General features: G+C 30.6%; 3 protein-coding genes and 7 non-coding genes across 15 annotated transcripts; all 10 read right to left on the bottom strand.

Annotated features, from left to right (window-relative positions):
* Positions 1-7,463: 7,463 nt before the first annotated feature.
* Positions 7,464-74,437, bottom strand: LOC145326086 (uncharacterized). 5 transcript variants are annotated; one of them, XR_013881737.1, is made up of 52 exons: positions 32,660-32,685; positions 32,443-32,491; positions 32,231-32,266; positions 32,008-32,058; positions 31,801-31,836; positions 31,582-31,616; positions 31,357-31,397; positions 31,150-31,193; positions 30,940-30,981; positions 30,549-30,588; positions 29,788-29,827; positions 29,546-29,617; positions 28,862-28,912; positions 28,621-28,672; positions 28,370-28,407; positions 28,152-28,196; positions 27,824-27,868; positions 27,600-27,641; positions 26,990-27,041; positions 26,671-26,761; positions 26,017-26,073; positions 25,809-25,850; positions 21,663-21,703; positions 21,370-21,453; positions 21,142-21,177; positions 20,864-20,915; positions 20,580-20,626; positions 19,024-20,345; positions 18,258-18,317; positions 17,996-18,044; positions 17,713-17,759; positions 17,479-17,522; positions 16,259-16,310; positions 15,849-15,897; positions 15,639-15,674; positions 15,423-15,457; positions 15,197-15,249; positions 14,365-14,407; positions 14,148-14,196; positions 13,939-13,974; positions 13,478-13,512; positions 13,250-13,293; positions 12,557-12,602; positions 12,338-12,380; positions 11,554-11,602; positions 11,172-11,218; positions 10,711-10,761; positions 10,470-10,521; positions 9,207-9,244; positions 8,024-8,068; positions 7,698-7,742; positions 7,464-7,515 (listed from the first exon to the last, which is right to left on the bottom strand). XR_013881737.1 is itself a non-coding variant. In XM_080169189.1 (52 exons), the coding sequence occupies exons 30-43, from the start codon at positions 49,879-49,881 to the stop codon at positions 13,278-13,280; spliced, it is 561 nt and encodes a 186-aa protein (XP_080025315.1). In that variant the 5' UTR covers positions 49,882-49,898; positions 59,835-59,869; positions 60,054-60,089; positions 60,263-60,311; positions 60,476-60,518; positions 61,053-61,104; positions 62,715-62,750; positions 62,919-62,967; positions 63,689-63,730; positions 63,905-63,951; positions 64,188-64,236; positions 64,451-64,510; positions 65,774-66,694; positions 66,929-66,975; positions 67,213-67,264; positions 67,490-67,525; positions 67,718-67,801; positions 68,011-68,051; positions 68,869-68,910; positions 69,078-69,133; positions 70,577-70,666; positions 70,897-70,948; positions 71,514-71,557; positions 71,740-71,784; positions 72,065-72,109; positions 72,279-72,316; positions 72,522-72,572; positions 72,765-72,812; positions 73,526-73,567; positions 74,085-74,437; the 3' UTR covers positions 7,709-7,742; positions 8,024-8,068; positions 9,207-9,244; positions 10,470-10,521; positions 10,711-10,761; positions 11,172-11,218; positions 11,554-11,602; positions 12,338-12,380; positions 12,557-12,602; positions 13,250-13,277. The 5 variants fall into 5 exon arrangements, 1 of the variants encoding a protein (XP_080025315.1); XM_080169189.1 differs by lacking the exons at positions 7,464-7,515; positions 14,148-14,196; positions 14,365-14,407; ... (33 more) ...; positions 32,443-32,491; positions 32,660-32,685 and adding exons at positions 13,697-13,732; positions 35,737-35,777; positions 36,022-36,070; ... (33 more) ...; positions 73,526-73,567; positions 74,085-74,437 and having other exon boundaries at positions 7,709-7,742; XR_013881738.1 differs by lacking the exon at positions 32,231-32,266.
* Positions 8,335-8,410, bottom strand: LOC145327343 (small nucleolar RNA U43). The gene has a single exon (XR_013882169.1). It is a non-coding gene; the product is annotated as a small nucleolar RNA U43 (small nucleolar RNA).
* On the bottom strand, positions 13,355-13,431 carry LOC145327340 (small nucleolar RNA U43). The gene has a single exon (XR_013882166.1). It is a non-coding gene; the product is annotated as a small nucleolar RNA U43 (small nucleolar RNA).
* LOC145327333 (small nucleolar RNA snR61/Z1/Z11) lies at positions 17,590-17,676 on the bottom strand. Its single transcript, XR_013882161.1, has one exon. It is a non-coding gene; the product is annotated as a small nucleolar RNA snR61/Z1/Z11 (small nucleolar RNA).
* Positions 28,471-28,546, bottom strand: LOC145327342 (small nucleolar RNA U43). The gene has a single exon (XR_013882168.1). It is a non-coding gene; the product is annotated as a small nucleolar RNA U43 (small nucleolar RNA).
* On the bottom strand, positions 59,712-59,788 carry LOC145327339 (small nucleolar RNA U43). The gene has a single exon (XR_013882165.1). It is a non-coding gene; the product is annotated as a small nucleolar RNA U43 (small nucleolar RNA).
* On the bottom strand, positions 63,782-63,868 carry LOC145327332 (small nucleolar RNA snR61/Z1/Z11). Its single transcript, XR_013882160.1, has one exon. It is a non-coding gene; the product is annotated as a small nucleolar RNA snR61/Z1/Z11 (small nucleolar RNA).
* Positions 72,375-72,450, bottom strand: LOC145327341 (small nucleolar RNA U43). Its single transcript, XR_013882167.1, has one exon. It is a non-coding gene; the product is annotated as a small nucleolar RNA U43 (small nucleolar RNA).
* An 884-nt stretch (positions 74,438-75,321) lies between the features above and the next one.
* On the bottom strand, positions 75,322-84,328 carry LOC145326072 (neuroglobin-like). The gene is made up of 5 exons (XM_080169168.1): positions 84,246-84,328; positions 83,024-83,125; positions 82,557-82,663; positions 80,471-80,559; positions 75,322-76,317 (listed from the first exon to the last, which is right to left on the bottom strand). The coding sequence occupies exons 1-5, from the start codon at positions 84,317-84,319 to the stop codon at positions 76,240-76,242; spliced, it is 450 nt and encodes a 149-aa protein (XP_080025294.1). The 5' UTR covers positions 84,320-84,328; the 3' UTR covers positions 75,322-76,239.
* A 19,055-nt stretch (positions 84,329-103,383) lies between these two features.
* Positions 103,384-109,441, bottom strand: LOC145326085 (uncharacterized). 2 transcript variants are annotated; one of them, XM_080169188.1, is made up of 9 exons: positions 109,351-109,441; positions 108,385-108,508; positions 107,697-107,788; positions 107,181-107,251; positions 105,721-105,810; positions 105,210-105,294; positions 104,499-104,588; positions 104,163-104,209; positions 103,384-103,512 (listed from the first exon to the last, which is right to left on the bottom strand). In XM_080169188.1, the coding sequence occupies exons 1-9, from the start codon at positions 109,381-109,383 to the stop codon at positions 103,431-103,433; spliced, it is 714 nt and encodes a 237-aa protein (XP_080025314.1). In that variant the 5' UTR covers positions 109,384-109,441; the 3' UTR covers positions 103,384-103,430. The 2 variants fall into 2 exon arrangements, with proteins under 2 accessions (XP_080025314.1, XP_080025313.1); XM_080169187.1 differs by lacking the exon at positions 104,499-104,588 and adding an exon at positions 104,378-104,467.
* Positions 109,442-114,623: the final 5,182 nt, after the last annotated feature.

The raw sequence follows: 114,623 nt of genomic DNA, 5'->3' as shown, positions 1-114,623 counted from the left end.
TAATCTTATACTAAATGGTAATTCTATAATCATGACATGTCTGTACGTCCATTCATTTCAAGTCCATTAAGTTTAGATAATTTTGGGTTAAAATTAATAGTAGTGCAACTATACTCTAAAATTTCACAAAATAATTTACGCAGATTATGCATGTATATTAAGGAACCAATTAAAGATAAATTTATGTAACTTGAACAATATACATCCCCAATTATGATTTATGAAATTGTCTTTTCTATAACTATATTGGTTCAAAAGTACATACACTATTAGTTCGAATCACCCAATCAGGATTCAGTATAAAAAGTACCCAAATACTTTAAGACAAAGAGCACGTACGCGTGATAATAAAACTGTAGGTACCAGTAAAATTTACAGTCTAAAGTTCCCTCCCGGCCCTGGGGCTATGTCAATATATAACTAAGTCTGAAAAAAGCATTAATTTATCTTCCAATAATCCATTTTTACCATACCTATAATATAACTTTTTTAGACAAAAAAAACAAGGATTAATATGTCTTTAATAAGCAAAACTTTTATTAATATATGAATTCTATATTAGATGACAAAAATGAGAAAAGTTCAGAAAGAAGAGGCGAAGAACTAGTACTATTTAGTAGTTTTTGTCTAATAAGATCCCGTAAACGGCTGTACTAAACGTTTTACTATAATTTTATAAGTTTCAAAATGGTGGATGGCTTTATTGGCTGTTTTTTAGGAATCAAACCTTTAAAAATATTGCCCTATTTAAGACCTAAGCTGAGCGTTTAGAATGCAAGATAAAAAGTAAAATTAATGAGTATCTTTGCTATTAATAATGGTCAGATTGCGGGTTAGTAAACCAATAACAGATGAGAAATAACATGCATTACAACCATATTCAATATCTACCATAATACAGGTAAATTAGAATATCCGGCGAGTTAATTTCTGCTAAAACACAACCAGTTCTAAATAATACCAATGTACACGTTTCGTATTCGTAGGTTAAATATATTACACATAGGGTGACTATAATTAATAGAATAACTTTTTGAGTCCTAAATCATGTAATATTACTTATATCCTATTATATAAAGTAGTAAGCGTTTTTTGTCTGTCCCGAAGGATCTCGCTAACCGCTGAACCGATATTGTTCTCCTTTACAGTGAAGCTTCTTATAGATCCTGGGAAGGTTTTAAACTATTTTTGGGGAGGGTGTCTTTACCCCCCCCCCCAAAAAAAAAATATTTTTTCATTCTTTTGAAACTAAAATTTAATATGGAATGAGGTCAACTTTTCCCCCTGCTAACTTAAGTACCCCTAGAGGCTTCTAGGGGCGTAGCCGCTAGTAATATTATAAAGTAATAAGCTTTTTTTTCTCTGTAACGAAGGATCTCACTAACCGCTGAACCGATTTAGTTCCCCTTTTCAAGGAATCTTCAAATATATTCCAGAATGGTTTTAGGATATTTTATTTCCGGATTTATGTCTTGCGGTAATGTTGGACCATTTTCCCCCTATTTCCTAGTTCTTGAAATACAGAGCCCTAGATGCTTGGGGCACAGCCGCAAGTATATATATATAGCGTTACTCTATAACTAATAGCTCCTATATTACAGAATATTATACATAAATAGGTTGAGGGTATATTACTCCATTACCTCCACATACTTACGAAGGAAAAAAAAGAAGACATATGAAACAAGGATGACAACACCCATCAAAGCTTAACGATTACTCTTTTTCTTTTATTATTAGAAGACTTTAAAATTGAAATTTTGAACAAATATCAGATATCAATTTTAAAAAAATCTTTTAGAATTTAAAAATAAACAGCAAAATTAGCATAATGACGTAAATCACTGGTTATAGAACTGCTACAAGATGACAGCATCTATAAAAGTGAAGCTATGAAACGGTAGGACAAATAAAACTCTTGTAGAGTGTAATAACGGAAAAATAATATAACATAAATGCATACGTTTAAACAAAAATGTAGGTAAATTTGTTGGAAAACTACTTATATAACGGATACTGTTTAAAAACATACATTTTAAGGACTTGATAATAAAGATGCTTTGCTTATAACATTGTACCTTGTTGTAATAGGAATCATTATTTCAAAATTCAGATGAATAGGATTACAAATAGTTGTTAAAAAGCAATATGTTTTTAATGGACGTACGCACTTTCTGGTATTATAGAGTTGCAACGCTTCCTATATCGAACCTAATTATTATAAGAATCATTATGCAAAGTTTGGAATTGATATGACAATTCAAAGAACTAAGGGGGGGGGAAGTTCTGACACTTTTGCGTAAACAGTGATTATAGGCTTTGTCTTTGGAGATAATGGATAGGTTATTTGGCAAAAAAGTTTCCTTTTGGGATGTAGTTTTCCTATTTTTAAAAAAAATTTGGATTCGGCCTCCAGGTTCCGGTACTCCAGGCCTCCAGGTGGATTCTGGACAGGTAAAAAAAAAAAAATTCAAGTTAGAACAAAACTTATTTAACAAAAGTTGGTACTTTATGGATGGTATGAACTAATTTGAAGAAATTTTTGAAATCGGGCTCCAGGTTCTGATACTGCAGGCCTCCAGGTGGATCCTGGACAGGTAAAAATTGAAAATTTTTAATTTTAAAGTTAGAACAAAACTTATTTAATAAAAGTGGCTTTTTTATAGATGGTATTAACTATTCTGAATAGAATTTTGAAATCGGGCTCCAGGTTCAGGTGCTGCAGGCCTCCAGGTGGATCCTGGACAGGTAAAAATTGAAAATTTTCACTTTAAAAGTAAGAACAAAACTTATTTAACAAAAGTGGCTTCTTTAAAGATGGTATTATCTAATCTGAAGAAAATTTTGAAATCGGGCTCCAGGTTCAGGTGCTGCAGGCCTCCAGGTGGATCCTGGACAGGTAAAAATTGAAAAATTTTACTTTAAAAGTTAGAACAAAACTTATTTAACAAAAGTGGCTTCTTTATAGATGGTATTAACTAATCTGAAGAAAATTTTGAAATCGGGCTCCAAGTTCAGGTGCTGCAGGCCTCATGGTGGATCCTGGACAGGTAAAAATTGAAAATTTTTACTTTAAAAGTTAGAACAAAACTTATTTAACAAAAGTGGCTTCTTTATAGATGGTATTAACTAATCTGAAGAAAATTTTGAAATCGGGCTCCAAGTTCAGGTGCTGCAGGCCTCCAGGTGGATCCTGGACAGGTAAAAATTGAAAATTTTTACTTTAAAAGTTAGAACAAAACTTATTTAACAAAAGTGGCATCTTTATAGATGGTATTAACTAATCTGAAGAAAATTTTGAAATCGGGCTCCAGGTTCAGGTACTGCAGGCCTCCAGGTGGATCCTGAACAGGTAAAAACTTAAATTTTTTACTTTAAAAGTAAGAACAAAACTTATTTAACAAAAGTGGCTTCTTTATAGATGGTATTAACTAATCTGAAGAAAATTTTGAAATTGGGCTCCAGGTTCAGGTGCTGCAGGCCTCCAGGTGGATCCTGGACAGGTAAAAATTGAAAAATTTTACTGTAAAAGTTAGAACAAAACTTATTTGACAAAAGTGGCTTCTTTAAAGATGGTAGGAAGTAATTTGAAGAAAATTTTGATATCGGGCTCCAGGTTCAGGTACTGCAGGCCTCCAGTTGGATCCTGGACAGGTAAAAACTGAAAAAATTTTCTATTAAAGTTAGAACAAAACTTACCTATTTATCAAAAGTTGATACTTTATGGATGGTATTAACTAATTTAAAGAAAATTTTAAAATCGGGCTCCAGGTTCAGGGACTGCAGGCCTCCAGTAAGATCCTGGACAGGTAAATATTGAAATATTTTACTTTTGTTCAATAAGTTTTGTTCTAACTTTAATAGAAAAAAATTTCAGTTTTTACCTGTCCAGGATCCATCTGGAGGCCTGCAGTACCTGGACCTGGAGCCCGATATCAAAACTTTCTTCAAATTACTTCCTGCCATCCATAAAGAAGCCACTTTTGTTAAATAAGTTTTGTTCTAACTTTTAAAGTAAAGAATTTCAATTTTTACCTGTCCAGGATCTACCTGGAGGCCTGCAGTACCTGAACCTGGAGCCCGATTTCAAAATTTTCTTCAAAATAGTTCATACCATCTATAAAGAAGCCACTTTTGTTAATAAGTTTTGTTCTAACTTTTAAAGTAAAAAATTACTGTTTATCTGTCCAGGATCCACCTGGAGGCCTGCAGTATCTGAACCTGGAGCTCGATTTCAAAATTTTCTTCAGATTAGTTAATACCATCTATAAAGAAGCCACTTTTGTTAAATAAGTTTTGTTTTAACTTTTGAAGTAAAAATTTTTAACTTTTACCTGTCCAGGATCCACCTGGAGGCCTGCAGCACCTGAACCTGGAGCCCGATATCAAAATTTTCTTCAGATTAGTTAATACCATCTATAAAGAAGCCACTTTTGTAAAATAAGTTTTGTTCTAACCTTTAAAGTAAAAATTTTTAACTTTTACCTGTCCAGGATCCACCTGGAGGCCTGCAGCACCTGAACCTGGAGCCCGATTTCAAAATTTTTTTCAAATTAGTTCAAACCATCCATAAAGTACCAACTTTTGTTAAATAAGTTTTGTTCTATCTTGAATTTTTTTTTCTACCTGTCCAGAATCCACCTGGAGGCCTGGAGTACCGGAACCTGGAGGCCGAATCCAAATTTTTTTTAAAAATAGGAAAACTACATCCCAAAAGGAAACTTTTTTAACAAATAACCTATCCATTATCTCCAAAGACAAAGCCTATAATCACTGTTTACGCAAAAGTGTCAGAACTTCCCCCCCCCTTATTCCTGTTGATGAGCCAACCCTAATAATAGAAATGCTACACATCTAAAAAATGTATCAATATTGGGTAAAGAAAGCTACAAGACATAAATATATATTCATAATATTGCAATACATCCATCTTTATATCCCATATATTCTTATTTATTTATAGTATAACCCATATTCAGACATAATAATATCTACATTAAATTAATGATTACTAATATTATTTACTAGGGTTGGGCCGGATATCCGGTGTGGCCGGATATCCGGCCATTTTCAATTTCCGGCCGGATACCGGATATTGAAACTATCCGGCCGGATATCCGGCTCTATAATTTTTGATACTTTACACCAAAAATCTCTGCTTTTTAAAATCTTAAATGGCTATAATTTTCTTATTATTGAAGCTAGAAGAACATTTTTTCTGAATAAGACACTCAAATTTTTAAGACTGAATTATAAAAAGACTTCGCTTTGTACTTTGTTTCCTATGAATCAGTATTCCAAAACCCAAATCAATCAGATATTTATGCAACATAAAAATTTATTTAAAATATTAGAAATCCACATTTTTAAAATAGACATACAAACATTCTGGTAACAAATACATCGTACCTAACTAACGCAGGAATAACCATACTTAGTTTAAAATCGATAAAACAAATAAGATCTCGGGAATGCACAGAAGCTTCACGATCTGAACTAATATTTTTTGGCTAGTTATTACTACACTATTTTCAGACATTAGTTTTAGTTCACAATAGTGATAAAGAAATTTTATGCACTTATAATTTATTAATAAAATCAAATGTAAAATTCTATATCATTAACAATATAAAAGGAAAATTTATATAAATTTCTGCACCAGAAACCTGAAAGAAAACAATATTAATATACAATTATAATAAAAATAAAAAATAAGATTCTATTACATATTGTGTGTCTTTATAGGTTTATTCAGACAATGATTAAAATATAAGTGAAAAGTTTTTTCTTTCTTTCTATTTTAATTAAAACTTTTAAAAATGTGTAGTTTTATAAAGCCAATAATAAAAATAGTTTATGTTAATATCAGGGTTTCGGATCCGCATTGATTCTATGCGGATCCAAATCCTAAAAATTTGGTCAGTGCGGATCCGGATCCTTGACAATAAAAATAAAATCACCAAATTTTTCAAAAAATTTTATTCTTCAATTCGAAGTCAAAAATACTTTTAATTTTCAAGTCTGAACCTAAACCTTAAAGATTGGCTCTCATCAAGAGAATGTCTGAGATTTTATATAAATTTAGGTAGATTTTTCCATTTTTTACGCATTTTTTGAGTCCAAGGATCCGGATCCAGATCTTTAGACAAAAACATGCGGATCCTTGCGGATCCGGATCCGAAACCCTGGTTAATATGTAATATTGGACAATACTCATGACGTTAAGTTTTAAATCTTAAAATGTTTATTTCCTTTCAAGTCGGGAACGGAAAACTGAAAATATTTTAGTTAACATTTGTATAAAAACAAAGGAAACTATCCACGAACAATGGTAAATGATTATAAGCAACTTCCAGCATTGATCCATAATATTTTACAGTGATTATACTAGGTTTATGATTAATTTTTGGTTTAACGACTAAAAAGTTATGCTTCACCATAGTTTTACATGAAAAAACTTTGAAATGTAAAGCATTTTTTTGATGCAATATCATCAAATGCTTTGTTGAGTTCAAAGGACAAAATAATATAAAAGCATCAAATGTTGAAAATTGTAAAAGTACATTAATTAAACTGTTTAAAATATTACAAACTACCACCCATTTTTCTATATATACATTTTTAATCAAAATAATATACTTTGTGTCAAAGCTTATAAACAACAGTTTGAACTAATAAAAACATTTGATAATATTGCACTAAAAGATGCTCAACATTTCAAAGTTTTTTCCATATAATACTATGGTGAAACCTAACTTTTTATTCGATAAGCCAAATATTAAACATAAACCTAGTATATTCACTAAAAAAATGCTATGGATCAATGCTGAATATGCTTAGAATCTCTTGCTCTTGTTCATGTATAGTCCCCTTTAGGAACATATATCTTTGACACAAAGGTTTAGGTAGGTCTAGAAAAAGTGAAGCCTCATGATCAACAATAAATATTTATACAGTTATACAGGATTAAAACAAAAATGTATCCGGCGCTACTTAAAAATCAGAAACTAAGGTTCCAACCCAAACTCTCAGGCCGGGGATTGAACCGGAGCTGTATTGCCTAGCGGACCAGAACGGCCACACAGAGCTAGCTCTAGTGTATCTCAACCAGATTGTCTACCATGGTCGTAACGCGTGGAAAGAATAGTCCTGGCCCGCTGACTGAACCATGGAGTAAACCAAAAGAATTAAACTTTTTAAAAGAACTTCTGAATTTTAACTAATCATTTATTATTTAAATAAAACTTTCTTAAACTTCATGCATCAAAGCATTTAAACATTTGAATCTAATTAAAAATAAATAAAGGTATGAGCGTACTTTGATTTTCTATACCAAAAATTTCTAAAGCCAGGCTATAAAAATAAACAATTCTTTTGAATAATTAAGACTAAAATATCATTAACTTTTTACTAAATAATTAAGACTACCAACATATTACTACACTTTAATAATATAGTTAATGTTTTTCACCTTTTAAACAAGTGTTATTGATATCTAATAAACCATGAAATCTCCTGAAATTTTCACAAATTAGACTAGTTTTATTAAGAATATCAAATATTAAATAAAAAACTGTTCAGTGTGGTGCATGACAAGATCTTAATCATTAACTCAGAAAATAATGGTGTCGTTTCTCATCAGATAAAATTTTTATTATGAATTGGTTCAATATAAATTTAAAAAAAGCAGTTTCTACCTTCACAGAACTTTTTCTTTGTTGAACATCTTTGGGCTTTCATTCCTAAACAAGCAATAATTGTTAGCTTTCTGGAAATTAGGACATAGAGAGAAAAGTTCACTTAAGTTAGTTCAGTGAGGTAAACCATTTGAATATAATCATTAATTTCATTGATTATATTTTTCATCATATAAAAAGTTTAAGAATTATAAAGGGACGAAGACTCAAGGGTGTATATTCTCATGGGATACCCTATTAAGGTGGGCGAAAAAATAAAAAGATGTAGAAGATGGAAAATAAAACTTTATTTTCTTTAGTTTTTATTCCCTGTAAGTAAGTACTACCTTTAGAGACATCCTTTGAATTTTATCCATTGGTGAGGAATAATCCTGCAATTAAACAAAAATTAAATATGTAGTAATTATTAAAGATTGTGCAAAATTAAATAACTTTTTCAGTCCTGTTGAGCTTTATTGTACTTTCCATGATTTATCAAGCAATAGAATTGTTTCATCAATTAAAATTATGGGATATTTACATAAAGGGAAAAATTACCTTATGAAGTGGAGAAATTAAAATGTCCAGTATCTATCCTGAAAAATTACCAATTAAATACCAGCAATGCAAACAATTAAAGAATTGTTAAATATATATATATATCAGTTCGCCCTAGTTCTACAGGCTTCATCGTAACACTCCAGTTCTAACCATAAATATTAGGAAATCATCATATTAGCATACTTAAACATTTTAACAGTTTAAGGTTACTGTAGGGTAAAATTTCTTAAAAATATTTAAACCTTCCTATTCAAAGAAACATCCAAATTTCCTTAACAAACTCATCCTTCAAACGAACCTTGAAGAAAAAATTTTATTAGATTTGAAGAAAAAAATATTCAGCTATTTTATTCAATTTAATCAGACATCTAAGGAAGACTTCAGTGCACAAAAATGTACATCAGTGGAAACTACGAAAGATTAGAAAGTGTTTCATCATATTATATCAGCCATCTATCTATAAATATTAAGGAAAAACAATACCTTAGCAAGCTAAGAAGCAGACCCATTATGTAGATTCGTAGAAAAGGCCTAAAAAAATGAACAGTAAGTTTCTAGCAATGAACTTTAAACTAAATACAAATATTTCAGTCAGATAAACTTGTTCCTATGCTATGGAAGAGGACATACAGGTGTGATATTTCCTCAAACGAGAGCAAGGTTTAATATACCATCATTTGATTAGGTTGAAAAGCCAGGTATAGAGCTTAACACCATGCTATGCTTCCTAATTATCAATTTTATCTTCCATCTTGTGAACAGGTTGAATAGTTAATTATAAAACTGGACACCTTGCTTATAGATGGGCAACATTCAGAATCATATTTCATATTTTGAAGACAAAATAATCCCAAATCCAAATTTATCCTTTATAGTATTTATAGCATATATAGTATGCAGTGGTCTCCCTGAGAATTGTTTCATCAATTAAAATTATGAGATATTTACATAAAAAAAAGGAAAAATTACCTCATTAAGTGGAGAAACCAAAATGTCCAGTATCTATCCTGAAAAATTACCAAATAAATACTAGCAAAGCAAATAATTAAAGAAATGTTAAATATAAATATCAGTTCGCCCTAGATCTTGGACAAAGTAGCTTCGGACAAAGTAGCTTCGGACAAAGTAGCTTCGGACAAAGTAGCTTCAGGACAAAGTAGCTTCCGGACAAAGTAGCTTCCGGACATTTACTTAAGAAAAGTAGCTTCTAATAGTAATAAAGGTTATGGCCGCAGCGCTCGGCCCCCTGGCCTGCCTAGCCGCGGGCGCTCGGCCCCCTTGCCTATAACCTAACCTAACCTAACCTATGTAAGAATGTTTAATGTACATTAACTTCTAATTTTATTGAAAGACAAAACTTTAACAATTTTAACAAAAAGTGGATCGTGGATTTTACTAAAAAGGGTTCGGCGATTTTTTTTATAATTTTTAATTCGTTTTAACATTTTTTTAAATTTTTACAATTTCTGTCCGCCTTTCTGTCTGTCTGTCTGTCATTTTGTCTGTCTATTTGTCTGTCTTTATGTCTGTCTTTATGCCTTTTTCTATGTCTCTCTTTCTGTGTAGACATTTCTTAAGTAAAACGTCCTAAAATTTTTCAAAAGTTATTAAATAAAAAAATCTTCCAAATTTAAGGATAAAATCCACCACTGCTGTTAAAAAGTTGAACAATAAAATCCAATATGGCGATAAAACACACAGGGACGAAATTCAAAACCGAAATTTCTTTCTTGAATAACTTTGTCTACAGGGTGAAATTTAAAAATCCGTCCGACAGTTGTCCCAAAGTCTGTGTTGGCTACCCAACGGCATGGTTTCGAATCCGATACAACCTTGCATTAAAAATATCGACCCTTACCTCACACTTAATAAATGTGATATCACTTGAAAAGTTTTTAGGGGGTTTTACTTAAAAGATGTCGCATTAGGAGGTTTGTCGTTTAGGAGTTTTTTTCTATTTTTCTAAGGAAGCTACTTTTCTTAAGTAAATGTCCTGAAGCTACTTTGTCCGGAAGCTACTTTGTCCTGAAGCTACTTTGTCCGAAGCTACTTTGTCCAAAGCTACTTTGTCCGAAGCTACTTTGTCCAAGATTCGTTCTACAGGCTTCATCGTAACACTCCAGTTCTAACCATAAATATTAGGAAATAATCATATTTACATAATTGCAGCATTTTAAAAGTTAAATGTTGCTGTAGGGTAGGGTAAAAATTCTTAGAAATATTTAAACCTACCTATTCAAAGAAACATCCAAATTTCCATTACAAACTCATTCTTCAAACGAACCTAGAATAATCAATTATATTAGTTTTGAAGAAAAAACGAAAAGATTCAGCTATTTTATTAAATTTAATCAGACATTTAAGGAAGACTTCAGTGCACAAAAATGTACATCAGTGGAAACTACGAAAGATTAGAAAGTGTTTCATCATATTATATCATCCATCCACCTGTATGCATAAGGAAAAACAATACCTTAGCAAGCTAAGAAGCAGACTCATTCAGATGTAGATCCGTAGAAAGGGCCTAAAACAAATGAACAGTATTTTTCTGGCATTAACCTTGAAACTAATAAACATAATACAAATAAACTTGTCCCTATGCTATGGAAGAGGACAAACAGGTATGATATTTCCTCAAAGGAGAGCAAGGTTTAATTTTCCATCATTTGATTAGGTTGAAAAGCCAGGTATAGAGCTTAACACCATGCCCAAATAATGGATAAAAATCAAATTATTTTTATATGTAGAGAGATTTTTCGGCACATAATCTGCAATAAATTATAGCTATGCTTCCTAATTCTCAATTTTATCTTCCATCTTGTGAACAGGTTGAATAGTTAGTTATAAAACTGAACACCTTGCTTATAGATGGGCAATATTCAGAATCATATTTCACATTTTGAAGAATTAAAGAGGAAGTTAAATAAATCCTACCTAACATTTGAATCTGCCACAATTTGGTAATAACGAAACCAGCAAACCTAGAAAAAACAAGTAATGAAAATCTGTAAAGATTAAAATTTATAAAAAAAAAATATATATAAATATCAGGCAAATGCCTCTGATTGTCCTCACTAGGCAGATAACATTGAACAGAACGTTCTCAGTTATCTAACTAGGCAGTTTTTGGTAGATGGGTTTATCATCATGATTCAAGGGTAAAGTTCATATAACACAGCTTAAAAATAAAAACAAATAAAGATAAAATAATAAAATAGCCAAGCAGAAATAGCTAAGCATAATTAGATCTTTTTGTGCAGAATGAACATACTAATGTCTACAACTAGGTTATATGCCGTATTAAACTAATACCTACCTTTTTAAGAGAATGTACATTGAACAAGTTGACTATCTCAACTCATATTCTAAAATAAAAATTAAGATAAATAAAGAATTGAATCATTAGGTGTAGAACTTCAAATGATTAAATAATAATCAGTATTGGGTTGTGTAATCACAAAAGTATCAGAACTTGTTAGAGATTTAATAATCATTCAAAATAAACTTTGCCCAATGATAGAATTAATAACTTAGACCGCTTTAGACTTTCAATAAGAATAATATGAATACCTTAAATAACCTAAATTTATGTATTTTAGACTTTAGAACAGCCTTCATGTAATAAATAAATTCAAGATTTTTTCCTCAATAAATTAGCAATTAAAAGCTTTATTATTTTAACAAAAGAAAAGATTTTATTAATATTGATTTAGTTATCAGAGCACTGTAGAAGGATCTGGTATTTGATTAGTTATTGCATTTCAGTAACAGAACTAGTTAATTTATATATTAATTTGAATTACATATTACTAATTTAAATCAATATTGGTTTTGTTGCCTATATTTTAGCCAACAGAGCACTCAATTTAAAAACAGTAGTTTATCCTAAATAAATTAAGTACATAAGCATATAAAGGTACATACACTACCTTTTTCTAAACCCATGTATGAATATCAGTATCGGATTGTTCAGTAAGCAATCATTGCCATAGCTATTGAGATGTTAAATCATCATAAAAAATAAGTAATTAGAAAATTTGATGGAAAAATTATTCTGTACACAAAGCTGATATAGATCTATAAAAATGAAATTAAACTACCTTAAAAACTTTAAAATCCAAAATGACAGCTGTTTAACATCACCTAAAATTGTGGACAGCATAAATAACAATATTAGTAGATATTATACCCTCATAAATAGAAACAATATTTTCAGATTTATTATGATCACCAAAAGTTATTCTGACGGGAAAAGAAGACTTAAATTTTTAAATTCATCATAATATAAGAAAAAATGAAATTTTATAAAAAAAAATTACCTTCCACAATGCAATCTAAACATTGACTGTGCAGTGTGAAATCTACCTAAATAAAATAAAACATAATAAAAATCCAAAACAATATAAGAATGAAAACAATTTTTTTTTTATAAAATATCAGTTGGTGATGCATAATTTGTTTATCCATTACTATGGTTGAAATGTATCTTTGTGGAAGTATCTACTCCAGTATTCCGTGGACTAGGGTTGCAATACAAACAAATATATTACAGCACAATTATTAATATAATCCAGAATAAAAACAATTAAATTATGTAATATGTCAATAACTGGGCCAAAGTGCATTTTTTAATAATGGAGGGGGGAGGGGTTTTTAAGGCAACCATCTCGTAATCAATGTATAAATGGCACTTAGAATTTGAATTTTGATCTGAAAGTTTGCATGAGTAATCCTTGGTTGGTCTATTTTCCCTAAATCGAACAAAAAGATGGAAACATAGCGGCTAACGGCTTGCGGCTCAGCCGTTTAAGTATTTAAGGGAAATCCATCACGTAGAAATCTAAAAATTTGTTGTTTTGTATCATTTCACATGATTTAAAAAAACGGCTAAACAGCTGAGCCGATAGTGGATACTTATTTAACTTTTTGTTCAATTTAGGGAAAATAGACCTAACAAGGAGTCAAGGAGTACTCATGCAAAATTTCAGACCAAAATATAAACCATATCTTACCTCAATTTACAGAATATTTCATACATCATCAATGATCGATCATCCTAGAATAATTTATGAATTTAGAAAATAACATTATTAAGTATGAATTAATAGGTAAACGTTAAATTCAGTTCGCCCTAGTTCAACAGGCTTCATTGTAACACTCCAGTTCTAACCATAAATATTTAGGAAATCATCATATTAATCTAATTTTTAAAGTATCTTTTATATTATGTTAATTTTTACCTTAGGTCTACTGAATATTCAATCCAAAGCATTATCTAAAGTAAAATAATGATTAGAAGCTAGGATAACATAATAAGTATAGACAACAAATATAAATAATTTCAGTTCTACCATCGAGAATCAACATAATATATTCTGTTGTCCCTATCAAATATCATCATAATTTTTAAACAACACTGGAGACATCTCAGGACAGTTAAATATTTATTAAAAAATTACCTCCATATTAATATTCTTAACATTCTTTGCAACAATCTAAATATTAAGAAATGTCAAACTTTTTTAATTTAAAAATATAATTGATTAATTTCTATGCATTATCAGTTGGTGATGCATGATTTGTGTCATCAAAGTTCAGTTAAAGTGAATAGTTGTCATCATAATACCCCCCCCCCCCCCCCCCGACTTCTTGTACAAACCGGAGACAGCTCAGGACAGTTAAATATTTATTAAAAAATTACCTCCATATTAATATTCTTAACATTCTGTGCTACAATCTAAATATTAAGAAATGTAAAACTTCTTTAATTTAAAAATACATTTGATTAATTTCTATGCATTATCAGTTGGTGATGCATGATTTGTGTCATCAAAGTTCAGTTAAAGTGAATAGTTGTCATCATAATACCCCCCCCCCCCCCTTCTTGTACAAACCTTATTGAAATCCTACCTCAGATTAAAATAGCTCCAATACTAGATCATTTGACATGCAGAATAGCCTAAAAAATAAAATTCATAAGAAATAAATTTAGATTTTTCTACCAAACTTTTTCTTGATTTAGATTCAGGCCTATCGATCCGTAAAGATTTGCCATCAAGGGAATTCTGGACAAGTTTTATCATCATTTCAGGTTAAGTGTAATTTAAATAATTTTCAAAAAGATTACCTTCAATCAGCAACAAGAAAAACATTGGCCATTAATCCATATTCTAAAATAAATCTATTTGAAATATAGCTAAATAATATTTAGTAAAAGAAATATATATTTTTTTTTTCAGATATCGATCCTCGTAGTAAACCATCACAGAAAATATGGACTACAATTATAATCATATTGAATTTTTTAATAAGGGGGGGGGGGGGGGTTTAATGCAACTATCTCATAATCAGTGAGCAAATGGCACTTAGAATTCGAATTTTGAGCTAAAATTTTGCGCGAGTAATCCTTGGTAGGTCTATTTTCCCTAAATCGAACAAAAAGTTGGAAAAGTAACGGCTAACGGCTGGCGGCTCAGCTGTTTTGCCATTTTTGGGCTTTTTTCAGAAGTAAATAGTCACGAAACCTATTTCCGCATAAAACTCTTTGCAACTCCAAAACGTTATCAAACTGTTCTAGCCGGTAGCTGTTGGTACTAGAAATTTTTAAAATAGTTATTGCTATCATTTAACATGAATTAAAACAAAAATATATTTTAAAGAGTTGATTCCTACGTAATTAATGATGAATTTGCCCTGAAAATAGGCAAAAAAAAACGGCTGAGCCGCCAGCCGTTACTTTTCCAACTTTTTGTTTGATTTAGGGAAAGCAGACCTACCAAGGATAACTCATGTAAAATTTTAGATCGAAATTCGAATTCTAAGTGCCATTTGCTCACAGATTACGAGATGGTTGCATTAACCCCCCCCCCCCCTTGCATTATTTCATAAACATTTTGAATAAATGTTAATTGTAAAACCAAATTGCCTCAAGATTATAGATGTATATTGTTAAATTTTACCTGTGTAGATAAAAAAATCCATTCCAATGGTCCTAGACTGGGTTAGTCAACTCCTAATAAAAAAATTAAGGTTAACAACCAAAAAAAAATTTTTTTTATTTAATTAATACCTGGATTTTAAAGAAAAGGGGGGGGGGGGTTTTAATGTAACGATCTCGTAATCATCATATTTAGGAAATCATCATATTCATTTAATTATCTTAGTATTATACATGTTTATTTTTACCTTAGGTCTACTGAATATTCAATCCAAAGCATTATCTAAAATTAAACAATGATTAGAAGCTATGATAACATAATAAGTATAGACAATAAATATAAATAATTTCAGTTCTACCATCAAGAATCAACATAATATTTTCTGTTGTCCCTATCAAATATCATCATAATTTATCAACACTGGAGACAGCTCAGGACAGTTAAATATTTATTAAAAAATTACCTCCATATTAATATTCTTAACATTCTGTGCTACAATCTAAATATTAAGAAATGTCAAACTTCTTTAACTTAAAAATACAATTGATTAATTTCTATGCATTATCAGTTGGTGCTGCATGATTTGTGTCATCAAAGTTCAGTTAAAGTGAATAGTTGTCATCATAATACCCCCCCCCCCCCCCTTCTTGTACAAACCTTATTGAAATCCTACCTCAGATTAAAATAGCTCCAATACTAGATCATTTGACAAGCAGAATAGCCTAAAAAATGGAACTCATAAGAGATAAATTTAGACTTTACTACTAAACTTAATTTTCAATAAGAATACCTTCGATCAACATTCAACAATAATAATATCATTTTAAGACATTGGCCATTAATGCAGATTCTAAAATAAATCAATTTGAAATATAGCTAAATAATATTTAGTAAAAGAAATATGATAAGTTTTTTTCTCCAGATATCGATCCTCGTAGTAAACAAACACAGAAAATATGGACTACAATTATCATCATTTGAAATTCTTTAGTAATCACATAATTTCAGAAACATTGTAAATGAATGTTAATAATATGACCAAATTGCCTCAAGTTTATAGATGTAGATATTGTTAAATTTTACCTGTGTAGATAAAAAATCTATTCCAAAAGTCCTAGGCTGGGTTAGTCAACTCCTAATAAAAAAATTAAGGTTAACAACCAAAAAAAAAATTTTTATTTAAATTAATACCCCTTGGGTTTTTTAATGCAACCATCTCGTAATCAATGTATAAATGGCACTTAATATTCAAATTCTGATCTGAAATTTTGCATGAGTAATCCTTGGTAGGTCTTTTTCCCTAAATCGAACAAAAAGTTGAAAAAGTAACGCCTAACGGCTCAGCCGTTTAGCCGTTTTTTTTTTGGCTATTTTTAGGGCAAATCTGTCATAAATTATGTAGAAATCAACTTCTTGAAACATATTTTTGCTTTAAATCATGTGAAATGATAAAAAAACATTTTAGATTTCTAGTACCAGCAACTACCGGCTAGAACCGTTTGAAAACGTTTTGGAGCAGAAAAGAGCATTATGTGGAGAGAGGTTTCGTGATGGATTTCACTTGAAAATACCCAACAAATGGCTAAACGGCTGAGCCGCCACCCGTTAGTCACTACTTTTCCAACTTTTTGTTCGATTTAGGGAAAATAGACCTACCAAGGATTACTTATGCAAAATTTCAGATAAAAATTCGAATTTTAAGTGCCATTTATATATTGATTACGAGATGGTTGCATTAACCCCCCCCCCCTTAATTGAAATTTACACTATTGTGTAATAACAAATGATGGTATAATAAGAATATATCATTATCAACCTCAGAGTAGTTATATTAATCTATCAAGAACAAAGGAAAACCAAGAAACAGAAATGGTTTCAAGATTTGCTGTTGCTTGAAGTACTGCATAAATAAATGCAAATTTTGTCCCAATGCTTATGAAAGAAGATATTAAAAAATCACATAACTTCAAACGAGAGCAAGGTTTAATAGTCCATCATTTGGTTAGGTTGAAAAGCCAGGACTAAAACTATACACCATGCCCAAATGATGGATAAATATTGAATGTTATTTTTTTTACTATATTTGCTATACTAAAATATCAGACAACTAGGAGTAAGCTTTTAGAAAACTATGCATGAATCAGGTATGAAATAATAATTATAATAATAGAGGCTTAATAATAAATAATATAGGTTAATGTCTTTTAGACTAAAGAAAAACATTCAATGTGTAATAAGAAAGGATAAAAATATTAACTTTTTACAGTCTTTTAAGCTTTGTGAATCAATTTTACAATCATTACCTTTCAAATGCTTTAGATAGAATTCCATACTTCATAGAGGTTTCCTGGAAAATTTAAAACCATAATTTTTTGTTTTAAGAATATTTCAAGATTATATTACAACTGATATTAATATCAGAGCGCTGTAGGATGATTTGGTATTTTTATTCATCATTGCATTTCAGTAGCAGAACTGGTTAATTTTTATCATCATATCAAAATATTCAAATTTTAGATTAATTTAGATTTTATTACCTATATTTTATCTAACAGAGCAACCAATTTGAAAACCGTAGTTCATCCTAAATAATTTAAGTATTTAAAACAAATAAAAATTAATATTAATTCTAATTCTTAAACTCATATTTCAGTATCGGATTGTTCAGTAAGCAATCATTGCCATGGCTATTGATAATTAAGTTATATACTCATCATTATACAAATAAATAAACGAAAAGCTATAAGACTTCCCAATTTTCTTAATTCTAACTTTAAAAGTTTCACCCTGTAGTGATGACTAAGATAGAAAAAGACAAACCTATCAATGTTGAAAAGCCATAGAAATGTATGTAGTAGAGTTTAACAGTCTAAACAAATAGAATACAATAGCAGAAAATATTTATGTTTAAGGAATAAAAAAACATTTAATATCAGTATGGCGTATACTACTTTATTGTCAGTCAACAGTTATAATTCTGAGAGGGCAAGTTAATAATCATGCAAACATTTAGGTATTGCAACAAGCCCCACGGGGTTGGAACCCTTAATTATTTGTAGAGATATTACTTATAATATAATACCTTTGTTCTGAAATTCCAAGTTCGTTCAATTTGAGCGTAAGTTTGTTCTAACTTTCAGACCTTAAATAATCAGTTGTTAGATAAAACTACAAACCTATTTTCGACTACAAAATTTTTATAATTTTCAGTTAAAACGTATATTCATATTTGATCATACTGGGGCGGTACAAATGCCTTTGACTCATCATTCAAATTTAAGGGGGGGGGGGGGGGGGGTTTGATGCAACCATCTCGTAATCAGTGAGCAAATGGCACTTAGAATTCAAATTTTTAATTTTGCATAAGTAATCCTTGGTAGGTCTATTTTCCCTAGATTGAACAAAATGTTAGAAAAGTAACGGCTAACGGCTGAGCAGTTTAGCCAATTTTAAAACTATTTTCAAGGGAAATCATCACGAAACCTATCTCCACATAATACTCTATGATGCTCCAAAACGTTTTCAAACGGTTCTAGCCGCTAGTTGCTGGTACTAGTAATCTAAAAATGTTTTTTTTAGTATCATTTCACATGATTTACAGCATAAATATGTTTCAAAAAGTTGATTCCGACATAATTTATGGCAGATTTGCCCTAAAAAGAGCCATAAAAATGGCTGAGCCGTTACTTTTTCAACTTATTGTTCGATTTAGGGAAAATAGGATTACTCATCCAAAATTTCAGATCTTAATTCGAATTATAAGTGCCATTTGCTCATTGATTACGAGATGGTTGCATTAACCCCCCCCCCCTTAATTCAACGAATTATAAAATGTTCAGCACCATTACCTTTAGAACAAATGTTGGAAAGCAATTTCTTGAATCTTGCATGCAGTGGTAATGGTCAGGAAAGTGTCAATTTTTAGCAATCAATCTATGTTTGCAGCAGAGGAACAGACTGAAGGACAAAGTAATTTATCAGAGCATGCCGTTATGGACTAAGAACGAACAAAAGCACGTTATTTTAAACACCTCCCAGCTATGATAGTAATCGAGGATTATGGTGAAAGGTTTTTAACAGTTATCTATAATACAAAGTAGCTTGATGTCTGTCCGTCTGACCGTCTGTCTGTCCCTTAAGATCTCGGTAACCACTGAACCGATCGGATTCTACTCTTCAGGGTATATACCTATTGGTCCTGTGGTGGTTTTAAGCTATTTTCTTGGGGGGTGGGACACCCCCGACCCCCCCCAAAAACAAAAAAATCTCCCCCCCATTTTTTTTTTTTTTTTTTTTTTTGCAGAAGATTTCCTTGGTCCTTTGTTCAAAAAATATTTTTTATTCCAGCATTTATTTTGAATGAAAGAATAGCAACATTCTCTCACTAAAAACAATAAATATTAATTTTTTACAAATTTCGCCTTAATTTTTTTTATCACCTCTTGGGGCAAAGCCCCTAGAGGCTAGGGGCGAAGCCGCTAGTATCTTTAAATAACATTTGATGAATTTTATAAAAAAAAAAAAACTTATACACCTTTATTGCTGAAAGGTGCTTAACATCACTAGCTTTAAAGCGCTTTCTCGTTTGCCATTGTTCATTAAGTTAATAATATCCTCATAGTTAAAGTGTCAACAGACTAGCAGTTTTAATTGGAAGTAAAATATGCAATTAATTGGACATACTGAAGTGGCAAAACAAGTACTCAGTTGTCAAAAAAAAGGAAGGATAAGAGAAGATAAAAGGTCAATATTACACAAATAAGTGAAAATAAACACAACCAACTTAATGGACAATTAGAAGTCTATTAGAAAGGAAGATACATATGGAATTGGTAACAAGAAAAATCAGAACTATTTTATTAAAGAGCAACTAATTATCAGAGTTGCGAAGTCAAATTATAAGTAGTTTTGCAACATATAAAAATTTCTCATGAACAGTTACTTAATTTATTCCAATATTTGGTTTCTGAGTACAGTGTAAATTACTGTACCAAGTAATCTTTATGATAATCTATCAAGAAGGACGAGATAGCATGCATACAAAGCAAGTATCCATTAAATTCTTGAATTTACATTTTTAATATTTCTGAAATTATCAATAAAACAATTATAATAATAATAATGAAAGCCGATTTAATCTAAGTATTTATTAATTTTCTACAACAGGAACCTGGAATAAAATTTAATTATTAAAGGAGTAAAACATATTAATAAAATAAAATTCTATTTAATTATCAGCGTTGTGTGCAGAAAGTCTTCATAACTTTAATCAGACAAAGATCTTGTATAACATCATTTAATAGTTAATAGACAAAATATTTATTAAATAATCAAATCTAACATACTAAAATATGTTGTAATAAACATAAATACTAGACATATCTAAAAATCCATAAATACTCACCAATTTTATTCTCTCCTATTAAGCAACATTTCATTATTTTCAGGAAACTGAAAAAAATTTCAATTAATGATTGCACTAAAATTGCAACATTGGTAAGACAGAATTAGAAAAATCAGAACGTTGTGTGCATTGTCTTCATTATTAATTCAGACAAAGATTTTAACATCATTTAGTAATTCAACATAAATATTAATATGGAAGGGGTGGGGGAAACACAACATAAAAGCTTTAGATCAAGGTTACAAATTCTAAATTAAATAATGAGCTATATTTTTGTTACTTACCATAAATCCTGAAGGAATATATTACGAGGATAGATTTCATCATCATGAGTCACTAAAAACAAAATTAAATTATTACAAAATATTAATCTAAAAAAATATCTAATTATAAGATTCTTTTTGGGTCAGAAAGGACGTGTGAATTTTGTCTTCAAAATTTTAATCAGACAGTAGTTGAACATAAACATCATTTAATAATTTTCAATTAGTCACTTAAGGTCAAATAAAAACTAATAGTTAGTCTCAAAGATTTAGAACTCTAACCTAATAATTTTTTTTACCTTTTCAAACAGAGCAACCATAGGCAGAAAAAAAGCCTGAAAAAATAAAGAATTCTAGAAATAGCCATTATCTATAAATAATTTTTATAAAATCACATAAGATCAGACATCTAAGGAAGTTAGAACTTCATGTGTATCAGTAGTAAAATTTTTTTAATCATGTTTGATAGCAAAATTAATAGGTTACTACTAACCAGGGATTAAAGGGATAAGACAAAATATATTTACCTGGCATTGTGAACAGTAACCTTCTACAGAACTTCTTAGGGTTTGAATGAACCCAAGGTAAATTATCTACGTTCGTGAATAAATCTAAAAAAAATGACTTTATTAGTCAACTAATATAGGAAAGCAAATATGAGAGAATCTTTTTGTATATCAGAATTAAGATTTAAACATAGAATTGAAAGCCATTATCCGCTGGCAGGCGGGAACTTTCAACTATTCAGTCGCAAATTACCATTACCATCATGTAAATAAAATAATCTTTGCAATTTAGGTTAGGTTTAATAAATTCATACCTTTTCTTTCTCAGTTTCAATTAACAATCTTGACTCAAAATCTAAAATAATATTATTTTTATTTCACACATAAAATGGATACAAAGTCGAAATTTTTAAATTATATTGCAGGTTTCAACTTGCAACGGATGACATTTGTTCAAAGGTCTTAGTATGCCCTTGCTATAGTTAAACAGGGCAAGTGGAACAATAGAAATTTAATTTATGTTCAGATTTGACACGAATATTCAATTAGATGAAAATCCGTAACACTATGAACAATTTTTCACAGCAAACATTTATTAAAAAATATTTAAATCCAATCCTAAACGGTGTATGAATCTGATTGAGACTATGTGATAAATATGTAAATAGATATTAATGTAAACGAATTCAGGAAGGTATATGCTTTAATAGAGAAGAAAAATTTCTCTCCCAGTGCACATTGGGGCAAATCAACCAAAAAGGGGATTTAATTATTTAGTACCCTTAAAATTCATCTCACAAAAATTTCATTTTATACTTTTTTGTAGGTAATTTAACAACAAACAAATTTGCTTTTATGTTTTTTTCTGTCATTTGAACATGGAGATAAAGGTCATTTGTTGAAGGTAGATAGAAAATTACCAGATTAACCCCTCCCGAAAATAGCCCCCCCTTACCCTATCCATCTATCTATCAATCTATCCATCTATCTATCCATATATCTATCCATCTGTCTATCCATCTATCTATCCATCTATCTATCCATCTATCTATCCATCTATCTATCCATCTATCTATCCATCTATCTATCCATCTATCTATCCATCTATCTATCCATCTATCTATCCATCTATCTATCCATCTATCTATACATCTATCTATCCATCTATCTATCCATCTATCTATCCATCTATCTATCCATCTTTCTATCCATCTATCTATCCATCTATCTATCCATTTATCTATCCATCTATCTATCCATATATCTATCCATCTGTCTATCCATCTATCTATCTATCTATCTATCTATCCATCTATCTATCCATCTATCTATCCATCTATCTATCCATCTATCTATCCATCTGTCTATCCATCTATCTATCCATCTATCTATCCATCTATCTATCCATCTCTCTATCCATCTCTCTATCCATCTCTCTATCCATCTCTCTATCCATCTCTCAATCCATCTATATATCGATCCATCTATCTATCCATCAACTATTCATCTCTTTATCAACTATCAATTTATCTATCCATCAATCTATCCCTCTATCTATCCATCCATCTATCCATCTGTCTATCCATTTACTTATCCATCTATCTATCCATATATCTATTCATCTACCTATCCATCTATCTATCCATCTATCTATCCATCAACTATCTTGAATTTCGTGTTTAAAATGTCTAATTAGGGGTTTTGGTTATCAGAGCAATATGAGAATTTTTTAGTAGCGCAGCTACCCTATCACTAGCTTTTTGGGCCCTTTAAAGTGTAAATAGGTTAATTGTAGTCCGATTTTAGTGTTCAAAGTGTCAAATTTGGGGTCATGGAATTCATTTCAGTAGGAGGGGAGGGGATGGTGTAAATGGGGGTGGATGGGGATCCTTATTTTAGCAAGCTACAAGTTTCACTTTATTTTTATGTTTAATAATTCCATTATAAATGTGGGCATGATTAACATAAATTTTTATTAACTAATATCTATATTTATAATGATATTATGATTCTTGTTTACTGTTTATATGTATACTAGCGGCTTCGCCCCTAGCCTCTAGGGGATTTGCCCCAAGAGGTAATTAAACAAGGATGACAACATCCATGAAAGAAGCGAAGCTCTGAAATTGAAGGACAAACGAACATTAACACTTGTGAAGTGTCAGAACTGAATATTAATGCATGTCTATTCAAAATTGTAATTAAAACTGATTAAATACATATTAATGTTTAAGGACATACTGACGTTTTTAGGACTTGATTATAGAGATGCTTCGCTTATAACAATAGACGTTATTGAAATAGGAATCAGTATTAAAAAAATCAGATGAATAGGATATTTTTAACATTCAAAACCATTAGGTATTTGTTGTCAAAAAAGTATAAAATCAGCTTGTTATAAATGGATGTAAGGACTTTCTGGTAAAGATTATAGAGTTGCTGTGCTTTCTAAGTCATACCTAACTGTTGTAGAAATCAGCATGAAACGTTTGAGATCGATAGGACAATTCTAGCCTGTTTAAGTTAAGTAAAAGAGCTAACTGTACCAGACGTACGGACGGACCGACCCTAATTATAGAAATATGAAAAAATTGAGGGGGATTTTTATTTTTGAAAAAGATCTTTAAACAACCACAGGACCAGTAGATATATTCCCTGAAGAGTAGAACTCAATCAGTTTAGTGGTTAGCAAGATCTTAAGGGATGGGCGGACAGACAAACAGACATCAAGCTACTTTGTATTATATATTAACACCTAGGGATCTAAGGAACAAAACAATAACCGATTAATATGTTCATCCCCAATATTGATTCATATTTAATAAATACATATTTAATAAATTATATTACAAAATTATTTGTCTGTAGATGACAATTAGTGGTTGAAAAGTTTTGACACTCATCTTAAAGAACCAACCAATAAAAAATCAATTAAATTTCCTGAAGTTCTTATGCTAACGAATATAAAAACGTTATTATAAAACTTTGAAGTTTGTGGACTAGTGTAATTAACAGTCCCCTCCCTTTCTAAATAAAACTGCTGACTTTAAACATGAATACCCTGTAACTACATAATTTAAAAACAAAGCATTACCAATAGACAGACAGATAGACTACTTGCTAATTCCAATTTAGAATGATTATAAGAACCTCACATTATTTGCATATTAACTTTACCTTTCCGCAGTGAGGTAGGGGACATTGGGCTGTTTATAACACTAGTCCCCAAAGTTTTACAGTTGTGTGTTCAAACTACTAACTTTAATCTACACAAGGGGTAATTTTGTGTATTATCATTGGGGATGTACAACAATTTATTGACCTTTGTCTTATCCCTTTAGATCCCTGATATTTGTAATAATCTTTAGAAACGATTATTTAGTTACATTAAAACATCAAACATAAATCATCATTTAGTACGATAGAACTTGAAAATATTTATTATTAACTTTAATTCTAAGTCAGAATAAATATTTCCCAATATGTCTATGTTTTTGTGTCTTTTATTTATTTGAATTATATCTTAAGTTTTGACTTTAAAAGCGCATTTAAACGCCTTTTCTTACAAGCTTTTCGTGCACCCACGTTCAGAAAACGGGCTAAAAACCCCTACGGGGGCGCGGGGGGGTAAATGAAACCAGTACTGGCGATTAAAATATGTCTTTGGGTAATCAAATATCGTATTTTTAGCCGGTGGCAACCGGTGAAAACATGTTTCCTGATACTGTCTTCTTAAATGTTGATTAAAAAACAAACAAATAAAAACTAAAATCTTGACTTCAACTAGAATTATTAAGGACTAATTTCTTCAATTTGTGTTTTTTTCTTTTATACTGTCAAAATATATGTAATGCATGACTCATCAGAAGTTATTTTGTCTAATTACGTTAATTCTAAGAGATTTTATAATACTTTTAAAATTGTTGGTGAAACACAAAAAGTATGCCTTTTTCTGTAAGAAAATTTTTGCATTTCTTGACTTCCATGCATTAGAATGCTTACTTAAAAAGCGTATTTTTACGATTCCTTTGAAATCTGATGTACATTGGGTATGATAATACTCATAGAATGTTTAAAACTTGATTTGGGGGTGGTGAATTGTTGCCCCTTGTTGCCCCTATGTGCAGTGGGAACCCTTTCCCTTTCTTTATGATGTTCGAAATTGACATATTGCTTAGAAAAGCTACCAGAACACTTTTTGGTATCAATGGTCATTATATCAATGGTATGGAATGGAATAGCGCGCCCATTGAATTTCAAAAAAGTGGTAATTCAGAGTCTGTAATGTACACTTCATGGGTAATTCTAGTACAATATTATTAATACTTGTCCAGAGACCGTTAAGAAGAGAAGTCTATCTTGCCTTTCTTTGACTCTATCATCCATAAAGGGGAGAATCGAGCTTCGAAAAAGGCTTTAATATCAAATTATTATATTGTGCAAGGTTAGAGATTGCTTACCTGTAGGTGTTTTGCTTCAGATTATGTTCCAATTTCAATATTCTAAGAAAAAAATTAATATTAAATTTGCATTTTATAAGAAAAATGTGGAATGAAAATATATTGTATCAGGTTAGGTAAATAAATACAATCATCGAATTTCAGGGAACGGATTAACATACAATCATCATGTAAGATATTTAAGAAAATTAAATTAATAATAAATTACCTTGTTGACCAATGTCCATCGAGTTGGTTAGTGTATTAAAATTATTCCTCGTTTAACCTAAATAATAAAACTATTATTTTCATTTAAATTAGTTCGTCTCCTAGTCCCGAATCAAAATGAAACCAGGATTTTTTTATCTTCCATCAAATATTAGATTGAGAGGCTATGTATTTGTACAGGGGTGTATATTCAGCAAACAAAATTTTTTATTTCCCCCCCCCCCCCCCTAGTTTTTTTCTAACCAAATAGGGGGCGAAAATGGGGGAGGGATAGAAAAAAAGGTTCAGTTAACTTAATTTAAATATTTTTCCCTAAAACCACTTGTTTTTTATTCTCCCCCCCCCCCCCCTCCCTAGGCATGGTCAATTTTGAAAATATACACCCCTAGTTATGTATAAAACAAGCCATAATGGGGTTCAAAATTATTTTTATAAAAATTTTGAATGATATTTTAAGTGTGCATATTCCGAAACAGTTAAACATTACTTTTCCAAAGTTATTTTTTTGAAGAGTTACCTCTTAAATATATTGTTCAATTTTTATACACCCCCCCCCCCCCCACCCCGGTCCGAGCGCTGTAGCTGGTTAGGCAAAAAATTAAAAATTACTAAAACGACAATAACATTATCAGCATGCAAATGTGCGGAAACTCACCTAGAATCCAGAATTCTAAACAGAAAAACACAGGATTTAAATTTCCATCATGTCCAGGTAAATTTCCTCCAAGACACTACATCCATTTGACCTAAATTAGCATTTATAGCTACAACAATGGATAGAAAAAGGTTAAAATAATTTCTATATTGGGTTCAGAACGTGCTACAAGTTTATTATCATAAAATCAAATAATATTGAGTTTCTCATCCTTTAGAAAGTTAATATAACTAATATCGATAAAGCACAAAAAATCTATGATTAATACCTTATTGGTCAGAAATATTAATATGCTCAGTTTTATTATTTTATTAGGTACCTTTAATGAATTGTTCCATTCCAATTTAAAACGTAATGCACAACTATTCATCCTAAAAATACAGAGTCTTTTAAAGTTATTCTTTGCTGTCAAACAAGGTTATACAGGATTAAAATAAAAATGTATCCGGCGCTACTAAAGAATCAGAAACTAAGGTTCCAACCCAAACTCTCAGGCCGGGGATTGAACCGGAGCTGTATTGCCTAGCGGACCAGAACGGCCACACAGAGCTAGCCCTAGTGTATCTCAACCAGATTGTCTACCATGGTTGTAACGCGTGGAAAAAATGGTCCTGGCCCGCTGACTGAACCATGGAGTAAACCAAAAGAATTAGACTTTTTAAAAGAACTTCTGAATTTTAACTAATCATTTATTATTTAAATAAACTTTCTCAAACTTCATGCATCAAAGCATTTAAACATTAGAATTTAATTTAAAATGAATAAAGGCATAAGCGTACTTTAATTTTCTATACCAAAAATTTCTAAAGCCAGGCTATAAAAATAAACATTTCTTTTGAATAATTAAAACTAATATATCATTAACTTTACTAAATAATTAAGACTACCAACATATTACTACACTTTAATAAAATAGTTATGTTTTTCACCTTTTAAACAAGTGTTATTGATATCTAAAACCATGAAATCTCCTGAAATTTTTACACATTAGACTAGTTTTAGTATGAATATCAAATATTAAATAAAAAACTGTTCAGTGTGGTGCATGACAAATTCTTAATCATTAACTCAGAAAATAATGGTGTCGTTTCTCATCAGATAAAATTTTTATTAAGAATTGGTTCAATATAAATTTTAAAAAAGCAGTTTCTACCTTCACAGAACTTTCTCTTTGTTTAACATCTTTGAGCTTTCATTCCTAAACAAGCAATAATTGTTGGCTTTCTGGAAATTAGGACATAGAGAGAAAAGTTTACTTAATTTAGATCAGTGAGGTAAACCATTAAAATATAATCATTAATTTCATAGATTAAATTTTTCATCATATAAAAAGTTTTAGAATTATAAAGGGACGAAGACTCAAGGGTGTATATTCTCATGGGATACCCTATTAAGGTGGGCGAAAATAATAAAAATATGTAGAGGATGGAAAATAAAACTTTATTTTCTTTAGGTTTTTATTCCCTGTAAGTAAGTAATACCTTTAGAGACATCCTTTGAACTTTATCCATTGGTGAGAAATAATCCTGAATTAAAAAAAAAAAATATTTAAATAGGTAGCAAGTATTAAAGATTGTGTAAAATTAAATAACTTTTTCAGTCCTGTTGAGCTTTATTGTACTTTCCATGATTTATCAAGCAATAGAATTGTTTCATCAATTAAAATTATGGGATATTTACATAAAAAAGGAAAACTTACCTAATGAAGTGGAGAAACCAAAATGTCCAGTATCTATCCTGAAAAATTACCAAATAAATACTTAACTAGCAAAGCAAATAATTGAAGAAATGTTAAATGTATATATCAGTTCGCCCTAGTTCTACAGGCTTCATCGTAACACTCCAGTTCTAACCATAAATATTAGGAAATCATCATATTAACATACTTGCAGCATTTTAACAGTTAAATGTTGCTGTAGGGTAAAATTTCTTTAAAATATTTAAACCTACCTATTCAAAGAAACCTCCAAATTTCCATAACAAACGCATCCTTCAAACGAACCTAGAATAATCAATTATATTAGTTTTGAAAAAAAAAGAAAAAAATTCGGCTATTTTATACAATTTAATCAGACATATAAGGAAGACTTCAGTGCACAAAAATGTACATCAGTGGAAACTACGAAAGATTAGAAAGTGTTTCATCATATTAAATCAGCCATCCACCTGTATGCATAAGGAAAAACAATACCTTAGCAAGCAAAGAAGCAGACTCATTCAGATGTAGATCCGTAGAAAGGGCCTAAAACAAATTAACAGTAATTTTCTGGCATTAACCTTGAAACAAATACACAGAATACAGATAGACTTGTCCCTATGCTATGGAAGAAGACATACAGGTATGATATTTCCTCAAACGAGAGCAAGGTTTATCATTCCATCATTTGATTAGGTTGAAAAGCCTGGACTAGAACTTGACACCATGCCCTAATAATGGATAAGCATCAAAATAATAATTTTCATATGTAGAGAGATTTTTCGGCACATAATCTGCAATAAATTATAGCTATGCTTCCTAATTCTCAATTTTATCTTCCATCTTGTGAACAGGTTGATTAGTTAGTTATAAAACTGAACACCTTGCTTATAGATGGGCAATATTCAGAGTTATATTTCACATTTTTAAGACCAACTTATTCCAATGCTTATGAAAGAAGATATTGAGAAATAACATATCTTCAAACAAGAGCAAGGTTTAATATCCCATCATTTGATTTAGATAATAAGCCACGATCTGAACTTAACCCCATCTCTATACTAAGGAATAAGACAATATAAGCAAAGCCTTCAAAGAACATGGTGTATTATCTCTTAGTCATGAATACTAAGATTATTATCTACTAAATAAGATGTATAGAATAAATAATAAACTTACATTGTCCATTTAAATAGGATGTAGGTAGATATTACATATTAGAAGCACTGGTATCAAACATCATAATATTTCCTAAAATAAATCCAACATCAATCAATGAACTTAAAACTGTTGAACAAAATAATTATGGCAAGAAATTATTATTGCTCATTGAAATAGGAATTTTCATGTTTGGATCAATGAAAGTGTCGAATATTTTCTAATCATGGCTAATCTGAAGGAAATAATCTAAATATTAATACCTGTAATTATCAAACTCCATAGAATTTATAGTTTCTACACCTATATAAACAAAATAAAATCACCATAACTTTCCACTTATTGGAATTCTATTAAAATTGGTAATGACTGTCCTAATGTCCTTTGTGGACTAGGGTTGCAATACAAACAAATATATTATAGCACATTTATTAATATAATCCAGAGCTCGATCTTTAAATCGTTTATAGGTGATTTAAACCGGGGCGATTCATTTGGCGCACCATCAAATTATTAATATCAATCTTTAAATCGAATTTGCATGGGCGATTTGAATCGGGCAGTGGCGCGGGCCCGGCGCGGCAATGGCACTCACCGAGTGCCATTGCCGAACCAAATCGGGGTGATTTATTTAATAAATAAATATTTTTTTTTAATTACTTTAATATTTTATTGCAAAACTATCGTGAAAACATTTTTATAGTTATTTTTAAAATAAATTATATATTAATGTTTTATATAAAATACCATACGGACACGGCATTTTTTATAAAATACCTTACTGACACTGCTTAAGTAATAAAGTTGTACTGGCGCGGATCGATATTTTAGTGATATTTTAAAAATCCATGTTTTATAGGCGCGCTGTGGCTTAACACCAACGCACCTATGGTTCACCTCTGAATCGCCCCGGTTTAAATCACCATAAAAACGATTTAAAGATCAAGCTCAGAATAAAAACTATTATGTCAATATCTGGGCCATAGTGCATTTTATAATAATTTAGTCAGAATAAAAGTTGTACCTGTAAACAAGTCTCACGTTCCAAACACTTCATAAAAAACCTGAAATAAATTGAAATTTTTAAAAAATCCTAAATAAACTACATTAATCAATAGAACTTAATTTCAGTGGTAGTGACGATTAACATGTTTTAATATCATGGAAATCAAAGTATTTGTTATACATCATTAAATCAGGGATCTCAAGAATATGGAATCAAAAAATAATAGGATTCATTTACATATTGAATAATAATTTCAAATTACACTTTGTATTAATCAGGAGGTTTAGGAAAAAAATTGAACAAAAGTATGTGCCTACAGATAATTTATCAGTGTAATTTTCAGTTCATTGCAAATCCCGCCACCCCCCCCCGGTTATAAATTAGTAGAAGCAACCTGTTTCGACAATACCTGGATGGGAATGAATACTGCATAATATCAAGAACATTCCACCTGAAACATTATTTGTCAATAATTTTTATAAGTTGGAAATTAAAATTTAGATTTTAATATTTGTCAGTTTAGCGGGTTGTATCCTCAATATTTTTAGGATTATTTTGTGGATTTGGTTGTCATCATAGATAAAGAAACATATAAACTTTCTTAGTATATTTGATTTACCTTTTATAGTTAGACATTGAACATACAATCATACTTGCAATTATCTAGAATAAAGAGTTCATTAGATTCCATTGAATTTTTTTTTATTTTCTTTAAAGTTACTTTTTATCAGACTTAAGAAGTTTCATCTTAATGTTCAGGTATATGCTAACGTTAGTTGTAAATCATCCTTTAGGGAGAATTATGAAAAATATAAACCAATCTTACCTCATTACAGGATATTCATTTATCATCAATGATCAATCAACCTAGAATGATTCATGAATTTAGAAAATAATATCATTAAGTATGAATTAATAGGCGATAGTTAAATTCAGTTCGCCCTAGTTCAACAGGCTTCATTGTATTACTCCAGTCCTAACCATAAATATTTAGGAAATCATCATATTAATTTAATTTTTAAAGAATTTTTTATATTATATTAATTTTTACCTTAGGTCTACTGAATGTTCAATCCAAAGCATTATCTAAAATAAAATAATGATTAGAAGCTATAATAACATAATAAGTAAAGACAACAAATATAAATAATTTCAGTTCTACCATCAAGAATCAACATAATATATTCTGTTGTCCCTATCAAATATCATCATAATTTTTTAACAACACTGGAGACAGCTCAGGACAGTTAAATATTTATTAAAAAATTACCTCCATATTTAAATTCTTAACATTCTGGGCTTCAATCTAAATATTAAGAAATGTCAAACTTCTTTAATTAAAAAATACAATTTATTAATTTCTATGCATTATCAGTTGGTGATACATGATTTGTGTCATCAAAGTTCAGTTAAAATGAATAGTTGTCATCATAACACCCCCCCCCCCCTGTATGTACAAACCATATTGAAATCTTACCTCAGTTCAAAATACCTCCATATTTATATTCTTAACATTCTGGGCTTCAATCTAAATATTAAGAAATGTCAAAACTTCTTTAATTTAAAAATATAATTGATTAATTTATATGCATTATCAGTTGGTGATGCATGATTTGTGTCATCAAAGTTTAGTTAAAGTGAATAGTTCTCATCATAATACCCCCCCCCCCCTCCTTCTACAAACCTTATTGAAATCCTACCTCCATATTAATATTCTTAACATTCTTTGCAACAATCTAAATATTAAGAAATGTCAAACTTCTTTAATTTAAAAATATAATTGATTAATTTCTATGCATTATCAGTTGGTGATGCATGATTTGTGTCATCAAAGTTCAGTTAAAGTGAATAGTTGTCATCATAATAACCCCCCCCCCCCCCCCCACTTGTACAAACCTTATTGAAATCCTACCTCAGATTAAAATAGCTCCAATATTAGATCATTTGACATGCAGAATAGCCTAAAATATGGAATTCATAAGAAATAAATTTAGATTTTTCTACTAAACTTTATCTTGTTTTATAATCAGGCCTATCGATCCGTAAAGATTTGCCATCAAAAGAATTCTGGACAAGTTTTATCATCATTTTAGGTTAAGTGTAATTTAAATAATTTTCAATAAGATTACCTTCGATCAGCAATAACAAAATCTTTATCACATTTAATGTGAGAATGTTGCTATTATCATATTCAAAATAAATGCTGTAATAAGCTTTAAAATATTTAAACACTAGTCTCTCATTGGACACAAAATGACGTCCAATAAGAAAAAGGAACAAAAATATTGGAAAGAAAATTATTTTATTTTAAAATTAATTCTTGGCATTTTGGAATAAAAAATATGGGGGAAAGAAAATTATTTATTTCAAATTTATTTCTGGTCTTGAAATAATATTCATTATTTTATTTTAATTCAAGTGTCAACCAATAAGAAATAGGCATGCTGTTTTAAAAGTTTGGAATAAAAATTATTATGTTTTGTCAATTCCTTTTTTCAGAGTATAAAATGAGAATAAATTTTCCAACATCATTATTGATTTCTAATTTAACATTTCATACAGTGGGTAATATTTATTTCAACATTTTTTGTCATTCAAAATCAAGTGTCACAAAAATAATAATATTTAACATAAAAAAGAAATTTTTAAAATAATTTTGTTTTCTTTATTTGTTGAAGATTTAAGCCCAAGCTTTTTCTGAGGGGGGAGACCCCCCTCAACCCCCCCTCTCCTGAGGGGGGAAACCCCCCTCGACCCCCCTCCTGACGCTCTCTTCTTTAAATCATTATTTCTGTAATTTATTCTAACTATCTTATAAATTTCAAAACATGAGATAAAAAGGAAATAATTTGCTGTACATTATTAAAAAATTTAAAAATTGTAAAAAAAATTCCAACATGATTTTTAATTTTAAATACAAGAATATTTTTTCCTATATGATATGTTAAATTTAAATACAGGAATAATTTTGTACTGTGGAATTGAAGAAATAAATGCTGTACATTAGAGTGGCTTGATTTTCAATGATTTTCTAATTTTAAATGTGCTACATACACTTTCTGTCTGAACATCATATAAGAGACCAAAAAATGAAAAGAAAATATTTTGAATAATGGGGAGGCTCGCTGATGCAAGTAAACTTTTAGAAAGACACTTGTGGGGAGAATCTTTTTTTTTTTTTTGGGGGGGGGGGGGGCAATTATTTTTCTTTCAAAGTATAGCTTTATGCACCTTCCCAATTTTGTCTTGAAGAGTAGAATAAGAATAAAAAATCTGTTTTTAAAACTATTGATCCTAGCAAGAAAAATCCATGAATAAATTTAAAAACCAAGAGATTTTACATTTAATTTAAGATTTTTCATGCTTGGATGAATATTTTTAAAAACCAATTTGATATTCTTATATAAATCAACAAGACAAATTCAAAAAAATGCATAAAGCAATACTTTGAAAGAAAAAAAGTTGCACCTCCAGAATAAACTTCTAAAATTTTTAATGCATGGAAACACCTTCCCCCCATTTCCCCTCAAGGACAAAATCAATTTTTTATATTTAGGTTTCTTATATGACGTTTAAACTGTAGATGTTGATTACAAATTCAATGTCCAAAATTGATCCACTCTACTGTACATTGTTATAATTTAATATTTGATGTGGGTATAAACATTAGACATAGATGGTCAATCTGACCCCATTTTTTTCTTAAAAAGAAACCTTTGTTCACTTTTTGTTGTATATGAAATACAGCCCTATAGGCAGCATTATTTGCAACTAAATTTTGCAATGATATAATTTTTAGAAAGATAACTTTATTATAAGAAATTAAATTATTTATAACTAACTTATTATATGTTGTGTCATACGCTTCACATTATATGATGGAAGAAATATTTTCTTCAAATATTTCACCCAAGGAAAGCTTTAACCTAAGATATTCAACAATTTATAGCTGATACATAATGTAAACAAAATTCCCTTGTGCTGTCTCTAGGTTATCTCTATTGTATAAATGAACGTACAAAAGAGGAGGAGAGAGAGAAGGAAATAGACAGAAAAGTGAGGGAGGGGGGAGGGGGAAGAAATATAGAGAAAAATAGACAGAAATATTTATTGTTCACCCTTAGATGATGTAAATTTTTTGATAGACTTTTTTGAATTTAAGAAAAAGATAGAGAATGAGACAAAACCAAGTATCGTATTTTACTAATATTGCTTATACAAGAAAGGTCATTTAAAATTATTTCACCAATATTAAGGTCAAGTGACAAAAATTTAAATTTCCACCTACTTCGCCCCCAGAGGGGGCAATAGTAGAAGGAAAATTCAAATTTTGATCACATGACCAAAATTGTTGAAATAATTTTAATATTCTTTCTAGCATTCACAATATTACGAAAATATGATAAATAACTATTCCGAACATTTGCCATTAATGCAGATTCTAAAATAAATCAATTAGAAATATAGCTAAATAATATTTAGTAAAAGAAATATGATAGGTTTTTTTTCAGATATTGATCCTCATAGTAAACAATCACAGAAAATATGGACTACAATTATCATTCTCAATTCTTTAGTAATTACATAATTTCAAATACATTTTAAATGAATGTTATTAGTATAACCGAATTGCCTCAAGATTATAGATGTAGATATTATTATATTTTACCTGTGTAGATATAAAATCCATTCCAATGGTCCTAGACTGGGTTAGTCAACTCCTAATAAAAAAATTAAGGTTAACAACCAAAATATAAATTTATTTATTTAAATTAATACCTGGATTTTAAAGAAAATTTAATTGAAATATTTACACTAATGTGTAATAACAAATGATGGTATAATAAGAATATATCATTATCAACCTCAGAGTAGTTATATTAATCTATCAAGACCTAAGGAAAACCAAGAAACAGAAATGATTTCAAGATTTGCTGTTGCTTGAAGCACATACATAAATAATTGTAATAGCAAGGTTTAATATTCCATCATTTGATTAGGTTGAAAAGCCAGGACTACGACTTAACACCATGCTCTAATATTGATGTAAATACAGATAATTAAAAAAATTAGAGAAAAAACATGAAAACTTTCTCCCGTATTTCTGGCATTACAGACAGACGGAAAACTAAAGAACATACTCAATGTACCCTATGGCGTTAAAAACCAGTGAATTGTAGAAAAGACTAAAAAGTGATGAACATACCTTCGCCATTTGTTCAGTCATAAAATTGTAGAGTACCATGCCTGAACCAAAATAAAATAGATTAACGGCAACAAAGTTTTAATATCATTTGAAAACTTTGTTTAATTTTTCAGTATAGCGTATACTTTATTGCCAGTCAACAGTTACAATTCTGAGAGGGCAAGTGAATCATCATGCAAACGTATATGTAGCGCAACAATACCCAAAATATAACTTACTTTTGGATAGATTACAAAAGGGAAAGTAGTACTTAAATATTTCTTACAAATAAAACAATATTCATACCTATGTTAACAGAATCGAAGACAATTTGACAGTAGATTAACAACCCATTCTAAAATAGTAAAACAAGATAAATTACATGTAAATCTGGGTTTAAGACAAAAATATATAAATAGTTAGATTCAGAAATAACAGCCAGTTGTATTTTCACAAGAAATCAAACGGTAATTCCAATTATTCATCATGAATATTAATAACACATTTTTTTCAAATCTTAAGTTGAAGTTTATTTTAACTTACCTTAATCAAAATGAGAAATAAACCCCTTGATTTGGTCCTGAAATATAAAAAACGTATTAGACAATGCATTGTAAGAGACATAATAATAAATCAAAGACAAAATCATAACAGTTAATCTCATCATTATCTAATTATGTCCGCTCGTCGCTGTAAATTTAATCATTTTAATAAGATACTCATTCATGGAAAAGTTTTATTTACTTTATAAATACTAGCTTTTTATTATCATACTGAACTCGAAGTTATAAACACTAAGAAAAGATTTAGGAATTAAAAAGTATTAAAGCTAACAATATATAGAAAATGGTAACTAAAGATCAGTTAATTAAAGAAAACCAATCATTAAATAATTCAGATTGGGGCGGTACATTGGTCATCATTTCAAATTAATAAAATGCAAAATAAAAAAGTAATCATGAAAAGATAAAATTATTTACCTTCAGAAAAATTTTCAGGTCCAATTTCTCCATGCAGCAAAAAATCTATTTATCAAAAGATTTTTATTAGAATTTTCTTACCTAGAGCTTAAAATTTTAAAATCTAAATATGTTCAGAAAGTTAGGTTTAGAATAAAGTTGTCAGCAATTTTGGACTCAGTAGACCGTCGTGATTGTATCATCATTTAGTCTGTTCGAATAATGAAAAAAAACGAAGTAGAGAAATTTGTCATACTCTGTTCCTTTTGATAGGATATTTAAGGTTAAGTAAATGTTAATATATGCACCGCAGGGTTAAGGAATTAGCCATGCAGGGTTAAAGCCCCCAGCATGGAAGCTACTGTGAAAATACGACAAACCTACTACTTCAGTTTTCATTACATGTTCAGTCTGTTTTAGGTATGGAATTATCTTTTAAAACAAATACCTTTAAAGAAATACAAAGATGCTTCAAATCACGAAACCTCAAGAGAATCCTACAAGAATGATTATGTTAAGTTAAAGGGAATAAAAAACATTTTGAATTAAGCATTTTTTAATTTTTCAGACAGCACAAAACGTGCAATTTTATCCTATTCCAGTGGGTTCCGCTTTTTCAAGCGCTGGATCATATTAAGAAATTTCATCATTAACACACAAAATATCCATAAGTAGCGAAGCATAAATTTAAGAGGGACAGAGTTCATGGAGCAGTTGTTCAATAAATCAAAATGCTGAAAAGAAGGTTGATCAAACCCTCAAGTAGGCAATAAATTCACAAAATCCAATTCCAATTCTGATTAGTAGCAGAAAATTTCCAATTTCCCTCATAGTCTCGCAGGGGTGTGTGTTCTGCAAAATTGCCCCTGCTAAGGGAAGGGGGTAGGTAAAAATTAATGAGACAAGAGAAAATGTGAAACAACTAAAATAATGTGTAGGAGGGAGAGATGATATGAATAAGATAAAGAGGTCTGATAATATTTCAGAGTTTTCCCCTTCTTTGCTAACAAAAATTTAAGGATGGGGGGGGGAAGGGGGAGAGAAAAGGTTTGTTTGCAGAATAAAAAAAATAAATCTAGTGCAGAATATACACGCCTGTCAATGCGTTACGGACAGACAAAGTTAATAGATATCTTAAACTCGGTAAAATAATATTTACCTAATTTATCAAAAATCACAATCTTCCCCAATAACAAGAAAACTCCTGAAAATATTTGAATTTAAAATCTCCATGCAGTTTGGAAAAATAATAAAAAGCTGTTTTTATTATCAGGTATAGCCATAATTTCGCACCTATGAATTAAGGAACAGAACGTTTCTTTATCATATCGACCTCGTCAGATAATGCTCATCATTTAAGAATAAAGTTACAATTATTAAGATAAATATTTTACCTAATAGTTCAACTGCAATAGGAAGGCTCTGTAAAAATCACAATCTAAATTAAAAGATAATTATTACAGGATTGATGCATATTTATTTAAAGTCTTAATGTAATTTTATCAGTGCCTATTGGCGCAAAGTCAAATCATCTTTCTTCGTTAGGTGTCCTAAGTTTGACATCATTTATGAGTTATTTATCGCATCGTATATCAGCTAACGCTTAGATATCAAAAACAGATTAAATCTTGATATTATTAATTTTGATATCCGCGGCAAGTTGTTAAAAATAAGATGCTATTAAAATTTATTTAAAATGGCTGAAAACCGGTTCTAACCCAGCGGATATTAATAGGTACCGAAGACATACTGGAAAAAGTTAATTTATATCCAAACTTTAAGTACCTAGCATTGATCTCACAGAAGGACATTTCTCTTTGGTGTTCTATACACACACCTAAAGAAAAATAGTTTTTTTAACTAGAGATTAACAATTATTTAAGTATAAACGAATTTATATTTATCAGAGCCTAATGGCACAAAGTCAAATCATCTTTCTTCGTTAGGTGTCCTAAGTTTAGCATCATTTAACTCAAAGGTTTAACAACTTGAACATTAAATAATTTACCCGGAGAGAAAAAAATATCTACAATTACAAAAGCACAAACTCCTAAAACAAATCATTTAGTCAATACATAAATGACTACAGAAAAACAAAATTTAATTTTTAAAATTTCAGAAAGAATTTGTCCCCATGTTTATGTAAGCCAGGGATAACTAGTTTTTTTCACATCATTTAAGTTTAAAATAAAAGTTCACAGAAAAGCTTTCCAAAGTTTCTAACTTTCTATAGTGCCTAATCCTATAAAAAATGAAATCATACTGGCCTACCATTAATCGATTAAATGTATCGCTATTAATATCGAGCTTCAATTGTAATTGGTATTTTAAGACTTCTTTTATTCAAAGGCACTATAAACGGCTTCTTCAATGAGAAATAAAAAAACCTTACCCAGATTTCCGAAGGTATGGACAATGAAACTGATGAATATTCTCGTAGCTGCCTAAAAAAAATAAGTTTAAAGCTTTGTAGCAAACAAAATAATTTTAACTAGTTTTTAGTAGATCAGTGAATAGAATTATAATCATTTATATCAGGTGAAACACGGATTACATTGTCATTATTTAAATTTTTTGAAACCTATGAATTCTTTTCAGCAAAATCCCTTGTTTTTATTTATACCTGCATCATTTACTGCATATACAGCACATAGTAGAATACATTCTTAAATTGACGATCCCTAAAAAGAAAATACATTAATTAAGAGTTTACATTATCTTAGTTTATGGTCTATAGGTACTTACATGCAAAATATTATTTTTTCCCGGCTGCATAATATTTTAAAAACACCCCTAAATTTTTTTTAGAGTGGAAGGGGTGTGTGTGGGGGGGGGGGGGGTATATTGTAGTTACTCGCTAAAAGACATGACCAGCAATTTTAATTTAGGCGCTACTTAGTTTTAGATGTAAATGAATTAAATCATATTGGTAGTGTGGGATGTGAGACTTATTTCATAGGTACAACTTTTATCCTGACTAAATTATTATAAAATGCACTATGGCCCAGATATTGACATAATTTAATTGTTTTTTTTCTGGATTTTTTAAAAACCTGAAATAAAATTGAAATTATAAAAATCCTTAATAAACTACATTAATCAATAGAACTTAATTTCAGTGGTAGTGACGATGAACATGTTTCAATATCATGGAAATCAAAGTATTTGTTATACATCATTAAATCAGGGATCTCAAGAATATAGCATCAAAAATAATAGGTATAAAAAGCTGTATTAGACATAATACAAATGGCTAAAATAATAATTTTAAAATATTGAATTCTTAAGTTTTATACTCTGTTGCAATCCCATCGTTTTCGTTCAATCAATCAATGTCTAAAAAAATTGTCGAAAAAACGCGGCATTTTTTAAAACCCCATCTCAGTTAATAAAAAGTGGCAGATTCCTTGCGGATTCAGGATTCTAGCAAAATTTTTTTTAAATTTAAATTTTTAAAAATTAAGTGCTACATATGTCCTAAAAATCAATGTTCTTGGTATTCTCTATAATTTACTTCAGAGAATCGAACAAGATTTTAATAATATTGTATATAATGATAAAATCTTTGCTTTCAAAGAGGAGTTAAAAGAAATAACTAGAGACGCTAATTTTAGCCTACCAAATAAGAATCCTGAATCCGCTATTAAAAAACTGATTACGGATCCGGACTCTGATCCGAAATTGACCAGATTCCGGATCCAGGGGTGTATATTCTGCATGGGATCCCCGGCTCAGGGGGGGGGGGGGGAAATAAAAAATAAGTGGTTGGAGGGGAAAAAAATGTAAAAATTAAGAAAACTGAAAACATTTTTTCCATTTCGCCCCCCTCCTTGGTTAAGAAAAACTAAAAAATGTGTGGTAGGAGGGACAAAATAAATAAAATATAGAAATCTTTGAATATTTTTCTATTTCCCCCCCTACTTTTTAAGAAAAATCTAGGGGGGAAAAAAATAAAAAATTTTGTAGCAGGGGAAAAAAATAAATCTTGTGCAGAATATACACCCCTGTCCGGATCCGAATTGCCAACCCTAAAATAAATAAAGTCCATTTTTATCAAAAATTAAACTTTTACCTTCAAAAGTCAAATATAAAATATTTTTTTTATGAAGAAATTTTTTTTAGTTTTTCTTGATTTTAGGTCAGAGCCGGAGCCGCACCAAAAACAAATGGCTCAGCCACGCTGGTTTTAATAATCTATTAGGTACCTTATGTGAATTATTCCATTCCAATTTAAAAAGTAATGCACCACTATTCATCCTAAAAATACAGAGTCTTTTAAAGTTATTCTTAGATGTCAAACAAGGTTATACAGGATTAAAATGAAAATGTATCCGGCACTACTAAAGATTTAGAAACATAAGTTCCAACCCAAACTCTCAGGCCGGGGATTGAACCAGAGCGGTATTGCCTAGCGGACCAGAATGGCCACACAGAGCTAGCCCTAGTGTATCTCAACCAGATTGTCTACCATGGTTGTAACGCGTGGAAAGAATAGTCATGGCCCGCTGACTAAACCATGGAGTAAACCCAAAGAATTTGACTTTTTTAAAGAACTTCTGAATTTTAACTAATCTTTCATTATTTAAATAAAACTTTCTTAACTTCATGCATCAAAGCATTTAAACATTTTAATATAATCAAATATTAATAAAGGCAAGAGCTTACTATACCAAAAATTTTAAAGCCAGGCTATGAAAATAAGCAATTCTTCTGGATAATTAAGACTACTAACATATTACTACACTTTAATAAAATAGTTTATGTTTTTCACCTTTTAACAAGTGTTCTTGATATTTAATAAACCATGATATCTCCTGAAATTTACACAAATTAGACTAGTTTTATTAAGAATTTCAAATATTAAATAAAAAACTGTTCAGTGTGGTGCATGACAAATTCTTAATCATTAACTCAGAAAATAATGGTGTCGTTTCTCATCAGATGAAAATCTTAAAGAATTGGTTCAATATAAATTTTAAAAAAGCAGTTTCTACCTTCACAGAACTTTTTCTTTGTTTAACATCTTTGGGCTTTCATTCCTAAACAAGCAATAATTGTTGGCTTTCTGGAAATTAGGACATAGAGAGAAAAGTTCATTTAAGTTAGTTCAGTGAGGTAAACCATTTAAATATAATCATTAATTTCATAGATTAAATTTTTCATCATATAAAAAGTTTTAGAATTATAAAGGGACGAAGACTGATGGGTGTATATTCTCATGGGATACCCTATTAAGGTGGGCGAAAATAATAAAAATATGTATGGATGGAAAACAAAACTTTATTTTCTTTAGTTTTTATTCCCTGTAAGTAAGTACTACCTTTAGAGACGTCCTTTGAATTTTATCCATTGCATTGGTGAGAATAATCCTGAATTTAAAAAAATGATTAAAATAGGTAGCAAGTATTAAAGATTCTACACAATTAAATAACTTTTTCAGTACTGTTGAGCTTTATTGTACTTTCCATGATTTATCAAGCAATAGAATTGTTTCATCACTTAAAATTCTGGGATATTTACATAAAAAAAGGAAAACTTACCTAATGAAGTGGAGAAACCAAAATGTCCAGTATCTATCCTGAAAAATTAACCAAATAAATACTAGCAAAGCAAACAATTAAAGAAATGTTAAATATATATTAATATCAATTCGCCCTAGTTCTACAGGCTTCATCGTAACACTCCAGTTCTAACCATAAATATTAGGAAATCATCATATTAACATAATTGCTGCATTTTAACAGTTAATATTGCTGTAGGGTAAAATATTTAAACCTACCTATTCAAAGAAACATCCAAATTTTCATAACAAACTCATCCTTCAAATGAACCTAGAATAATCAATTATGTTAGTTTTGAAGAAAAAAAGAAAAAAAAATTTGCTATTTTATACAATTTAATCAGACATCTAAGGAATACTTCAGTGCACAAAAAAGTACATCAGTGGAAACTACGAAAGATTAGAAAGTGTTTCATCATATTATGTCAGCCATCCACCTGTATGCATAAGGAAAAACAATACCTTGGCAAGCTAAGAAGCAGACTAATTCAGATGAATATCCGTAGAAAGGGCCTAAAACAAATGAACAGTATTTTTCTGGCATTAACCTTGAAACTAATACACATAATACAAATAAACTTGTCCCTATGCTATGGAAGAGGACATACAGGTATGATATTTCCTCAAACGAGAGCAAGGATTAATATACCATCATTTGATTAGGTTGAAAAGCCTGGACTAGAACTTGACACCATGCCCAAATAATGGATTATCAAAATAATAATTTTCATATGTAGAGAGATTTTTCGGCACATAATCTGCAATAAATTATAGCTATGCTTCCTAATTCTCAATTTTATCTTCCATCTTGTGAACAGGTTGAATAGTTAAATTATAAAACTGAACACCTTGCTTATAGATGGGCAATATTCAGAATTATATTTCACATTTTTAAGACAAACTTGTCCCAATGCTTATGAAAGCAGATGTTAAGAAATAACAAATCTTTAAATAAGAAAAGGTTTAATATTCCATCATTTGATTTAGATAATAAGCCACGATCTGAACTTATCCCCATGTCCATACAATGGAATAATATTAAAATATTGAAAAGATTTTACTAGAGAAAGATATTAAGAAATAACATATCTTCAAACAAGAGCAAGGTTTAATATGATATCCCATCATTTGATTTAGATAATAACCCCATCTCCATACAAAGGAAAAATATTGAAATTATCAAAGATTTTTACTAGAAAAGTACCTAAGTAAGACAATATAAGCAAAGCCTTCAAAGAACATCGTGTATTGTCTCTTAGTCATGAATACTAAGATTATTATCTACTAAATAAGAAGTATAGAATAAATAATAAACTTACATTGTCCATTTAATTAGGATGTAGGTAGATATTACATATTAGAAGCACTGGTATCAAACATCATAATATTTCCTAAAATAAATCCAACATCATCAATGAACTTAAAACTGTTGAACAAAATAAGCATGGCAGGAAATTATTATTGCTCATTGAAATAGGAATTTTCATGTTTGGATCAATGAAAGTGTCGAATATTTTCTAATCATGGCTAATCTGAAGGAAATAATCTAAATATTAATACCTGTAATTATCAAACTCCATAGATTTTTTAGTTTCTACACCTTTATAAACAAAATAAAATCACCACAACTTTCCACTTATTGGAAATCTATTAAAATTGGTAATGACTGTCCTAATGTCCTTTGATATTATGACCGTGGAAAAATTGTTAATTTAGCTTGCTAATATTAAACTTATTTATTAATCAGTTCATTTAAAAAAAGGGGGGGGGGGATAGGGTAAAGGGGAAAATAGTTAACAACACTGGAGACAGCTCAGGACAATTAAATATTTATTAAAAAATTACCTCCATATTAATATTCTTAACATTCAGGGCTTCAATCTAAATATTAAGAAATGTCAAACTTCTTTAATTTAAAACTACAATAGATTAATTTCTATACATTATCAGTTGGTGATGCATGATTTGTGTCATCAAAGTTCAGTTAAAGTGAATAGTTGTCATCATAATACCCCCCCCCCCCTCTTCTTGTACAAACCATATTGAAATCTTACCTCCATATTAATATTCTTAACATTCTGGGCTTCAATCTAAATATTAAGAAATGTAAAACTTCTTTAATTTAAAACTACAATTGATTAATTTCTATACATTATCAGTTGGTGATGCATGATTTGTGTCATCAAAGTTCAGTTAAAGTGAATAGTTGTCATCATAATACCCCCCCCCCCCCTCTTCTTGTACAAACCATATTGAAATCTTACCTCCATATTAATATTCTTAACATTCTGGGCTTCAATCTAAATATTAAGAAATGTAAAACTTCTTTAATTTAAAACTACAATTGATTAATTTCTATACATTATCAGTTGGTGATGCATGATTTGTGTCATCAAAGTTCAGTTAAAGTGAATAGTTGTCATCATAATACCCCCCCCCCCCTCTTCTTGTACAAACCATATTGAAATCTTACCTCCATATTAATATTCTTAACATTCTGGGCTTCAATCTAAATATTAAGAAATGTCAAACTTCTTTAATTTTAGGGATCCCATGTAGAATATACACCCCTGAAATTTTTTTCGTTCAGCATTCAAATCTCTATACTAAAAATTTGGAACAGATGTGAATTAAGGATCATTTTAACAAAAAAAATCTCTACAAAATGTTACTTTCAAAAATGTTTTTTTAAAAAGAAACGTAAAATAAGAAGCAAGGATGACTACATACAAAAGTAGCAGAGGACAATATTGATGGAAATACAGATAATTAAAAAAAATAAGAGAAAAAACATGAAGACTTTCTCCCGTATTTCTAGCATTACAGACAGACAGAAAACTAAAGAACATACTCAATGTACCCTATGGCGTTAAAAACCAGTGAATTGTAGAAAAGACTAAAAAGTGATGAACATACCTTCGCCATTTGTTCAGTCATAAAATTGTAGAGTACCATGCCTGAACCAAAATAAAATAGATTAATGGCAACAAAGTTTTAATATCATTTGAAAACTTTGTTTAATTTTTCAGTATAGCGTATACTTTATTGCCAGTCAACAGTTACAATTCTGAGAGGGCAAGTGAATCATCATGCAAACGTATATGTAGCGCAACAATACCCAAAATATAACTTACTTTTGGAAAGATTACAAAAGGGAAAGTAGTACTTAAATATTTCTTACAAATAAAACAATATTCATACCTATGTTAACAGAATCGAAGACAATTTGACAGTAGATTAACAACCCATTCTAAAATAGTAAAACAAGATAAATTACATGTAAATCTGTGTTTAAGACAAAAATATATAAATAGTTAGATTAAGAAATAACAGCCAGTTGTATTTTCACAAGAAATCAAACGGTAATTCCAATTATTCATCATGAATATTAATAACACAATTTTTTCAAATCTTAAATTGAAGTTTATTTTAACTTACCTTAATCAAAATGAGAAATACACCCCTTGATTTGGTCCTGAAATATAAAAAAACGTATTAGACAATGCATTGTAAGAAACAGGATAAGGGATGGGGTAAAAAACCAGTTACAATAAATCCTAAAACTCTTGTCAGTGGATCAAATTCAACCATATTTTATTTATTTTATCCCTCCTACCACACATTTTTTAACGTTTTTTCACAAAGGAGGGGGGGAGATGGAAAAAATGTTTTCAGTTTTCTTAATTTTTACATTTTTTTCCCTCCAACCACTTATTTTTTATTTCCCCCCCCCCCTCCCTGAGCAGGGGATCCCATGTAGAATATACACCCCTGAAATTTTTTTCGTTCAGCATTCAAATCTCTATACTAAAAATTTGGAACAGATGTGAATTAAGGATCATTTTAACAAAAAAAATCTCTACAAAATGTTTTTTTAAAAAGAAACTTAAAATAAGAAGCAAGGATGACTACATACAAAAGTAGCAGAGGACAATATTGATGGAAATACAGATAATTAAAAAAAATTAGAGAAAAAACATGAAAACCTTCTCCCGTATTTCTAGCATTACAGACAGACGGAAAACTAAAGAACATACTCAATGTACCCTATGGCGTTAAAAACCAGTTAATTGTAGAAAAGACTAAAAAGTGATGAACATACCTTCGCCATTTGTTCAGTCATAAAATTGTAGAGTACCATGCCTGAACCAAAATAAAATAGATTAACGGCAACAAAGTTTTAATATCATTTGACTTTATTGCCAGTCAACAGTTACAATTCTGAGAGGGCAAGTGAATCATCATGCAAACGTATATGTAGCGCAACAATACCCAAAATATAACTTACTTTTGGATCGACTACAAAAGGGAAAGTAGTACTTAAATATTTCTTACAAATAAAACAATATTCATACCTATGTTAACAGAATCGAAGACAATTTGACAGTAGATTAACAACCCATTCTAAAATAGTAAAAAAAGATAAATTACATGTAAATCTGGGTTTAAGACAAAAATATATAAATAGTTAGATTCAGAAATAACAAGAAATCAAACGGTAATTCCAATTATTCATCATGAATATTAATAACACAATTTTTAAAAAATCTTAAGTTGAAGTTTATTTTAACTTACCTAAATCAAAATGAGAAATAAACCCCTTGATTTGGTCCTGAAATATAAAAAACGTATTAGACAATGCATTGTAAGAGACATAATAATAAATCAAAGACAAAATCATAACAGTTAATCTCATCATAATCTAATTATGTCCGCTCGTCGCTGTAAATTTAATCATTTTAATAAGATACTCATTCATGGAAAAGTTTTATTTACCTTATAAATACTAGCTTTTCATTATCATACTGAACTCGAAGTTATAAACACTAAGAAAAGATTTAGGAATTAAAAAGTATTAAAGCTAACAATATATAGAAAATGGTAACTAAAGATCAGGTAATTAAAGAAAACCAATCATCAAATAATTCAGATTGGGGCGGTACATTGGTCATCATTTCAAATTAATAAAATGCAAAATAAAAAAGTAATCATGAAAAGATAAAATTATTTACCTTCAGAAAAGGTTTCAGGTCCAATTTCTCCATGCAGCAAAAAATCTATTTATCAAAAGATTTTTATTAGATTTTTCTTACCTAGAGCTTAACATTTTAAAATCTAAATATGTTCAGAAAGTTAGGTTTAGAATAAAGTTGTCAGCAATTTTGGACTCAGTAGACCGTCGTGATTGTATCATCATTTAGTCTGTTCGAATAATGAAAAAAAAACGAAGTAGAGAAATTTGTCATACTCTGTTCCTTTTGATGGGATATTTAAGGTTAAGTAAATGTTAATATATGCACCGCAGGGTTAGGGAATTAGCCATGCAGGGTTAGAGCCCCCAGCATGGAAGCTACTGTGAAAATACGACAAACCTACTACTTCAGTTTTCTTTACATGTTCAGTCTGTTTTAGGTATGGAATTATCTTTTAAAACAAATACCTTTAAAGAAATACAAAGATGCTTCAAATCACGAAACCTCAAGAGAATCCTACAAGAATGATTATGTTAAGTTAAAGGGAATAAAAAACATTTTGAATTAAGCATTTTTTAATTTTTCAGACAGCACAAAACGTGCAATTTTATCCTATTCCAGTGGGTTCCGCTTTTTCAAGCGCTGGATCATATTAAGAAATTTCATCATTAACACACAAAATATCCATAAGTAGCGAAGCATAAATTTAAGAGGGACAGAGTTCATGGAGCAGTTCAGAAAATCAAAATGCTGAAAAGAAGGTTGATCAAACCCTCAAGTAGGCAATAAATTCACAAAATCCAATTCCAATTCTGATTAGTAGCAAATAATTTCCAATTTCCCTCATAGTCTCGCAGGGGTGTGTGTTCTGCAAAATTGACCCTGCTAAGGGAAGGGGGAAGGTAAAAATTAATGAGACAAGAGAAAATGTGAAACAACTAAAATAATGTGTAGGAGGGAGAGATAATATGAATAAAATAAAGAGGTCTGATAATATTTCAGAGTTTTCCCCTTCTTTGCTAACAAAAATTTAAGGATGGGGGGGAAGGGGGAGAGAAAAGATTTGTTTGCAGAATAAAAAAAAAAAAATCTAGTGCAGAATATACACGCCTGCCAATGCGTTACAGACAGACAAAGTTAATTGTAGAGCCAGAATAGATAAACTCGGTAAAATAATATTTACCTAATTTATCAAAAATCACAATCTTCCCCAATAACAAGAAAACTCCTGAAAATATTTGAATTTGAAATCTCCATGAAGTTTGGAAAAATACTAAAAAGCTGTTTTTATTATCAGGTATAGCCATAATTTCGCACCTATGAATTAAGGAACAGAACGTTTCTTTATCATATCGACCTCGTCAGATAATGCTCATCATTTAAGAATAAAGTTACAATTATTAAGATAAATATTTTACCTAATAGTTCAACTGCAATAGGAAGGCTCTGTAAAAATCACAATCTAAATTAAAAGATAATTATTACAGGATTGATGCATATTTATTTAGTCTTAATGTTATTTTATCAGTGCCTATTGGCGCAAAGTCAAATCATCTTTCTTCGTTAGGTGTCCTAAGTTTGACATCATTTATGAGTTATTTATCGCATCGTATATCAGCTAACGCTTAGATATCAAAAACAGATTAAATCTTGATATTATTAATTTTGATATCCGCGGCAAGTTGATGCTATTAAAATTTATTTAAAATGGCTGAAAACCGGTTCTAACCCAGCGGATATTAATCGGTATCGAAGCCATACTGGAAAAATTTAATTTATATCCAAACTTTAAGTACCTAGCATTGATCTCACAGAAGGACATTTCTCTTTGGTGTTCAATACACACACCTAAAGAAAAATAGTTTTTTTAACTAGAGATTAACAATTATTTAAGTATAAACGAATTTATATTTATCAGAGCCTAATGGCGCAAAGTCAAATCATCTTTCTTCGTTAGGTGTCCTAAGTTTAGCATCATTTAACTCAAAGGTTTAACAACTTGAACATTAAATAAATTACCTTGAGAGAAAAAAATATCTACAATTACAAAAGCACAAACTCCTAAAACAAATCATTTAGTCAATACATAAATGACTACAGAAAAACAAAATTTAATTTTTAAAATTTCAGAAAGAATTTGTCCCCATGTTTATGTAAGACAGGGATAACTAGTTTTTTTCACATCATTTAAGTTCAAAATAAAAGTCCACAGAAAAGCTTCCAAAGTTTCTAACTTTCTTTAGTGCCTAATCCTATAAAAAATGAAATCATACTGGCCTACCATTAATAGAATAAATGTATCGCTATTAATATCGAGCTTCAATTGTAATTTGTATTTTAAGACTTCTTTTATTCAAAGGCACTATAAACGGCTTCTTCAATGAGAAATAAAAAAACCTTACCCAGATTTCCGAAGGTATGGACAATGAAACTGATAAATATTCTCGTAGCTGCCTAAAAAAAATAAGTTTAAAGCTTTGTAGCAAACAAAATAATTTTAACTAGTTTTTAGTAGATCAGTGAATAGAATTATAATCATTTATATCAGGTGAAACACGGATTACATTGTCATCATTTAAATTTTTTGAAACCTATGAATTCTTTTCAGCAAAATCCCTTGTTTTTATTTATACCTGCATTGTTTACTGCATATACAGCACATAGTAGAATACATTCTTAAATTGACGATCCCTAAGTTTTGTTTTAAGAGTTAACCTCTTAAATATATTGTAAAATTTTTATACACCCCCCCCCCCCATGGAGCCGAGCGCTGTAGCTGGTTAGGCAAAAAATTTAAAAATACTAAAACGACTATATCATTATGTGCATGCAAATGTGGGGAAACTCACCTAGAATCCAGAATTCTAAACAGAAACACAAAAAAGCAGGATTCATATCCAGGTAAATTTCCTCCTTCAAGACATTACATCCATTTGACCTAAATTAGCATTTATAGCTACAATGGATAGAAACCTGTTAAAATAAATTCTATATTCGGTTCAGAACGTGCTACAAGTTTATTATCATTAAATCAAATAATATTGAGTTTCTCATCAGAAAAATCTATGATTAATATCCAAGTGGTCAGAAATATTAATATGCTCAGTTTTATTAAACTATTAGATACCTTTAATGAATTATTCCATTCCAATTTAAAAAGTAATGCACCACTATTCATCCTAAAAGTACACAGTCTTTTAAAGTTATTCTTTGCTGTCAAACAAGGTTATACAGGATTAAAATAAAAATGTATCCGGCGCTACTAAAGAATCAGAAACTAAGGTTCCAACCCAAACTCTCAGGCCGGGGATTGAACCGGAGCTGTATTGCCTAGCGGACCAGAACGGCCACACAGAGCTAGCCCTAGTAAATCTCAACCAGATTGTCTACCATGGTTGTAACGCGTGGAAAGAATGGTCCTGGCCCGCTGACTGAACCATGGAGTAAACCAAAAGAATTAGACTTTTTAAAAGAACTTCTGATCATTTATTATTTAAATATTTATAAATTTAAATATTTAAACTTTCTCAAACTTCATGCATCAAAGCATTTAAACATTAGAATCTAATTAAAAATGAATAAAGGCATGAGCGTACTTTAATTTTCTATACCAAAAATTTCTAAAGCCAGGCTATAAAAATAAACAATTCTTTTAAATAATTAAGACTAAAATATCATTAACTTTTTACTAAATAATTAAGACTACCAACATATTACTACACTTAAATAAAATAGTTAATGTTTTTCACCTTTTAATGTTATTGAGATCTAATAAACCATGAAACCTCCTGAAATTTTTACAAATTAAGACTAGTTTTATTAAGAATATCAAATATTAAATAAAAGACTGTTCAGTGTGGTGCATGACAAAATCTTAATCATAAACTCAGAAAATAATGGTGTCGTTTCTCATCAGATAAATTAGTTTAATATAAATTTTTAAAAAAGCTGTTTCTACCTTCACAGAACTTTTTCTTTGTTCAACATCTTTTATTCCTAAACAAGAAATAATTTTTAGCTTTTTGGAAATTAGGTCATAGAAAATAAAGTTCATTTAAGTTATATCAGTGAGGTAAACCATTAAAATAAAATCATGAATTTCATAGATTAAATTTTTCATCATAAAAAAGTTTTTGAATTATAAAGGGACAAGGACTCAAGGGTGTACAAATTAGGGAAACAACCATTACGAGTACAAAAAAAAATTATATGTCAATATTCTCTATAAAAATATGCATCGAAATGGTTACAGGTGTTTTTTAATATCTCTGAAAATAACGGCGCATTTTAAAGCATAAATATTTCAAAAGATGCTTATGATGCTTTTTTCTGGTAGAATTTTGTGCCATAAGATTGGTTTTCAAAAATTTATTCACTTGAAAACAACATCTTAATACGGCCAATACAATTTTCTACCAATTACACTAAAAATTTCTTTAAAATTCCCTCACTGAAAACAAATTTTCTTTTTTTCTTTTTGTATACTTAAGAAACATGACCTTAAAAATTGCTCATGTTCGTAAATCCCCACCCCTCATTTATTCCTATAATCCTTTAATTTGATTGACAGGTTAAGATATAAACTCATAATTTATCCATAATTTGTAATTAAATGCTGTAATAAAAAAAATTCAAACTTCAATAACTTTTTTGTCTTTAGAGTTTTTTTTATCAAATAAAAAGGAGTTTTCTTTTTACTATTTCCTACGTTATTAAAGAAGATTCTTTTACTGCAAATGCATCACAATCAAGAAATGTGAAAAAATGACAAATTGCAGTTTCTTAAAAATGCTTGTGAGGAGCTAAAAGGATTTCACCTTGTGTCGGTATGTATTTCTTGTATTCCCCGGCAAGTTCGAACCCATTAATCCCTTTTTTTCCTTACACCAGAATTCCCCAGAGAATGAGTGTGTTATGCGGCATTCCTAACTATCTCCGCGCGTGGCTTGTAAACAAACAAAAGAGACGCGCACTTTTCCTTTGATGATTCCCATGTGAGGAGCTACGTGAATGAAAATAATGTATTGCTTGAATATACATGCGCTCTGATACGTGGAAGATCTCAAATAAGCCTTCCTGCTTAGTTTGACATCATATGTGGTAAGAATTTATCTTTTAATTCTTGAAAATAAGCGTAGAATGGTACAATTTTATGAAGAAATTTAAATCATTAATTTTTCAGCAAATAGACCATTTAACTGCTAAGTTTTGATATACGAATATTTACTTTTATATTATTGATTATTTTATTCTAAAATTATCAATTTCTGATGCGATTTAATATGATTCATGCCAATTTTAAGTTTTTTAGAAAATTCATATTTTTTATTAAATTGAAATCACGCAACCTCGATGTTACAAAATAAAAACAATTAATTTTATGTAATTAATTCTTATATTTTTGTTTTAGACTTACTGTTTTCATGGTAATAAATACACATTCGTAAACTTCACTATGTTGGTCATTCGGAGGGCTTCGAGATAAGATTTCGAGAACGGCTAGGCATTGCGTTCCGAAACAATGAAAACAAGACAGAACAGATGCAGCTAAGAAGAATCTGTGAAGTTTTGTGAATGTGTTGGTTGTGATACCTTACCACACATTATTATAGTCATAATCAGTACAGTTAACTTTAGTGACAATCATGGGTCCTAAAAAGAATAAAGGTGAACAATTGGGAAAGCGGCTGCGCCCAGCCGTTGAGGTCCTTTCGCGCACTTAAGCTACCCTGAGTAGGAGTGCGGGTCGTATTAGATCTCTTCATCTCCACCTCAACAGTACTGGTTGGGGGCGGTAGTTAACGGGGCGAGATATCCCCAAGGCTGCCCCCTTAGTCCAGTCTTTAAACTCGGAGTAAGAGTCTATCAGTAGTGTAAGTGATCTTGGTCCTTAACTTGGTTCCTCCTTCCCATACCAGGTTGGATAAAGGGACATCGAACTGGGAACATGGACTCGGTAGAATGCTATTCTTGGGAAAGGTCGCCTACTGGACTGGTGATGCGCCCTCCGTCGACTAGGGTAGCAACCATAAGGGAAGCGGGCGGGCACTTCGGGTGCCCTGGTAAAGAACCAAGATAGAGTGCTCCGACTCCCCTGGATAGGACTTTGCCTGTTTGGTAACCGACATGGTGTGACATCGATTGAAAACTCTTGGCTATACCTCGAGAGGACGCTTAGTGACTACAAGGATCATCTTGGTGAGGAACTAAGATGTTCTAGAGTAGAGTACTACTAAGCTATCCGCGTAGAGTATGCCTCGATGCGAATTCAAGATTCACTCCAGGGTAGGCTTAAGGATTACTACTACTGGATGGGGCCCAATGGGCGCCGCTGGGCGCCCAAAAACTCTGCAGCTACCGGTGAACGGGGGGGGAGACGTTTTCAAAAAAAATTATTAGGCGTTTTATACTATAATAATATAGGGTATTTTTTTTCAAAGGAAGGCACCTTTAGTAAGGGAAGCCTGGTTGAGTGAGAAGGTAGACTAAGATAGAGCGCCCGCTATCTTAAGTCAAGCTGGTGAAGGTGACACCAGTCAAAGGAAGGAGACTGTGGTGAGGTGGACACCACAGTCAAAGGAAGGCACTTTAAGTAAGGGAAGCCTGGTTGAGTGAGAAGGTAGACTAAGATAGAGCGCCCGCTATCTTAAGTCAAGCTGGTGAAGGTGACACCAGTCAAAGGAAGGAGACTGTGGTGAGGTGGACACCACAGTCAAAGGAAGGCACCTTTAGTAAGGGAAGCCTGGTTGAGTGAGAAGGTAAACTAAGATAGAGCGCCCGCTATCTTAAGTCAAGCTGGTGAAGGTGACACCAGTCAAAGGAAGGAGACTGTGGTGAGGTGGACACCACAGTCAAAGGAGGGCACCCTTAGTAAGGGAAGCCTGGTTGAGTGAGAAGGTAGACTAAGATAGAGCGCCCGCTATCTTAAGTCAAGCTGGTGAAGGTGACACCAGTCAAAGGAAGGAGACTGTGGTGAGGTAGACACCAAGTCAAAGGAAGTGTGTTATAGACCTGGGTAGAAGGAAGGGCACCTTCAACCGTGGTGAAGTAGACACCAAGCCTAAGGTTAGAAGGGCGGGAGAACCATAACCAAGGAGACTTTAGACTGTCCCACTCAAGAGGTTCCCGTTTAGAGCTTAAGGGCAGCGCTAGGTTAAGAGCGGGCTGGCTTGCGGGTGAGAGTGGACAGTCAAAGAGTGTCTTAGGAGGGTAACCTTGACTACGTCCAAGGTATCCTTTGAAGGAGGATAGAGAGGTGCCAGCTATTGTTAACCCAAGCTAGGGCACCTCAAAGCAAAGCACTGTGGTAAAGGAAACGAAGGAAAGGAATACTAAGACTTAAGACTGACTTCAAGAGACCCAAGTTTAAGCTAAAGGGCAAGCTAGGTTAAGGGTGTTGCTGGCTTGCTTGTGGGTGAGAGGTTCCAGTCAGAGTCTTAACCAAGGGGTCTATAGGAAGGTAGACACCTAATCTGGTTGATTCTGCCAGTAATATATGCTAACGTCAAAGCCTAAGCCATGCATGTGCCAAAGTGAGAGAGACTACGAAAGGCTCATTAAAACATATCAACTTGATTGAACAGAAGGAGCAGCGGAAGGATAACTTTGGTAATTCTCAAGCTAATACATAAGACAAGGCAATACAACCAGTGAGCTAAGTAGAGTGATGAAGTTGGTCAGTGATACTTCAGAGCTTGATGTTAGACATCTCACTAAGGAGTCAATCCTTGTCCATGACAGGTTCGAGACATTTGACAGCATCATGGTCGGTTTTAGCAAGCTTGGTTTGAGAATCCAAGAGCTTGATGAATTTAGTGACATTTATTCTGATATAGTTACTGTGCAAAAAGACTATAGTGCTTTGAAGGATGCTCTTGATGCTATAGAAGAGCTTAGTGACATTCGAAGTGTTGTTGATTTAATTGGTGATAATTTGCCTAACCATCAGGCTGAACTATATGATCGATGCTTGAAGATTGTGAAAGTTATTAAAGGGTCATACTTTCCCTTGCCCGATCCAATTATACTAGGCAGATAACATTGAACAGAACGTTCCCAGTTAACTAACTAGGCAGTTTTTAGTAGGTGAGTTTATCATCCTGATTCAATGGTAATGTTGATATAAGCACAGCTTAAAAAAAAACAAATCGAGAGATAGAATAATAAAAATAGCCAAGCAGAAATAGCTAAGCATAATTAGATCTTTTTGTGCAGACTGAACATACTAATATCTACAATTAGATTTCGAAGGTGCTTTGACTTAAGTGTCAGAACCTAAATTAAGACATAGTGCATTTCATTACCCTAGGTTAGGTAACTTCATTTCACTTTTCGATAAATTCTAAAATGCAGCGGTTTGAGAAAATTAGAATTGAAAATTTCAAGTTAAATTTTCATCCTCTAGGAATTATCGCCATGACAAGAAAAGCAAAGATTACTTATTTAAAATTTTGAACAACTTTGCTTTTATAAAGTCTTTCATAAAACATCTCTTTATAGGACTTATTTAAGGCTAAATTTCCGTGACCTTAGCAAAGCAACTGATAAAAATGGCCATTAATAACCGCTGCATTTTAGATTTTATTGAAAAGTGAAATGAAGTTACCTAACCTAGGGTAATGAAATGCACTATGTCCCAATTTAGTTTCTGACACAAAAGTCAAAGCACCTTCGAAATCTTTGTGTCTGGCATTGAACTTTTAACTAAATACAAATATTACAGATAAACTTGTCCCTATGCTATGGAAGAAGACATACAGGTATGATATTTCCTCAAAGGAGAGCAAGGTTTAATATACCATCATTTGATTAGGTTGAAAAGCCAGGTATAAAGCTTTACACCATGCCCAAATAATGGATAAACATCAAATTATTGTTGTATGTAGAGAGATTTTTCGGCACATAATCTGCAATAAATTATAGCTATGCTTCCTAATTCTCAATTTTATCTTCCATCTTGTGAACAGGTTGAATAGTTAGTTATAAAACTGAACACCTTGCTTATAGATGGGCAAAATTCAGAGTCATATTTCACATTTTGAAGAATTAAAAAGGAAATTAAATAAATCCTACCTACTTTTGAGTCTGCCACAATTTGGTGATAACAAAACCAGCAAACCTAGAAAAAAACAAGTAACAAAAATCTGTAAAAATTAGAGTTTAATAAAAAAAATATAAATAAATATCAGGCAAATGCCTCGGATTGTCCTCACTAGGCAGATAACATTAAACAGAACGTTCTCAGTTATCTAACTAGGCAGTTTTTGGTAGATGGGTTTATCATCATGATTCAAGGGTAATGTTCATATAAGCACAGCTTAAAGATAAAAAACAAATCAGAGAGATAAATAAAAATAGCCAAGCAGAATTAATGTTTATTGTGCAGACTAAACAGTAAACATATAGCTGATATGGAGTATTTAACTAAAACCTTTTTAAGATAATGCACAAATTGACTATCTCAACTCATATTCTAAAATAAAAATTAAGATAAATATAGAATTGAATAATTAGGTGTAGAACTTCAAATTCTTAAAGAATAATCAGTATTGGGTTGTGCAATCACAAGAGTATCAACTATCAGTACTTGTTAAAGATTTAATCATCATTTAAAATAAACTTTGCCCAATGATAGAATTGATAACTTTGACCACTTTAGACTTTCAATAAGAATAATATGAATACCTTCATACAGAACGGCATGAACCAGACTCTTTTCTACAGATACTGAAACAAATAAAAATTATCATTACAGATAAATAGAGAACAGACACATGGCATTAAATCTAATGGATCAGATCTATCATTTTAAGTAATCACATAGGTGTCATATTCTTACTCTAAAAATTTACATCATTTCAAAATGAAAGATAATAAAATTTAAGTAACATGATATAGAACTAAATATAAGAATAAGCTGCCTATAGAAAGTATGAATTAACAATATTCTTAAATGAATTAACTTAATGTATTTTAGACTTAAGAACAGCGTTTATGTAATATTTAATAATTTAGTTAATTAAGTAATTGAAAGCTTTATTATTTATTAAAAGAAAAGATTTTATTAATACTGATATTGTTATCAGGGCACTGTAGGATGATTTGGTATTTGATTAACTATTGCATTTCAGTAACACAACTGGTTAATTTATATATTAATTTGAATTACATATTACTAAATTAAATCAATATTGGTTTTGTTACCTATATTTTAGCAAACAGAGCACTCAATTTGAAAACAGTAGTTATCCTATATAAATTAAGAACATAAGCATATAAAGGTAGATATTATATATTATCTTTTCTTAAAACCATATTTGTATATCATTATCGGATTGTTCAGTAAGCAATCATTGCCATAGCTTTTGAGATGTTAAATAATCATCATAAGAATAAGAAAAATATCAGATAATGAAGTTATCAACCCTAAAATATTTCAATTTTCAAAAAGAAGTCTTTAATATATACAAAATTTTTGGAATATTAAAATATTAGTTAACTGATAACCAATAATAATTCTGACGGAAGAAGTGGAAATAATGTTTATTTATAATCATTATGAAAAAAGCTAATATAGATATAAAGATGAAATTAAACTACCTTCATAACTTTAGAATCCAGAATGACAGCTGTTTAACATCACCTAAAATTGTGGACAGCATAAATAACAATATTAGTAGATATTATACTCATAAATAGTAACAATATTTTCAGATTTATTATGATCACCAAAAGTTATTCTGACGGGAAAAGAAGACTTAATTTATAAATTCATCATAATATAAGAACAAATGAAATTTTATAAAAAAAAATTACCTCCAAAAATTCAATCTAAACATTGACTGTGCAGTGTGAAATCCACCTAAATAAAATAAAACATAATAAAAATCCAAAACAATATAAGAATGAAAACAAAATTTTTTATTATAAAATATCAGTTGGTGATGCATTATTTGTGTATCCATTACTATGGTTGAAATGTATCTTTGTGGAAGTATCTACTCCAGTATTCCGTGGACTAGGGTTGCAATACAAACAAATATATTATAGCACATTTATTAATAAAATCCAGATTAAACACAATTAAATTATGTCAATAACTGGGCCAAAGTGCATTTTTTGTAATCAATGTATAAATGGCACTTAGAATTCGAATTTTGATCTGAAAATTTGCATGAGTAATCCTTGGTTGGTCTATTTTCCCTAAATCGAATAAGATGGAAAAATAGCGGCTAACAGCTTGCAGCTCAGCAGTTTAGCCATTTTTTGGGCATTTAAGGGAAATCAATCATGAAACCTCTCAATACTATTTCCCACTCTAAAACGTTTTCAAACGGTTCTGGCCGGTAGTTGCTGGTACTAGAAATCTGAAAATGTTGTTTTGTATCATTTCACATGATTTAAAAAAAACTGCTAAAGAGCTGAGCCGTTATTGGATACTTTTTAAACTTTTTGTTTGATTTAGGGAAAACAGACCTAACAAGGAGTCAAGGAGTACTCATGCAAAATTTCAGACCAAAATTCGAATTTTTAGGGCAATTTATACATTGATTGCGAGATGGTTGCATTAAACCACACCCCCCCCCCCCCCTTTAGCCAGGATAAAAGTAACACCTGGAAATAAGTCTCACGTTCTGAACACACTTTTTAAAAAACCTGAAATAAATTGAAATTTAAAAAAAATTCTTAATAAACTAGATTAATAAATAGAACTTAATTTCAGTGGTAGTGACGATTAACATGTTTTAATATCATGGAAATCAAAGTATTTGTTATACATCATTAAATCAGGGATCTCAAGAATATGGCATCAAAAATAATAAAATTTATTTACATTGAATAATGATTTAAAATTACACTCTCTGTATTATTCAACAGGTTTTGAAAAGAAAATTAAACAAGAAAGTGTCTATAGATAATTTATCAGTGTAATTTTCTGTTCATTGACAAATCCTCCCTCCCTGTTTTAAAATAGTAGAAGCAACCTGTTTCAACAATACCTGGATAGGAATGAATACTGCATAATATCAAGAACATTCCACCTGAAACATTATTTGTCAATGATTTTTGTAAATTGGAAATTAAAATTTAGATTTTAATATTTGTCAGCTTAGCGGGTTGTATCCTCAATATTTTTAGGATTATTTTGTGGATTTGTGGACAAAAAAACATTAACTTAGTAGATTTAATTACCTTTTATAGTTAAGACATTGAACATACAATCATACTTGCAATTATCTAGAATAAAGAATTAATAAGAATCCATTAAAATTTTTTTTATATTCTTAAAATTTACTTTTTATCAGACTAAAGAAGTTTCATCTTAATGTTCAGATATATGCTAACGTTAATAGTAAATCATCCTTTAGGGAGAATTATAAATTAATATAAGCCTTAGCTTACCTCAAATTGGATATTTTATTTATTATCAATTATCAATCATCCTAGAATAATTCATGAATTTAGAAAATAATATTATTAAGTAGGAATTAATAGGGTATAGTTAAATTCAGTTCGCCCTAGTTCAACAGGCTTCATTGTAACACTCCAGTTCTAACCATAAATATTTAGGAAATCATCATATTAATCTAATTTTTAAAGTATCTTTTATATTATGTTAGTTTTTACCTTAGGTCTACTGAATAATAAATCCAAAGCATTATCTAAAATAAAATAAGGATTAGAAGCTATGATAACAGAATAAGTATAGACAACAAATATAAATATTTTCAGTTCTACCATTGAGAATCAACATAATATATTCTGTTGTCCCTATCAAATATCATCATAATTTATAAACAACACTGGAGACAGCTCAGGACAGTTAAATATTTATTAAAAAATTACCTCCATATTTATATTCTTAACATTCTTTGCAACAATCTAAATATTAAGAAATGTCAAACTTCTTTAATTTAAAAATATAATTGATTAATTTCTATGCATTATCAGTTGGTGATGCATGATTTGTGTCATCAAAGTTCAGTTAAAGTGAATAGTTGTCATCATAATACCCCCCCCCCCCCCTTCTTGTACAAACCTTATTGAAATCCTACCTCAGATTAAAATAGCTCCAATATTAGATCATTTGACATGCAGAATAGCCTAAAAAATGGAATTCATAAAAAATAAATTTAGAATTTTCTACTAGACTTTTTCTTGTTTTAGATTCAGGCCTATCGATCCGTAAAGATTTGCCATCAAGGGAATTCTGGACAAGTTCTATCATCATTTCAGGTTAAGTGTAATTTAATTTTCATTAAGATTACCTTCGATCAGCAACAAGAAAAACATTGGCCATTAATCCATATTCTAAAATAAATTAATTTGAAATATAGCTAAATAATATTTAGTTAAGGGGTGTATATTCTGCACAAGATTTATTTTTTTTTCCCCTGCTACAAATTTTTTTATTTTTTTTCCCCCCTAGATTTTTCTTAAAAAGTAGGGGGGAAAATAGAAAAATATTTAAAGAACTCTATATTTTATTTATTTTATCCCTCCTACCACACATTTTTTAGTTTTTTTTAACCAAGGAGGGGGGCGAAATGGAAAAAATGTTTTCAGTTTTCTTAATTTTTACATTTTTTTTCCCTCCAACCACTTATTTTTTATTTCCCCCCCCCCCCCTGAGCCGGGGATCCCATGCAGAATATACACCCCTGAGAAATATTTAGTTTTTTTTTCAGATATCGATCCTCGTAGTAAACCATCACAGAAAATATGGACTACAATTATCATCATTATGAATTCTTTAGTAATTACATAATTTCAAATGAATGTTAATTGTACAATCAAATTGCCTCAAGATTATAGATGCATAGATATTGTTAAAATGTAATTTACCTGTGTAGATATAAAATCGATTGCAATGGTCCTAGACTGAGTTAGTCAACTCCTAATAAAAAAATGAAGGTTAACAACCAAAGAAACTACTTTTAATAATAAAATTTATATTTAATTATACAGCAACACATAACAGCATGAAAATTGAGGTTCTCAGATGAGCCTTATAAATCTTAATCGTGTGAAATAATAAATTTTCAATTAAATTAACATAATACCTGGATTTAAAAGATAATTTAATTGAAATTTACACTATTGTGTAATAACAAATGATGGTATAATAAGAATATATCATTATCAACCTCAGAGTAGTTATATTAATCTATCAAGACCTAAGGAAAACTAAGAAACAGAAATGGTTTCAAGATTTGCTGTTGCTTGAAGCACAAACATAAATATAAGCAAGTTTGTCCCAATGCTTATGAAAGAAGATATTGAGAAATCACATATCTTCAAACGAGAGCAAGGTTTAATATTTCATAATTTGTTTAGGTTGAAAACCAGGACTAGGACTTAACACCATGCCCAAATGATGGATAAATATAATTAATGGTAAAGGAATCTTTTTTAAAAGCGAAGCTTTTCTATAATTAGGGTCGGTCCGTCCGTAACGGATAGCTTTTTTTGTTAATTTAGGCATGTTAGAATTGTCCTATCGATTTCAAATTTTGCATGGTGATTCCTTTAATAGTTAGGTACGATTTAGAAAGCGTAGCAACTCTATAATCATCACCAAAATGTCCGTACGTCCATTTTAAACATGTTAATATTTTTTACTTTTATAACAAATTTTTTTTGTGATCTTATCATCCGATTGATCTGATTTTTGGTATATTGATTCCTGGGACAACAAAGTATAATGAAACAAGCGAAGCAACTCTATAATAAAGTCCTAAAATGTAAGTATGTCCATAAACATTATCCTGAATCAAGCTTACTTACAATTTTGCTTTGACTCTTGTACATTTATATGATGATTATTCAGTTCTATACAAGTGTTAATGTCCGTTTGTCCTACCGTTTCAGTGCTTCGCTTTTATGGATGTTGTCAACCTTGTTTTTTACTATATTTGCTAAACTAAAATATCAGACAACTAGGAGTAAAGCTTTTAGAAAACTATGCATGAATCAGGTATGAAATAATAATCATAATAATAGAGGCATAATCATAAATAATCTAGGTTAATGTCTTTTAAACTAAAGAAAAGCACTTAATGTGTATAAGAAGGGAAAAAAATGTTAACCTTTAGAAAACTATGCATGAATCAGGTATGAAATAATAATCATAATAATAGAGGCATAATCATAAATAATCTAGGTTAATGTCTTTTAAACTAAAGAAAAGCACTTAATGTGTATAAGAAGGGAAAAAAATGTTAACCTTTAGAAAACTATGCATGAATCAGGTATGAAATAATAATCATAATAATAGAGGCATAATCATAAATATCTAGGTTAATGTCTTTTAGACTAAAGAAAAGCATTTAATGTGTAATAAGAAGGGATAAAAATAATAACCTTTTTTTACTCTTTTAAGCTTTGTGAATCAATTTTACAATCATTACCTTTCAAATGCTTTAGATAGTTGTCCCTATCAAATATCATCATAATTAATCAACAACACTGGAGACAGCTCAGGACAGTTATTTATTAAAAAATTACCTCCAGATTAATATTCTTAACATTCTGTGCTACAATCTAAAATATTAAGAAATGTCAAACTTTTTTAACTCAAAAATACAATTAATTAATTTCTATGCATTATCAGTTGGTGATGCATGATTTGTGTCATCAAAGTTCAGTTAAAGTGAATAGTTATCATAATACCCCCCCCCCCCTCTTGTACAAACCTTATTGAAATCCTACCTCAGATTAAAATAGCTCCAATATTAGATCATTTGACATGCAGAATAGCCTAAAAAATGGAATTCATAAGAAATAAATTTAGATTTTTCTACTAAACTTTTATAGATAAGAAATCCATTCCAATGGTCCTAGACTAGGTTAGTAAACTCCTAATAAAAAAAATAAGGTTAACAACCAAATAATAAAATTTATTTATTTAAATTAATACCTGGATTTTAAAGAAATTTTAATTAAAATTTACACTATTGTGTAATAACAAATGATGGTATAATAAGAATATATCATTATCAACCTCAGAGTAGTTATATTAATCTATCAAGACCTAAGGAAAACCAAGAAACAGAAATGGTTTCAAGATTTGCTGTTGCTTGAAGCACATACATAAATATATGCAAGTATGTTCCAATGCTTATGAAAGACGATATTAAAAAATCACATAACTTCAAACAAGAGCAAGGTTTAATAGTCCATCATTTGATTAGGTTAAAAAGCCAGGAGTAAAACTTAACACCATAACCAAATGATGGATAAATATTTAATATGTTTTTTTTTACTATAAAATATTAGACAACTAGGAGAAAGGCTTTTAGAAACCTATGCATGTATCAGGTATGAAATAATAATTATAATAATAGAGGCTTAATCATAAATAATCTAGGTTAATGTCTTTTAGACTAAAGAAAAGCATTTAATGTGTAATAAGAAGGGATAAAAATATTACACCTTTTTTTACTCTTTTAAGCTTTGTGAATCAATTTTACAATCATTACCTTTCAAATGCTTTAGATAGAATTCCATACTTCAGAGGTTTCCTGGAAAATTTATAACCATAATATTTCAAGATAATATTACAACTGATATTAATATCAGAGCGCTGTAGGATGATTTGGTATTTTTATTCATCATTGCATTTCAGTAGCAGAACTGGTTAATTTTTATCATCATATCAAAATATTCAAATTTTAGATTAATTTAGATTTTATTACCTATATTTTATCTAACAGAGCAACCAATTTGAAAACCGTAGTTCATCCTAAATAATTTAAGTATTTAAAACAAATAAAAATTAATATTAATTCTAATTCTTAAACTCATATTTCAGTATCGGATTGTTCAGTAAGCAATCATTGCCATGGCTATTGATAATTAAGTTATATACTCATCATTATACAAATAAATAAACGAAAAGCAATAAGACTTCCCAATTTTCTTAATTCTAACTTTAAAAGTTTCACCCTGTAGTGATGACTAAGATAGAAAAAGACAAACCTATCAATGTTGAAAAGCCATAGAAATGTATGTAGTAGAGTTTAACAGTCTAAACAAATAGAATACAATACAATAGCAGAAAATATTTATGTTTAAGGAATAAAAAACATTTAATATCAGTATAGCGTATACTACTTTATTGTCAGTCAACAGTTATAATTCTGAGAGGGCAAGTTAATCATGCAAACATTTAGGTATTGCAACAAGCCCCACGGGGTTGGAACCCTTAATTATTTGTAGAGATATTACTTATAATATAATACCTTTGTTCTGAAATTCCAAGTTCGTTCAATTTGAGCGTAAGTTTGTTCTAACTTTCAGACCTTAAATAATCAGTTGTTAGATAAAACTACAAACCTATTTTCAACTACAAAATTTTTATAATTTTCAGTTAAAACGTATATTCATATTTGATCATACTGGGGCGGTACAAATGCCATTGACTCATCATTCAAATTTAAGGGGGGGGGGGGGTTTGATGCAACCATCTCGTAATCAGTGAGCAAATGGCACTTAGAATTCAAATTTTTAATTTTGCATAAGTAATCCTTGGTAGGTCTATTTTCCCTAGATTGAACAAAATGTTAGAAAAGTAACGGCTAACGGCTGAGCAGTTTAGCCAATTTTAAAACTATTTTCAAGGGAAATCATCACGAAACCTATCTCCACATAATACTCTATGATGCTCCAAAACGTTTTCAAACGGTTCTAGCCGCTAGTTGCTGGTACTAGTAATCTAAAAATGTTTTTTTAGTATCATTTCACATGATTTACAGCATTAATATGTTTCAAAAAGTTGATTCCGACATAAGGGGGGGGGGGGGGTTTAATGCAACCATCTCGTAATCAATGTATAAATGGCACTTAGAACTCGAATTTCGATCTGAAATTTTGCATGAGTAATCCTTGGTAGGTCTATTTTCCCTAAATCGAACAAAAACTTGAAAAAGTAACAGCTAACAGCTCAGCCGTTTAGCCATTCTTTGGCTATTTTTAGGGCAAATCTGTCAAAAATTACGTAGAAATCAACATTTTAAAACATATTTTTGCTTTAAATCATGTGAAATGATGCAAAAAATATTTTTTTAGATTTCTAGTACCAGCAACTACCGGCTAGAATCGTTTAAAAACTTTTTGGATCGAAAAGAGCATTATGTGGAGAGAGGTTTCGTGATTTATTTCCATAAAAAAAAGCCAAAAAATTACTAAGCGGCTGAGCTGCCAGCCGTTAGCCGTTACTTTTCCAACTTTTTGTTTGATTTAGGGAAAATAGACCTACCAAGGATTACTCATGCAAAATTTTATATCGAAATTCGAATTCTAAGTGCCATTTATGCATTGATTACGAGATGGTTGCATTAAAAACCCCCCCTTTATGGCAGCTTTGCCCTAAAAAGAGCCATAAAAATGGCTGAGCCGTTACTTTTTCAACTTATTGTTCGATTTAGGGAAAATAGGATTACTCATCCAAAATTTCAGATCTTAATTCGAATTATAAGTGCCATTTGCTCATTGATTACGAGATGGTTGCATTAACCCCCCCCCCCCCTTAATTCAACGAATTATAAAATGTTCAGCACCATTACCTTTAGAACAAATGTTGGAAAGCAATTTCTTGAATCTTGCATGCAGTGGTAATGGTCAGGAAAGTGTCAATTTTTAGCAATCAATCTATGTTTGCAGCAGAGGAACAGACTGAAGGACAAAGTAATTTAACAGAGCATGCTGTTATGGACTAAGAACGAACAAAAGCACGTTATTTTAAACACCTCCCAGCTATGATAAAAAAAAAAATTATACACCTTTATTGCTGAAAGGTGCTTAACATCACTAGCTTTAAAGCGCTTTCTCGTTTGCCATTGTTCATTAAGTTAATAATATCCTCATAGTTAAAGTGTCAACAGACTAGCAGTTTTAATTGGAAGTAAAATATGCAATTAATTGGACATAATGAAGTGGCAAAACAAGTACTCAGTTGTCATAAAAAAAAAGGAAGGATAAGAGAAGATAAAAGGTCAATATTACACAAATAAGTGAAAATAAGCACAACCAACTTAATGGACAATTAGAAGTCTATTAGAAAGGAAGATACATATGGAATTGGTAACAAGAAAAATCAGAACTATTTTATTAAAGAGCAACTAATTATCAGAGTTGCGAAGTCAAATTATAAGTAGTTTTGCAACATATAAAAATTTCTCATGAACAGTTACTTAATTTATTCCAATATTTGGTTTCTGAGTACAGTGTAAATTACTGTACCAAGTAATCTTTATGATAATCTATCAAGAAGGACGAGATAGCATGCATACAAAGCAAGTATCCATTAAATTCTTGAATTTACATTTTTAATATTTCTGAAATTATCAATAAAACAATTATAATAATAATGAAAGCCGATTTAATCTAAGTATTTATTGGTTAATACATAATTCAGATATTACATTATTTATTCTTAAACTAATAATATGATTTCACCAGTTCTATTAATTTTCTACAACAGGAACCTGGAATAAAATTTAATTATTAAAGGAGTAAAACATATTAATAAAATAAAATTCTATTTAATTATCAGCGTTGTGTGCAGAAAGTCTTCATAAGTTTAATCAGACAAAGATCTTGTAGAACATCATTTAATAGTTAATAGACAAAATATTTATAAAATAATCAAATCTAACATACTAAAATATGTTGTAATAAACATAAATACTAGACATAACTAAAAATCCATAAATACTCACCAATTTTATTCTCTCCTATTAAGCAACATTTCATTATTTTCAGTAAACTGAAAAAAATTTCAATTAATGATTGCACTAAAATTGCAACATTGGTAAGACAGAATTAGAAAAATCAGAACGTTGTGTGCATTGTCTTCATTATTAATTCAGACAAAGATTTTAACATCATTTAGTAATTCAACATAAATATTAATATGGAAGGGGTGGGGGAAACACAACATAAAAGCTTTAGATCAAGGTTACAAATTCTAAATTAAATAATGAGCTATATTTTTGTTACTTACCATAAATCCTGAAGGAATATATTACGAGGATAGATTTCATCATCATGAGTCACTAAAAACAAAATTAAATTATTACAAAATATTAATCTAAAAAATATCTAATTATAAGATTCTTTTTGGGTCAGAAAGGACGTGTGAATTTTGTCTTCAAAATTTTAATCAGACAGTAGTTGAACATTAACATCATTTAATAATTTGCAATTAGTCACTTAAGGTCAAATAAAAACTAATAGTTAGTCTCAAAGATTTAGAACTCTAACCTAATAATTTTTTTTACCTTTTCAAACAGAGCAACCATAGGCAGAAAAAAAGCCTGAAAAAATAAAGAATTCTAGAAATAGCCATTATCTATAAATAATTTTTATAAAATCACATAAGATCAGACATCTAAGGAAGTTAGAACTTCATGTGTATCAGTAGTAAAATTTTTTTAATCATGTTTGATAGCAAAATTAATAGGTTACTACTAACCAGGGATTAAAGGGATAAGACAAAATATATTTACCTGGCATTGTGAACAGTAACCTTCTACAGAACTTCTTAGGGTTTGAATGAACCCAAGGTAAAGTATCTACGTTCGTGAATAAATCTAAAAAAAATGACTTTATTAGTCAACTAATATAGGAAAGCAAATATGAGAGAATCTTTTTGTATATCAGAATTAAGATTTAAACATAGAATTGAAAGCCATTATCCGCTGGCAGGCGGGAACTTTCAACTATTCAGTCGCAAATTACCATTACCATCATGTAAATAAAATAGTCTTTACAATTTAGATTAGGTTTAATAAATTCATACCTTTTCTTTCTCAGTTTCAATTAACAATCTTTACTCAAAATCTAAAATAATATTATTTTTATTTCACAAATAAAAAGGATACATAGTACGCTAAATTATAGATTATATTGCAGGTTTCAACTTGCAACGGAGGACATTTGTTCAAAGGTCTTAGTATGCCCTTGCTATAGTTAAACAGGGCAAGTGGAACAATAGAAATTTAATTTATGTTCAGATTTGACACGAATATTCAATTAGATGAAAATCCGTAACACTATGAACAATTTTTCACAGCAAACATTTATTAAAAAATATTTAAATCCAATCCTAAACTGTGTATGAATCTGATTGAGACTATTTCTTTAGTTAAGAAATTGATCATACTCAGAAACAAGTTTCTCTGCTTCTACTTGAACTCTACATAACACAAAGGTTTAGGTAGGTCTAGTAAAAGAGAAGCTCTGTGATAAATATGTAAATATATCTTAATGTAAACGAATTCAGGAAGGTATATGCTTTAATAGAGAAGAAAAATTTCTCTCCCAGTGGGAACCCTTTCCCTTTCTTTATGATGTTCGAAATTGACATATTGCTTAGAAAAGCTACCAGAACACTTTTTGGTATCAATGGTCATTATATCAATGGTATGGAATGGAATAGCGCGCCCATTGAATTTCAAAAAAGTGGTAATTCTGAGTCTGTAATGTACACTTCATGGGTAATTCTAGTACAATATTATTAATACTTGTCCAGAGACCGTTAAGAAGAGAAGTCTATCTTGCCTTTCTTTGACTCTATCATCCATAAAGGGGAGAATCGAGCTTCGAAAAAGGCTTTAATATCAAATTATTATATTGTGCAAGGTTAGAGATTGCTTACCTGTAGGTGTTTTGCTTCAGATTATGTTCCAATATCAAGACTCTTAAGAAAAAAAGTACTATTAAATTTGCATTATATAAGAAAAATATGGAATGAAAATATACTGTATCAGGTTAGGTAAATAAATACAATCATCGAATTTCAGGGAACGGATTAACATACAATCATCATGTAAGATATTTAGGAAAATTAAATTAATAATAAAATACCTTGTTGACCAATGTTCATAGAGTTGTTTAGTGTATTAAAATTTTTCCTCGTTTAACTTAAATAAAAAACTATTATTTTCATTTATATTAGATTATCTCCTAGTCCCGAATCAAAATGAAAAATCAAACCTTAGATTAAACTAAAATTTTTATCTTCCATCAATTATTAGATAGAGATGTTATGTACAGGGGTGTATATTCTGCACAAGATTGATTTTTTCCCCAGCAACAATTTTTTTAAATCCCCCCCCCCCTAGTTTTTGGAGAGAATGGAAAAATATTTAAAGAACTCTATTTTATTTATTTTACCCCTCCTACCACACATTTCTAGTTTTTTTTTAGCACCAAGGAGGGGGAGGGGGGGGGGGATAGAAAAGAAACTGAAAATATGTTTTAAGTTCTTAAATTTTACATTTTTTCCCATCCTATCACTTTTTTTTACCCCCCCCCCCCCCGAAGGGTCAATTTTAAAAATTTACACCCTTGGTTATGTTAACCTCTTAAATATAGTGTTTTTTCATAGGCAAAAAATTTAAAACTAAAACGACAATATCATTATTTGCATTAGTGATGGGAATCCGGATCCGGAATCCGGAATCCACCCAATTTTCGGCCAATTTTGGAATCCGAATCCGGAATCCGTTTTTTATAGCGGATTCCGGATTCTAAATTGGTAGGCTAAAATTACCGTCTTTTTTCTTACAACTCCCTCTGTTTGAAGGCAAAGATCAAAAAAAAATTTTCTACATAACAAATTTTAATAATTACTAATGTGATGTAAATGCTTTAGTAATGCTGGAAGCAGGGTTTCGGATCCGCATTGATTTTATGCGGATCCGGATCCGGATCCTCAAAATTTGGTCAGTGCGGATCCGGATCCGGATGCGGATCCGGATCCTACTGGATCCGGATCCGGATGCGGATCCGGATCCTACTGGATCCGGATCCGGATCTTTGACAATAAAAATAAAATCACCAAATTTTTCAAAAAAATTTTATTCTTTAATTCGAAGTCAAAAATACTTTTAATTTTCAAGTCTGAACCTAAACCTTAAAGATTGGCTCTCATCAAGAGAATGTCTGAGATTTTATATAAATTTAGGTAGATTTTTCCATTTTTTCCGCATTTTTTGGAGTCTAAGGATCCGGATCCGCATTTTTTTGCGGATCCGGATCCGGATCCTTGGACTCAAAAATATGCGGATCCTTGCGGATCCGGATCCGGATCCAGATCCGGATCCGAAACCCTGGCTGGAAGTCAACACTTTAAACAAATCAAGGCTTTAACCAAGTAACATAGTGATAAATTAACGAAAAAAGCTATCCCTCTGTGACGGACGGCCTTTTAAAATACTGCTAGAATCCGGAATCCGAATCCGGAATCCGCAAGAATCCGTCACTTTTTTCGACAGATTCCTTCAGAATCCGGAATCCGAATCCGGCCCAAAAATTCGACAGATTCCCATCCCTAATTTGCATGCAAATGTGGGGAAACTCACCTTGAATCCAGAATTCTAAACAGAAACACAAAAAAAGCAGGATTCATGTCCAGGTAAATTTCCTCCTTTCAGACATTGCATCCATTTCACCTAAATTAGCATTTATAGCTACTACAATGGATAGAAGACTGTTAAAATAAATTCTACTTTAGGTTCAGAACGTGCTACAAATTTATTATCATTAAATCAAATAATATTGAGTTTCTCATCCTTAAGAAAGTTAATAGAACTAATATCGATAAAGCACAAACAAATCAATGATTCAATACCTTAGTGGTCAGAAATATTAATATGCTCAGTTTTATTATTTTATTAGGTACCTTTAATGAATTGTTCCATTCCAATTCTAAAAGTTATGCACCACTATTCATCCTAAAAATACAGAGTCTTTTAAAGTTATTCTTTGCTGTCAAACAAGGTTATACAGGATTAAAAAAAATATGTATCCGGCGCTACTAAAGAATCAGAAACTAAGGTTCCAACCCAAACTCTCGGGCCGGGGATTGAACCGGAGCTGTATTGCCTAGCGGACCAGAACGGCCACACAGAGCTAGCCCTAGTGTATCTCAACCAGATTGTCTACCATGGTTGTAACGCGTGGAAAGAATGGTCCTGGCCCGCTGACTGAACTATGGAGTAAACCAAAAGAATTAAGACTTTTTAAAGAAATTCTGAATTTTAACTAATATTTATTTAAATAAAACTTTCTTAAAACTTCATGCATCAAAGGCAAAGCATTTAAACATTTGAATCTAATTAAAAATGAATAAGGGCATGAGCGTACTTTGATTTTTTATACAAAAAATTTCTAAAGACAGGCTATAAAAATTAACAATTCTTTTGAATAATTGAGACTAAAATATCATAACTTTTTACTAAATAATTTAAGACTACCAAAATATTACTACACTTTAATAAAATAGTTTATGTTTTTCACCTTTTAAACAAGTGTTATTGATATCTAATAAACCATGAAATCTCCTGAAAATTTTACAAATTAGACTAGTTTTATTAAGAATATCAAATATTAAATAAAAAACTGTTCAGTGTGGTGCATGACAAATTCTTAATCATTAATTCAGAAAATAATGGTGTCGTTTCTCATCAGATAAAATTTTTATTAAGAATTGGTTCAATATAAATTCTAAAAAAGCAGTTTCTACCTTCACAGAACATTTTCTTTGTTTAACATCTTTGGGCTTTCATTCCTAAACAAGAAATAATTGTTGGCTTTCTGGAAATTAGGACATAGAGAGAAAAGTTCACTTAATTTAGTTCAGTGAGGTAAACCATTAATATATAATCATTAATTTCATAGATTAAATTTTTCATCATATAAAAAGTTTTAGAATTATAAAGGGACGAAGACTCAAGGGTGTATTTTCTCATGAGACCCTATTAAGGTAGGCGAAAAAAATAAAAAGATGTAGAAGATAGAAAATAAAACTTTATTTTCTTTAGTTTTTATTCCCTGTAAGTAAGTACTACCTTTAGAGACATACTTTGAATTTTATCCATTGGTGAGGAATAATCCTGCAATTAAACAATAATTAAATATGTAGTAATTATTAAAGATTGTGCAAAATTAAAATAACTTTTCAGTCCTGTTGAGCTTTATTGTACTTTCCATGATTTATCAAGCAATAGAAATGTTTCATCAACTAAAATTCTGGGATATTAAATAAAAAAAAGGAAAAATTACCTTATGAAGTGGAGAAACAATTATGTCCAGTATCTATCCTGAAAAATTACCAAATAAATACTAGCAAAGCAAACAATTAAAGAAGTGTTAGATATATATATCAGTTCGCCCTAGTTCTACAGGCTTCATCGTAACACTCCAGTTCTAACCATAAATATTAGGAAATCATCATATTAACATACTTGCAGCATTTTAACAGTTAATTGTTGCTGTAGGGTAAAATTCTAAAATATTTTAACCTACCTATTCAAAGAAACATAAAATTTCCATAACAAACTCGTCCTTCAAACGAACCTAGAATAATCAATTAAATTAGATGTGGAGAAAAAAAGAAAAAAAATTCAGTTATTTTATTCAATTAAATCAGACATCTAAGGAAGACTTCAGTGCACAAAAATGTACATCAGTGGAAACTACGAAAGATAAGTAACTGTTTCATCATATTATTTCAGCAATCTGTCTATAAATATTAATGAAAAACAATACCTTTGCAAGCTAAGAAGCAGACCCATTATGTAGATTCGTAGAAAAGGCCTAAAAAAATGAACAGTAAGTTTCTAGCATTGAACTTTAAACTAAATACAAATATTTCAGTCAGATAAACTTGTCCCTATGCTATGGAAGAGGACATACAGGTGTGATAATTCCTCAAACGAGAGCATGGTTTAATATACCATCATTTGATTAGGTTGAAAAGCCTGGACTAGAACTTGACACCATGCCCAAATAATGGATAAAAATCAAAATAATAATATTTATATGTAGAGAGATTTTTCGGCACATAAACTGCAATAAATTGTAGCTATGCTTCCTAATTCTCAGTATTATCTTCCATCTTGTGAACAGGTTGAATAGTTAGTTATAAAACTGAACACCTTGCTTATAGATGGGCAACATTCAGAATCATATTTTACATTTTTAAGACAAACTAGTCACAATGCTTATGAAAGGAACAACGTTTCTTCAAACAAGAGCAAGGTTTAATAATTCTTTGGACGGTGAGAGATGTGCCGTATTTAACAAATGCACACATTGACTTTCTTCTCATATTCTTAAATAAAAATTAAGATACATGAAGAATTAAATCATAAGCGTAGAACATCAAAGAATGATATAATCAGTAATGAGTTGTGAAATCACAAGAGTATCAGGAACTAGTTAGAGATTTAGTAATCACTTAAAATGCAAAATGGTAAACATAAACGAAAACTTTAATCTTGAAACTTTCAAGAGATAAATATAAATACCTTCATCAAGGAAGAAATGTACCATACTCCTCTCCACAGATACTAGAACAAATTAAAGTTGTTAATACATGTATTTAGAGACACAGACACATTGTAGTAGATCTGATGGATCAGATCTATCATTTTAAGTAATCACATAGGTGTCATTTTCTTGCTCTAAAGATTTGCATCATTATAACTAGAGAAATCTAGGGGAATTGCCATAGAAAGAGTAGAAGCCAAGCAACATATATCCCCTCCCTCCTATGTCGCATAAAAATCATAAAAATTTTTATAATGAAATATAGATTAACAAAATATATTTGTCTTAAAACCTCGAAACCAAGCTGTAATTATTAGTAGGGGATGTTAAAGGTTATTTAGGGATAAATCTGTATAATTAACTATTGGGGGGATCAACGCATCTTTGCCCTCACTCTTGAACGTCTATGCTTAAAAAATTAGGGCTAAACTGTTTAAGAATATTACGCAACTTATATACACAGAAATTTTTAATATTGGTAAAAACAATCCCATAAACCGTAGTTTAAACATTATACATAAAAATAAACCGAATTACCTTTAGTAGTAATACTAATAGATGCAAAGACTATCTTGATATGATTATTTAATACCATTGTTCTTCCAAAATAAGCTGCAGCTGCATCCATGTGCTTCAGAAACCGACAGAAATTTTACTAAATGTAAGGAATTGTTGTGGCATGTGCACAAGTTAAGCATGTAATTGTGACCATTTTTTTCTGAATTTATTTTCCCTTACATTTTTTGCTTTTTTATGCGTTATTGTCATTTTTGACTATAAAAGATTAAATAACAGAAAATATTCAAAATTATTAAAATAATAATTTATATTAAAAGAAAAAGAAGTTTTATGAATATATTCTGAGAAGCCATATAGTTTTTATTATGAAATGGAAAAACGTTTTAGAAGTTTTTGTCCAAAAATATTTCCTGAATTTAAAAATAGACATATTTTCTTTAGTCTTTTTTTCACATACGTAATTATACTAATTTTAGAGTTTAAATATTATTTTCAACAATCCTAAAGACATTTAGGACAATTTTGATACATTTTCAAATATATTCGTAAAAAAGATTCATTTTATATTATACCAAAGTATTGTATTGTCGAATGACAATAAGGGAAGATTGTTTAAATAGTTTTAGCCCAAATACAATAACTAATGAAAAAATGTACACCGGTTTTTCTCATTACTAAAATATACTTCAAAAAATTTTCAAAAAAATATAAAATTAATTTATTTTACTCATATAAGAAGAAATTTCAACAAGTTTTACTATTTTTAAATAGTGCAAATTATAGAAGGAATATTATCCCTTTGAAATTCTACGAATGTCGTCTTCTATATACAAAAGTTTTGGGATAAGGATTAATGGACTTATATGATATTTGATTATAATACATTTTGTATTATTCATAACAGTGAGATTGTTTGTTTGTCCGTTACGATCTCGCTAACCAAAGTTTACCGATTGAGTTTTCATTCAAGGGAAGGTTTACAAATATATTTAAAGCTATTATACCGACCTTTCTCCAAAATGCTATTACAAAAAAATAGCGTTGCTAGTATGTAAAAAATAAACCTAGCTGCGCGATTGATGGTCTATGACAGAACAGTATTTAATGTTTTCATAGAATGATTTAGAAAATATACTTCTTTTCAATTGAGTACCTTGTATAACATTTTAAAAATGTATAATGTCCTAAACACATTGCATTGTAACAAAATACGGCAAAGATGGTTTTAATCGTGTATAAATATAAAACTTGAAAGTTAATTTGGGTATTTATTAAAAAAGTTTGTTTTACACTATATTTATTTGTACAACTAAAAAATACATAGAGATACAAAATAGAACTTAAATAATACAAATGCAAATAAAATTTCATAATTTTACAAATAATTTGAACATATTTTAACTATAAATTTTGCAGCTGTCTTGTGTAGTCAGTTAATAAGTCTTTGGTTACGTTTTATTCAAGAAACTAAAGAAAAAGGATTACGTTTTATTCAAGAAACTAAAGAAAAAGGATTACAACATCCATAGGAAGCGAAGCACAATAAATCTTGGATAAAAATACGGACTTTTGTAGAGCAGATATTTAGTGGCCATAAACCAAATTAAAATTTACAGAAAAACAATGTTTTATATGTATTAATTTTATATTTTTGTAGTATGTCTAACGGTAAATTAAAGATTAGATTTTCAATTATATTGGGGATCTTCAAAAAACCTCAGCTATATATCTTAAACATCAGCCGAGAAAATTACATTTCTTCCATGCAGACTGAAGGACAGACAAAGTGATTCATGAGAGTAGCTTCACTACCAAAAATCTGAAACTTAAAAATATTATTCAATTTTTAAACACATTCTAAAATAACCATAAAAATCGTTTAAACTTAAATCATATTATTATTTTTTTACTGTTGCTTTAAAATTCATATAAAAGGAAAAGAAAGATAAGCTTTATATGTATTTCGAAAAGTAAAAAAAGGAATGAAGTTCGTTTTAGAAAAAGTGATACTGTTGTGAATTTATTCTTTTAACAAGAGTTCCATAAAATTAATCTGCACAAAAAAAGATATGTATTTTATACCGTAATAATTTTTTTCATCTATAAGCTTTCTATCACACATATAGCTTTTTACATACACACAAACATCCTGGCACTTTAGTACATAATTTGTCTATTCTAGGCCCGCATTTCCATCTTTAACAATTGTGACTACTGTGTCAAGAAGCTTTATCCAACTTTCCTTCATTTCCTAAAATAAATATAGATTGTTATACAGTAAAATTAAAGAAAAAATATTAATAAATCACTGATTATCACATACAGTGTGTTTTTTTTATGAGAACTTTTTTTGAAGCAATTTTGCCCCACTTATAGTTATCAGAATTTAATGATTAATGGCTTATTTTCTTCGTTTTTTAAGGCAATTAATAGAACACCAAAAAAAATATTTCAGTTTTCATTTAAAAAGTACAGTAAAATCTAAAATTCAAAACTTAGGTGTCAACATCTAAAAATGGTTTTAGCGCATTTTTCTTATGCCTAAATCTTCTAAGAAAAAACTTAGATTTTCTGTAGTCGACTTTGGGGAGCCAGTACTCCCTCCCTAGTTGAGATATGACCTTTAAACTTTGATATGTTCTAGTACATGTCCCTAACAGTATCTGTATACATTAGCTCTATATCTAAACTTTGAAGTGTTTTGCAGCCATTCTTGCAAAAGGTTGAATATTTGAGCATAAGAAAATGCGCTGAAACCATTTTTAGATGTTGACACCTAAGTTTTGAATTTTAGATTTTCCGTTTTTTTTTTAAATAAAAACTGAAATATTTTTTTGTTGTTCTATTAAACTGTTTTTAACTTATTTTTTAATCATATATCAAAAATATACTATGACACCAGTAGAATCAGACTGCAGAGCCCAAAGTTGAATTAAGTCCCCAATAAACTTTTTTGGGGGGATTTAAAAATTAATTTTATATGTTGCTGTGATCATTTTGACGGGAGCAAAAGCAACTTTTAAATTGGGGTTAAATTGTTTCTTACAGAACAATTTTATATAATTTAGTTTGTATCAATACAATAATAAAAAAACTCTACTCTGTTCAATGGAAATAATTTTTTTTCTAAAACAATCAATTTCAGTAAAAAATTTAAAATAATACAATAAAACACATAATGCTTAAGTTAAACCAATAAGATTTCTTTTTTCATTTCAATTATTTATAATTTCCGAAAGAGTGTTTTCACAAAATGACTTATTTACAATGTAGTTAAATAATTTTTATTTAATTAAAATGAAAAGAATGAAAACTATACACGTAAAAGATACATACTTTTTAAAAATATTTTTAAAAAATAAGTTTGAATAATCTTATTATATATCATATTTGTATATGTGTCAAAAATAATTTTGTTGTATTGCATAAACATTTGTTGACATCATGTCATCTTGTCATCAAATTTAACCCTTTACAGCCAATTTTTATGTGTTAATGTTAATTCATTGGTATATTGTAAAGATTTAACTTTTTAGTTATTTTTTATAGTAAAATCATAAGGCCTAATTTTACTCTTTACCAGAATACAATATTTATGAAGCAAAACACTCTAAAAGCTACGAATTTTACCCAAATAAAAAAAGATCTTTTGCTTTGGTCAAAATGACCATGGCAACAGTAAAAATTAATATTTAAATCCCCCAAAAAAAGTTTATTGGAGACTTAATTCAAATTTAGGCTCTGCAGTCTGATTTTACTGGTGTCATAGTATATTTTTATATACGTTTTAAAAATAGGTTAAAAACAGTTTAATTGCTTTAAAAAACGAAGAAAATAAGCCATTAATCATTAAATTCTGATAACTATAAGTGGGGTAAAATTGCTTTCAAAAAAGTTCTCATAAAAAAAAACACTGTATTTTCTAAAAAGATCACTCTATCGAGAGCAATTTATTTTTATGAATTTTGATAATCCATATGGTACTTAAAAGGCCTGTACTCAGTGATATGTGGTATCAAAGACGTTCAAGCTTTTTATTTGGAGGATGGGATTAGGGTTTTCAAAAGATTGATATATAATGTATTTTCAAAAAAGGGTGAACACCCCTTACCCCCCTCCATGCACGTATTTTTTTGTGGGCGGGGGGGACGGACGGGGCGGTTATGCTTCAGCTCCAGTTCTGGCATCATAAGCCAATTTCTCTAAATCAACATTTCTGTCTATAGGTAAAAAAAAATGAGAATAGTTATTTTTCGCATCGTATTATAGGTAGCTTTCTGCGGATACTTAAATGAAAAACTATAAGATCAAGTTTTGTTAGCGCTAGGTGCCGAAGGCCTTGGTTAACAAAATGGCAACTTTGACTTTATTCGCTGCTAATCAAGATAGAAGATTATTTTGTGAAGATTTCTAATACACATAAGAATCCAGTATATTATTTACTTGGTCCGTCAGTCTGTCAGTCATGCTACAAAAAATAATATAAAAAATATAATATTACGTAAACAAATGTGAAAGGTTTCGTCATTTATATATATTCATTCTTCACCTATGAGAACTGCACAGTTAGCTGCTCTTCAAATAATGAATTAAATATTTTTGCTGATTTGCTACTTATGAATGTTGTCATCATTGTTTTAAAGACAATAATCCATGCTTTATCAAAAGGTGAAAACATCTGTAAGTAATAAAGTAATAAAAGGAAGTGCGAATGTTTACATAGGAAAAAATAATCTTTTCCAAAAATTTAAGTGACTACTCGAGCACTGATCGAGCACTGTCTGTACGGATAAATCTTAAGATCTCGCAAACCGCTAAACCGATTGGACTCTACTACTGCTCAAAAAAACAGACAAAGTTGGTTATGGAGCAGTAAGAAAGTAAAAGCAAGAGAGAACATAAAAATAAATAATAATTTCAAATTATAATCCTATTTTATAAAGTAGTAGACGTTTTTTGTCTGTAACGAAGGATCTCGCCAACCGCTGAACTGATATGGTTCTTCTTTCCAGTGAAGCTTCTTTTAGGTCCAGGGAAGGTTTTTAACTATTTTGTGGAAGGGTATCTCTACCAGGGTGGGGAAAAACCCAGGGTTTTTTTAAAAAGCCAAGCCCAACCCAACCTAAAAACCCAACCCAAAAACCCATAAAAACCCAGGGTTTTAAGGGTTTTTATAGGGGTTTTATTGGGTTTTTTAAAAAAAACCCTGGGTGGGTTTTTTTGGGTGGTTTTTTTGTATGCCCACCCTGATCTCTACCCTCCACCCCAAAAATATATTTTAATTAAGAGTGTCCCTAGAGGCTTCTAGGGGTGTAACAGCTAGTCTATAATACAAAGTAGAACGATTTCTGTTTGTTTGTCTGTCTGTTTGTTTGTAGCGAAGGATCTCGCTAACCGCTGAATTGATCGGGTTCTCCTTTACAGGGTAGCTTCACCCCTAACCCCCCCAAAAAATGAAAAATCCCCCCCCAAAATTTTTTTCCTTTTTAAAACTAAAATTAAAATAGTGGGGTCGCCTCCCCCCCCCCCTCAAAAAAAATTTCTCTCCCCCCTAAATTTTTAAAAAATTTTCCTTAAAATCTAAAATACGATAAATTGGTTTGATCAAACCTCTTGGGGCAAAGCCCCTAGAGGCTAGGGGCGAAACCGCTAGTCTTTACTAAAGTAAAACATGTACTGGATTCTCATTAGCGTTACGAATTGATTGACGGAAGGACGAACATACACAAATTATATATTAGTTGTGCTACTAACAAAAACAGAATAGAATTAAACAAACGAAAATTGTATTATTATTTACTTAATCAAATTCTAAAACAAATAAAAATTGAAAATAAGAATATTTTGATGATAAAGAATATATATAGAAACATTACGAAAACAATGTTATTTTAACTTTTTTTAATATTGAAATTCCATAATTATTAGTCTAAAGATTTATCAATTAATCATGACATATTAAAATCCTAATGTCCTTAATTTGAATTTTATCGAATTTTATAATAAATCTGAATGACCTAACTTTTTTTTAAATCACGAAAATTTGTAATCTTCATGCAGATAAAAAAATCCGTATCCATAAATCTAAAAATAGAATAGCCTACAGCCATTACGAACCTATGTGAAGCTTCCCTGCAATGGAGAATTCAATCGGTTCAGTAATTATTTAAACCATAAGATTCAGACAAAAAAACCTTACACGCCTTTACATAATAAGAACAGGATAACTATAAATAAATACTATTAGATTTTTATGTGTAAAACCTTTCAAGTTTTTATCTGTATGTCTCAATCCTTTACTATCGTATTATAAACAACTTCCCTCGGATAGTAGTATGGCTCAGAACCGGTTATTATCCAGCGGACGTTGATCGGGATTCTAGGTCACACTGAAAAAGTTTTACCTCGGTAAATTTATCCCCCAATCCTGTTTGAAGGTAGGCAATAACAACTTTGTTGATCTCTACAAACTGAGGACTCAGAATATCTCTATCTAAAATACAAACAAGGATGACAACATCCATAAGTTTGAAGGTAGGCAATAACAACTTTGTTGATCTCTACAAACTGAGGACTCAATATATCTCTATCTAAAATTCAAACAAGGATGACAACATCCATAAGTTTGAAGGAAAGCATTAACAATTTTGTTGATCTCTACAAACTGAGAACTCAGAATATCTCTATCTAAAATAAAATACAAGGATGACAAAATCCACAAGTTTGAACGAAATCAATAAAAATTTCGTTGATCTCTAAAAACTGAGGACTCAATAAATTGAAGATAAAGTGGGGTTGGGGAAGTTTTCCGTTGGATTTATTAATTTTGTTCAGGTAGGGTCAGGTTGTATTGGGTTCTGAGCAGCACTGCAGGGTTAGGGTAACAAATGTATAGACCCTGCAGGGTTAATGCCCACCGCAACAAAACTATTATTTTCAATTAAATTCAAATAAAGGGGTGGGGAGTTTAGTGGTCGATAGACACTTTGAGAAAAAGCGCAAATAATTTTCTAAAATATCATAAAAAAATAAAAAGTCATTGAAATATTTTTTAGTAGAATAGACGGACGGACTTAAATAAAATGTAGGTTTTTGCGCAAAATACATACATTTCCAAGTGAATGAAAGTTTAATTGACCAGGTGATAGAACTACATGCAGTTGTAAGCGCCGCAACTGTCAAAGTCGATTTATCAATCAAATTTAATTGGCAAAAATTATCCTCTCAATTACCAGGGATCTTAATGGATAAGTCGTTGGGGAAGGGACATTATTAAAGTTGTGTATATCCAGTTTATCTTATTCGTTGGCTCAAAAACTTTGGGTACTTGTATTGAAAGTTGATAGGTTGATTTCAAACAAGTAGAGTCCAATTTTTTCAACCAATAAAGGTTCATCTACAAAAGACATAATTTTGTTTATCATCATTGGGGATGTATGACAATTTATTGTCTATTGTCTTATCCCTGCTCAATTACACTGTCAATATGATCTTATCAGGGATTAAAATATATGCAAAAGGCATTTTATGTGACCTGTTAAATTTACTGCTTTTGTAATATCAATGAAAGACGTATAATATTCTTGTTATATATTATTAAAATCGATGCTTTTCTGTAATAACGTTTTGGTCCGTACATCCGTCAGATCGTTAAAATAGACATTTTAGAATTGTCGATTTATTTCAAACTCGGCATGATGATTTCTAAAACAATTAGTTGCAAGAAAAATAATGGAGAAAAGTTTTTTATCCTTAATTGTACTATACCTATATCCAGTGGAAGACTAGTTATTTTTCGCATCGTATTATAAACGTCTTTCCACGGATATAGAATGTACAATTATGAGATTAAAACTAGTTTTTTTTAGCCCCGAGGTGTTTTTTCGTATGGATGAGAACCGGTTCCTATCCATCGGATTCGAATGAATACGAGAAAAATTATTATTCCATTTACCCATCTTTATACTTCTAATTTCTTTGTAGATAAGGGTGCATGACAAGACATTTAGTTTTGATTGATTATTTAATGTTAAACACACAGTAAATATTTGTTTTATCCATTTTTGAAAGAATAATATCTTTGGTGATTTCCCTTAAAGTATAATGTCGAGCACACAACAATACTATTCCATATTGGAATCAAATAAAATGAAAATAATGCTTTTTCGTTTTTTGTTTGTTATACTTTAGGTCAGGTATGGTTATGTTGAAGCAGCTTATAGTGTCTAATAAAAAAACTATGTCATACAATACAAATGACCAATTATAGGCCAGTATATATTGTAATTGAACAATAGTAAAATGTATACTGGCCTATCATTGGTCATTTGTTTTGTATGCCATCATTTTTTATAAGGCACTATAAGCTGCTTCGATAAGGTTTTATTGAGTATCAGTAAAAAACTCCCCCCCCCCTACTTTTTAAAATTAAAAACAAGGGTTGGGGGTTTCAGTGCTAGATAGACACTTTGAGGGAAAGGACCTTCTGACCTGCGTGTGTTTGACCGACTCTGAGAACAGCATCCACAACAAGGTCTAGGTCATCAAGGTTCTCAATCCAGGAGTCAAGGGTCATCATAATCATCGTGGCGTGAGATCTTAAATATTAGTATATAATAAGTAATCCCCTAGGTGCTATAGGGGTCATTTTAGGGAAGAGAAGCTACTCTATAATTAACTTTGTCTGTTTTTTTCATAAGGGAAATATTGTCTGATACTATTTAAGATACTAGCGGCTTCGCCCCTATCCCTGAGGAGTAGAGCCCAATCGGACAGAAAGACAGGCAGACATTATTCTACTTTGTATTAAAGATATTCCTGAAATAATGGTGATGATATCCTGTATTAATGAGCATCTAGTACATAAATAACGTAGTATGTCGGTCAGTCAATCTTTAAATAAAAAGATCCCTTTCCAAGAGCATCCAGTGTGTGTATACGAATGAGGTAATTTTTACCTAAATTTAGCTGATGTTTTGTTTCCAAGATGGCTGAAATACTTCTCCCTCCACTCGGGAATCATCTCAAACATCAACTCAAAAAAGTTGATACCGTGAACCCTGAACAAGAACATATTTTTTTTGTAATATTATTTTTGGGGCTAAATATAATTTTGAAGTTCACGGATATTTACCTGTAAATTACACTGGTACCCAAAGTGTTATAACATCGTCATCTTATTCGTTTACTTAAAACTTTGGGTACTTATTTTTTGTTTTGTAATGTCCAAACTATTCTACCAATAATTTTGGAAGGAGTGAATTTGTTTATCATTGGTGATGTACATCAATTGATTATTTATTGTCTTACCCCCTAAGATCTCTGGGGGACTTAATATTGTAAAGAGTATTTGGTCAAAGTTCATCAAACAACCTTTTAATTCATTAACCCCTGTCTTAAAGTTCTAACTTTTCATGAAATAAAACTATCTTAGACATTATATACATACATTACATTACTTCATAAAAAAATGTGGCGAAAATCACCCGTCAAAAGGAAATAAGAATTTTGCATTGCAAAAATAAATTTGCAAGTTAGTGGTGCAAAAATTCTTTGGGAAAATCTAAATACTAATAAACTTCCTGCTATTCGGAGCAAAAAAAATAAACAATTTGACATTTATTCATAAACATTATATATTTAGAAATTATATAGATTTTTGGGGGTTTTAAACAGGTAACATAAGTGATAAGACAATAGACGTTAAATTAATGTAATATGTTCCCAATCATGAAGAACAAAATACCTCCTGTAGATTAAAATCATTTGGGAAACATTGTGGACACTGATAATTTATCCAACCACGGACGTCCACGCTTTTTTATTTGGACCACTCTGCAGCTAAATAACTTGATAATTTGAAGTATTTCTGGAAGTTGGAACAGACTTGCTTAATTATGCTCAAATGACCTTCAGACCACCAACACTTTGTCTTGAAGTGCTAACTTAGCATGGTAATGAGTTGCGCCTCTTTCGCGCCAAGGCGTTGCCCCTACTTTAACTATTTATTTTTCGTACCTGACATAGCAGCCGTGAGGACCATTTTAATGGTTTTGACGTGGAAATGGACCGAGATTTGAACCTATGACCTTCCTGACAACGTGTGGATGTTATTCCACATTCGGGCTATAAGCTAAAGCAAATTGGAAAATTTTGAAGAAGAGTGAAAGGACAACTAACCTTAATTTCGCTGTCTCCTTGACTATTTCCCAGCTTCTCTGGATAGCATCAACGTCAGACTGTTCAAGACCCATTTTTATTTTCTAATCGTAAAATAAAATCATTTGTTAAAGCGTAGCTTTTTCATAATTAGTGTCGGTCCGTCCGTACGACCATAACGGATAGTTTTAATCGTTACCAGAATTTTTTATTTTTTTTTGAAATAATTTTCTATATTTTATAAATATCATATTCATCTGATTTTTGGTGTAATTGTTGTAATCAAGTCTTAAAATGTAGTATATGATAATCAAGTTTCGAAACTAATAGTACTCTTTGTGGTCAGCCCAAGTACATTTTTTTGCTCTACGAGTAATCAGAAGAGCTCTACTCTATAAGTCTGGCACGGCGGGACCGACGAACAATTTAAACTCAAAAACTGACGCATTGTATTTTGTAGTTTATTTACAAATAACAGCTACGCCCCTGGAGGCCTCTAGAGCTATATGAGGGGGGAAGGAAATCGACCCCCCTCCCACTTTAAATTTTAGTTTTAAAAAGAAAAGTAAAAAGATTAAATAATTTATTTTAGAGGGCTTTGACTATGAAAATAGTTGTATCGTAAAAATATAACTAGTTACTTGCATTCTAACTTTGTGACCAAAATAAGCTCATAAATTTGCTTCTAGCTGGTGAAATTTAATATTGAAATTTCTTATATGATTGTTAACAAATTTGATAGATTTTCGAGTGCTTAAAATGTCGTTTTAAAACTGTTTTGTTATTGAAGCTGTAGACTAATTCAATTATATCTAATCAATAATTTATTAATCCGTCAAAAATGTATAGCTAATATACAAAAGCCAGACGAATGTAAAGACATACTCTATTGATATCAAGTAGCTACGGTTCTAAAAAAATTAAGTCTTATTCAAATTTGATAGAAATTTGATCGAACGTTTTTGTTGCTAAGTTAATTTATTAAAACAAGAACGAAGCAAAGCAAAATTAAATGCTTAAAATCAATAAGATCATAGTCATACATAATCATAATAAAATTGGTTCAATTAAGATTTTTTTTTTTGTACTTTGTTATTTCATAAAAACCTTGTATTGATCCATTACTATAATGGATACTAGCGGCTACGCCCCTAGAAGCCTATAGGGGCACTGGTAGGAGGGGGAAAAGTTGACCTTATCCCATTTTAAATTTGAGTTTCAAAAGAGTTAGAAAAAAATATTTTTGAGGGAGGCGGGTGTAGAACCCTCCCAAAAAAAATAGATAAAAACCTTCCAACGACCTATAAGAAGCTTCACTGTAAAGGAGAACAATATCGGTTCAGCGGTTAGCGAGAACCTTTGGGACAGACAAAAAACGTTAACTACTTTATATAATAGGATAGAATATATGTGGATATATTGACAGAAGGAAATTTGGCGTCAATTTACCTTGATATTATGGACCTCATTTATTGGTCAGTTCGTACATCAAGTAGGAGCAGAAGGGATTTGATAAAGGGGGTGGATAGATGGGGGGTATAGTTGAATTAAATTTTCTAAAAACCGATAGACCTTGTTCTATGAAAATGAACAACGATGTCGTTAATAAAGAATTGCAAAAAGTCTCAACTTTTGGAAATTATCGAGTAGCTTTGCTAATTTTAAAACAAAATATTTAATACATTTCTAAGAATATATACTTTTTGCCAAATAATACAAAATATTTAATAAATTTCTATATTTTTGCGCAATTATTGCATATTTTTCTTCCATTGATGCAAAAAATGATATTTCTTTTTTGAAATACCTATGTAATTTTGTCTGTCTATTTTTCTAAAAAAAATCTTGATTCTAATATGTAATCAAGTTCATCGATTATTAGCCAAGTTCGTCCGTAATATCGTGGAAATGTGCTATTTTTGGTGAAGATTCTCCAATGAGCATCCAGTATATAAGTTTCTTGGCTTTTCATACAATAACAAACTAAAAGAATCGCTAACATTTACCATTATGAACCCTACAACTTAGTTTCAAGACGAATAACAATTAATCCAATTTAAACTAAAAAAATGACGATAAAAATGTATTATTGATTTGTGAATCTCTTTACCTTTTTATGGCACCACAGCTCGAGACCTAGCCCTTGTGGAGAATGTATATTTTACTTCAAATATGCAATAATCAGTGTGTGATAAAGAATATACCTTGTTCCCAGTGGCGTGCGAAGCACTTTGTCTAGGGGGGGGCATTTTGAAGATTTTGTAAAATTTTGCCCCCCCCTAAATCAAAGTGCCCCGGGGGGGGCACTTTGCTTTAGGGGGGGGCATTTTGATTATATATACTAATTTTAAATAAGGACGTTTTAAGGGGTGGGATTATTTGATTATCGGCCTTCTAGTCCTTATACCTTCTTCCCCATCCCTATTTCCCATTTATATCCCCCATCTCTTCTCCCCACCCTGCAATGACTGAAGGGAAGGGAGCTAGAAAAAACATCTTCGAAAAAGAGTACAGAAGATAATTTAACCTTCCCCCCCCCCCTCCCCACCACAAAACATTTTTTATGGGTGGAAGGGGATATTGTAAAATCTCAGCAGGAAGGATGAATAACCCCATTAAAAAAATTTTGGGGGGGGGGGAGATAAAAACACTCATTTCGGAAATAATTTACCAAAAATTAACCTAATATGTAAAACTGATTTTAAATATTTCTTTATTGTATGACAACAAGGATGACAACATCTTTAAAGGACGCCTGCAAGAAATAACACGCTTTAACTGCTGAAAGACTGCCACAAGAAGACCCAATACCCCAAATTATAAGCCTTCAGCTTCAATAACAAAAAAGTTCTAGGCATTTCAAAATAGCATTTTATGTACAATGGAATTTTTGAAAGATTTCCAATGCTCATAAAAGAAAAAAAGAAAAAACAATATTAAATTACGTTGCCTAGACATAAAATTATAACCTTTTCTTTGTCAGAATCTTAGATTGCCTGTAACTGATTACATTTTTACAATAAAAATACCACATTGCATAGTCAAAATCTATGAATAAAATTCGATTTAAATTGCATTTTTAAACGAAAATCATAGCGGAAACAAAGGGGTAAACTAATACAAGCTTAGCTGTGATTGGTTGTTAAGCTGATTCAGCCTTCTAATTGGCTACAGTACATTCGGTACAACGCAAGTAAAACCTAATTTTTTTTAATGATTTTGACTATAAAAATGGGTATTTTTATTGTAAAAATATAATTAGTTACTGGAAACCTAAATTTATGACAAAAATAAGCTTATAATTTTGTTTCTAGGCCACGTAGTTTAATTTTAAAGTTTTCAACATGAGCATTGCAATTCTTTCAAAATTTCCATTGTACATAAAATGTCATTTTAAATTGCCTAGAACTTTTTTGTTATAGAAGCTGAAGGCTTCAAATTTGGGGTATTTGGTCTACTTGTGGCAGTCTTTCAGCAGTTAAAGCGTGGTATTTCTTGCAGGCTTCCTTTAAGTAGCAAAGCACAAAAAATCATTAATAAGAATACAGACAAGTAGATTAAAAGAGCATCTGTTGAAAAAAATATATATTTTAGATATAAAAAGTCACAAATCCTTTTTCCTGTATGTTGTGTGATGACAGTCAAAGTAAATTACGTACTGGATGCTCGAAAAAGCAAGAAATTTTATTTTTTTAAATCTTATAATCCACAAAAAAATTTATCGTACCATAAAAACCAAAGATATAAAGAACTATGTAAAAAGTAAAAAAAAAATTACTTGTCCTTTCATCTACAGATATAAAAATCTCTTAGAAATATCGAAAACTTTGGGGTATAGTCTCTTTTGTGGCAACGCCTCTTAAGGGGCATTCCATCGTATTTTCATAGTAGCTTTTAAAAGGTTATTCTAGGTTAAGTTAGGTCAGGTGATTTCCCCGCAGGGTTAGGCAATTGGCCCCGCAGGAGCTATAAATAGGTGAAAAGCTTCTGTGAAAATACGACGAAATGCACTATAAGAGGCAATGTCACAAAAGGGACTATACCCGAAATTTAAAAGATACAAAAATAGCCAAAAACGTCCTGAAAAGCAGTCCGACCTCCATGAATTTTTAATAGTTAATTATACTCCATAATGATGGGAATGTTAACATTAAGTTTTAGCCTTCTATCTTTAATTGCAGTTGAAAAAATAACATTTACCCCTTAGCATTACGTACTGACAGCCATAGTGAATTATAGAGAAGCTAAAAAGTTATATCAACATATCCTTCCCTCTTTAAATGGCACTTTAAAACTCTGTTAATTTTTTATTAAGTGGTGTTTCCAATGATTTATAAGGGCGGTGCGTGAAGCGCACCTAAAAACATTTACTCCCTCTTTGAACTAAAATCAATTAAAGACAACAAGAGTGGCATATTTTATCAAGTTAGGAATATAGAGTGTTGTTAGTTTTAAGGGTTTTTAATGAAAATTGCCATAAAAAACATGTCTTTTTGTAAGGGTATGTACACAAAAAAATTGATAAACTTATCCTGAAAATAATATGACATCATAAATAGTTATTCATTTAGACATACATACAGTGTTGAGTGTTGAGGCTTAGATAAATATCAATGCTGTTTCTTTTTTATATAAAATAACTTTTTGATTAAATATTTGTTGTTTACACCAGTTTTTATAGAAATAAAAACAAAATATACAATGTGATAAAAAGCAGAAACCATTTGGAAGGGCGCCAAGCGCAAATTTTTTTCTTCAAATATGCAGGGAGGGAGGGGTTTTTGGGCTATTTATTACACTAGTCCCCAATATTTCATATAAAATTTTCCTATTCGTTGGCTTAACAACTTTGGGGACTTTAATGGAATTTTGATTGGTTGCTTAATTTAGTCGAGTTTACATACATTTCATCCACTAATTTTAATCTATGTAAGGGGTAATTTTGTGTATCATCATTGGGGATGTACAAAATTTCTTTGGTAAAAAGTTTATATCATACAAAATAAAATACTTCCTATTACCTGGTTTGTTATGTTCAGTGAAAAAAGATTTTAACCTAATTTCTACACTAATTAAAAAATTTGGTAAGGTTAAACAAATAGTAACTGTCTGTTTGGCGCGAAGCGCCAAAATTTTTTTTTGTTGAGTATTTCTTGATCTTTTTTTTTTGGAAACTGGGATAGTTTTGCTTTTTGTAGGGTAGGGGACAAAAAGGGGCATTTTTGTTGACCAGGGGGGGGCAAAATTGGATAGCGAGTAATGGATATCTGAAAATACGCATTGACGCCAAAGAGTACAAATGTTACGCCAATTGTGATCACAACTCTTACGTTTATATAAAAATGCAACATATAATAATAGCTATTAAAACAATTTTCAAGCATAACTTTTATCTTTTTAGGATAACAATTAAATAAGAAAAATATTTTTACCATATGAAATTCGTGATCAAACACCTAATTGAAAAAAAATGCAAGACATAGCTCTTATTTTAAGAAAGACTAGGGGCAACGAACGCCCCCAAGAACTTAGAAGCCTCTAAGTGTTCTTAAGGTGGGAGGGGGATAAGTCAACCGCCCTTCTACTTTTTAATTTGAGTTTTAATAAGAAATATTCAGAAAAAAAATTTTGTGGGGGATTTTAAATTGGGAGGGTGGAGATACGCTCTCCCAAAATAGTTAAAAACCTTCCCTGTACCTAAAAAAAGCTTAATTGCAAAGGAAAACCAAACAGATGTTATTTTCAAAAAAATTTTATAAAACAAAAATTGGCGCATTTGTATGAACACCAGAATTATAGGTTTGAAAGGGGAAGGAAAAAAAGAGAGGGGGAAGAGAGGGGGTAAACTAGTTTGAAGATATCTGAGAATAGTTATGATCGCCATCTTCCACTATCGCAAAATTGATAGCGAGTAATGGATATCTGAAAATACGCATTGACGCCAAAGAGTACAAATGTTACGCCAATTGTGATCACAACTCTCACGTTTATATAAAAATGCAACATATAATAATAGCTATTAAAACAATTTTCAAGCATAACTTTTATCTTTTTAGGATAACAATTAAATAAGAAAAATATTTTTACCATATGAAATTCGTGATCAAACACCTAATTGAAAAAAAATGCAAGACATAGCTCTTATTTTAAGAAAGACTAGGGGCAACGAACGCCCCCAAGAAGCCTCTAAGTGTTCTTAAGGTGGGAGGGGGATAAGTCAACCGCCCTTCTACTTTTTAATTTGAGTTTTAATAAGAAATATTCAGAAAAAAAATTTTGTGGGGGATTTTAAATTGGGAGGGTGGAGATACGCTCTCCCAAAATTGTTAAAAACCTTCCCTGTACCTAAAAAAAAGCTTAATTGCAAAGGAAAACCAAACAGATGTTATTTTCAAAAAAATTTTATAAAACAAAAATTGGCGCATTTGTATGAACACCAGAATTATAGGTTTGAAAGGGGAAGGAAAAAAAGAGAGGGGGAAGAGAGGGGGTAAACTAGTTTGAAGATATCTGAGAATAGTTATGATCGCCATCTTCCACTATCCGCAAAATTGGGCATTTTTCAACATTTAGGGGGGGGGCAGGGGGGGCAGTGGCTAGGGGGGGCAGGGGGGGGGCGTTTTGATTGCTAGGGGGGGGGGGGCGATTGCCCAAAATGCCCCCTTCGGTTCGCACGCCACTGCTTGTTCCCTCCCCCCCTCTCTCCTATTTTTATACGTTTTATTCTAACAGTGGAGGATTTCACCCCTTTTCCCTCAAGTGCCCCTAGGGCCGGCCACAGGTGGCGTAGCCGCTGGAAGATAGATAAATACTTACTTTTACAACTAGAACGATAAATAATTATTTTCTAACATTAAGAAACATAATAAGGAGTGGTTAGTTTGGTTGCGATATTGATTCTAATCAATGATTGATTAACTGAAATGAAAAAGAAAACAAAATTTTATGTTTATTTAAAATTCCAATCTACTCTATAATCAGGAATGTCTTTAAGTCGCCCATTAAAGAAGCTGAAAAATACGCAATGAGTAATCCTTTTTATAAAAGTAACAGGGTGTGTTCGTGTGTGTGTGTGCAGCGAAGGTTCTCGCCAACCACTGAACCTATATGGTCATAGGTCTATAAATATTATTTCTTTTTCTTTTAAAAACTAAAATTGAAACTGGAGCTTAGTAATATATAATTTGCAAATACTGAATCAGAAAATGCACCGTTAGGACATCTTTCATGCTTTTTTAAAACCTTGTTTGAAAAAATGCTTTTTAAAAGGGAAGCTTTTTTATAATAAAGGCCAGTCCGTTCGCCCGAACGTTCGTACATCCATCCGTAACGGTAAGCTCTTTTCGTTAATTTAAACAGGTTAGAATTGTTCTATCGATTTTAAACGTTGCATGATGATTCCTATAACATTTAGATACGACTTAGAAAGCGTAGCAACTTTATAATCGTTACCAGAACGTCACTATGCCCATTTAAAACATGCTGATTTTTTCTTTTTTGACAAAAATTTCTGTATGTTAATATTATCCGATTCATCTGATTCTTTGAATGCTGATTCCCATTACAACAAGGTACAATCTTATAATCGAAGCATCTGTATTATCAAGTCCTAAATATGTAAGTATGTCCTTAAACAGTATAATGTATTTAATAAATTTGGCAAAAAATTTACTTACCCAATTTTGTTTAGTGCATTAATATTCTCTTTATTCAGTTTTGACACTCTACAAGTGTTAATGTTCCTTTGTCCTTCCATTTCAGAGCTTCGCTTTTATGGATGTTGTCATCCATGTTGTATAATATTATAATTCAAAAGTTTACAATAACCTTATGAAAATACGTATTTATTTTCAAAAATTTAAAATTAGCAATACCAAATATATAATGCTATATTCGGACACTTTTGTACTATTTCCCATAAAAATACAAAAACAAGGATAACATCATCCAGAAGAATCGAAGATCTTGAATATAAAACAGGAGAACCACATAACATTTAGTAATACAAAGTGAGCAGCATAGCAGATATACAGACCAACATTATAAATGTTTTAAATAACACAACGCATTTCTACTATTTAATATCCTCTAGCGCATAACAGAAGACTGACAGACAACGTAAATTATACATTAGATGCTTTCATAAGGAAACTTCACAAAATATTGAGCTATTTATCTTGATAAGCCGCAGTGAAAGTCAGGTTTCCCCCGTCAAAAAAATAGAGTAGCTTCGCTTATAAAAACAGAACAAAAAGTTTGAGTATATAATTTAAGATTAGTACCCAAAACCTCTTATTTATGTTTTCAACCTGTCAATCAAATATTTTAATTCCTAAATAGGAAAATACATCAAATATTATTTTCTACGCAATCAGAATTATTACATTATAAAAAAATAGTAGCGAAGTTAATCTATAATTTAATTAAAGCGTCCTCTGTACGTCCGTGTTGTCGTTAGAAATACTTGCCACTGTCGCCTTCTATTCAAGATAGAGACGGTAAATTTTTTGTAGGGATTCCTGTACCAATCAGAATCGAATATATAATTTACTTTCTCCGTCCATATGTCTAAAATGCTCTGATGTAATTGTACATAACATTTGATTTTTTCGATTGGATCATTATATACAGTTGATTTTTTTAGTTCATCTTATCCAAAATGAATCCTCATAATTGGTCCGTCAATCTATCTGTAATGCTCTTGATGACATCAATTTATAAGTGTTTTTCTCTTCTGCCATTAATGATAAAAGGCTAATTTCTTTTAGTTAAACTTAGCTGACCAATGCACATCTACTCTATAAAACACTTTGTCCTTCTGTCAATCGGTACTCCTTTGGAAAACATAAAATTATTTTGATTGTTATAAAAGATAGACTACTGAAATTGTGTGGGATTTACTGATCATCTTATCTACAATTTATTATGTCCGCCTGTTATGCTCACATTTCCCTCCCATCTTAAAAAAAACACTTATGGATGTTGTTGACCTTGTTATAAATAAAATTATTATAAAAAATAATACATTCTAAGACTACTACTAAAAACCAAATTGCATTAACTTAAAAAATTGAAATGTTAAAGAAAGATTATACAATAGCTAAAAGTGCTTTTTAAAATTAATGTATCTTACAACACAGACAATATAAAACTGAATATACTAAATTGAATGAACTAAAATATGTTATGATTCTTTCTCTCTGTATGAAAATTGAGAACACTTTTTCGTGTTAGTTAAGCGCCCCTTGTCTTTCTCTCTCTCTCTCTTTTCTTCCTTCCCTCAATTGCTGTCTTTTTACAGCGTAGCTTTCAAATACAGTGAGTCTCATCGTATTTGTTATAATTGTACTATCTATCTAAAACATTAGCGTGCACAGACTATTTAAAACATACCCTGCACATATCCTCCATATAAAGGGACCCCCCCGAATTCAATTAATTAACCTCTCTTACGTGAATATGTACATCACCCTGTGATAGATACACGTAATTGGAAATTTAAATTCCTATATTGATTAGGTACAATATTATAAGCTTAGTCGAACTGTAACTATGTTTAAACATTTGGTTGAGGCAATCTTTTTTTTAGCATTTTTCAACAAATTAGATTTGACAAAGATTTTTGTTCTACTGTTTCACTGTACTTTTATTACTTCGCTTACATAAATGTTGTCATCCTAGTTTAACTATTATCTCCTACTCTCACCTCTATTATTAACCCGGTGGGGTGCGTTTCTTTTGATAAAAAGCCCTAAAAAGCAATATGTCTATACTCGAAACTCATTGTACATACTATTTAACCAATTTGTATTTTTAGTAGAGAAGCTACTCTATCATTCACTAAGCCAGTCCGATTTTCTCATTTTTTGTGGAGATACTCTATCTCTATTAGCATCCAGTATATAATTTACTTTGCCCGTCGGTCTGTCAGTCATGCTACAAAATATAAATATAGAAAAATAAAAAAAAACATGAAAAAGAATTTTTGATTTATTTGTACGATGAATCCATTAAAATTTAACAAATGCTCTTTAGATCTCGTTGTCCGTATTCGTATTCTATTATGTTGTGCTTCGCTACTTATGGATAATCCCATTCTTTTTTTCTGTAACGAGCAGTTCCCCTAAAGTGCCTAGTCAAACACAGAAAACCCTTTTATTTTGAAACAAATTAAAAACAAAGTGTGTAAGGAATGGTTAGTTTTTCGTTTGCTTAATAAATGGGTATAAGATTAATTTTTCGCCGATTATCCTATCCCCTTATCCATGAAACGCATGTGATATGAATAAACATATAACAACACTTCATAGGATTTCATCATTAGATTCGTGCTTTTCCTTAATATAACATTTTAACAGTGGCAACACAGAGACTTTGGTATTAAGTGCTTGAAATTAATACAAGTTGGCTCAGGCCTACGGCCCATTATTTTCATCAAAATTGGAATAAATCTCATAATTATTAATTTTCTTATCCGCGGAAAGATGTTTATCATACGATAGTTGAGTTGAATAGGGAATCTTCTAAACAGTTTCAGCCGTTAATCTTGAACAGCTGCAGAGAATATCAAACTTCTTCCACAGCATAATTGACGGACGGTCAGGCAAAGTGAATAATGGAGTAGCTATTAATAACACCCTTGCGCATGCATTCTGATAATGTTGTACATTTTACTAAAGTTTCTGTAATTTCATCTCTACTTCGAACACACGTGATATTTAGTAAAGTACACAATAGTGTGTGCTTTAGTCAGGGAGGGAGGAGGCATTGAACGGGAAATTTTACTGTTACCCAAAGCTTTATAAAATTACGACCACGTTTTCTTATTCGTAAGCACAAATCTTTGTTACTTTAATGAAATTTTGAGTGGTTGGTCTCAAACTAGAAGTTTATAAACTTTCCAACCAATAATATCAACCTTCAGATGGGGTAATTTTGTTATTCTCATTGGGTTCATCCATTAACTTATTCCGTAAGATCTCTGACACTTCATCACTTTACTTGTCCGTTCAAATATTTGTCCATCTATACTACCATAGCGCCAATGTAGAGAAATGTTACAGTAATATGGGAATTCTGTCATCCTTGTTTAAGTTTAACATCATGGCTATGATAAAATTCTCAATTCTCCCTAAACAAACTCTGGATGCATATGGCCCTTAAAAAGTTTTAGGCTTATTTTCTTAACTAAGATTCGATTGAAATTTACGGTATATTTTTTAAAAATCAAACCTAAAATTATCTTAATTATCCCTTAATTTGATAGCATGGAAAGAAAACAAGGATGACCAATTCCATAGATAGCGAAGAACAAAAAAAGACATGGATGGACAAACGGGCGAAGTGAGCTATCATGCAGATGATCAGCTGTAAAAAATATATAGAAATATTCAAAAAACGAAACCTTTGCAAAAATAAGTATTTTTGCCTTTTTAAGCATGAACGACAGACTGACGAACCAAGTGAATCATGTTCATCTTTAATAGAAGCCGAAAATCACATTCCCCAATAGCGTTACGGAAAGACTGACTGACTGACTAAAGGGAATTATAGAGTAGCTTTGCTACTAAAAATAATTAGATGATTTAACGTCTGTATCAAGAGGAATGGAAAATTTGTTTAAAGACAAAAATGTGTCATAAGTTAATTTTATATTTCTCTACATAATGTTTCATTATTCATGTCGTATATTAAATACTAGCGGTTACGCTACTGCCATCTAGGGGTTCTTAGGTGCAGGAAAGATCAGGAAAATAGCCTATGTTACTATGTTAAGATTCACTAAAATTGGTTCAGTATTTATCACACTCTTAAGCTACAGTCCAAAATCCTTACTACTTTATATAATATCCAGACACAGTGGTTCGTCTTTATATGGTCATCAGTCTGGCTCAATAAATAGGATATGCACAAACGGTTAAATCACAAACAATACATATATGAATATACATATTTATTTATATATAAAATATTTTTTCGAGCATGTTTCCTCTCTTCAATTGTATATAAATTAAATAAATTATATGTACTACTTCTAAAACGTCAATAACCTTAATTGCACTTTTGATTAGTTTACATTTTAAAAATTGTCATCATCATGAAGTTAAACAAAGGGATGTCAATTAGTCAAGCTCATATGTTTTTCCTCAATTTTATTAAAGTGTCTTGTCAAGCAAAGAAATCCCCCTTATTTTGAAATAAATTTTAAGTAAGAGGGGGTGCCTGGGTTAGGTAGGTAATTATTGGTTTGTATGTCTATAACTTTATAGGATTGGTAATCCCGCAATGCTAGGTATAAGCAACACAATGTTAGGGCCCCACGCAGGGGTTAGGCATTTCCCCCTCCTCCCCATTTTCAATTAATTTAAAAAAAAGTTGTCTTTGTGCTGTATACAAGAGCCTTTAAAGTTCCTTTACTTTAGAAGATAAATATTATTATTATTAAATAAACAATTTATTAATTTAAATTATAATTTTATTATGACTTATCATTAAATTTACAATGTGTACAAATGTTCATCAATTCATGTAAATTTTGATAAGCAAAGCTTTTCTATTACAGTTTATAGAAATGTCTTTCTAAGCAAATAAATTTACAAATTTACAGAGCCATGTGAGAGTATTGTAATGGATTTCAAACTTGAAATAAGTTTTGCAAGCTAGGGGGTAAATACCCAATTGACCCCTCCCCCCTCTTTGTACGACCTTGTCTCATTTATGAGGTATGTGTGGCAATTTTAATTTTTTTTTTCTCCAGCGAAATGTTCTTCTGTTCATATGTAGAACTCTTTGAACTTCGCTTTATGGATGCCTTTTCATTTTTATTATTTTTTTTATAAAATTGCAAACAACAATCATTCAACGTTTAAACTGAATTTGACACTTCCATCATCAACTCACAATCTGTACTACTGTACTGAGGTCAAAATGTTCAAAATTATATTTCCAGTATGGCTTCGATACCGATTAATATCCGGTGGATAAGAACCAGTTCTCAGTCATACTGAAAGATCATGTATCATATCGTATTATATCCAGTTTTCTGTGAATATATAAATCAACAATCATAATATTAAAACCAGTTTTGTTTCGGGGCTAACAAACTGGTTTTAATCTATTTTTGTACATTTCTATATCCACGGAAAGCTGTTTATAATACAATGTGATGAATTACTAATAAGTGTTTTAGTAGTAGCACAGCTATTCTATAATAATATCCTATCCATACTAAATACGTTACTTTGTCAAATCAATTTTTTTTTTCTATCTTCTTTGTTTTTGGGGGGCTATAAAGATTAATTCTTCGATTGCTTTAAAGTCACTGAGCTAGTTAATTGTTAAATTAACTACCGTGAAAATAAGACGAAACCCACTACTTCGTTTTCTTTCTCTGATCCAAAAAATTCGACTGTGTAATCCCAAACAAAATTACTTTTTTTCAAGCTTCTTATTGCTTCGCTTTTATTGGACACACATATTGTGTTGTCTTTGTTTGAACAATGTTTTGTTGTATATTAGTTTCACATGTTAACAAGGCAAGAACAAAAATATACAAAGAAAGCTTTATGGATTTCCATTCTAATTCTAATTTTGTAAATTCACAGACAAATATAAGAGTATTAAAACATAAAATGTGATGTAATGTTCAAACGGAAAAAGTAAAGCCTTTTCAGAAGACGTTTTTCTATAAATGATAATTACATTTATATTGTTTATGATTTAGTAAAGAGTTTCGAGCACTAAACCACTCCCCCCTAATTTTTAAAATAATTTTCGGGTTTTTTGCGGTAGGACACGTTAGGTTAGGTTATATTCGGTACTGGGTAACCTTGCAGGCAAAGGCACCACAGGGGTTAGCCATGAGAGAAAAACTCTTTCTTTTCAATTTGAGGAAAAAGAGGGGTCAGTGCTCAACTGGTACTTTTAAGGAATGTACTTGGGAGCTGTTACTAAAAAGAAACCACGCGTCAAGACACGTGAGTAATATTGATAAAGATGGCCTGTAGAGTAGCCTCACATAAAAAATGTTAAGTCACTATCATCACTCAAAATATGTATTACAACAAAAAAGTTTTTTTACACACTCAAATAAATTTCTTTTTTTATGTTTAATGAAAAAATAAAAGCACATTTAAAAGAAAAGTAAAACTGTTAAAAACAGGATACTGGTAAAAGGACATACTTGCAATTTTAGAACTTGATTATAGTTCGATTATAACATTGTACCTTGTGGTAATAGGAATCACTATCAGATGAATATGATAATTATAACATACAAAAACGAACGTACAAATTTTCTGGTAAAAAATTACTGTGATTCCTAAATCATACCAAACCCAATTTAACATATTTAAATTAACGAAAAGAGGTAACTCTCCGGACGTAAGGACGGACCGACACTAGTTATAGAAAAGCTTTGCTTTTAAAAACACATAAAAAGACACTTTTGATAAATAAAAGTCTAGGCACGTAAACAACTTAGCCGTCAAGGCGTAACTGCGCGCAAAATACGCAAATGTACACGACGCACCCAAAAATTGATTTAGCAATAAGTGACCGATAGAACTTTTCTTTTTCCTCCCTAGTATTGCATTTGTGTTCGTTTTTCTTATTGGAAGTGTTGTATTGATTATTGCAGGTTTTAGGCTATATATGAAAGTAATTTCTACTTAACCCCCCCCCCCCCCACCTCGTAAAACCCTCCTCTCTGGTATTATAGCTACTTGTGTTGTAATTATAGAGTTGTTACGTTTTTTATCAATTGTACCTAACTGAGACAGGAATCAGCATGCCACTCTAAAATCAATAAGACAATTCTAACATACCAAAGAGCTATCATCAATATATATATGGAATCATTTTTTTGAATGTTCATATAATAACTGGCTTGCCAAATATTGCCGCAAAAATTCCAGAGGTAGACTGGAACTCGAAAGCTAGTAAAAAATCGATGACCCCATGACGCGCATTGCAAATTTGCACATTTCGACGTAATAGGGAAAATTATATCTTGTTTTTGTATTTTTTTCCAAGTTTTACTGGTTGTATATCACGAAAATTTAAACTGACATTAATTATTAACACCCACTTGAGATTAGAAACGGTTCTGAGAAATACTGAAAAATCAAGTATCGTATCGTATTATAGACGTTTTTCCACGAATAATGAAGTAAAAAATATTAGTTTTGTTTGCTGTTTATAATACGATGTAAAAACTATTTTGAAAAAGAGATTCAATATTTATGTCCTAGTTTAGGTCATCAAAAAGTCTTGCTAAAAATCCCAGTTTTTGTGCCATTTGGAGTGTGTTTATACAGTCCCACAACTTTTTTCCAGAAAATAGTATAAGCAGAATAAAAGTTAAAGTATGTTTTGTATTATTAGTTTGTCGTAATAATTATAGATTATTTTAGTTGTCTTATAATTGACTAGCGGATGCGCTAATAGTGGCTTTTAGGGGCACTTAAATAAAGGGGAAGAAGGGGTGACCCTTCATATTTAATTTTCGTTTCTAAAGAAATGGGAAAAACAATAGGGGTTATTTCTTTTGGGAGGGTGGTGATAAAATCCCCCCGAATTATTTATAAACCTTTCCAGGGCCTATGAGAAGCTTCACTGTACAGGAGAACCATGTAGGTTCAGTGGTTAGCGAGATCTTAAGCTACACACTCACAGCTTAACATCATATTGCTTTTCTATAAAATCAAATAAAAAAACTCATTCATAGTTATTTCGCAGAAAATAAACCTTTTATGTAGCCAAATATATGCAGAGATTTTCTTACACTGAAAGGAAAAATTTAAAATTTGCTTAATCATAGGGACACATGCTATATAATAAAAGCCCTGATAAAATTTATATTTTTTGCCCATTAAAAGTTATATTAAGAACGGCAAAGTACTCAATTGGTAACTGTAACCCCCCCCCCCCCCCAAACACACACCTTGCTTTGAAATATATATTTTTAAAATAAGTTGGGGGAAGTTGTTTGTTTATTACTTTAGGTCAGTTTAGTGTAGCCCCCTCCCCCTTCACTACTTTTTTTTATTGTTTTTAAAAAATACCGGAGGGGAGATTATCAGTGCTCAACTAGCCACTCGTGAGAAAGCACCCAACGAACTATAAAATTAAAATAAAAAATCTTTTGTTTGAACAAATATATATTACTTCAACTGATAAACAATTTTTTAGGTTAGTTTTTTGGCAGTAGGCATTTTTCATATATCCCTAGAAAACTTCTTCTACATATCTAATTTTTTGTCGTTGATTAAAAACAAAAATGAGCCTTCCCCTTTGCTTCACTGTAATCTTTGAACAAGCTACATTGTTCATTTGTGCAATATATTTAGGATGACCATATGCACAAGTGATGACACCCCTACAGATTTTATATTCGCGGTAAGATAAATATTTATTTTAGTAGCAAGTCCTGATTTAAAAGTAACAGGATGATTGTCTGTATGTGTGTACTCTTAGATCTTGCTAACAGCTGGACACAGATAGGGTTCCCCTTTACAGTGATTCTTCTGATCTGGTCTAAAACTATTTTGGAAGGGAGTAAAATTTCTAAACATTGCTTATTCTAACCAATATTTTTGTTGGCATATTAAAAAACTAGAGTTGGCTCGATATAATTATCTCCCTTTTGGCTAGTTTTCTATATGCATATCTATTTCTCAATAAATCTATTTTCCTCACCCGGCATTACTATCTAAAAGAAAGTAAATATTTAATAATTTAAATGATTTTTAAAAGATTTTTTTAAATTATATTTTTTTCTTTACATTACCATCACCAAAGGGTTAATGATGATGATTACAATTTTAGTTCAATATTTAAACACACAAAATGTCGCCACAATCGAATTCTTTTAAAACATAGTTTTCTTAAATTTATCATATTATAAATTTAAATTTTCTTTTTTATGATTAGAAATTAAATACATCAATATAAGGTAAATAGCAACATGAAATGAAAAAAATGAATTTATTTTTAATAAAGTAAAATAATGGGTCTTATCGTTCTGGGCAATGAGAGTTTATTATGGATTATTGGAGCACTATGAGTTTTAATCATATATTCCTTGGAAAACTTGAGCTCGTTTATAGACATTTATTTCCTATATAGATCTGACATGGATCTTGAAGCAATTAAGCAGGCCGTTTTGTACATATTAAAAATCGGAAGATTTCATTAAATAAAAGTAATAGCAAATATACTTAGTAAATAAGATTCGCTTTAAAATATATTTTCATACTTGTAACAAAAAATATTTCTATAGCAAATAAGGATAAAAAATCAAGGCAGAAGAACATAAATCAAAGAATTTTTATAAAAGTAAATGAATGTCTGTCAGTCTGTCTATAGCTTAATATCTCGCTGGTCGCTGGACCAATATTTTTCTCCTTTACCGTGAAGCTTTTAATAAGTCCTGGGAAGGTTTATAACTATTTTTGGGTGGGTACCTCCACCCTCCAAAGAGAAGTCGCCCTTAACAAAATGACGACCCCAAAAAAATTGTTTTAAATCTTTTTAGGGGCATATCCGCTTGTGAAAAGATAATGTGTTAAAAAATTATGCTGAAATGATAGAATCCCCATAACTTGACAATGAATAAGCGAGCGGAAAATTAAATAAACATTATCTTATCAAATTATATCAATTACTTGTGCCTCTGCTCCTAGCATCCAGGGTCTCTGCATAATGTATTCAAACGGGGCAGAAAAATCCAAAAACTATCTTAAGGTTTAAATCTAAACTCATCAAATGACCTATGTGAAGTTTCTCTAAAAAGGAGATCTCAAACAATTTGAAATCTAAAGATTAAGATAAAAAAGTCTTAATACTTTAAACATAGCATTCCTAACAATTAGGGGCTAAATACACTCAGGATCAAAATAAGAGCATACAAAAGCCCAAGAATTAAATTATATATAGGATTAGGTACCCTCTTCCTGTATAGTCATAGACCTTGCCTGGGACCAATGAAGCTTTACTTGTAAAGTAGAATAATTTAGGTTCGGCATTTTGTGAGATCTGTTGCTGTTGTCAGACATTTAGATATCCTGTTACTTTTATATGCTAAAAAGATAGAAAACCATAAACTTGACAATTGGAATCGTGGCCAACGAAGCAAAGACTAAGACTCTAGGGGGCTAGGTGTCGCTTCGGGTACTAGACCTCTCTCCACGCACCTTGGAACATACGTACAATACTTATGATTGCGGTGTAAAGCATCCAATCAACCATCAGACAACCAACTCTCTGAGATGCACGACCTTTGTCTGAGAAGTCCCAACTGTGCATGGTAGCGAGTTGCGCCTGTTTTGGGCCAAGGCATTCCCCCCACTCTAACTATTTACATCGCGCATCTGACATAGTAGCAGTGGGAACCATTTTTAACGTCTTTAGTTATGACGCGGTGTCGGACCGAGATTTGAACCTTCCCGACGACGAGCGGATGCGCTACGTGTTGTGCCACGGTCGCGGGTAAGCAAAGACTAATTATTACGAACGTACATACTGACATACTTACTTACACTTAATTAAAAAAAAATATTACTTAGCTAGAGTTACCGCTGTTCGTATATTAGGGAGAAAAATATATAAATTTATAAGCTTTGCCTTATAAAAGATATAAATATCGTCTTCTATTGCCCTTTTCACGAAAATACACATGATTAAGAATTTTAACCTCAACATTAACATATTTATCGGTTTAAAAAAAAATTGTGATTTATTTACAATAAATTCTTAACATATAGAATTTTTTCAAGTGACGTATACATGGTTTTGTCAGAGGGGTTAGTAAGCCTTGAGGGGATGAATAAAGGCAAAAGCAAGCAATTTTAAGTAATTTAGTTGACACACCCCTATACACCAGGGGATTTATTATTACCCGGATCTTTCACCAGATTATCATGTACTCTAATAAAGTGAAACTTGTAGCTGGCTAAAATAAATATCCATCCCTCCCCTCCTACTGGACGAAGGAACTGACTAATTAATGATGTTATCAACCTAAATTAACGTCAATTTCCCCCCTGTCATAATATCCACTATCCATTTACACACTATTCCGGCACACCAATGCGAAGAACAAATTGTTATTTTATATTGTTATTTTTGAAAAAATTTGTACGAAGTATTTTTTACAGAATAACAAACTTGTTAAATTTTATTAAATTGTTAAATAAAATTACAAGATTAATTAAGAAGATTGACATTGTATTTTATGTATGGAGTTCTTGGGTTGGCAATATTTTCTAGCACCATCGCCAAACAAAGCCTGAAAAAATCAATTAATAAATAACATTAACTAATACTAATATCTCAGCTCTTAAAGAGCTAGTTACTTAATGTAAATATCAGGAATCTAAAGGGATAAGGCAATGTCCGATAAATTGATGTATATCCCCGAAGATGATACACAAATTAGTGGTTGAAATGTTTGGACACTGAACTTAATGAACCAACCAATCAAAATTTAGTTAAAGTCCCCAAAGTTGTTAAGCCAACGAATACGTTATTATTAAACTTTGGGGACTAGTGAAATAAACATCCCAATGTCCTCTCCCTCCCTGGGTAAATATAGATTGTAACTGATGCTATATAGGCTGGCATATCTTACCTAAAACCTAACATGATCATCTATATTTTCTACCTTTTTAGTCGACCAGGGTAGATTACAAACACGAGCATTTGTTTCTATTTTTATTTCGCTAACTATGGACATTTTAATCCTAGTTAATTTTTTTAAGATTTTTCGGATCATAAAAGAAAACTAAGTAGCGGGTTTCGTTTTATTTTCACAGAAGTTTTTAACCCTAAAATTAATATTTACCCAACCTAACCTAAAATAACCTATCAATGGATACTTTGAAACACGCTACTTCGTTTTCTTTCTATAAACCGATTTTTAATTTGAAAATAGCTTACTTAGTATCTCCAAGAAGGTAGGATGTGATTAAACAGGATAACAACAACTAAAAAAAGAGATAATATTATTAATCATTATACAAACATCACCCTAGATCCCAAGAGAAATCGCCCCAAGAAACAATTTTGATCCTCTCCCCCCCTCCCCCAATAACTGTTTTTAAATTTTTCTTTTAAAAACTAAAATAAACATGGGTAGGTCGAATTAAACTAACCTTCAGCTTTTCAAAAGCAATAGGAACAGAAACGGCCCCGTAATCAATAACCATTGAACAAAACATATGCTTCCCTGAAAATTTTTCTGCCTGAAAAAAATAGAAGATTTGTATTACGAACCTTTAGTTCTTCAAAAGCGATAGGAACCGAAATAGCCCCGTAGTCGAGTAGGTATTGACAAAACATGTACTTGGCCGAAAAATCTTCTACCTAAATTAACAAGGAATGTGCTTTTGAATTGCTTAAACTATAAGTTAATTTAACAACTAAAATGGTTTGAATGATATTAATATAATAATAATGATATAATTACTTTTTTTACAATTGGGTTTTTTCAATTAATTAACGCTGCCAAAAACATTTGCTACTTTTGAATGTAGGACTGCGGCTAAGAGAGGCTGAGTAAGCCGTGGGGCTGATTTTGAGGTTTTTGTAAGCAACAAAAATTGTGGTGGTTGCGGTTTCAGCTGCGGCTGCTGAGCCCTGGTTTATTTGATTTCAACTACAAGCTTCAATATATAGATACTTAAGGATCTAATGGGATAAGACAATGGTCGATAAATTGTTTATATCCCCAATAATAATGCACAAAATCACCCCCTCCGTAAATGACAATTAGTGGTTGAAACGTTTGAACACTCAACTTAATGAATTAACCAATTAAAATTCAAGAAAAGTCCCAAAGTTGTTAGGCCAACGAATAAGAAAACGTTATTATAAATCTTCCGGGACTAGTGTAATAAACAGCCCAATGTCCTTTCCCTCCCTACTATAAATAGATACTAGTGGCAAAGCCCGAAGATGTGAAGGAGAGATAATAAAATGTGTCACCTGATATGAATAAGAGCAATATGACATGAGCCTATGAAGGATAGGATTCTCTTCCCACTGCTTGGTTCCAATTCCTGCCTCTTCCCTGAAAATTGTATAAATGTTCGTGGAACCAGGAATGTAAGTTCATGAGTCCATTAAGATCTCTTAGACTATAAGAAAAATGGACCACAATTTTATAAAGATTTGTATTCGTTTTATAGAATAGGTAATATCTATAGGGTAGTGTTTGGAAGGGGAGGGATCATTATTGATGTAACAGTTTGGACACTCATCAAGATTTTATAAAAAGTTCCCAAGTTTTTAAGCTAACCAATGAAAGAACGTGTTTATAAAACTTAAGGAACCTGTGTAATTTTAAGTCAAATTTTCCCTTCATACATGATTAGTTTTTTATTCAAACATTTGTATTGCTTTGTATTGAATTATATTCTCAATTTTAATAAAACGTACGGACAAAACGAAACGAAGAGTAGCTATGCTATTAAAATAGATATTTGGGCATACATACCATACTCTATTTGTATAAACTGGAGTCCCATTCTTAATCTTTTCTTTCAAAATCTTATCTAATTTTTTCTCATCCTCTTCACTGAAATATCTGAAAATAATAAGAAAGTTTGATTTACACTTATATAAAGATTGTTAAAAGCAATAATAGCTATTTATTACATAGTATTATAGACAGGTTTCCACGAATATTAAATGGAAAATTTTTAAGTTAAACCAAGTTTTGTTAGCCCAAAGAGACCAAAGACACGGGCTGAAAAAACTGTTATGAATTTTAATTTTGATATTCGTTGAAATTTGTGGGTAATGAAATGCTTTACATGATGTATCAATATGGCTGAAAATCGGTTCTAATCCTGCGAATTTTATTCGGTTTCGAAGCCATACTGGAAACGCCAAAATAGTGAGTAAACATAATTCTGTACTGATAAGCTTTTAAAAATATTTTTTTTCCTTTTAAACTGTTTTTAACCTATTTTTAAAACGTATATAAAAAATATACTATGACACCAGTAGAATGAGACTGCAGAGCCTAAATTTGAATTAAGTCCCCAATAAACTTTTTTGGGGCGATTTAAATATTAATTTTTACTGTTGCCGTGATCATTTTGATCCGAGCAAAAGGTCTTTTTTTTATTTGGGTAAAATTCGTAGCTTTTAGAGTGTTTTGCTTCATAAATATTGTATTCTGGTATAGAGTAAAATTAGGCCTTATGATTTTACTATAAAAAATCACTAAAAAGTTAATTCTTTATAATATATCAACGAATTAACATTAACATGTTTGTGTTCTCTCACTTATTTTAAAAACATAAAAAATGGCTGTAAAGGGTTAAATGACAACAAATGTTTATGCAATACAACAAATTTATTTTTGTCACATATACAAATGTGTTATAAAATAAGATTATTCAAACTTATCTTTTAAAATAATTTTAAAAAGTATGTATCTTTTATGTGTACGGTTTTCATTCTTTTCATTTTAATTAAATAAAAAATATTTAACTACATTGGAAATAAGTCACTTTGTGAAAACACTCTTTTTTTGAATTGTAAAGAATTATATAAAACAAGACTTGTTATTGGTTAGATTTCAGAATAATTTGTTTTATTGTAAATGTTAGATTTTTCAATGAAATTAATTGTTTTGGAAAAAAAAATTATTTCCATTGAACAGAGTAATGTTTTTTTATTGTATCAATATAAAGTGAATTATATAAAAATGTTCTGTAAGCCACAATATTACCCGAAGTAAAAAAAAGCTTTTGCTTCGGTCAAAATGATTACAGCAACACTAAAAATTAATTTTTAAATCCCCCCAAAAAAGTTTACTGGGGACTTAATTCAAATTTGGGCTCTGCAGTCTGATTCTATAGGTGTCCTAGTATATTTTTGACCCCCCATTCAAAAATAGGTTAAAAACAGTTTAACAATGCTATTCATAAAGAACAAAAGTCTTACCTGAATACTTCAGTGAACTTAAAAAGTTCAGGGGAAACAATTTCGGGAAGAACTTCCAGCATATGCATCAACTAATAAAATAAAATCCAAAAATAAACAAGGATGACAACATCCATGAAAGCGAAGCTGTGAAACGGTAGAAAAAATTAATATTAACACTTGTAGAACATCAGAGCTGAAAAAAAGCAGAATATAATGTATAAATCTAAACAAGATTGTAAGTAAATTTGTTGCTTAAATAGAGGATATTGTTTAAGGACATACTTACATTATTTAGAGCTTGATTACAGAGATGTATTGCTTTTAACATTGTACCTTATTGTAATAGGAATCAGTATTCCAAAAAAACAAATATGTAGATAGGATAATTTTATCACATAATTTTTTGTTTTTAAGTAAGGAAAGGTTAAGTGATATCCAGAAGATTTGCAAAGTGTTTATGGTCTAATTATCTTGTAAGTTAAAAAAGACTAAGCTATGTAGAACACTGTGTATATCATAAATTAAGTAGCTTACTGTAGAAGCGAATTGTCCGATGTAATTATCTCCACCAGTCCCCTTCCTAAGGCCCAACACATAGGGTAGGCTGAAATACTCTTCTATCTTCTCTAAAATAAAGTTAATTATAATCTTGTTAAAAGCCAAGCTTTTCTATAATTAACGCATGTCTGTCCGCATGTAACGGATAGCACGTATCAGAAAGTTAGTAGGTCCAATTGAAACATGTTGAATAAGATGGTTATAGAGTAGTTTTGGTAATAAAAGAGAGAGAGTCGAGAGAGAGAGAGAAAGAGAGAGAAAGAAGAATATGAAAAATAAAAGAAAATCCCGAAATCTATTAATAAATAAATATATCTGTCTTTTTAAAACATGATGGACATAACGACAGACCATGTGAGTGGTATACTGGACTCTCTTACAAAGGGGTATCTTCACAGGACGGACAGCTGGACAAACAAAGTGAATTATAGAGTAGCTTCGTTAATAAATATGTAATGAAAATAGAGGTTTCGTGAATTAATAAAATTAATTTTGAAGTTCTTTGTAAAAAATTACATCATACAAGATAAATGACCAACAATAGGCCAATGCGTAGACAAAATTACCGCTAGCAGGCCAATTGACCAATGGTATGCCGGTATGACGACATTTTTCTAGGCACTTTATAAAGCTTCATTAAACAATTAAATAAACCCAATCTAACCAAATCCAGTATGGATATGATCTCCTGTCTTGTTGTGCACCATCTCCATAAAATTGTCCATGTTCTCCACCTTCATGGGCACGCTCATCCTTGTTACGGCACCGTGGTAAAATGGTAGCAACGCCTGAAAAAATATTTAGTTAATTATCAGAATAAAATAAAGTTAGGATTCAGATGCACACGGAGATTTAAGGTAAAATCCTTTGGGAAATCATATATTGGTTGAGTGTATTCTAGGTTACATTACAAGCTGACCCGAAATTCTCAATTCATTAAACTAAATTGTAACATAATTAGTAGATGCTCTGTTAGCATCTAGGGTAACTGTATTATAGCAAGGATGACAACACCATAAAAGCGAAGCTCTGAAATGGAAGGACAAACAAACATTAACAATTGTATAGTGTCAGAACTGAATAGGCAAAATATAAATATTTAAGTTTAAACAAAATTTGAAATAAATTTGTTGCAGAACTGCTTGAATGCAGCAAACTGTTTAAGCCTTAAGGTCAATCTTACATTTTTAGAACTTGGTTATAGAAAAGTTTCGCTTATAACATTGAACTATGCTGTCCTAAGAATTAGCATTTAAAAAGACAGATGAATAGGATAAATATATTAGAGGAAAAATTGTTGTCAACAAAGTAAAAAAATCAGCATGGTTTAAATGAACGTAGGGACTTTCTGGTAACGATTGTAGAGTTGCTACGCTTTTAAAATTGTACCTAACTTTTTTATAAATCATCATGAAAAGTTTAAAATCGATATGACAATTCTAACATGTCTAAATTAAGGAAAATAACATACCGTTACAGAATCCATACCGTTACGGAATCTTAATTATTAAAAAGGTTTCTTTTAAGACTTACTCATTACAGAAAATCTTTACTTTACTATATAATACTGATTTTACAAATCTAAATTATAGGTATAGTTATCTAGTTTGGTAGGTATACCTAAACTTACATTTATAACTAAAATAAGAATTAGTACTTTCATGCTCAATCTTTCACCTATAACTGCTTTGGTTTTAATTATACATTACTATTAGATAAATGTAGTATTTTCAAAACAAGTAATTTTTGAAGAATGGAAAAAAAGAAATTTTTACAAAGATGACAACTGCTATTAGACATGAAGATTTTGAATAGTATAGTAAAATTATCAATGGCCTCAAAACCGCTTAATATCACTGATTCTCAGTAATAATAGAATATCATGTATAGCATAGTATTACAGACAATTTTCGACGTATATTTTTATTAAAATTCATAAAATTAATACTAATTTTGTTAACCTGGGCCGTCGTTTGTTTGTCCAATAAAATCTCGCGAACCACTGAACCAATTTAGTTCTCAGGGAAAGCTAACCACTCTATTACTAAGTTAATCTTTGGCGTTATTTAAAAAAGAAAAATATTCTAAAAATAGATTTACCTGTGTGCCTTGTTTATCTATCAAAATTTAGAGTGCACAAAACCTACGCAAATAACTATCTACTGCAAAGCTTATGAAAAACCCCCTAGAATGGTCTTAGCTATTTAGTCTTTAAGTTTTAGTTTTGAAAGTGGTGTAAACTATTTTTGTAACTAGCTATTGTAGAGCCCATGTAAACTAGGGGCGCATCTGGAATCAAAAGCATTATCAGTTACTTTGACTTTAAATAGATTTATACGTTCTATGTGATGTTATTTTTCAGTATGATTTCTAAACCGATTAATTTTCGCTGGATTAGAACTGGTTCTAGGCTATACTGAAAAATCATGTATTTTCTCGTATTCATTCGAATCCGGTGGATAGGAACCGGTTCTCATCCATACGAAAAAACTATGTCTAGCATCGTATTATATCCTGCTTTCTACGAATATAAAAATGTACAATCATAAGAATAAAACTAGTTTTTTTAAACGGTGCCTTCGGCTTCTCGGGGCTAAAAAAACTAATCTCATAATTGTACATTCTATATCCGCGGAAAGCCGTTTATAATACGATGCGAGAAATAACTATTATCGTATTGTCGGCAATTTCCCACGAGTATTAAAATCCAATCATTAAAATAATACAGGTTTATTAGCCCGGGCCTTCTACCCCTCAGGGTTAACAAAACTGGTGTTTATCTTTTATATCCGCGAAAGCTGTATATAAAACGATGTGATAATTAACTATCATTGTATTCATATGCAGAAAAATAAAAAAAGAATTCTTCCTAAAAAAGTCAAAGAATTTCCCAAACAATTTGTCATTCATGAACTGTCAATTTTTACAATTTTTCAAAGTTAAATTTAGCGGAATATTTTACGTACGCAAACATAATTTTTCTTCTGCTTTTACGTTTGTTTGATTTTTTTTTAGGATAAGGTCAATTTGTTGCTTATTTTTAGGTCAATATTAAAAAGCGGCTCTGATAAAATTCTTTTGTAATTCCTAAGATAAAAGTAGCAGGATAGCAGTCTGTCTGTGTGTATGTACCGTAAAACCTCTATTTTAAACTAAAATAAACAAGGATGACAACATCCATAAAACGGTAGGACAAACGGACATTAACACTTGTATAGTGTCAGAACTGAATAATAATAATATAAATGTATAAGAGTCAAAGCAAAATTGTAAGTAAATTTGTTGAAAAACTGCCTGATTCAGGATAATGTTTATGGACATACTTACATTTTTAGGACTTGATTATAGAGTTGCTTCGCTTATTACATTATACTTTGTTGTCCCAGGAATCAACATACCAAAAATCAGATAAATCGGATGATTATATCACATAAAAATTAGTTGTTAAAAAATTAAAAAAATTAACATGCTTAAAATGGATGTACGGACATTTTGGTGATGATTATAGAGTTGCTACGCTTTCTAAATCGTACCTAACTATTTAAGAAATCACCATGCAAAATTTGAAATCGATAGGACAATTCTAACATGCCTAAATTAACGAAAAGAGCTATCCGTTACTTACGGACGTACGGACGGACCGACCCTAATTATAGAAAAGCTTCGCTTTAAAAAATGGAGGTTCGAACTAACCCCCTTCTCCCCCTCTCTCCACCTACCCTCAAGCCACTAGTTCTATTATGTACAAAGTAGTAAAGTTTTTGTTTGTTTGAAATTCAAGATCTTGCTAACTACTGATTCAATTGATTTATTAATTTTACATAGCTCCTGGGATGATTTTAGGCTATTTTTCACGTTATCAAGTGGTTGTTAATTTTAATTAGATTAATTTAGATTATGTATAAACTTAGGTAGATGGATAAAGTTTGTTACAGAGGTACAAAGTGAGTTTAACACTAGCTACCAACAACTGAAATAATTCGAAGGATTTAGTTTTGCAAAGCTTTACAAATTTACTTTTGTATTTTATTTCTCTTTTCCTTATTTACAATTTTCCAATTTTCGTGAAGTACATGGTCAGGTTTAATGCCATTTTGCGAAAGCTGTAGAGCAGCCTTAATACGATTATTAAACTAAAATCATATAACAACCGGAAACTTCAAAGTATTAAACCTATATACGGACCTTTGAAATTGTATAGGTAGAAGCTTTGTAAAATATGATTTAACAAATAATGTTTGAGTGAAGTTTAATATTGATACAAAAATATACATTCCTCCTTATATATAGGGTAGTAGTATAGTTTTCTCAAAGGTTAGTTTTTTTTCTGAACATGAACTGGCGAATTTTGTGGGGTCACTCCTTGAGTTCTTAGCGGTCAACATAAATACTCAACATTTTGGTGTCCAATCAATCCCACACAAGTGACCTTTTCTACATTAGTTGTTTAAATTTTTGGAGCAAGTTTACTATATTGCAACCCCTTATATCAATGCCAAGAAACTTTACCTTTTGTGAAAGAACTGCCTACGTCTGTAGCGAAAGATCTCGCTAACCCTGGATCGATATGACTCTTCTTACAGAGAAGGTTGTTTTAGGTTTCAGTAATATTTTTGTATTTATTTAGGATATAATCACTTCTTAATTATATAACCAACTTCTCAAATTTGTTTTTTTCTTTAAAATTTAAGCTGGGGTACCAAACTCCCCAACCTCTCCTTTAACAAACCCAAAAGACTTGTAGGAGCGTAGTCGATAGTATAGAAATTGTAAGTTATTTGCGGAAACTAATGAGAGCTTAAATTCAATGTTTGTCTTGCCTACTAGGCCTAAGAATTTTCCACGGAAAAACCTTCACTTTAAACTATTTCTTGATACAAATTATAAAGTATGACCTATTTCTAGAGTACTGTTTCATAACACCTTAACTTAACTTAACCTAACCTTTATTAAGGATCAAAACCACGTTTATTTTTCTCAAAAAATTCGTTTAAATTATCTAACTGAAACCGTTATGCGTTTGACATAGTAGCAAAATCATTAACTTCTCGACAAATGGCCCGTACTAAAAGAAATTTGCCAGGAAGAGAGGGGACATTGGACAGTAGAATACATGGCACCCAAAGTCTCTTATTGGTTGGCTCAAAACTTTAGACACTTTTCATAAATCTTGATTAGTTAGTTAATACCTAAGATTTCTATATTTTCAACCAATAATTTTGACAGACAGTAGGAGTAATTGTGTTCATTTATATTGGGGATGTATATCAGTATCGTCCATTTTGTCTTATTTCTTAAGTAGCATGAAATTTATGCAGAATAAAAAGTTGAACTCTTTTGTTTATCAGATTTATATGTTTTTAGGATTTAATGTTATACCGTGGATATCAAAGTTTATATATACTTTTTAAGCTTAGATTATTATATTTAGAACAAACGGACAACGAATTTAATATGATTATACGTATAAATATCTTTTGTAGTTTGACCAACATACCGACGGACCAAGAAAGTTGTATATAATAGATGCCCTTTGGTAAGGGGTATCTAAACATAAAAACTTAGCAGTCTTTTTAAAATCACAGAAAAGGCTGGAAAAGTAAATCTGACAAGTAGAACATTCTGCCTGTTTTTGAGATCTAATTCTAAACAGGCAGACATACATCCTGCCTTTTATACAATAGCATTTAGGATATGATGTTTTTTAAACAAAACCTTAAAAATTCCAAAAAAAAGAGTTTTATTTTGCAATAGTTAATATACCTACCTGAAACCTCAACTGTAGGAATCTATGTTACACAGTGACTAATAAAGGGGCAAAGTGCCAAATATTTTAAACATTAGGACCATTGTATCATATTCGCCAGATTACAGCAAACATTTCAAACATTAGGAAACATTGTATTATATTCGCCAGATTACAGCAAATAATAAAACATTAGGACTATTGTATCATATTCGGCAGAGTACATCACATATTTTAAACATAATTACCATTGAATCATATTCGCTAGAGTATAGCAAATATTTGAAACATTAGGACTATTGTATCATATTCGCCAGAGTACATCACATATTTTAAACAAATTACCATTGAATCATATTCGCCAGAGAACAGCAAATATTTTAAACATTAGGACCATTGTATCATATTCGCCAGACTACAGCAAATATTTTAAACATTAGGAAACATTGTAACAAATTCGGCAGAGAACAGAAAATATTTCAAACATTAGAGCCATAGTATTATCGCCAGAGCTAAAATATAAACAGCTAAAATAACCAAAATTATTTTTATTAAGTCATAATCTCATAATTGTCTATTCGTATGTTATTGATACTTCTATTTCTATACTGTGCTGCCTGTGAATGTTTTGATGCTTGTCTGCTAGTCTAATTTTATCCAAGTAATAGATTTAATGTCCTAGATGTGTTCTCAGTTATAAAAAAATCCGTCCAACGTAAAAATAAATTTCTAGCAGACAAATATTTTTGTTCATATTTTATTACAAATGGTTCAATAATGCAATAATACGAGCAACTAACTTTTTGGACGATTTAATTTCCCGAAAGCCAGCGCATCCTGAGAAGTTCTAAGCTGACCAATAATATGGAAGGGTTGTTTCTACACTTTGTTCTTATTGGTCCAAATTACTGATTAGGGATCTAGATATATTATATCTATTATCCAAGTATTTTCTTTAAATTTCTTTCCCGCATACTAAACATTTTTATCAACAATGCAACGAATTTCAAATTTAAATCATTTCTACATCTATGGTCTGTACGTCAATAAGTTCGCATATTTGTAGAAAAGGATACAAATAACTGCAAATTTTGGAATGTTATAATTGCTTTAAAGTTTTCAAAGTTTCATATATTTAAAAGATCATCGTCCTACTT

Source organism: Acartia tonsa, chromosome 8 (genome assembly GCF_053477335.1).
Source record: "Acartia tonsa isolate MP-2025a chromosome 8, ASM5347733v1, whole genome shotgun sequence".
NCBI lineage: Eukaryota > Metazoa > Arthropoda > Copepoda > Calanoida > Acartiidae > Acartia > Acartia tonsa.
Note: the sequence above shows the minus strand (reverse complement) of the source record. Positions and strands in the feature narration are given on the sequence as shown.

Bases quoted from the DNA above. Each gene is read 5' to 3' on its own strand.
- LOC145326086 (XM_080169189.1), bottom strand. From the start codon at position 49,881: ATGTATTCTACTATGTGCTGTATATGCAGTAAACAATGCAG. The intron at 15,675-32,230 runs GTAGGATTTCAA...CTTAATATTTAG, and splicing joins TTAAGAATATTAATATGGAG to ATTGTAGCACAGAATGTTAA. The intron at 13,733-13,938 runs GTAATTTTTTAA...CTTAATATTTAG, and splicing joins TTAAGAATATTAATATGGAG to ATTGTTGCAAAGAATGTTAA.
- LOC145326072 (XM_080169168.1), bottom strand. From the start codon at position 84,319: ATGGGTCTTGAACAGTCTGACGTTGATGCTATCCAGAGAAGCTGGGAA. The intron at 80,560-82,556 runs GTCAGAAGGTCC...TTTGTATTTTAG, and splicing joins AGTCGGTCAAACACACGCAG to ATAGAGATATTCTGAGTCCT. The intron at 76,318-80,470 runs GTAAAACTTTTT...TATTTATTTTAG, and splicing joins TGGGGGATAAATTTACCGAG to GAAATGAAGGAAAGTTGGAT.
- LOC145326085 (XM_080169188.1), bottom strand. From the start codon at position 109,383: ATGAAAGTACTAATTCTTATTTTAGTTATAAAT. The intron at 108,509-109,350 runs GTAAGTTTAGGT...ATATTTTTTCAG, and splicing joins TTCTTATTTTAGTTATAAAT to GCGTTGCTACCATTTTACCA. The intron at 107,789-108,384 runs GTTAGATTGGGT...ACTTTATTTTAG, and splicing joins TCATATCCATACTGGATTTG to AGAAGATAGAAGAGTATTTC.